Source organism: Chionomys nivalis, chromosome 1 (genome assembly GCF_950005125.1).
Source record: "Chionomys nivalis chromosome 1, mChiNiv1.1, whole genome shotgun sequence".
Lineage (NCBI taxonomy): Eukaryota > Metazoa > Chordata > Mammalia > Rodentia > Cricetidae > Chionomys > Chionomys nivalis.
Genome location: NC_080086.1, coordinates 111166198 through 111289690, shown reverse-complemented (window position 1 = coordinate 111289690; position 123493 = coordinate 111166198). Strand labels below are relative to the sequence as shown.

Below are 123493 nucleotides of genomic sequence, written 5' to 3'. Positions count from 1 at the left end.
TGCTTACTTATCAGACCAAGGTCACCTTATATGTTCATGATGAATGTAACCAGGCCAGTTAGAGGGTCCACAGTAAAACTTAATCTGTGGAAATTTTATTGAAAGCAATCAGACTTTTTATACCTTTATCAGAAACATAATATAATGGCAATTGTCAAGATCAATACAGGTATAGTTGCCAGGATACAATGACATCTGCAAGCTATACAGGGCGCACAAGATTAATGACTAAGACCGATTGTCCTGTCAAATTCCGTGTTTCGTTGACTTCTAGTGGAACATACAGAGAAACACAAAGCAGCCTGCATGCTTCACTGCCTGAGGGGTGCATCAGTGTCTCAGGGACTGAAAGGCACATTGTGCCCCAGGAGCACATATGTCTTTCAAAGCCTTTAGGTCAGGCCAACTCCATTGTTCTCTGCAATCTATCCTTAGTGATTTTTCTGCCTCAGTCATGATTACAGCAGTGGGCCATTGCATTAGCTCTCTCGTGTCATAGCTAAAGGAATATGGTAGAACTGAAGGACTGTTTCTCGGGAGACAGGAGTCTTGACGCCCTTGAGGATGAGGTTAAATGATTACTTGCGATCTTCAAGGTCACTAAGGCAACTTAGATTTAAAATGAGATCACACTAGTAGGCTCACCCACTTCCTTCTCCCTAGTGATGTCATCCACTGAAGTTCCCACCAATGCAGTGGGAATCTCTTTTATCTTCCTTCCCTATCATTTCTGGGCTTTTAACGGTCCCCTCTCATCATAAGACTTAAATTAAGACAGAGTTTTAGACATAGAAGCACATGCCTGTACTCTAGGCACTGGGGTAAGGATGCAGGAAGATAAAGTCAAGGTCATTTTCAACTATATAATGAGTTACAGACAATCCTGGAATCATTGAAAGTGTGTCTCAAAAAAAAAAAAAAAAGAATAAACAGAATTAGAGTGTCACATTTTCCTGTCTTGACAAATGGCTTTAAAACTAAAGTGTGACAGGCCGGAGAGATGGCTTAGAGGTTAAGAGCATTGCCTGCTCTTCCAAAGGTCCTGAGTTCAATTCCCAGCAACCACATGGTGGCTCACAACCATCTGTAATGAGGTCTACTGACCTCTTCTGGCCTGCAGGCATACACACAGACAGAATATTGTATATATAACAAATGACTAAAATATTTTAAAAAAACTGAAGTGCAACATATGCTTATTTTTGTCTAGTTTTCTCTACTCATTTAGATAGATCTGTATGTGTATAAGTATATGCACACTCCTGTATTTTGGGGAATGCACCTGTGTGTACAAAGGCTAGAAGAGGATTTTTTTTTTTAAAATCACTCTCTGCTGAGTTCTTTGAGGCAGAGTCTCTCTGAACCAAGGGTTCCCATTTTCTTGGCTAAGTTAGAAACCACGGAGCCCCAACAATCTTCTTCCATCCACTCTGCTGGGATTACAGGTATGTGCATGACGCTCAATTTTTCGTTTATACTGGGATCCGAATTCTGTTCCTTATGATTATGTAACAAATACTCTTAACTGCAGATCCATCTAACAGTCCCTATGTTCTTGACTGAATTTTGTCTCTAATTATTTCGTCAGTTTTAGGTTTGGAGTTCCAGGCCTGTCACGTGGTGCATGTGTTCTCCGATTAAGCTTCATTAAGCCGTGCGGCCTAGTTTTGGACAAGTATATGAGTGCTTGTTCATTGCGTCTCCAGATAAGGCAAAAGCCCACAGGGACAGTCTCACCCAGAAAGGACCAGTGGACTTCTGGACAGCACAGAGTACTGCTGGGACCACATGGCCTGCATGTTCTCTTCTCTCTTGTAACATTGATGCTCTTGGAGGTTTTGGTGTCATTTTGTCAATCATGCATGGGACAGATATGATCTTCCTGAAAACGCCATTTTTTTCCTAGAGTATCTCTCCCTAAAATCCTTTGGGAGCCGATGCTTCTCAGGTTTCTCATCTGGGGATGTCAGCTGCCACTCCAGATGCAGGAGCTGTTCTGATTCAGTGTTGACAGAATTGGAGGCAGACCACCCCTATTTCTATAAATATGTTTTGAACTGATTGTTGTTCTTGAAAATGTGGACTTACGTCAATCACCTTTTAGCTGTCTAAAGACAGGATGTACCTGGCTCGGTATTTGGCCAAGGTAGCAAAATGATAAGGGTTGTTTTGGGTTTAAAGATGTTCTGAAGTAAAAGTTGTGAAAAACATATTTGACATATTTGTTTTTGCCAGATGTTAACGTTGGAGAGTGGGGGAAGCTAGTTTGTTAGTTTGGAAAAGCATGCTTGGTTTTGATGTTTAAATAAAGACGCTGGAGCTACTCAGGGTCAGCCATTTGTGCCACTCATCTGGGGGTTGGATAAATCGCGTCTTTGCTCTGACGCACCTTCCCCATCTCAGGGCCTGAACCCAGTCTGCGGCTGGACCTCCACAGCTTCATGCCCAGCCAACTCTGTATTGTTACTCTATTTTCCTGTTACTTACTCACTGAAGGAATTGGAAGAGATTTCATTTTGAGTTTTGTAACAAACAATTAAGTTTTGCATTGACTGAAGTGTTGAGTGCTGAGTCTCAGCGAGATTCCAAGTAGGCACGACCCAGTCCTGACTCCATTACATAGGCTGGAGTGACTACCACCTTTGATTTTTACAGTTTTCAGATCACACTAACCCACAGCAGTGCTTGCAGGGTGTATAAATGCCACCCAGAGAACTTTGTGCAAGATAGAGGGGTCAGGTGAAATTTAGGGTTGACTCAGTTGGGAACATTGTGTGTCTGTTTTGGGTCTGTGTGATGGTATTGTTCCTCAGCACAGGTGACAAGGGAAGCCAGGAGAGGGTGTCAGAGCCTTGAATTTGGAGTCACATGTGGTAGTAAGATGCCTAACACGGTATTGGGAAGCAGCTCATGTCCTTTGAAAGAGCAGCAAACACTCTTAGCTGCTGAACCACGCATCCAGCCCTGCTTATGATTGTTTTACTACTTTTTGTGTGTGGAGCTCTGGGCATGCACGTGGAGAGCAGAGGACAACTTTCAGATGTTGGTCCTGTCCCATAAACTTTCATTTCATCTCACAGTGCACAACTCATTGACTCTGGAAAGTGTTAGCTTTAGTCCCTCTTCTGGTTAAGAGTCGGAAGTCCAAAGTCTCTTAGGTGCCCTCTCAACTATGAGCCCATATGCAATAAAATAAAGTGATCAAGTTACATATTTCCAATACCCAAAGGTATGGAATAAATAGCCCAGTCATAAGGAAATAATATAGAAAAGTAATGAGCACAGATTGAGTCTAACACCAGCAGAGGAAATAAACAAACAAAATCAACGGGCTAACCAACCAAGGGAAAAAAAAAAATCCTGCCCTGCATGTCCAGCCAGCATCTGGGGCTCCTGATGGAATCATTTCTGCTCCAGCAGCTTGTTGGCAGCCGTGTCCCTTCAATCTGCTGCTAACAGGAAACAGTCTCTTTCATGAACCAGCTCCACTCTATACTTAAAGCTCTTAGCATCTGCACAGTCTGTGGTCTCCATCTCACTTCAGGGGACTCATATTTTAATATAATGCATGAGCCTTCCGTGACTTTCTGGAAGTCTGGCGCAAGCCTCCAAGTTCCCTGTCACTTTCATACTTTTCGTGCTCGAAAAACCAGTGTGCTGCTGCCAAGTTCTGTTGCCAGGCTGAGATAGAGCCTGGCTCCCTTGGACTGTAGCCCCCATGGCTTCTGTGTGCCTTTAAAGTTGATTCCAGAGCAGCTACTCTCTAGGTAACCACTTTGCAACACTGACCAGCAGAGGAGGGGCAGACATGGCAGAACTGGGAGGTGAGTGAGATGGGCATTATTATTCCCAAATAATCAAGAGAAATATTATGTGCAAGCAGGGTCTTAGCCCACCCGGACGAGTATGAGCTGGGTCCGAGGAAAGGTAAGTGCGTCGTCTCTCGCCCATTCCCCAGGCTCTTTTGCCCAGTAAACATCTTTTAAAGCAAAAACCCCACAGGGCCATGGGGGAGAAGGAGCCAGACAATCATTTTAGAGGTCACCCTATCTGACTTTCTTTCTGGTGCCGTCTCAGCTGCCCATGTACCGTACAGATGCCCCCCTTTTTGCTTTTAAATTAGGCCCACCTCTTTTTGAGGTTCATGCTCAGGGGCACCTCTTTATGAGGTTCACCCCTTTGGCACCTTTTCCTTAAGGTTTGCCCAGAACATAGTGGGAGTCTTCGGCACTGAACTTATAATGGAGCTTATCCGTGAGCTGGATCTCCTGAGTTTTAGCCCTTATTGTTAGGAATATTTCCTAACACGAGCTCTCTGCCGACACAAAAATCCCAATCAAGCCAAATCAAAACAAACCAAATTAAAAGATATCCAGGTTTAATTGGACTCCTGCGTCCCGGGTGGCCCCGAGGGAGGGGAACCGGAAAGGGACTGACAGACAGACTGATGGGACAGGGACAACAGATGCTTATTTTTGGGTAGCAGTTTAAATAGAGTGGGCGCGTGGTCTTGACCTTTTCTGGGGAGGGGCCAAGGTGCAAGGGGCACATGGGCAGGGCTTCCATAGGTCAGAGACCGGGATTTACACTTGTGAGTCTAACTAGCCTGTTGAATATGCAGGGCCCCAAAGTACAGATCAGGGTAAGTATTATGAGCGGTCCCAGTAATGTTGAAATTAGCGTGGTTAACCAGAGGAACCAGTCAAACTATTGTTTATACCAACTAGTACTTAAATCCTTTTTTCTCTCCTTGATTCCTTTCCTGATCTCGTCGAGATTTTGAGTGACTATACCAGAGTGGTCAGCATAAAAACAGCATTCTTTCTCCAAGTGCCTGGCATAAGTCTCCTTGCTGTAAAAATAAAAGATCCAGTGCTTATGGGCCGGTAGCTAGTTGATCAGTCCAATTATTTCCCATGGATAGAAATCTGGGGAGATTTGATTGTCCTCTTAAATGTCGGATATGGATGGGAGCCCCTCGTCCTTCCAACAAGCCCCTGGGGGTAACCATAAGGGGGAAATAGGGTCATCATCCAGTTTAACAAGTGCTTGGGGAAGGTGGGGAAGTAAATTAACCATATATAAACTATCGGAATATAAATTAAAGGGCTCTTGAATATCTTGAGGGACCATGATTATAGCAAGCATCTTCTTATATTGAGCTCACCCCTGACAAGGCTGGAACCCTTGGTAACTTGATGTTTCTTGTTGGTCCCTAAAGTCTTCATATCCAGAGCCTGGCTGAGCTATGTCAGTAAAAACATGAAAAGCACCAGGGATAGGCTTAGGAGAGAACAGAGAAGGCATCTTCCAGGGAAGTCGCCATAGCATGGTGGTCCATTTAGACGGCCCATAATGGCAATCAGTATGTCCTAGAAACTCCTCCAGGGAGAGAGCAAGGTGGGCATCGGCCCGGCAAGCTCAGTTGGTAGAGCATGAAACTCTTAATCTCAGGGTCGTGGGTTTTAGCCCACCTGTATGAGGATGAGCTGGGTCTGAGGAAGGGTAAGTGCAATGCTCACTCATTCCCCAGCCTCCCTTGATCCTGGAGATATACCCAGCAGGGAGTCGAGTCAAAGCAGGAACTGGTTTATTTTTGCACAGTAAAAATCTTTTAAAGCAAAAAACCACAGGGCCACGGGGAGAAAAGGAGCCAGGCAATCATTTTAGAGGTCACCCTATCACGTGCTCAGGAACCCTACATTTATTCTATTGTCCACAAGTTGTTCACACGCTGACATCATCTTGCCTCATTCTGGTGTTCAATCAGGTCTTGGTGTAAATGATTCAGGGCCCGCCCGTCTGATTTCCTCTTGACGCCATCTTTGCTGCCCATGTGCCCTACAATTTTGTTTATAAAAAACAAAACCAAACAAACAAAACCTAGAACAGAGATTCAGCTGATCATGGCTTAAAAAAAATACACAATTGATGTTAAAATGGATGTCTGCTAGCTCAGTTCCCCAAAAAATTCTATCTCCCTCTGAATCCTTGGGAACTCTGCCTCCACTGTCACTATTTCTCTCAGCACTGTGGTCTCTGAACACTCATCAGCACGTCTCGTTCAGAACTGCTTACAGTAATCTGGGATTTTATATCACAAAATTCAAAACTCCTCCATGTTCCTTCAGCGAATCAGTGAAATTCCTCCTGACCACATGGCCAGGTTATGACCTCACCCCTTATACAAACTTTCTGAGTCAAAGGGACTCTAGCTCACTCAAACATGCGATTCTGTCAGGCCTTGCCTTTCTCCCTATTCCTTCTGCCCTGCTAAAACAAAGCAAAGCAAAGCAAAACAAAAATGCTAGATTACATTCCTAAAGCTAACCACCAAAGTCTATCCCTTTATTTGGTCACTTCCTCCTTCTGTAGCTGACTACCAAAGTCCAGCAAACAAAAGCCCCCTTTGGTTTACATACTTAACATGCCCAGTTAAAATGAAATGCCTCATTCTATCATGGGTTTCTCCCCTTTTCCTTTACAAACGGTCACTTGCCTATGTGCCACCTCTCCCTCCAGAGGCAGTAATGCCTCCTCCCCCTCTCCCTTGTTCCCTTCTACCTTTCCCACCGCACCCTAATCCATTCTAATACAGAGCTCCCCCTTTTCTTCGCTTAAAAATTACACCTGCAAGGTCATTTGCTGCTGTTTTCTTCCTGAGTCAAAAAGCAACCATTTTGATTTCTTCCCCACTTAATAAAGGACCTCTCTGCGGAAACAGGTGTTTGGGTGTGGTTTATGTCTAACCCGGGGATTCAAGAGGAAGCCCCGTCTGAGTGGGGTCTCCTTCATGCATCAGTTACCTATCCTTTCTGAGGATAAAGTAACTGGAAAAGTAAGTCAAGAAAGGAAGGGATACCTTTGGCTCACGGTCCGTCCATCGTGGTGGAAACATAAGGAGGTAAGAACGTGAGGCAGCTGGTCACATGATATCTTAGTCAGAAAGCAAAGAGATTGTTAGGTATTTTCTCTTAGAGGAGCCTTTTTGCTGACGCAAATAATCCCAATCAAACCAAATTAAGCTGAATTAAAGATGCCCATGTTTAATAGATGGCCTTACTCCCAGGTAGCCCCGGGAAAACATGGAGAGGGAAAGACCATGTGAAACCTGGAGACCAAGTGTTCATTCCCTGAGGTGGGGGTGGGGCATATAAATAGCCTATGGGAGGGGTCACTGTCTGGTGGGCTTTCTCTGAGGTAGAGTTTGGACTGAGGCAACTCCCAGGGGAGGGAGCTTATGCCAGGAGCTGGGGTGAAGCCCTCAGGCAAACAATCTGGACTTTTTGTATAAAGGGGTGTTAGGGAACTGAGGTGATGCTTTCAACCAAACAATTACGTGTGGTATTTGGCTCATTTCCTTATTTTATATTTAGCCAGAGAACACAGTCCTGGCAATGAAGCTGCCCACATTCAGGATGGTCATGCAACCCTTCTGAAAGACTCTCCTGGGCACCCCCAGAGATCTGCTTCCATGGTGATTCTAGATCCAGTCAAGATGACAGTAATGATTGACTATTGTGACCATTATATCAGAGTGTATGTAATTTATCTGAAGATTAAATTTTGTTATATGTCATATATTTGTCTTATCATATGTAGCCCAGATTGGCCTTGGTTCATATTCCTTTTGCGTCAATCTCCTAAATGGCCTGACTATAGGTGTAATCTTTGTGTACTTATACCTTAGCAGGTTTATTTTTAGAAATTGGCACCTGTGATTATGGGTTTAGAAAGGCTAAAGTCCGTGTGGCCTCAGACGCCTGGTAGGACTTCAGACAGATGCTGAAGCTGTGTCTTTCGAGCAGACTTCCTCCTGCCTTTGAAAGTCAGTGTTTGATCTCAGGTCAGGGATTCACAATGTGCTGAGGAGGCTCCTTGAGTCAGTTCGTTCTGCTCTCAGCTCCGGCAGCAGTGTGAGTTCCTGTGCTCCTGAAAGGGAAGAATTTGGTTGGGACATGGTAGTAGAGAAAGCTGTCAAGAGTTTAATCAGAACAAGGAAGGAAACAAGATATACTCCTTGAAAAAGGGCCATTCAGGTCTAGAGAGATGGCTTAGAGGTTAAGAGCACTGACTATTGTTCCAGATGAGCCAGGTTCAATTCCCAGCACCCACAGGGTGCTTTGAGACTTTCTGTAACTCCAGTCTCAGGGATCTGATACCCTTTTCTCTGAAAACCTTCTGGAATCTGGCACACATGTGGTACATAGACATATATGCAGACAAAATACCCCTACACATAAATCAAGTAAGATAAAATAAAAGGTAAAAAGGGCAGGTCAAGCTTCACAGCCATGGTCTCAGCCCTGACAAATGTGGGCTTTAGACTGTTGTGGTCCCTATACTGTCCTTCCTGTGTCTCCTCCAGTGTGGACTCTTCTAGAGAAGGTGAGTGTTTTCCTCAGATGTCTGTTTCACTCAGATTTCAGTTCTATAATTAGTTGTATAATTGCAAGAATTTGCATGTATTTTTAAGTACTTTTCAGTGAAGTTGAAAAGTTGATCAGGAAAGTGGGAGAACACTAGAAAATCCCCTGGGGAGGAAGGAAGCCATGAAGTTGCTTTATTCTGATTTCCCTATCATGGACCCTAGCCACTGTTTGGGTGGAAGTTCCATTCCAAGCCCCCTCCCTTGGGAGTTGCCTCAGCTCAGACTCCACCCCGGAGAAAGCCTGTCAAACAACGACCCCTCCCCAGAGATGCTCAAGACCACTCCCACAGGGTATTTAAATTGCCCCCAGAGAACAAACACGTGACAAGATTTTCCTGTCTTCCTTCCCTGTCTCCTCTCTCTGGAGGTCTGGAAGGCCACCTGGGAGTGCTGGTAGTCACTAAACCTTTTCTAATTCAGTTTGATTTGGTCTGATTTGGATTACTGCATTGGCGGAGAAGTTTATTGGGGTGCAGAAACTTTTCAGCCACCATTGCCCCTCATTTCTGGTTTAGGGAGCCCTGAGCTGACCCATCTGGATTTGTCCGCCAACCACTGCCCTTATCGTTCTGTAGCAATGCTAGTCAACTACCGTCATTGTTCTTTATGTCCCTGCTTTGGGGGCCTACTGGTCCCCCCTATTTAACTAACAAATGCGGAGTATGACCATGCGTGGGTTTAGCAACTGCTGAGTCCAAGGCACGGCCATTAAGGATAGTTTCTGGACAACATAAGCCACCTTTAAGGGCAGTGCTCCATTTCACGCTGGGAAGGCGTTCACCCCAGCCTTGCTCTTCCTGGCCTGTACTGCCCCAGCTACAGCTTCTTTCCAGCTCCCTCTGGTCCTCCACACTTCCACTCTGAACTATGAGCCTTCAGCCTCCGGTGTGTTTTCCCTGTTAGAGCTTTTCATCTCCTCGGTCTGGCCCTGGCGAGATTCTCTGCTTTAGTATGGAACACTGGGATGCTGGAGGATAGGTCTTAACTCTGCCAGGCTGTGCATTCCAGAGCCAGTCCTGCAGTTCTGCAGTGAGAAGCTCTGCATGCTGTCGGTTGTGCAGAGAATCTGGGGAGATGCTCTGGAACTGTCCTATCTTGAGCCAGGTTTCTTGGCAGCTGTACTTCTGCCTTTGTGGGTTTAATCTGTAGACCATTGGACTTGGAAGGGCAGGGGTGGCTGTAAAGTTGATGACCCTGAGTCACCTTTGGCCTTGACTCAGAAGAGCTGCAGCCAAAAGGTCCCCTTGCGTGCAGTGCGTCTGAGTTCTGCTACACTCCACGCTGACCTCGCCCAACTAGTTTTGGCTTGCTGCCCAGGCAGGAAGGAAGTGGTTGAGCTTGCAAGTGATTGGTTCAGCTCAGATGCAGCCCAGCCTCCTACACAGCTCCCTGCTGTTAGGAAGCAGAGGATAAATGCTTTTCACAGAAGTGGCAAAGTCTTGAGGTACGGGCTGCCCCTGAAATACGGTACAATCCTGGGGTGTGAGGCAACAGAGGGTCCTGCCGCTGATCAGGAACGGCTTAACAGCATTGGGGTGTCTCCTTGGAGCCAGCTGGCATAAGCGACCCTGGGTTCTGGGTAACTTAACTTCCTGAGGCCAGTTCCACGCGCTCCAGGCTGAGCTATTTTAGACTCTAAACAGCTCTTGTCTGTGTGTCCCTTCCCTCCTGGTCCTTCTCTCTTGCACTTACTCTCTCTCCCTGGGTGGCTGTGGATCTCCCCTTCCTTCCTTGCTATGCTTCAAACGCACAGTCTGTGCCCTTGCTCAGTAATTCTGGAGTTTCCCAGTCTTTCTCCCGAGCCCCATAATCTCCCCGCTGTGTTGATCTGATTTGCAGGATGCTGGAGCTGAGTGTCTCAGGGCTGGACCCGACCTCCGTGTTGGCCTCTCCATGGCATCTTCTGTTGCTTGGAGCGGCTTCCTGGCTTTTGGCCAGGATTCTTGCCTGGACCTACTCATTCTGTGAGAACTGCTCCCGCCTCAGATGCTTCCCTGAGTCCCCTAGAAGGAATTGGTTTTTGGGTCACCTGGGCCTGGTGAGTATAGCAGCAGATAGGATTGGGGCTTTGGGTGGATGTGCTCCCTACGAGTCAGGAGAGGTCAGGAGCGGTCCGAGGCAGCCAGAAGCCAGGGAGGCAAAGTGAAACCCCGTCTGCTCATCACAGCAGCACATCCATTTGCCTTTCTGTCACACCTGTGCACCAGCTCCAGTGTGGGTCACATTCTCACCAGGACTGAGGTTCCTCTCAGTCTTGGATGCTTGTCACATTCAGCAGCTCCCATGGTGGGTAGCGCAGAGCAAGGACATCCCTGGTATATTCAGTTCTCATTGTTAGAGTTGAGGCCTTTCTGCAGTATGTTCAAGGTCTTGCCCTACCTGGCCCGTGTGTCTTGATTTCAGATCAGTGTTTGTGACTCTCTGGGTTGCTGCTTGCCCTGTTGGAATCAGCCGTACTTTCTTACCTCCACCTACAGAGGCTCTTTGGGGGTAGAAGAGAGATTATAGTTTCTTTTCCCCTGCAACCCCTTGGCCATCTCCTTTCTCATCTTGCCCACTGTCCTGAAGATTCATTAGCGATTATCTGAAGCCCTTGGGGTCTGTGCTTGCGAGGCAACTAATTTATTCCAGAATCACACCACAGCATGCCCAACTTTCCTTCTGATCTCATTCGTAATGGCTACACATCAGGGGGTGGGTAGTTCCTGCTCAGCACCCTCCCCTGACCCCCACGTCCCCTTGCTCCATGCTACATTGGCTCTCTATTGCAGAACCACAGATTGGATTTTGCTTTCACTCATACTATAGATATCCCGTCCACTGATGTTTGTTCAAGTACTACTGTCTCTCTTCAGAGCCCACTATCATTCAACATTCTCATTTACCCTCTCATCCAGTGTCTCCTCAGCATCTCCATCCTTGTACATTCTAACTTATCAGCTTTCTGACAGTCCCCCTTCATCTCCACCTCATTCAAATTCCCATCAAGAGTCACAGTCTGAGGTTCTTGACAATTCAATTTCCTTTCGATATTTGGAAAATTGTTGCTTTTGATGACTGCAAACTCCCATCTTCTATGCGTTATCCACAGTGATTCTGTCCAGTCAGATGATATGTCAGCTCATATCCATGTACCTCCAATGTGGCTCTTTCTGCACTAAACCTCCAGCCTGCTTACTCTGCCATCTTCTTATGGACAAAGAGTACTATTCATTGGTTGTCCCTTTCTGGTTTGCCTCTCTTCTCTGTCACCCTTATGATCTCTAGATCCCTGGATCCTAGTTCCGTCTCATTGATTTCCTCATGGCTCTCTGATGTATTGGCTTCTCTATCTTTCCCAGAAGTTCCTGTTTGGGTCCAGGCTGATGTCCTCACTGGTCTTCCTTGAGCTCCCTGAGACTCCTCTGTCTGTGTCCTCCTTCCCCTGATCTTTCCACATGATTCCCCTCTCCCATCTTCCCTCCCCTATCTTACTTAAAGCTGCCTCCTTACCTCAGGGTCCAGCTCCTGAGCTGACCTTCATTTTCCCCTTTAGATGACTTCCAAGTTCACATCTCTCCTGATCTGGGAACCAAGATTTGGGAACCTTCATGATCCTTTGCTGTAAACCTAGGGAGATGCCTGCCCAGAGGGGTATCAGTGGGCACTGCTGGGGTTAGGGACAAGTGAGGGAGGTGTGTGGTACGAAATTAACTGGAGGAGGATTGAAGGGATGAGGGAGGGAAGAGGAGAGAAGTGATTTCGCCATGGGGGGAAAATCCCATAAGAAAAAGGGAAATACACATACCCAGAGATAAGAGAGAGAGAGGAGGAGTGATTAGATGAAGGAAATGAAGAGAAAGACAAAGGAAACATAATTATGGTAAAGAGATAAACACATACACACACGTATGTATTTAGACGCACTTCTCTAGTCATTTGTCTATCATACCTCTCCATATATCTATGTTATCTACCATTTATCTGTCTATGTATTTTCTGTATAGCTATCATCAGTCAGTCAGTCTGTCTATCTATCTTACTATCTATCTACCTATCTCTTTCAATCCCTCTATGAATCTATCTATCTATCTATCTATCTATCTATCTATCTATCTATCATCTATCATCTATCTATCTATCTATCTATCTATCTATCTATCTATCTATCTCCTTCAATCCCTCTATGAACTATTATATCTATCTATCTATCTATCTATCTATCTATCTATCTATCTATCTATTATCTATCTATCATCTATCTATCTATCTATCTATCTATCTATCTATCTATCTATCTATCTTCTATCTCCTCCAATCCCTCTATGAATTAGTTCATACCTCTGTCACTACTATTCAAAATCTGTGTATATGAATGTATCCATCTGTCCACTGATCCATCAATTATCTATATCTAGGTCACAAATAAAAAGATGAGAGTGGTATATCAGAGAGGTGTGTAGACAGATGCAGGACACAGGAAGGGACACTCATAGTTGAACTCAGGTTAACTCATCAAGAGACACAGATGAATGACCCAAGTAACAGGGTGAGAGGTGCTGCGTGGTGGGCAGAGGGTGGGAACATCTGAAACACTCTGCCTGGATTGCCTCAACCTTTTCCATCCCCAGATTCAGAACAATGAGGAAGGCATGCAGTTGGTGACTGAAATGGGCCAGACCTTCCGAGATGTCCAACTCTATTGGCTGGGACCCGTCACCCCTGTGCTGAGACTTGTTGACCCTGCATTTGTTGCTCCCCTGCTCCATGCCTCAGGTATCTCTTTTAGGATCCCAACACTTGGTCTTTTCTTTGTCTCTTGTCCAAGTCCTTTCTATCCTTGGATTGACCAGGCTGGGCAGCAGATGGGGCTATTCCCGATGGTGGCCATGTGTCTGCAGCTGAGTAACTTGGATAAGATTCTGCTGCTGAGATCTGCTTGAGCTGTGAGAGAGAACTTCATCCCTAAGTATGATCTAAGCCAGGAAAGTGAATGTATTGGCTAAGGATGTACTCAGCAGTAGAACACTCGTCTACCACGGACAAAGTCATAGGTTGCAATCTAGAACAGGAAAAGCAAAACTCTCTTTGATGAATCTTTTTGTGTGTATATGTTTATGCATGTGCCTGTGGGTGCATATGTGTGGGTGCCGTGTGCATGTGTGTGTGCACATGAATGTGGAGGACAGCAAGCAGCCTGAGCTGCTATGCTTGGGACCTCTTCATACCTTATTGAGGTGGGATCTCTCATTGCCCTGGAGCTCACCTGTTGAGTTACACTGCCTGGTCAGTAAGTCCCGGGGATCCGGAGTCTCTTAAAAATGATTTCTTTTTGAGGCATTTATTTAGTTTATTTGAGGCACTGTATAGCCTTAGGTAGTCTGGAATTCACTTTATAGATCAGGATGGCCTTGAACTCAAAGAGATCCATCTGATTCTGTCCCTTGGGTCCTGGTATTAAAGGTGTGCATGATTGTTCCAGGCCTTTGTTTTTATTTTATTTTATTTTTATTTATTTATTTATTTATTTATTTTTCTGTTTTTATTTTATATGTGTAATTATTTGCCAGCATGGATGTGTGTGTATACCATGCAGTACTCTCAGGGGCCATAAGAGGGTGTGAGATTCTTTGTAAGCAGAGTTACAGGTGATTGTGAGCTGTCATGTGGATACTAAGAACTAAACCCAGGTCTTCTGCAGGAACAAGTGCTCATTGAGCCATCTCTCCAGTGACTGAATCTTTTAATTGTGCATTTACCAAGTCTGTGTTCTGAGAAGATAGTGAGTCAACAGCCTTAAACATGACTGTGTCTCCTGTGCGTGCAGCAAAAGCAGGCAGAACTTCCAGACCCCAGTCCCAACCTTCTGGTTCCATGATTAGTCTTGCCTCCGAGATCCAAAGTGTGTTGCTGGTTCGAATGTTCCTAAAAACTCTGAGTTTGATGAGGCTCTGTGATGTGGGTCTCCCATTCTTCTTGGTATTCTCCATAGTTACCTCAGAACTTCAAACTATTAGCAATGTGTCCATCTTGCACTGTCGTGGGAGGTCCTTCTGTCTATGTGTTGCTTTTATTGGTTAATGAATAAAGAAACTGCCTTGGCCTGTGATAGGACAGAACTTAGGTAGGCGGGGACAAGTGGACTGAATTCTGGAAGAAGGTAGTCTGAGAGAGAGATGCCATGGATCCGCTGCTGGACATAGACATGCTGAAACTTTGCTGGTAGGCCACAACCCCATATGATACATAGACTAATAGAAATGGGTTAAATTAAGATGTAAGAGTTAGCCAATAAGAAGCTAGAGCTAATGGGCCAAGCAGTGATTTAATTAATACAGTTTCTGTGTGATTATTTCAGCTCTGGGCGGCCGGGATGAACAAGTAGTTCCTTGCAACATTGCACTATTTACAATGTGTGCATACAGATTCCTTGCACAATATGGAGTGCAAATGGTTCTGTACAGTACAGAACAACACAATGCCTTTTTACTTCTCTCATGTCCCCAATGATATAAACAGCATTCCTGCAAGATGGTGCCTCCTAGGTGAACAGCTGAGGTTGGGGGAAGCACGTGACATGACGTGAACTCCTCCCCACCTCCCGGATCAATGAGTCATGGCTGTCCCAGCCACCTTTGTAAAAGAGACCCCCAAACTGGAGATGGTTTGGGACAGAGATGGTATGCCGAGAACTGCAGGGGATGTCCACTGGAGTCCCGATGACTTAGCTGTGTCTGGTTGTTCCTGTGGTTGCTTGATGACTGGAGAAGGCAGAGGCAACTTCTTCCCAGTTGGCACTTGGCTCTGAGAATAGAGGCACCCTTAATTTTGAAAGCTTAATGCTTAGTGTGGCATAGAGGAGAGAACTAGAGAAGTCTGAGACATATCTAGGACACATTTGGGACTCAAAAGGGACCATATTTCAATGCCAATCTGAAGGGCACAATTATATCATGCCAGACTATTACACACCAGTGTTGTGTCATGTCAGGGACTATCATGTGTGTTGTGTCTATGACAGGTTGTGATAACATGTGCCCCTATCATACATACCAGGATGTGTCAGGACATGTCAGAGAGTTGCTAATGACGGTGTGTCCTAGGTTTTTGCAAAGGCCTGTAGAGTGCTGTGCTGAGCTCAGATATGGAAGACAGAATGGACTAGGTAGCAGCCATGTGAAGGCATGCTGGGGCATGTTGTTCCCTGCCAGGCTGACCTTTGCTCTTTCTGCTGCTGCAGTCTGGTCTGGTCTTCTTCTCTTCTCTGGGCTTCTGCTTCTCTGCTTTCTTTGTCCCTATTCCCTTCCCACCTTCCTGTGTTTGAGGGGAAGTGGGGAACCCTGTGGCTGGGAGTCCCCACCCTCTCCCAAAGTTCACCTTTCACCCTCTCCATGGCCCCTGATTGTCTTCCTTCATGGCAGCTTTGGTGGCCCCCAAGGACATGACTTTCTTAGGCTTCCTGAAGCCCTGGCTGGGTGAGTACCTCAAGGTGAGGGTCAGGGGACACCTTGGGGATCAGAGGAAGCTTCCACCTTTGCCCACTGCCATGGCTTCCCTTCCAGGGGATGGGCTCTTCCTGAGTTCAGGTGACAAGTGGATCCGCCATCGCCGCCTGCTGACGCCCGCCTTCCACTTTGACATCCTGAAGCCCTATGTGAAGAATTTTAATAAGAGCGTGAACATCATGCATGTGAGTTCCTGAAACTCAGGATCCCACAAAGAACACTGCAGAACAGGGTGTGACTTCAGCCAGATGTAGTCTGAAGGTGTGTTTCTGCTGCATGGACTTGGGGACATCAGTTTTCCTCACCAAACCTCAGTTTTCCCATCTTTAAAATAAAGATAATAATCTGAACTTAAAGGTGATCAGAAGGACACCTTGGAGTCATACTCTTTCCATATAGATGGGGCACCTAGCAGACCAGTGTCTACTCTCCTTTGTAGAAGCCCTGAAGAGTCAATCATCTGGTTAGCATTGACTATCAATGTAGCTCTTTCTCTGTAGAATACTAGTTTAGACTGTGTTGCCCCTAAGATGGCCATGATGTGGCACTTCTCAATCCCAGCCTGGGGAGACTGAGGAAGAAAGACTGTGAATTTCAGGCCAGTCCAGACTACATTAACAACAAGACCTTGTTTTAAAAAAACTTAGGTCCTTTTGGGAGAAGTTGGTTGGGCAGGGGCCAAGATTATGGTCAAAACTCATTTAAAAATGAAACTAGAGGTATTATTGGGTGGAGCTGAGTTCACTCTGGGTTTCAAAGCTTGGAAAATGCTGGTTCAAAAAGGACAAGAGCAGAAACTTTATATGGACACATTGCAAATTCTGAGAATGGAGGACTTAGAGAAAATTGGGGCCATTTCTGTAGCCAACTATAATTATACTGTTGAGGATGGTAACCACTGTTGACGCTTATCGAACACCTTCTGCATATAGAATATGATATCAGGTCTACCGGTTATGTTGAATGATGCAATTTCCATATTGCTGTGAGGCTGAGGTGTGTATGACTGTTATATTATGGACTATGAAATCAAAGGTAGGAGAGGTAGTGTTCTCCAAGTTTACAAAAAGTAAGTGAGCGTGAATGGCAGAGCAAGCACTTCTATAGTTTACTGGATAATCAATCCTGCACCTTAATTGTGGCTGAAGACTTGACAAACAGGACCTAGGAGAAGGCAGCAAGCGGACCGAGAGCACACAGAAGGTGAACCAAGGGCTTTGCCTGTACTGTCTTTTGCTCCCACCAGAGTCATTCTTCTCTTGGGTCAGGTGCCTGCTCCAGTGTTTAGGGTTAGGAAGGAACTCAAGGTTCAAAGGCTTAACCCCATGTCTGTTCCCTCCTCTGATCAGGACAAGTGGAAGCACCTAGCCTTGGAGGGCAGCGCTCGACTGGAAATGTTTGAGAATATCAGCCTCATGACATTGGACAGTCTACAGAAATGCCTCTTTGGCTTTGACAGCAACTCTCAAGAGTGAGTCCCTGTCTCAGCCTTGGAACATGGGGCAGGTACTGAGGAAGTAGTTTGGAGATGGAGGGCTGCCTAGAGAGAGTAGAAGAGACTCTGCAGGAGTTGTGTCAAAAGTGGGAGTGAAGGACAGGAAAAAAGAGGATGAGTTGTTCTTCTAGGGAGGTGTGCATAAAGGCAAGGAGGGGTGGGAGGTAGTGGGTGAGAGAGGCTGTTCAGAAGGAGGCATCTTCGGCAGGACACTCAAGGGCGTGTTACAGTTTCTTAGTAAAATATCACAAATGAAACAAGCTAAGAGGGAAAGATGTAGTTTATTCTGTGGTTTCAGTCCATCGTGGTGGAGATTGGAAGGTTCCCACCATCATGGCAGAGAAGTGCAGAGAGAACATGTCTGTGCCAGCAAGCTTCTTCCTTCTTTCCTTCTCATCCATGTGACTCTATTTAGTGGGAAGAAGCTGTCCATGTTCAGTGCGGGTTTTAACCACTCACTTAATTTGATCTGGAGACTAAACACTATCTCTGACATACACAGGAATGTGCTTTATTAATCTTTGGTGCAGCTCAGTGTAATGTAGATTCTCAAAGTTAAACACTGCAGAGCATTAGACAGCACACACATCACACACATTTTTTTCTCGTTCCCTTCCCTCTCTTCTTTTTTTCTTGAGCTCATCTCAATCTGTAATTAGTCTGGCCTGGAGCTCACTATGTAGATGATATTGGACTTGTGCTTCTGATTCTCCTGCATCCACCTCCTATGTTTTGGGATCACAGCCAGGGTCACCATTTCCAGCTATTTTGAAGGCATTGCCTAGCCAGAAGGGTGTGAACTCCATCCTGAGTTTTCCAGGTCATAAGAGAAGGTGTCTGTACAGAGGGGAGTCCTAGATACAGTGAGCTTGGGCAATCTAATCAACAAAGGACCTTCATGGAGATACAGGATATAAGGAACCAGGAGAGGAGGGTCTGAGCCTGGGCAGAGTCACAAGAAACCAAGGGAGAAGAGCAGGAGCAGATGCTGAGTGAACGAGAAGAGGAAATGATGTCCGTTTATGCCCTGGAAACCTGGGTCAGGGAGCTACTCGTGGGGAACAGGAAGCAGAATTTGTGCTTTGTGGATGCCCTTTTCAGATGGATCCTGGACCTGGGACTCTGACTGGAGCTTCTCTGGGGCTTTTGTGTGTGCTAAGTTGCTTCCTCTCTGGCCTCAACTGCAGGTCTCCTAGTGAATACATTGCTGCCATCTTGGAGCTCAGCTCCCTTATAGTAAAAAGGTCCCAGCAGCTCTTCCTGTATGTGGACTTCCTATACTACCGCACTGCTGATGGGCGGCGCTTCCGCAAGGCCTGTGACCTGGTGCACAACTTCACAGATGCTGTCATCAGGGAGAGACGCCGTACCCTCTCCAGCCAAAGTGTTGATGAGTTCCTAAAGTCCAAGACTAAGTCTAAGACTTTGGACTTCATTGATGTGCTCTTGCTGGCCAAGGTGGGTTTATGTAGGATCTGTTGCCATGTGGGCTTATATGGGATCTGAGTTATAAGAACATTAATGTTTAGTGTATAGACTAAAGATGCTGGACTTGACCAGCATGGTACTGGGGAGTTACAAATGGTGCTGATGAAAATTAGGCACATGACAGGGATATATTTTAGAGGTACCTCTTTTGATGGGGGCAGAACACCAAGGATGAAATGGAGGCAGGCTCCAGAGAGGATGGACAAGACATCCTGTGTGCACAGTGGGTATCAGAACCTGTTTCTTTTTTTTTTTTTTTTTTTTTTTTGGTTTTTCGAGACAGGGTTTCTCTGTGGTTTTGGAGCCTGTCCTGGAACTAGCTCTGTAGACCAGGCTGGTCTCGAACTCACAGAGATCTGCCTGCCCCTGCCTCCCGAGTGCTGGGATTAAAGGCGTGCGCCACCACTGCCCGGCCAGAACCTGTTTCTTATCACCTCAAATATGGTATGAATTGAGGGTCTTGTTTTGTCATTAGGACGAACATGGAGAGGAGCTGTCTGATGAGGACATCCGGGCAGAGGCTGACACCTTCATGTTTGGAGGTGAGGGTCCCTGTGTGAGACTCCAGAGGAAGTAGAAGTCTGTCGATCCCATGTGGGTATTTGTGGGGAATCTGAAATCCTTCCATTCTGTCCATCCATACCTTCCCCATCATTCTCTGGGGACCTTATTCTGGGTACTTTACTCCATTGTGCTGGAAAAGGCCAGAGACCCAAGCTTGCCTGTCTGTCTACCCTTCAGGCCATGACACCACCGCCAGTGGGCTCTCCTGGACCCTGTACAACCTGGCGAGGCACCCGGAATACCAGGAGCGCTGCCGGCAGGAGGTGCGGGAGCTGCTGAGGGACAGAGAACCCGAAGAGATTGAGTGGTGAGCTCCGGTCCATGTTGTCTCTGGTGCTGTTACTCTAACATGGTGCTACTTCTGAGATTTTGATATAGGGTCTGCTCATGCAGCCAAGGCTGACTCACAGTATCCTAACACTTTTGTATTAGGGACGGCACGCCGAGTTTGGGTGTCTCTTCATTAGTTGGTTGCATCGCACACAGCATAGTAGGGTTCCTTATGGCTGCTCTCAAACCCCTTTTCTTGAGTTTCTTCCTCCCGTCTCGTGAATTTCCATTGGCTGTTGTATCATTCTTCGTTTTGTAGTTCAGGGACACCTCTTTTTTCTTTTTAATTTTTTTCTTTATTTTAAATTCTAATCACAGCTCTTCCTCTCACCTCCTTTTCCTACCTTCCAGCCCACCCTCCATCTACTCCTCCCAATGGGTAAGGGCTCCAGTGGGGAGTCAACAAAGTCTGGCACATTAAGTTGGGGCAGGACCAAGCCCCTACCTACTGCATTAAGGCTGAGCATGACATCCCACCATTGGGAATGGGCTCTAATAAGCTAACTCATGGACCAGGGATAAATCCTGGTCCTAATTCCAGGGGACCCTCAGATAGTCCAAGCTTCACCACTGTCTCCCACATAGTGGAGGGGCTAGTTTCATCCCATGCAGGCGCCACAGCTGTTGGTCTAGAGTTCATAAGTTTCCATGAGCTTGGTTCAGCTGTCTCTGTAGATTTTTCCATCATGACCTTGACCTCCCTTGTTCATATATTCCCTCCTCCCTCTCTTAGACTGGATTTCCAGAGCTTTGCCTTGTGTTTGGTTGTGGATCTCTGCTCTGGTTCCATCAGTTACTGGATGAAGGCTCTATGATGATAGTTGGGGTATTTACCATTGTGATTACAGGGGAAGGCCAGTTTGGGTACCCTCTCCACTATTGCTAGGAGTCTTAGCTGGGGTCATCCTTGAGGATTCTTGGAAGTTTCCCTAGCACCAGGTTTCTCCCTCACCCCATAGTGCTTCTCTCTATCAAGATCTCTCTTTCATTCCTCTCCCACTCCATCCTTCTCCCTCCCCTCACATCCTATTCTCTCATGTTCTCATCCCCCATCCCCTCCCCTTTACCTCCCTTGCTCCCTTTCCTACAGCAATCAATGGAACACTTCTGTTTCAATCCTTGTGAAATTTCATCCTGTATCTTGGTCTACTTTTCAGAACATTTTGTTCATTGAAAATACCAAGAGGGAAAAAAAGGATTTTCAATATTCTCACCATGAAGAGATGACAAGTCTTTGGTACAATAGACGTGCTCCCTAACTTATAGTTTTAGTATTCCTGATGTATTTGAGAGGGGCTGTATTTGGAGGGGCTAAGAATTTTTTTAGATAGGGTTACACTGTGTTGCCTTGGCTGGCCTGGAACTCACTGTGTGAATCAGGCTGGTCAAGGTATGGGTAACCATGGTGTGCAAGCATTGAATGCATCTATCTGTTTGTCTGTCTGTCTATCTGTCTACCTATTTATTTATTGAGACTCTGCTTGCTGAGGTAATGACAACCTCCAGTTTACTCTGTAGCTGAGGCTGACTTTGACCTCTGGTCCTCTTGCCTCCTCTACTCCAGTCCTGGAATTCTTCGGCTGGCTTCATTTAATTCTTTTAGTTTGTTTAATGCCAGTTTTCTTAGCATCTTCCTCCAAACTGCCTGCCCATTTCCCAGGAGTGTGTGGACTGTCTTGTGCCCTTCTCAACTCTATAGTCCACAGGTCTCCTTAGTAACTTTAGTTTTTAAAAACTTATTTTCATTTTTATCACTACAGTTTTATAATAGGTTTTAGTGACTGGTATGTTGGCTCCATCTTTTATTTTTAAACTGGCTTGCCTCTGCATGAAGTTTAGCTCTTCCAGCTGGAATAACGTTGAGAACAGATGCAGTTAGTGGTGGACACTTGTCTATCGTAAAAGGCTTTGTGAAATCCAGTCCTGGGAAAGAATTTTTAGGTTCTAAAATACAAATTTTCTCTCTCTCTCTCCCCACCCCCATGCTTATTCAAGCAGCTTTAACTTCATCAGGTCCGAAACAGATAAGACATAGGAGGGCAAAGGGAGGGCAGCGGGAGAGGGAGGACATGAGAGAGCCTTTCCAGGATAATATACATTACATACATGTCTAAAAATGCAAATATGCATTTTAAAAAGACAAAAAACAGCTAAAAGGTTAATGGATAGTACTGAAAATTAGTATAGAAAGGACTAGCTGGGTGATGTTGGTTGCACATGACTTTAATCCCAGCATGTGGGAGGCAGTGGCAGGCAGATCTCTGAGCTCAACGCTAGTCTGGTCTGTAAGCAAATTCCAAGACAGTCAGGGCTACACCTAGAAGTCCTGTCTTAAAAAACGAGGAGAGGAGAGGGGAGGGGAGGGGAGGGGAGGGGAGGGGAGGGGAGGGGAGGGGAGAGGAGAGGAGAGGAGAGGAGAGAGAACCTGATACCTTTATAGTAAAGGGTCATTTTTCCCATCACCACTTTCCCAGGGAGTACATATTTTCATTTAAATAACCTTATGGCCTTTAAGGATCTGTATTTCTGCTCTTCTTATTTCATTATATAAATAATTTCTCATGCAAGGTCTCCTATAGCCTAGGTTGTCTACTTATTTATTCCTGATCTTCCACCCTTCACTTTCTTGAGGATCACCACATTCAGGTCATCGTATAAAAATTTGAAAGCTTTTGCATTGCAAGTTTATCAAATGGTTTAAGGATCAATTTGGAAGTTTATGCTTTAATTAGAAATATTTCAGGGTTTTTTTCTGGTGTTTTTGTGATGGGGGAGGGGTTAATCTTTGATCCAGATCTCAGCTGACACCTGTGACCTCTAAACTTGGAAAGTGGAATGGGAGCTATAAGGAGTTCATGATTGTTTAATAGCTAGAGACAAACAAAGGGACCGGCGAACTTATTGACTTCATCTGGAATATAATTTATTACAGAACTAAGGAATAGCAGGGAAGTGGTAAAAATCCAACTGTGTGCCAGTGAGGTTGAGCAGGGCTTTGTTTTCGCTCCTGGATAATTGTGTGGTGGCTTCCTCAGGGACGACCTGGCCCAGCTGCCCTTCCTGACCATGTGCATCAAGGAGAGTCTGCGGCTGCATCCTCCGGTCACAGACCTTCTGCGCACCTGCGCCCAGGATATTGCGCTACCTGATGGCAGGGTCATCCCCAAAGGTGCCTCAGGGACATGGCTGAGGGGAGGTGCAGAGAGGAGGCCCCTGAGTATGGTGATGGTCCTTAGGGGCAGCTCAGACCTGATACTGACTGGATGTTCCTGCCCAACAGGGAACATCTGTGTCATCAGCATCTTTGGTATTCATCACAATCCTTCAGTATGGCCAGACCCTGAGGTGGGGGATCCTTCAGGCATCTCTGGGACCTGGGGAGGGGTTCGGCCTTAACCTGGAAACAAGCTGTCACTCTTCTTTCCATGTCTACCTTTTCTGGGGTTGGCTGGCTGTGTTCAGAGACCCAACCTAGAAGACTAATCTTGTCTCTCCCCCAGATCTACGACCCCTTCCGCTTTGACCTAGAAAACCCTCAGAAGAGATCACCGCTGGCTTTTATTCCCTTCTCCGCGGGGCCCAGGTGAGGCTGGATAAGCCAAAGTCTGGGACTGTCAGTGGGAATAGGAGTTGGGGTTGCTGGGTTCTGGGTCTTCTTCCCAGCCTCGGCTCAGGGTGTGCGGATAAGTCTGCAGAGCCTGGGGATGGAAGGCGAAGGGCTGACCAGGCGCCGCCCGGACAGGGTCATGTTGGGTCTGATGGCGCCTGGTTGGGTCCCGGTGCATCCGAGTATCCCACCCCACCCTCCCGCAGGAACTGCATCGGACAGACTTTCGCCATGAGCGAGATGAAGGTGGCGCTGGCGCTCACATTGCTGCGCTTCCGCCTCCTACCCGACGACAAGGCGCCGCGCCGGAAGCCGGAGCTGATCCTGCGCGCGGAGGGCGGGCTGTGGCTGCGGGTGGAGCCGCTGAAGTCGGGTGCACAGTGACACCCACCCCGCCTCCTTCTGACCTGGGACCTCCTCATCCCACCCACCTGCGGAACTCGGTGGATCCCAGAATAAACCGAGCCCGGTTAATGACCAGCGGGAGGCGCTGGAGCGCAACAGAACCAGCTGTGCTCTGGGAGGGAAGAGGCTGGGCTGCTGGGTTTGAGCCTTCCTGTTTGCTGATTAGCCATGCAAGGCTTCCATGCTGATGACAGTTCTTTTCCAGCTCAAGCTGGAACTTCATCCTGCAAGAGCCACTGTCGCTTTCTGAGCTGAGTAGGAGAAGGAGCGGGGTTTCAGGCCCGCTGGAGCCTCCTAGGCACTGAAGCAAAGCCTTAATTGCACTGTTTCCGTTTTCTTCTACTTCCTCTTCATCTTCTGTGTCATCATATTCGAAGCGATCGTCCAGTTTTTGTCTTCTTAGTGTTGCACTTACTGGAATGGGCTGCTGCACTACACCTGGAGGGATATTTGTAAAGTCTGAGTAAAATGGTTTCTCAGAAAAGGGACATCTTGGCACCCTTGAGAAGTGTGTTAAATGACATTCAAGGTTTGTAATAACTAAGATCACTAAAGCAGCTTAAAATGTATGAAATTACACTTATAGGATCCTTCATTTCCCTTTTGTCCTGGGCGATGTTCACCGAGACTCCCACTGGCTTCACAAGATTCTTATAATTTTCCTTTCTTATAACAGTTTTGGGCTCTGATTCCTCCTTCCCTCTCATCACGAGACCACTGAAACTGTCAGGTGGGCATGGTGACACGTACCCGAAATCCCAGGACTTGGGAGGGTGAGAGGGGATAATGAGTTGGAGACTATCTTGGACTATATAGAAAGTTTGAGACCAGTCTGGGTGACATAATGAAACTATGTCTCCAAAAACAAAAATTAAACCAGATAAAATTCCTGACTTGAGAAATAGATTCGGGGATTTGGGGCTCAGCAGGAGGCAGGTGAGGGGAGGTTGGGCTAGGGTCACTGAGGCAAGGAGGCAGATGTGGGATCTGGGTCCAGCACAGGTATAAAGGAAGGCGCTATGACTGGAGTTGGAACAAGCCCTGAAAGGGTGCAGACAGGCTGCAGGATTGCTGGTCAGGGGGTTGTTACACATTCAGATGACAATCTGGCCATCACTGGCCTCATGCTGGTGCCCTCTGCAAAGACAGCCTGCCCATCTGCCCCATCACTCCCAACAAGGCAGACAATGAGTGCTTCACCACCTGCCGTCTGGTGGTCTCGGTGCCTGGTTCTCAGGTCTCCATCCTTGACCTGTGAAGCAGGGCTTTCAGGTCTACTCCCCCGAGGTAATTCCAGACAGAACACTTGGCATTGTGAGACTTTCATATGGACAACTTGCTCTCCCTGAGTACCTCACCACACAACACACCTCAATCCTGTGTAACATGAGGGGCTGCTCCCAGCCGTTTAGTCCCAGAGAAAATCACACAGAGGACTCCATAAGATTATAAACTGATTGGCCCATTAGCTCAGGCTACTTATTAGCTCTTGTAGCTTATATTAACCCATTATTCTTATCTATGTTAGCCACATGGCTCGGCACCTTTCTCAGCCGGGTAGCTCACATCTTGCTTCTTTGGTGGTCTGGGCAGGAGTGGGGAATGGGCTTCCTCCTTCCTAGAATTCTCCTGTTCTCATCGCCTCACCTCTACTTCCTGTCTGGTTAACCCACCTGTATTTCCTGCCTGGCCAATCAACGTTTATTTAAAACATAATTGACAGAATACAGACAGTTATCCGGCACCAGTCCTGGTCTTGGGATGTGGGTAGGGTGGGGGCTATGCATCAGTTCTGACTACTTCAGTGTCAAGTCAGACCCAAAGCTGCCCAGCAGTCAGACTGAGACACCTGGCAGCACTATGACATCCAACCTGAGAGTGAGCCTTCCAGTCTGGATCCTGGCCTACTTCTACTTTGGCTGTGCCTTGGACCCTACCAACCTAGAAGGTAGTTATGTCATCAGCTATGTTCTCAATGTCGAAACCCAACCTACCCAATGCTTTTGAGCATGGTGTCAAATTTACCTGGAGCCATATCCACTGGAGCCTGAGCCTTGCCTCTCCCTGTTCTTCCCGGAGCCCATCAACTTTATTGGGCTCTATAAAGTGTGGTGTCTTGATGCACTGCCTCTCAGGCACCAGTGGCTCAGTGAGTGTCCCTGCAGCTTATCTGATGAACCTGTGTCTCGATGACGCCAGCAAGAGGACAACGTGGGCCTGGTGTGTATGTGTGTGTGTGTGTATGTGTGTGTGTGTGTTCGTGTTCCCTAGCCTGCCACCCACCCTCAAGAACCCACAGATGTCACCTGTGTCTAGAGAAGCAGACTAAGCAGTGGCTGAATGACCTTGCTGGCCTGTGGGCCAGGACCCACAGCATGGCTGCTTGTGGTTGGACTTCTGGCAGTTGCTTCAGCTTTGGATATGTGAGCTATGGAAATGAGCATTGGTGTCCGCTCTCAGACACATGGCTGGTGGGCTGGGGAGGCTCATCTCTGTCCTAGGACATCCCATTCTGATGATGGCAAGGCCAGTCTGACTGCTTTAAAAGATGTATGTATGAACCCGAGTTTACTTCTTACTTTTGGCTGACAAATCCAAAGTCCTTGAAGGACCAAGAGTGTTCAAGATCTTCTTGGTTTTTCTTGTTTTAACAAAAAGTTATTTTTTTCAGGCTACATGCTACAGTGGATTGTATAAGCCAACATTTTACCCCTTTCTTAACCTGAGAGGTGACAAGGGAGGTTCTTAGTTTCATTTCTTCTTCTTCTTCTTCTTCTTCTTCTTCTTCTTCTTCTTCTTCTTCTTCTTCTTCTTCTTCTTCTTCTTCTTCTTCTTCTTCTTCTTCTAAAAAAAAATCAGCCATTAGTATATTTTCTCCTCTTTAGTAAATTAAAAAAATTCCTATGCTCTTGACCAAATGCATTTTGAACACTTATTCATTTCCCAGTGGATCATTCCTGAAGGGTGATGGTTGCTGCTTTCAGGAATCAGGATCCCTGGTCGCATTGTTCCCTACAGATGGGCCAACCCAGTTCAGTGCCACGTTTGCAAGGCCAGCTGCAATGTGTGCATGGTGAACATTGGTGGGTTTTGTGCTGTTTGCTCACCCATTATCCTGAGAGTCCGGCAGACCTCTCTGAGTCGGAAGATGGTAACTCTGGCATGTCCTGCTGGGGGTGGTGGTGCAGGGGAAGGCCAAGCAACAGCATTATCCATCTGGGATCAGCCCTTAGAAAGGCTGGGCCTGGGACCCTTTTATAAATTTACCACTTCTGTCATGATTTCTGTCTCTGGGAATGGAGGTCTCACCGTGCCTGAATAAAGCTTACGTGGTAGGGTGCAGCATTGCATCTCCTTCGCCTTCACTGCCTTTGGTTTAGTTGCCACTCCCTGCCCCACCCCTCCCATTCTGATTTACACATGCCTTCTGCCTGCAGGCAACTTATACTCATTGGTGTGGGAGGTCCTTCTGTCTGTGTTGGTTTTCTTGGTTAATGAATAAAGAAACTTCCTTGGCCTGTGATAGGGTAGAAGACGAAACTGAATGTTGGGAGAAAGATGAGCGGAGTGAGAGAAGCCATGGAGCCACCACCAGAGATGGATGCTGTAACTTTAGCTGGTAAGCCACTGCCACGTGGCGGCGATACACAGATTAATAAAAGTGGGTTAAGATATACACAGATTAATAAAAGTGGGTTAAGATATAAGAGTTAGCCAATAAGAAGTTAGAGCCAAAGGGCCAAGCAGTGTTTTAATTAATACAGTTTCTTAGTGATTATTTCAGTTCTGGGTGGTCTGGATGAACAAGCAGCTCCTTGCAACAACTCATTGCAACTAAAGGGCTGTGGCAGACGGGACAAGGATGGGCAGTGGATGGAGTGGGAGGCTGTGTCTGCCACTCTAGCGCCCACAGAGCAAAGCTTCAGGCTCCATAATACTCCCCCACTTTATTCCTTCTCCAGTCTCAGTTCTCACCAGATGCCACTAGGGCTGGAATGGAAAAGGAGAATTCTTGGGTCCCTGATGGAGCCATTCTTGGCTCTGGGCAGTGAATGAGGCCATAGAAATTATGCCCCACATCTTACCTCCCAGGGGTGGTTTGGTGTCCAGGGATTCTTTAGAATAACAGAATAAAACCTTGCCATAGTTGAGACAAAAGAAACAACCAAACAAGTCAATCTCTGAAGCGGACCGCCTAAAAGCAGAGGTGGGGGACAAGCACGAGTCAAATAATCCCAAGCTAAATCAAAAAAGAGTAGTCCAAGATTATTCTTTATTGTAAGGGAAAAATTCACAGAACAGGAATGGGAGGTCCAACCTTCAAGGTGTAAAGCACAGAGAAGAGAGAGAGAGAGAGAGAGAGAGAGAGTGAGAGAGAGAGAGATAGATGAGTGAGTAGGTGGTTTTCTCTGGGTACCTGGAAAGTCACACCCAAACCTGGTCCAACCTCTTAAAGGTCATTGGCTAAAGGAGGTTCCCCATCAAGTCTACTTTCTCCTCTCCTTCCTTACCCTCTCCTCTCTTTCCTCTTTTTCCCTCCTCCTCCTCCTCCTCCTCCTCCTCCTCCTCCTCCTCCTCCTCCTTCTTCCTCTCTCTCTCTCTCTCTCTCTCTCTCTCTCTCTCTCTCTCTCTCTCATAAAAAAATACCAGAAAGACATATCTGATTATAAATAAGCATACACCAGAAGGAAGCCAATTTTGCTTTATGGTTTTATGAAGGAAAATTTGCAATTCTACACACATGCATACACACACACACATGCATGCACACACTCATGCATCTGGAGCCAGCAATAGGAATTTGTTTATATTGGAATTAGTAATTGTCCTTTGTTTGACAAATGGAGTCAGAGAAAGAGCGTGATTGACATTTTTAAAAGACTTGTTTATTTGACGCTTTTTTATTTATGTGTCTGGAAGTTAGAGTACAGCTTGAAGGACCTATGTGGGTTCTGGGGAATCAAACTCAGGTCATCAGGGCTTGTAGCAGGTGCTCTTACTGAGACATCTTCCCAGCCCCTCATGTTCAACTTATCTTTAGATTTCTGTTCTCATTTACGGTGTCTTTGTAATTTTGTTTCTGGGCGTTAGAATCCAGGATCTTGCAGAGTCTAAGCAGTGCTTCCCTGCTGAGCTAGTCTTTCAGGTGACTCTAACTTCTTACTGTCTTTCCATGACTTTTATTCACTGAAAGATTGGAAAAATTATTCAGGTTTTACATTAACTGTAAAACAGCTAGACTTTAGCTTACAGCTCTCATGTATGATTCTAAGTTAAAAATTTAAGAATTACTTTTACTTAATGGACTTTATGTGTATGGGTGTTTTACCTGCACATATGTCTGTGCATCACATGTGTGCCTGTGGAGGTCAGAAGAGGCTATCAGATGCCCTAGAACTGGAAATACAGAGCTTAGTCACCATGTGGGTACTGGGAATGGTACCCAGGTCCTCTGCAAGAGCAGCAAGTGCTTTCAATCACTTCTTTAGACCCTTGTGTGAGATTTTAAATGGGCATGAGAGCCATTGAAGACTCCACCCTTGAATGTGTTGGGGGTGATAATGACCCTTGATTTTAGTTCCCAGACCACAGTTGCCCGCATCAGAACCTGAGGGGAGTGTTGCACACCACCCATAGGTGATGACTCAGCCACCAAGTGGAGTTTCTGTACTCAAAGCAGGTCAGAGGCTTGCACAATTAATTTTACTTCCTGCTGTGCAAACCAATAATCAAAGCAAGAAAGAAAAGAGAGGAAAGGACGTATTTGGATCATCTGATGCATATTGGATACAAGCCATAGGTCCTCAGAGACCAGAACTCACTTTGGTTATAAATGGAAAAAGATTTTCTGCTCTTCTAGATGCTGGCATGGATGGATATTTTAGTTATAAATATCTTCTAAGTGGCCCCAAATAAAGACTATTACACGGCTACAAAGAATTGGTCAGACTAGAAATCCTGAACAGAGTAGTAATGAATTGCATTGGAAAGATGGAGAAGGCCAAGAAGGAACTTTTCAGTCATATATTATTCCTTATTTACCCATAAATTTGTGGTCCTGAGATATTATGTCCAGAATGGGGGTATATTTATATCCCCCAGCACAGCTGTTACTAATCAGATGTTTCAACAAGGATTATTACCTAATCAAAGTCTAGGCAAGAATAATAAGGAAAAGGTTGATCCTATCGTACCAGACAGTAGACCTCCTAGAGCAGGATTAGGGTATTTTAGGAGAGGTCACTGAAATACCTGTACTCCATGTAGACCCAATAGTATGGAAAAGGGATGAACCTGTATGGGTGAATCAGTGGTCTCTAATACAAGAAAAATTATGAGCTTCCCAACAGTTAGTGCAGGAACAGCTTGATAATGGTCTCATTTCACCATCTAATTCACCGTGGAATTCTCAAATTTCTGTTATTAAAAACAAATCAGGAGGGGCTGGAGAGATGGCTCAGAGGTTAAGAGCACTGGCTGCTCTCCCAGAGGTCCTGAGTTCAATTCCCAGCAACCACATGGTGGCTCACAACCACCTATAATGAGATCTGGCACTCTCTTCTGGTGTGCGGGCATACATGGAGACAGAATGTTATATGCATAATAACTAAATAAATCCTTTAAAAAAAAGAAATCAGGGCTGGAGAGATGGCTCAGTGGTTAAGAGCATTGCCTGCTCTTCCAAAGGTCATGAGTTCAATTCCCAGCAACCACATGGTGGCTCACAACCATCTGTAACGAGGGCTGCTGCCCTCTTCTGGTCTGCAGACATACACACAGATAGAATATTGTATACATAATAAATAAATAAATATTTTTAAAAAAAAAAGAAATCAGAAAAGTGGAGATTGATTCAGGATTTAAGGGAGGTCAATGCAACCATGCAGCCAATGAGAGCATTATGGCCAGGGCTGCCTTCTCCTACAGCAATACCAAAGGACACCCATAAAATTATTTTAGACTTAAAAGATTGTTTTTATACCATCCCTTTGGCACCACAAGAGTGCCAAAGACTTGCTTTTAGTTAATTTTAGAGAGCCAATGAAGAGATATCAATGGAATGTCTTACCTCACGGCATGGCAAACAGTGTCACCTTATACCAGAAGTTCATACTTCAGGCTATACAAAGGGTTAGAGATCACGTTCCACAGGTTTATATTATCATATGGATGATATCCTGCTTGTTCACAGAGATGAGGATATTCTACTAGAGACATATGGATTATTATGACAGAGCCTAAGCAAAGCAGAGCTAATTATTGCTCCTGAGGAAGTACAGAGGCACCCACCTTTTCAATATCTAGGTCATATGTTATACCCCAAAGAAATTAAGCCTCAGGAAATAGAAATTAGGAAGGATGGTTTAAAGACTCTCAATGACTTTCAAAGGCCATTAGGAAATATACAATGGCTGAGGCCTTATCTAAGGTTTCCTACAGGAGACCTCGAGCCCCTAAGTGAAATCCTTAAAGGAGATAGCTATCCAAATTCCAGCAGGTAGCTTTCAGAAACTGCCAGACAGATTCTCTCACAGATAGAGCAGGCTATACAAGAACAGCAGGTACATTATATTGATTACAGCCAAGCAAGGTAGGCACATGTATCTTACCTTTAAAACTAGCTCCTACAACTATTTTATGGCAAAACAGAGCATTTCTGTGGCTGCACCTTCCTGTATCACCAGTTAAAGTATTAAATCCTTATTTTGAAGAACTAGCATGTTTAGCACAAAAGAGCAGGATAGAATCTAGGAAATATTTTGGCAAGGAACCAGCTATGATTAATGTTCCTTACACTAAGCAGCAAATTGAATGGTTATTCCAAAATAGTGATTCTTGGGCAATTGCATTTGCTCAATTTCAAGGTCAGGTTAATAGTGTTTTCCCAGCTGACCATTTACTGCAGTTTACACAACGGCATTCATTCATTTTTCCTAAAATTGTGGCAAAAGATCCCATAAAGGATGCTTTGTTAATTTTCACTGATGGCCTGTCTTATGGGAAGGCTGTACAAAGAGGGAACATCTATGCCCCAAATACAAGGATACCCTCATATATAAAAGAAACACTTCTAAAGCTTAATGATACATTAAACCTCACATACTAATAGTGGGAGACTTCAAAACTCCACTCTCACCACTGGACAGGTCAGTCAGACAAAAAATTAACAGAGAAATAAGGGAACTAACAAATGTCATGACTCAAATGGACTTAACAGACATCTATAGAATATTCTATCCAAACATAAAAGAATATACCTCATGGAACCTTCTCAAAAATTGACCACATATTCAGTAACAAGATAAACCCCAATAAATACAAAATAATTGGAATAAATCCATGTATCTTATCAGATCATCTTGGCTTAAAACTAGAATTCAACAGCAATACTAATTCCAGAAAGCCCACAAACACATGAGAATTAAACAGTGCTCACCCGAAGCATCAATGGGTCAAGGAGGAAATAAATGGAGAAATCCAAGACTTCCTAAAATACAAATAAAATGACCACACAACATAGCCAAATTTATGGAACACAATGAAAGCAGTGTTAAGAAGAAAGTTCATAACACCAAATGCCTACATAAAGAAACTGGAAAAGTCCCACACTAGTGAATTAACAGAACATTTGAAATCGATTGCCCTCCTGTACACAGATGATAAATGGGCTGAGGAAAAAAAATCAGAGAAACATCACCCTTCACAATAGCCACAAACAGAATAAAATATCTCAGAGTAAGTCTAACCAAACAAGTGGAAGACTTGTATGACAAGAACTTTAAATCTTTGAAGAAAAAAATTGAAGAAGACACCAGAAAGTGAAAAGATCTCCCATGCTCTTGGGTAGGTAGAATTAACATAGTAAAAATGGCAATCTTATCAAATGCAATCTACATATTTGATGCAATGCCCATCAAAATCCCAGCAAAATTCTTCACAGACCTCGAAATAATGATACTCAACTTCACATAGAAAAGCAAAAAACCAAGTATAGCCAAAACAATCATGTACAATAAAAGAACTTCTGGAGGCAGTACAATCCCTGACTTCAGACTCTACTACAGAGCTACCGTACCGAAAACAGCCTGGTATCATTGGCATAAGAACACACAGGAGGACCAATGGAACCAAATAGAAGACCTGGATATTAATCCACACACCTTCAAACACCTGATTTTTGACAAAGAAGCAAAAAATATCAAATGGAAAAAAGAAAGCATATTTAACAAGTGGTGCTGGCATAACTGGATATCAACATGTAGAAGAATGAAAATAGACCCATATCTATCACCATGCATAAAACTTGAGTCCAAATGGATCAAAGACCTCAACATAAAGCCAGCCATACTGAACCTTATAAAAGAGAAAGTGGGAAGTACACTTGAATGCATTGGCACAGGAGAGCCTTCCTAAATATAACCCCAGTAGTACAGACACTGAGAGAAACAATTAATAAATGGGACCTCTTGAAACTGAAAAGATTCTGTAAAGAAAAGGACACAGTCAACAAGACAAAATGACAGCCTACAGAATGGGAAAAGGTCTTCACTAACACCACATCAGACAGAGGTCTGATCTCCAAATTATACAAAGAATTCAAGAAATTGGTCATCAAAAAAACAAATAATCCAATAAAAAATGGAGTACAGACCTAAACAGAGAACTCTCAACAGATAAATCTAAAATGGCTGAAAAACACTTAAGGAAATATTCAACATCCTTAGTCATCAGAGAAAAGCAAATCAAAACAACTCTGAGATTCTGTCTTACACCTGTAAGAATGGCCAAGATAAAAAACACTGATGACAACGTATGCTGGAGAGGTTGTGGGGTAAAGGGAACACTCATGCATTGCTGGTGGGAATGCAAGCTGTTACAGCCCCTTGTGGAGATTTCTTAGAAAATTAGGAAACAATTTTCCTCAAGACCCAGTAATACCACTTTTGGGTATATATCCAAAAAATGCTCAATTGTGCCATAAGGACATGTGCTCAACTATGTTCACAGCAGCTTTGTTTGTCATATCCAGAACCTGGAAACAACCTAAATGCCCCTCGACCGAAGAATGGATAAGGAAAATGTGGTACATTTACGCAATGGAGTACTACACAGCAGAAAAAATAATGACATCTTGACATTTGCGTGCAAATGGATGGAGCTAGAAAACATCATTTTGAGTGAGGTAACCCAGACCCAGAAAGACAATTATCAAATGTACTCACTCATTAGTGGTTTTTAAGCATAAAGCAAAGAAAACCAATCCACAAATCACAATCCCAGAGAACCTAGACAACAGTGATGACCCTAAGAGAGACATACATAGATCTAATCTACATGGGTAGTAGAAAAAGACAAAATCTCCTGAGTAAACTGGGAGCATGGGGACCTTGGGAGAGGGTTGAAGGGTAGGGGAGAGGCAGATAGGAGAGCAGAGAAAAATGTAAAGCTTAATAAAAATCAATAAAAAAATTGTCATTAACCCCCCCAAAAAAAGAGCTGTGGGACAAACCTAAAATATAGGCCAAACTTTTATAATTAATAGTAAGTCTTCTTTTATTTTTATTTGTGTGTGTGTGTGTGTGTGTGTATGTGCATGTGTGTGAGCTGGCATCCCAGAGAAAAAGCCATCTACAAATGGTGTCCAACACGGGGGCTTGAATATCCAAACATAGGGCCTGGGAAAGTTAATAAAAGTTCTTGAAAAAGAGCAGAAGCAGGACATAACTTCTACTTCTCTAGTCTCTCAGGCGGGCTGATGCTCAGCAGCATACAGAGGTGTGGGTACCAGATGCTGCCTATGGGATGGAGGCAGACACCATTACCATGCTCCAGTGCCATGCTCAGTGTCATGCTCCAGGGCCATGCTCCAGAGCCATGCTCCAGAGCCATGCACCAGTGCTATGTTCCAGTGCCATGCTCTAGTACTATGCTCCAGGGCCATGCACCAGTGCTATGCTTCAAGGCCATGCTCCAGTGCCATGTTCCAGTGCCATGTACCAGTGCCATGCTCTAGTGCCGTGTTCCAGTGCCATGTACCAGCGCCATGCTCCAGTGCCATGTTCCAGTGTCATGCTCCAGTGCCATGTACCAGTGCTATGTTCTAGTGCCATGCTCCAGTGCCACATACCAGTGCTATGTTTCAGTGGCATGTACTAAGTTAATCTGAATAGCAGCTGACATGGCAGTATAATATTTGTCTCGTGTGTTCAGAGAGCATTGCAAATGTTCAATAAAAAATGATCTAGATGGAAAAAACCTAAACATGTTACAGTGTGATGTGGGATTCCCCTCTGTATGCTGTGAATACCATTGGTTAACAAAGAATCTGTTTTGGGTCTGGCAAAGGAAAATAGAGCTAAGCTGGAAAAACTAAACTGAATGCTGGGAGGGAAAAAAAGGCAGAGTCAGGGAGAAGCCATGTGGCCACCAGAGGGGAAAGACATGAGTTGCCAGCTGGAACCTTGCTGGTAGGTCACAAGAGTTGTGGTAAAATATAAAATAATAGAAATGGGTTAATTTAGTATGTAAGAGCTTGCTAGGAATATGCTATAGTGATTGGCTAAGCAGTGATTTAATTAATGCAGCTTCTGTGTGGTTATTTCAGGAGTCTGGGTGGCTGAGAAACAATTAAGCAGCCTCCTACAACAACAGTGTCTTTTTAAAAAGGTGGGTAGGCCTAAAAAAGAAAATGGGTATAGACATTCATAGAAAAATAGTTTAAAATAATAAAATAAAGTCTTTAAAGAGAAAATAAAATAATATAGAGAGAATGAGGCATGTAAAGATGGAAAATACACAGAGTCTGAATCCTATATGATGTCTTGTTGATTTTAATTTTTTTGATTGCTGATATGGGAGAACAATAGCTGCTGAAAGACATTGCACTATTAAAACTGCTGAATTAAACCAACCTATGCATTTTAAAATTGTCTTAACTTCTAAATGGAAGTAAAATAATGTGGTGGAGAAGAGGTTATGCTTTTGTTTCCATAGAAAACAAAACCTGTGGATTCATCCAAGGTCGATAGAGATCAGATTTGATCAGGGAAGATCCTTGAAAATCTTGACTGCAGACATAAAGAAATAAACTTAGAAAAACTACAAGATAGGTGAAACATATATTCTACCTGCTCAAACATAAAACAAAAAAACCATTTTTGGCTGGCTTATGTACAACACACAGTCCATACTTGTTATAAAGATATGTATGTTACATTTGAAAGTTTGTGTGTTTTCAGAGCAAAGGAACCAGACACCAATGAAAATGGGTGGCCCAGGTAATCCATCCTCTCAGAGTATCTCAGTGTAGTTTTCTCAGAATTCTGTATCCAGAACAACTTCAAGGCTTCTGGCTGAGATGGTCCAGCCTCACAGACTATTATAGCCAGTACTACAGAAAAGCTTTCCCATTGCACAGAAACTGGGCAAGAAATGTTATGACTAGCTCACCCAGGAGTTGATCATTATCCTAATTTTCTCAGAGTCCCTCAAAGATGCCATTGCCCCCAGCAACAGGAAGCAGTCTAGAGAATACAACACCCACATTCCCAAGAGGTGGGGTAGATGATTTTTGGTCACTTGATGGATTATTTATGTTTGTTATCATTTAGAGAGGTATCCACAAGTTGTTATTGTTCATGGTCAAGGAGAAAGCTAAACAAAGGAGATTATACTTAAGGGTCTCTTTTTAAAGGGAAAAAGGAGAAGATATAATATAGAACTAGTGAGATAAAAGAATCAATTGTTGAATCTACTTTTGAACAACCACTAGTCTCAAATATTTTATATTAGTATGGACTTTTGTATATTGACACAAATTTAAGGTCATTTTTATTATTCTTTATCTATGTTTCTATTCTTGTTTAAGATATTGTACCTCTACAACTCATTTTAATATGTAAAATTTTAGTCATTTAAAGCTATTTAAGATAATAGAAAATACAGGTTAATGGTCACCTATAACAGTCAAATTTATGGTCACATTTGTGGTATGTTATGAAGGTCATACAGTGATATATTTTAGGTAGATAGGTGATCTTCAAATACTTCAAAGTTCTACAGAATATGGCACTTAAAATGTAATAATAGAATAGTGATGTGGGATTTCCCTCTCTATGCTGTGATTACCATTAATGAATAAAAAAACTGCTTTGGAACTATAGCAGGGCAAAACTTAGCTAGGAGAGAAAAACTAATTGACTTCTGGGAGAAAGAAGGGCAGAGTCAGAGAGAAGCCATGTAGCCCCGCCAGAGACAGATGCCGGACGTTTACCCAATAAGCACTGCCACATGGCAATACACAGATGAAGGGAAATGGGTTAAATTAATATGAGTTAGCCAACAAGAAGCTAGAGCTAATGGGACAAGCAGTTATTTAATTAATACAGTTTCTGTGTGATTATTTTGGGGCTAAGCAGCTGGGAATGAAACAAGCAGGCCTCCTTCAACAGCATAGGCTTTTCATGAGAATGAGACACGTCTGCTCCTGGCAGAACTAATCTACTTCAAAAATGGGCAATGGGCCTTGAAGAACTTCCACATAGATTTTGCTTTCTTTGAGGCAAAAGTTAGCCACATGCACAAGAAATTGCCCTTGCCTCGACTGTTGATAATGTGCTATCCAATCTAGACAAGCAGGACACAAAAGAAATCAGCTGCCAAACTCGGTCAAGATAAGGTATGACAGTCCTTCAAAATTCTCACTTTACAGAAAAGTGTCTAGTTGCAGAGGACTGTTGGGGTGATTATCCAGGCAGTCAGATGTCTCTGTCATTTTTATAGTTTTGGAAGTTGCTTTCTCTACACTTCCTGTTTACTCAAGTAATATTTTATTCTTCTTTGATCTCTGATGGGGACTGAAGACTAGATAGCTATAGTTTTACAGTTTTCCTTGTTATCAAATTCAGAAAAGAAACTTATATAAGACATGTAAAGTTTATAAGGTTAAGAGACATAAAGCTGGGCGGTGGTGGCACATGCCTTTAATCCCAGCACTCGGGAGGCAGAGGCAGGCGGATCTCTGTGAGTTCGAGGCCAGACTGGTCTACAAGAGCTAGTTCCAGGACTGGAACAAAAAAGCTAGGAGAAACCCTGTCTCAAAAAAAAAAAAAAAAAAGAGAGAGAGAGAGAGAGTCATAAAAACTTATGTTTCTTATCTAAAAAGATGTTCTAAGCTCTAAAAAGACATTTTTAGGATGGCAATACAAGTTAGGGTTTAGATAATGGAGTATTTCCTCTATGTTTGCCAAATACAAATGGACTAGACATTATAAATGTAATTCTTTTCTGATAATTGTTTTTATAGTATATAGTTTTACTGTTAGAGTTTAGACAGAAAGGGAGAAAGGTTGAGGAATATTTTTTTCTTAAATATTTATTTATTTATTATGTATACAATATTCTGTTTGTGTGTATGCCTGCAGGCCAGAAGAGGGCACCAGACCCCATTACAGATGGTTGTGAGCCACCATGTGGTTGCTGGGGATTGAACTCAGGACCTTTGGTAGAGCAGGCAATGCTCTTAAACTCTGAGCCATCTCTCCAGCCCCTGAGGAATATTTTTTTACACTGTGTGAAGAAGTGTCACTGTGATTTTATGAGAATCTAAATGGCCAATAGCTGGGAATTCTGGACAAAGACTCTGCGAAGAAGAAAGGCAGAGTTGCCAGTGGAGGCAGAGGGAACAGACATGCAGAAGGAGAGGTAAAAGCCATGAGTCAAGTGGCAACATGTAGATGAATAGAAATGGGTTCATTTAAGAACTAGTGAGAAAAGCCTAAATTACAGGCCAAACTTTTATAATAAATAATAAGTCTCCATATCATTTCTTTTGTAAGCTGTTGACTCAAAGAAAAATCTGCCTACAAATACTTCTTCTAGAAACTTCTGGATCTGACACAGCCAGAAGTAACATTGTGTCAGCGTCCTGAGCATCCCTTAGCCCAGCCAAGTTGATTCAAGTGAACTGAAGGTAACTGTTCTTACTTTTTCTCAGATTCCTCAATCAGAGGAGGGCATGCAGAAAGTGACTGAGCTAGTGGGAACCTAGCCCCAGGGCTTCATGATATGGATGACTCCATTGGTCCCCATTATCATTCTGTGTCACCCCCACCATTGCCAAATCTGTCTTCAGTGCCTCAGGTATCTATACAAACTTGTGGTGATGTGGCTGTGCGGTGGGGATCCCAAGAATTCTAGTCCCTATCCCATGTTCCTGTGTGGCCGGCCACTGCAGTAGCCCAGTCTCTCTTTTTTCTCTACTCTCTCAGCTCCGCTCCATGGATCTTCAGTTTTTGGACATCCCTAGAGGTTCTTATGTCTTTCCTTGGCCTTGGAAATTCATGCTCTGTCTATTTTCCCTCGCAGCTGAGTGGAGAGTGGGTTATTGTCTAGGCTATGTTTAGAGGGTTCCCTTTGGAGGAGTTGTTTGAGTCATATGCAGGAACGTTGAGGGCAGGGGTAGGTGGCTCGGTGGGCATCAGAAGCAGCCAGGGCACAAACCTGACATTAGTAGAGCCATCCCTAGACCTAGAATAATGAGAAGGCTTACAGCTCGTGGAAGATCTGGGCTGCTATTTCTATGCCTATGCCACCCAGTTCTGCTGGATTGATCTTTCTATCCTTTCTATTGACTGATCATTTTAAGTTAATTGATGTCTTGCTCACAAATCTCATCCAACACATCTCAATGTAGCATGATCTCCTCCTGCCCTTTCCTTTCCCAATTTGGAAACTGTCTGAGTCCCACGGAAACATGGCTCTGACACCTGCAAAGCAGGTCCTCAGCTCTCTCTGGCTGCCAAATTCTTCTTCAGTTGTGAAAGTCAGCCTCATGTGGTCCAGAGATTGAAGGAAAGCTGTAGACTGTAGAGACCATGGAGCTGGATCTCCAGCCACAGCTGGAGCCATCTCTCAAACCGCATAGCTGGGAATTTGTTTTCTTCCATGTTTCCCTTCCTCAGCACCACTGTTTATTCAAGGCCTGTCTTTCTTCATAGTAAAATAAATGCCAGAAGCTTAACCCTGTGGGAGAACTCACTTTTCACCCAGAGTTCTCGTGACTCACTAATTATTCTGGCCAGATTCACAAAGCAAATTCTTCATTTACTTATCGCAATTCTGCCCAATCTTGACAGGAACAATCTTTCCAGTGCCATGGCTTGGGGAACACAAAGCAGGTGAATGGAGAACTCAGGTCATCAATTTTTCAGTCCCATGTTTGCCATTGACCTTATGGAGGATGATGGGAAGATGTGCATCCTCCAGACTCAGTCTCTTTATCTGGAGGATGGGGTAGAGGAGAACCCAGGCTAATATGGTTTTGGATTCAAGTTGGGGATGATTTTTTTTATTATGGTAACTGAGACTAGAATTGGTATATAGTGGAGTTGTTGGGCAGGAACTCTGGCAGGACTCAGCATAGAGCACAGAGAGGTGTTGGATAGAATTCCCAGAATTTCCTGTGGGTGGTTGGGGCTATGGCATGTGTTCTTTTTAATTTTCTGAGTCATCGTTGCTAAACTCTTAGCTCTAGTTTGACACTGCACTGGCCTCTGCTTGCCCACTTCTGAAATTTTTGTGCTCCTTCCAGCTGCTCATGTGCCCTAAGAGCAGGAAGGCTGGACCATACCAGTTATGCCCCTGCCTCTGACACACACATTATTATGTGTGTTAACCATTTTTCCTTTGGTCATTTAGCTTGTCTGGAGCACATGTCTGTGATATCTTCTGTGTGACCATGCCTGCTATAAAGTAACATTTACTTGTACATGTCAGTCCCATCTATACCTGATATATGTACTGGGGACCATATGATGGTCATGCCTTGGCTAAGCTGGCAACCTTAATATTTGAGGCATGTCAGGTGTTGTTTGAGCTGGTGTTTGGATTGTCTATTTACTCTTGTTGGTTTCTGTAGAAGGAGAGAGCAGCTTGTTGGTTCCCAGCTATTTTAGACCCGAAATAATCACATAGAAACTGTATTAATTAAATCACTGCTTGGCCCATTAGCTCTAGCTCCGTGTTGGCTAACTCTTATATTAATTTAAATTAATTAATTAATATTAATTTCTATTCATCTGTATGTTGCCATGTGGCTGTGGCTTACCCAGTAAAGTTCCCAGCATCAATCTCCAATGGTTCCATGTCTTCTCGCTGATTCTGCCCTTCTTTCTCCCAGCATTCAGTTTAGTTTTCTCCACCTAGCTAAATTCTGCCCTGCTATAGGTCCAAAGAAGTTTCTTAATTAACCAATGATATTCGCAGCATACAGAGGGGAATCCCACATCACCTCCCCTTTTCTTTTTACATTAAAAGGAAGGTTTTAACTTTAACATAGTAAAATTACATACAACAAAACAGGTATCAAACCAGAATTATAGTTACAATATTTATGTCAACTTTTTTTATAATAACTAAGGAAAACTATAAAAATTCTTTAACTCCATTAAAGACTCCAGAAGTATATAATATTACCTAAGTTAACAGGAAGTGCATTGTAAGCAACCTCCAAAACTCCAGAACTGACAGAGACATCTTGCTGTCACCCCAAAGTTTCTGTGTACCATTGGGGCATCCATATTTAGCCTACTGGCCCATAGTATTTGGCAGACTCTTTTATGAAGCAGGAAATTTCAAAGACAGTTCAGCTTATATTGGTAGTTTGTCACTCACTTCTTCTGTATCCTATAGAATGTCTGGCATACTCTTTTATGAAGTAGGAACCAGAAGGATTGTCTCATCTTTAGACAAGTTTAGCAGTCATTTTTCTGTGGGTCCTGTATGTCCAGTTCATCAAGTAGTCCAGGAAAGAGCAGTTTCTTGCCCAAATGGCTAACATTCCTTTTTATTTAAACAGAAAAGGGGAGGTGATGTGGGAGTTCCCTCTGTGTGCTTTGAGTACCATTAATGAATAAAGAAAATTGCTTTAGACCTATAGCAAGGCAGGACTTAGGTAGGTAGGAAAAACTATGCTGAATCCTGGGAGGATGAAGGGTGGAGACAGAGAGAAGCCATGGAGCCACCACCAGAGTCAGACATGCCGAAACTTTGATGGTAAGCCACTGCCATGTGGTGATACACAGATTAATTGAAATGGGTTAAATTAATATGTAAGAGTTAGCCAATAAGAATCTAGAGTTAATGGGTCAAGCAATGATTTAATTAATACAGTTTCTGTGTGATTATTTCAGATCTAAGCTAGCTGAGTGGCTGGGAACCAAGTAGCCTCCCACTACAGGTTTCTGTTGGGGTTTGCCTAAATTGTGGGACCCAGGATCCCTCTGAGAAGTGACAGACCTTTTCTGAGTATTGTTCAAGGAAGAAATTTAAGTAAATCTAGGTGACACCAGTGACCCAGTCTGGTCATATTAGGGCGACAAATGGCATACTGATGGACTTTTTTGGAGACAGGGTCTTGCTACTTAGCCCAAGTAATTCTTAAGCTCATGATTCTTCTGTTGCAGCTTCACTATTACAGATTACAGATGTTTACCACTACAACAAACCAATGAGATTCCTTTCAAATACTATCAGAGGCCTGTCCTTGGGGTACTGTTAAGTCCTGTCAGACTGTAGTGAAGGATTTAACAGATCCATTGTATCTGGCATGAATTCCTGATGATGCCTTCTAAGCTTTAAAGTAGCCTTTTGTAAATTGTCAGTGATTGTTATTTGAGTTGTTCTTCCTGAAGGATTCACAGGCTTTGCATAGCTTAGTCTGAGACAAACCTGGCAAACCACGGAGCCTTGTGTGGCTGAGAATTACTTAGTTAAGTAATTATTCCTTCAAATAACTCCTAGATCAGATAAGAAGTTTTGGCATGCAGAAATTGACTAGCTAAAAGGACTTTTTGTGTAACAATAAAGAGGCTTTTGTGAAGCCTCCAGGTAATCAGTCCCTCTGAAGTTGATAACCTGGCTGCTGCTAAGTTGTGAAATGTGCTGGAATGACTCTTTCCTCCTCTGGCCCAGATCACACAGAACACCAATAGTGAGACCATCTCTGGTCTATGTCATAGCATGTGGTGCCCTGGCAAGGCAGGAAATGTGTGTTAAGGCTGGATCAGGTCATGCTAGCTCTTGTGTGATCATGTCTATTTTAGGAGATGTTAGAGATTATTAGGGTAGTCAGAGGGGCAGTAGGTCTTTGTAAGTCTATAGAGTGTTGCTATTGGTTCATATATAGCAGACATGTTGGTCTATGTGGAAGTCATGTGAAGGACCCTACTTGTTGTTGCTAGCTTGTCTGCCCATCCTCCATTTTTCTCCCCTTTGATGCTTACTCTGTTCTTAGCTTCCTCTCAGCCATTCTGAGTTTGGAGGGGAAGTGCAGACCAGGACTGGTAGACCCCATCCACTCCCACAATATCAGTATACTCTCTATGTCCCTGACTGTTCTTGTTCATGCCAGATGCTGGTGCATTGAAGGTTGTATTCTTCTACAGATTCCTGAAATCTTGACTCAGTGAGTATCTGGAGGCGAAGGGAAAAGGACACCTATGGAGGTCAGGGGAAAGCACTGTCCTTTATCACGTCTTTGGCTACTTCACTAGGAGTCAAGCTCTTGGTGAGCACTGGTGAAAAATGGAGCCGCCACTGGCACATGCTGAGACCTGCCTTTCATTTCAACATCCTGAAGCCCTATGTGAAGATTTTCAATGAGAGCACCAACACCATGCATGTGAATCCCTGGAATCCAGGGTGTCAGTGTCTGCTTTCATCTAAAATAACTATTTGTGTGATTACAATAGAGGATGGGCAACGAGGCTGGTTCTGTGGGGGTACAGGTGGTTGACGGTAGATGGGGAACCAAGGACTAAGACCAAACATTGGCCATGTCCCTTTGTCTGGTTAGGCAAAATGGCAGTGCTTGATCTCTGAGGGTAGCACCCACCTGAATATGTTTGAGTCTCATGACCCTGGACTATGCAGAAATGTGTCTTTAGCTTTCACAGCAACTGTAAGGAGTGGGTCCCTAATCTGGACGTGGGAACCTGGGTCATGGAAGTGAAGGAGGAAGGGCAAGACAGTGGTTAGAAAGTCTTTCTGCAGGAGGTGGATCAGCAATGTCAGTGAAGCACCTGGGAGGAGCAGAGGGGAGAGAGTGGTCTTTCCTCAAAATAGAATTGTTTGCATACAGATAAAGAATAGAGATCAGCAGAGATGATGGTGACAAAGAAATGTGGTGTAGGAGTCTGTGACGTGGTGTCTGGAGCCCTTGGAACTAATGTAGTTTGGGCATTTGCCTTATTTCCAGGATGAAAATGGGAAGGAGCTGCCAGATGAGGACATCAGAGCAGAAGCTGACACCTTCATGTTTGAGGGTTAGGATTCAAGTGTGAGGTTAGAGCAGGCACTGCATCCTTGGAAGATGTTGAGGGGGAGCAGCTTTATTCCTCCATTTGATCATCCTTCTTGCGGTTTATAACCGTGTGTGTGCTATCCACTTGGTGGTGCTGAAACAACTCATAGACCCAAGCCTGCCCAAGCGCCCTCCAGGCCATGACACCACCGCCAGTGGGCTCTCCTGGACCCTGTACAATCTGGTGAGGCACCCGGAATACCAGGAGCGCTGCCGGCAGGAGGTGCGGGAGCTGCTGAGGGACCGTGATTCTGAGGAGAATGAACGGTGAGCGTAGGTTCTTGTGGTTTCTTCTGTAGATCTCCTCGGCTCTGCTCCCCGGATGGGGGAGAGAAGTTCTTTTTGCAATTCTCCCATTATTGTTCAGTACGCACAGGAGCTGGGTTCAGAAGGGGATACTCAGCTTGACCAGCAAGAGAAGGATTGCAGGCTTATGAGAAAGAAAGATTTGTGTTGCTGAGGGAGCAGTAACAATATATGCACGTGTTCAAGGAATGCACTGCCCCTACAATTCTTTCCCCAGCAGCATCTTTTCTTTCCCTAAGTGCTTGCTCTTCTCATGCACCTTAGTTCCCACTGCACTGCCAGGTCCAGGGATTCACAGGAACACCTGGGTGGTGGCCTATGTGCTGTCCAGGGCTCCTGGGTCATCCTTTCGTCATTGTTCATTCATTCATTAAACCCTGTCAATGGTCATCTCACCTCAGTTTTGTACCTGGCCCCACCTGGGCTGCAGAGACCCAAAATGGCTCAAGCCAAGACTTTGCCTCACGGAAGCTCTCAAATAGGTGGGAGAATCCTCACTCAGGACACTTGCTCAATTCTTCACCTTTTTAGATTAATGTATTTTAATAATATTAATGTATTCCTTGCTTGTACACATATTATGTGTATGTCTACATGTGTTTACAGAGGTCAGAAGATAAGATCAGATCCCTTGGAAATGGAGTTATGGATGGTTGTTGTAGGAGCCAGCCATGATAAGCTAAATATGAGCAGATCACACAAAGGAAGTTCTTTACTTCCAACTATTATCACCTGCCAGAATAGGACTCAGACATCCATAAGTTTAATGGGGCCCGAGTCTCAGTAGTTTACCCTGAAGCAATACCTGGTTTCAGGAAGGACCATAAACTGACATTACCCGAGCACCACCAAAGAACAGACCATCCAAAGGAAATGCCTAACATTCCAACCACTGTAGATAGGATCACCTGCCAGCACACACTCACCAGGACACCCCTAGACAAATGTCAGTCAATCCAGGGTCCTAAACCTCAGAAACCCCTCACCCTCACCTTTACTACTGTAAAAACCCAACTCTAACTGAGCTTGGGGCTCTCCATTTATTCCAATATGTTGGACATGTGGAGAGACCGAGTTTGCAAATTTGCATAAAATAAAGGCTCTTTGCTTTTACATAGGAGACTTAGGCTCCTTGTTGTCTTTGGGGGGACTTCTCAGATTTGGGCATAACAGTTGTGAGCCACCATGTGGGTTCTGGGAACCAAACTTACGTCCGCTGCAAGAGCAGTAAGTGTTCTTAACTGTTGGACCATCCCTACAGCCTTCCTCCTTGCTTTTCTGGTTTCCTAATTCTTACATATTTGATACTTTAGGGCATTGTTTTAAGATGATTAAAAGACCAGAGTCAGCAGAGAACACAGCAAAACCAAGTTTTTTGCACAAAGGAGATTTATTTGCCCCAGAGAGACAAAGACAGGGATAGGAGACAAGGAAGAGAGGAGAAAGGGGGAAAAGGAGAAGGCGAAGGGGTTTTTATCCCAGAGGAACAGAGAACTACATCTGCATAGAGAGGAGACAGATGTGCCCCATAGGCAAATGGCAGTTTATAAAGGAAAAACAGGGGCATTAGGATAAAGTGGTCTGTTTTGATTTGGTGTGTTAATTTGATGAACCAAAGGGGGCTTTTGATTGCTGGACTTCTTCAATACTTTGATAACTGGACCTTGGTGGTCTGCCTCAGGAAGGGGAAGTGGCCAAAAAAGGGAATAGACATTGGTGGTTAGCTTTAAGGATTAATCTATGGTTTAGTAGGGGCAGGCAGGGGGGGGGGAGAAGGGATGGGGATGGGGGAGGGCAAAGGGGAAACCTGTCAGCGACACGCTTGGCATGCTCTGGCCTGCTAGAGTCATTCAATGGTTGAGAATAAGGGTTTGCTGATCCACATGGGCTGGCAGCTTCTGTTTTGCTCACGGTTAATTGTGTGTTGGTTTCCTCAGGGACGACCTGGCCCAGCTGCCCTTCCTGACCATGTGCATCAAGGAGAGTCTGCGGCTACATCCTCCCGTCCCTGGCATCTCCCACGGCTGCAGCAAGGACGTTGTGTTCTTGTATGGCCGGATTATCCCCAAAGACGCCCATGGGACAAGGAAGGAGGATCCTGGGTAGGAAGGCTGACCACCAGACATTGGGGCCTGTGGGTACACCCCCTTTTCCTCCCCCAGGTATCACCTTCCTCATCAGCATCTTTGGGATTCATCACAACCCATCTGTGTGGCCAGACCCTGAGGTCTTAGTATTTTTTCTCCTATATTATGGGGTGATGGTTCTAGGAGGGGGGCTGGACTTTGACACAGGGAATCAGATGCCACCTTCCCCCAAGGCACACAAGCAGGACTCTATCCTTGGCTGTGCTGGGAGATGTCACCTATGTACCATGGCTTTGTGTCTTCTGCCAGGTCTATGACCTCTTCCACTTTGACCTAGAGAACATCAAAGACAGATCACCTCTGGCTTTTATTCCCTCTCCGTGGGGCCCAGGAGAGGCCAGAGGGTTTAAGGGGAAGGGGCGGAGTCTGGGACTGAGGATGGGAATAGTGGGGAGTTGAGATGGTTGGTTCTGGGCCTCTTTCCCGTTTTCCACTCAAGATTTAAGGTCTGTAGAACCTGGGGTTGGATTTAGGGCAGGGCTGGAAGTCAAGGTAATTTTAAGGTTTTCTAGAAATGGTCAAAGAAAGACCTGGAGCCATGAGGGCCCAAGAAGGGAAAGAGAAGAACGACTCAAAGGTCTGAGAGGCAGTGGGTAGAGGATATGGTGATTGACTGAAACAGGGTGATATTGAGGGCCTCCCATATGAGTTCAGTTGCTGCTGTTAGGGCTCTCAAACATGGCTTCCATCCACACATGGTGGAGTCTATCTAGTTTGTATAGCAAAGCAGCAGCAACATTCAAAGGCCCAGTGGCCACTCCTACCTTTTCATCTGTATAGAGGTGTTAGGGTCAGGTGGGATCTGGGAGAGCTAGAGCAGATCTGTTAGGAGGGCATCCCTCAGTAAAGAGAAGAGGCAGTAGCCGGGTGGTGGTGGCGCACGCCTTTAATCCCAGCACTTGGGAGGCAGAGGCAGGTGGATCTCTGTGAGTTCGAGACCAGCCTGGTCTACAAGAGCTAGTTCCAGGACAGGCTCCAAAACCACAGAGAAACCCTGTCTCGAAAAACCAAAAAAAAAAAAAAAAAAAAAAGAGAGAGAGAGAGAAGTGAGAAGTGGCAGTGGATGGTGGCCGGGTGGGTGAGGGGTCCTGTGGGGGTCTCTCTGGCTGCCTGGTGCAGGGGATTGTCCATGACAGCCAAGTTAGGATCCAGTGACAAGAATCCTGTCAGGCACAGAAAAACGAGAAAATCTTGTCTGCTGTGGTCGGGGGCTGTAAGTCCCAAAGAGTTCGGACTCTGTAAGAGGTTAGGGTCTTAGACCTGGGCTGAATTAAAAGCCCAAGTACACAACAGTGGGAGAGCACAGCTGAGTCTTAGGGGGGAAACACAGAATCCCAGGGCACCGAAGTAGCTTAGGAGCAAAGAAGTGGCCGGTTGGAACACAGACAGGGAGGAACTGCAAAGTAGGAGGTCATCTACATCCTGGAGGAGTGTGCTAGGACTGAGGTCAAAGGTGAAAAGATCTCAGGCCAAAGTTTCTGGGAACGAGGGCTGTCTTGGGCCAAGGCTTGGCCGAAGAAATGAGGGCTGTCCCAGAAACCTTGAAGGAAAAGAGTCCATGTGAACTGACTGCAGGTCTATGTGTCAGGGTCCTCCCAGGTGAAGGCAAAGAGAAAAGAGGAGCCAGCATGTAGAGGGACAGTGCCAAAGGTATCTTTTAGGTCCAGAATGGTAACGTGGGAAGTTGTAGCAGGGATGTTAGAAAGAACGGTGTGTGGGCTGTTGGTCACCGGGTGGATTGGAATAACTGCCTCATTAATGGGGCGGAGGTCCTGGACTAAATGGTAAGCACTGGAGAGGGTGGGAGTGTTGCAGGGTGAACTAAAGGAATTAAAAGTCCCTGAGATGAAAGGCGGGTAATGATGGGCCTGAGGTCTGGGCGATGGGTTTCAGAAATAGGAAACGGGTCTGGATGGGAAGGGGGGCGTTAAAACTAACTAGGACTGGCTGGTGGTGAGTAGCAACTACTGGGGTGAAGACATTCTATGTTTGGGATCAACTGGATCTGGGAGGGTAGGGACAGGACAGTCTGGGGTAGGGACCTGTGAGGCAATGAAGGGAAGAAGAAAACGGGAGTCAGGAGAGTGTGGGGGCCAAGGTGAGTGCAGCCCCAAAGCAGCTGAGAATACCACAGCCAAGTAGAGTCACAGGACAAATGGGTATGACTAGAAAAGAGTGTGAGGAGAATCACCTTACAAGGATGCAGGGAAGTAGCACGGTCTTAGGCAGAAAGGAGGGGGTCCCATCCACCCCTGTGACAGAAATTGGAAAGGGAACTGTTGGACCCAAGTGAAAGGCCAAGGCAGAATAGCGCCCTTGTCCATGAGAAGGGGAGGATGGGAGGAGCTCGGAGGATTGGGATGGTTGGGATATAGGAAGGATGGATACGGGAGCAGCGAAGTATATATCCTATCTAAGGGAGCCATCTTAGGGTTGGCAAGAGACTTGACTCTTGAGGGGTTCGCAGGTGTCCAGGAATATGTCCCCAGCTGGTACCTTGGGCAACTAAGGAGAGGGAACCTGAAATGACCCTATCCTATACTGATGAATATCTTGCATATCACCTTAGAACCTTCATCTGGCGATGGATCGAGGTAGAGACAGAGTCTCGATTTGGAGCAACGGTCTGAGCTCTTAAGGTCCAAATGAGGAGCAGAAGGAGGGAGAACATGAGCAAAAAATCAGGACCACGAGGGATGCACCCACCCACTGTGACAGTGGAACTGATTTATTGGGAGCCCACCAAGGCCAGCTGGTCTGGGACTGAATAAGCATGGGTTGATTCCGGACTCTCTGAGCATGGCGGTCAATGAAGACTGATGAGAAGCCAAGGACAATGGCACTAGGTTTCGATCCTAATACATGAACTGGCTTTGTGGGAGCTTAGCCTGTTTGGACGCTCACCTTTCTGGACGTAGATAGAAGGACCTTGGTCTTCCCACAGGGCAGGGAATTTGGACTGCTCTTCAGTATCGAGAGGGAGGGGGAATGGAGTGGGGGGAGGAGAAGAGGAGTGGGGATGGGGGAGGGAAGTGGGGGGAGGGCAATATTTGGGAGGAGGGGAGGGAAATGGGAAATGGGGAGCAGGTGGAAATTTTAATTAAAAAAGAATAAAAATAAATAAATAAGTAAAAAAAAAAAAAAAAAAGAAAGGTGATGGACTTACACACTACCTGGAGCATTGTCCTAGGCTCAGCGAGGGTGGTCAGAGTCTCCAAGTTTGGATGGAGTCAGCCCTTAACTAGGTTGAGGAACTCGAAGGCTGGAAGAGTCTCAGATGTTGGTGCTGGTGAGGCTGGACCTTCGTGGCATGGCAGAGAATGAAGCTGCAGGGTGCATTCTGATTTCCAGTGTCCAGGCTGCCAGTAGACAGGGCATGGCCTTGTTGGCAGGTGAGGGTCAGGGCTGCATTGTGATCAGTGACTTTCCTGGCTGCATTTGAAGTGGGCCCCTGGTGGAGTTGACCTTGGCTGGGCTCTGGTGGGATGAAGCCTTGCGGACTTCCCTTGTCCCTCTTCTCATGTGTTTATGGTCTCAGGGCAGCCACCAAGGCATGAGCTTGGAGCATAGCCTTCTGCTGCAACTGAGTCTGTCAGGAAGACTCAGCTGCTTCCTCTCGGGCATTAAAAACCTTAAAAGTCATTTTAACCAACTCCTGTACAGGGATTTGGATACTCTCCTCAGTCTTTCTAACTTTTTTTCTACTATCTGGTTTTAATTGAGAAATTAAACGGGTGGCTAGGATTTGGCTCCCACTGGGGAGGCTGGATCAAGGCAGGTATATTGAACCATGATGTCTTGTAATTGATTTAGAAAAATGGCTGGATTTTCATCAGATTGCTGTGTAATTTCATCAAAATTACCAATTTTCTTTGAGACCATCTCAATACCCTGAAGGAGGCAGTAAACCACGAGGTTCCTTTCCTGGCAACCATTTTGACCTTGCTGAAAGTCCCCATATGGTTCTGTAGCTGACACCACCATGTCACACACGGGGACCATATTGTCCACTAGATGGGTTTGGTCTGCATATTGTCTAGCTGCTGCCTGAATCCGGCTTCACTCCTTGGATGTGAGAGTGGAGGCCTGGATGATATACAGGTCATGCCAGGTCAGTTCACAGGCTTGGGACTCTCCGATATAGACAGAAGGATTAGCAGAGAAGGAACCCAACCACTTTTTTTCTCTGTGAGAGGTCCTGAAGGGAGAAAGGGAGGGGGGAGAGGAAGGTTGGAGTCTGTCAGGACCAAGAGAAGGCACGGGGAGGATTCAGGGGGAGTAACCCGGTGTGTGGATGGGGACCAGGGTATAGATTGTGCCACTGAAGAATAGGGAGGAGATAGGGAGGAAAGAGAGGCAGTAAGAGGGAGGGTGAGGGAGGCAGGTGGGTAAAGGGAAGGAAGTTGGCCCTCAACCTTTGACCCAGAGAGAAAGTGAGGAGGGGAGGGTAAAAGGAAGAAGGCTGGCCACCAAGTGGAGCGTGTAGGTGTAGGAGGGGCAGGATTTAGGGGAGAGGCAGAGACGCCAATGACTCAGGCAGCAGGGATAGGGTGGAGTGTTCAGAGTCCAAGTCCCCAGATAAATGGGGGCATGGAGGTGCCACAACCCTAGGCAACAAAACCTGAGCCATGGGGCACTGGCTACAGAGGGAGGGGCGGGAGCATGGGAACCCCCAAAACCCTGGATGTAAGGGAGCTCAGATCATTTGTCCATACACCTACAAAAATTCTCAAGATCAGGAGGATTTTAAATCCGGATTCCCCTCTAGTGGCCATCTTGATTGGTTATCAAGAATGTACTGAGGCCAGGTCACAGAGCTAAATAAAATCAGGTGTTCTGGACATATGGTGTCAGACAGCCCCAATCTGGATAAATTTTACAGTAGACACTCCAGGGATGACTGAGGGTTGGGTTTAGACCTGCAGTTGCCCATTTCCAAGCCTGTACCAGAGACTGAAGACTACAGCAATGTGTCCACTGCTATATCCTGTGATTGAGGGGTGTGTGTTGAGGTTGCCTTTGGGCTGGTCATATCCTCTAAAGGCTCCCACAGAACAAAGATGGTCTTTGCTATGGAAACGGATTGGGGTTACCTGGCACTGCAGTGGCTTGGCAAGAACCCCAAGAGTCTTTGACCCAGATGTCTTGACCTGGAAGAGGTCCCGAACCTCTGTAGGTGATGGCATGGAAATGGGTGACTTACTGCAAGTCAAAAGTCAATCCTGTTTCACGGAGAGGGAGATAAAGGAGTGCCCTTCCACGTGGCCGGGGGACCAGGTCTGCCCAACTGGAAGGCTCAACTAGGTTTGGCACCAAGATAACAGGTTTTCTGTACTCCAATAATAGGTTTCTCCATTGATGCAGTAAACCAGATCAAGCCAGATTTAAAAGTAAAAGATCAGGTTTATTTGGGCAAAGCACTCCCTGGTGACCCTCCACCCCCAGAGATCTCTCTGCTGTCTGTCTCTGTATCTTTCCCTTCCTTCCCTCTACCCTCCCAACACCCTCTTCATAAATAAAACTTCATACTCCCCAAGCTCTCTCTGCATGGCTATTCTGTTTCTTGCCCACGGTCCCCACCAGCAGTGGGATCTGCCAGGGTCACTAGTGCCATAAATCTTTCACTGCCTCAGTCATCCGTGGCCAGATCCAGGAGGTCAGCTGAAGGGCCATCTGGGCTTGATGTCCCGTGTCGTGAGGGACATGGGGGCAGCCAACACCTCAGTGCCCTTCTTGATAGCACCTTGGACATAATCTAGATGGTTAGTGAGGGACCAGACAGGCCCGGGTCCAGTGACCCTCCTGACTGCATTTGAAACAGGGACCCAGAGGTTCTTGGGCCTTGGGAGGTCAGGGAGCCTGGGCAGTTGTTACGGCCAGTTGAAAGGCCTTTACTAGCATCAGGCATTTTGTTTTCATCTCTCCCATGGGATACCTTAAGGGCACTGCTAAGATTATGGAGTCAGGGGTCCTTTCTCTAGACATTTAAGTTTGGCTCTAATATCAGGAAAACTGGGAGAAGAAATAAGTCATTAGGAGTTGTTTTCTCTCTGGGTTCTCAGGATCTATATTGGTATATTGTCAGAGGGCCTTTGTAAGGCAGTCTAGGAGCTGAGATAGGATATCATGTTTGCCCTGGATGATGTCTTGGATTTTTTTATAAATCATCTCTTAAAGGGTAGCCAGTCAGGAGGCAAGTTACAAACTGATCCCCAGCAAAGATGCCCCTTGGGGTGTTGTAATTTCATTTAGGGTCCTGGTTGGGGAATCCTTCTGCCCTGACTGGGTGGGCAGCCTGTTACTGAGAGAGGAGAAGGGGAAACCAGAGAGGCTGGAGAAGAGAAGGGGCTGTGGGCTGAGGCTTGTTAGTGTGATGGAAAATAATGGCAGAATCATCTGACTTGGACCTCACAGCTAGGAGATGTTATTTTCCCTTGGATGGTTTATGTCATGTGGTCACCTTTATCAAAATGGAAGTGAAATCATTTTACGAAGTCTGTTCTTTCTAACCCTAGCAAAGACCTGTCAGCCATGTGGCTACCTCCATCCCAGTATAGGGGACAACAGCTAAGGTGGCAGCAAACCACATTGTTTCCTTTAATATTACTTTGTATATAGACTTTTTAACCATGATGTTAGGCTAACTATGGTGCTGAGTTTTATTTTTTTTTTTACTTATTTGTTTATTTTTATTCTTTTTTAATTAAAATTTCCACCTGCTCCCCATTTCCCATTTCCCTCCCCTCCTCCCAAATATTGCCCTCCCCCCACTTCCCTCCCCCTATCCCCACTCCTCTTCTCCTCCCCCCACTCCATTCCCCCTCCCTCTCGATACTGAAGAGCAGTCCAAATTCCCTGCCCTGCGGGAAGACCAAGGTCCTTCTATCTACGTCCAGAAAGGTGAGCGTCCAAACAGGCTAAGCTCCCACAAAGCCAGTTCATGTATTAGGATCGAAACCTAGTGCCATTGTCCTTGGCTTCTCATCAGTCTTCATTGACCGCCATGCTCAGAGAGTCCGGAATCAACCCATGCTTATTCAGTCCCAGACCAGCTGGCCTTGGTGGGCTCCCAATAAATCAGTTCCACTGTCACAGTGGGTGGGTGCATCCCTCGTGGTCCTGATTTTTTGCTCATGTTCTCCCTCCTTCTGCTCCTCATTTGGACCTTAAGAGCTCAGACCGTTGCTCCAAATCGAGACTCTGTCTCTACCTCGATCCATCGCCAGATGAAGGTTCTAAGGTGATATGCAAGATATTCATCAGTATAGGATAGGGTCATTTCAGGTTCCCTCTCCTTAGTTGCCCAAGGTACCAGCTGGGGACATATTCCTGGACACCTGCGAACCCCTCAAGAGTCAAGTCTCTTGCCAACCCTAAGATGGCTCCCTTAGATAGGATATATACTTCGCTGCTCCCGTATCCATCCTTCCTATATCCCAACCATCCCAATCCTCCGAGCTCCTCCCATCCTCCCCTTCTCATATTTCTCATCCCATTTCCCCTTTGCCACATGCCACCTCACCCGCAAGTTCCCAGTTTTTGCCCTGGAATCTTGTCTACTTCCCCCTCTCCATGCGGATGACTATATGATTTTCTTTGGGTTCACTTTCTTATTTAGCTTCTATAGGATCACACATTATATGCTTAATGTCTTTTATTTTATGGCTAGAAACCGATTATGAGTGAGTACATCCCATGTTCCTCTTTTTGAGTCTGGGATACCTCACTCAGGATAGTGTTTTCTATTTCCATCCATTTGCACGCAAAATTCGAGAAGTCATTGTTTTTTACTGCTGAGTAGTACTCTAATATGTATATATTCCACACTTTCTTCATCCATTCCTCCATTGAAGGGCATCTAGGTTGTTTCCAGGTTTTGGCTATTACAAACAATGCTGCTATGAACATAGTTGAACAGATACTTTTGTCATTTGATGTGGCATCTCTTGGGTATATTCCCAATAGCAATAGCAATAAGACAACATAAGGGGATCAAAGGGATTCAAATCGGAAAGGAAGAAGTTAAACTTTCATTATTTGCAGACGATATGATAGTGTACATAAGCGACCCCAAAAACTCCAGCAAAGAACTCCTTCAGCTGATAAACACCTTTAGTAGCGTTGCAGGATACAAGATCAATTCCAAAAAATCAGTTGCCCTCCTATACACAAAGGATAAGGAAGCAGAGATGGAAATCAGAGAAGCATCACCCTTCACGATAGCCACAAATAGCATAAAATATCTTGGGGTAACCCTAACCAAGGAAGTAAAGGATCTATTTGACAAGAACTTTAAGTCAATGAAGAAAGAAATTGAGGAGGATACCAGAAAATGGAAGGATCTCCCTTGCTCTTGGATAGGGAGGATCAACATAGTAAAAATGGCAATTCTACCAAGGGCAATTTATAGATTCAATGCAATCCCCATCAAAATCCCATCAAAATTCTTCACAGATCTTGAGAGGACAATAATCAACTTTATATGGAGAAACAAAAAACCCAGGATAGCCAAAACAATCTTATATAATAAGGGATCGTCTGGAGGCATTACCATCCCTGACCTCAAACTCTATTACAGAGCCTCAGTATTGAAAACAGTTTGGTATTGGCATAAAAACAGAGAAGTCGACCAATGGAACCGAGTAGAAGACCCTGATTTTAACCCACAAACTTATGAACACCTAATTTTTGATAAAGGAGCTAAAAGTATTCAATGGAAAAAAGAGAGCATCTTCAACAAATGGTGCTGGCAGAACTGGTTGTCAACGTGTAGAAGAATGAAAATAGATCCATATCTATCACCATGCACAAAACTCAAGTCCAAATGGATTAAAGACCTCAATATTAGTCTGAACACACTGAACCTGATAGAAGAAAAAGTTGGAAGTACTCTACAACATATGGGTACAGGAGATCACTTCCTACGTTTATCCCCAGCAGCACAGACATTAAGGGCAACATTGAATAAATGGGACCTCCTGAAACTGAGTAGCTTCTGTAAAGCAAAGGACACTGTCACTAAGACAAAAAGGCAACCCACTGACTGGGAGAAGATCTTCACCAACCCTGCAACAGACAAAGGTCTGATCACCAAAATATATAAAGAACTCAAGAAACTAAACTTTAAAATGCTAATGAACCCAATAAAAAAATGGGGCACTGATCTGAACAGAGAATTCTCAACAGAAGAAATTCAAATGGCCAAAAGACACCTAAGGTCATGCTCAACCTCCTTAGCGATAAGGGAAATGCAAATTAAAACAACTATCTTCACCAACCCTGCAACAGACAAAGGTCTGATCACCAAAATATATAAAGAACTCAAGAAACTAAACTTTAAAATGCTAATGAACCCAATAAAAAAATGGGGCACTGATCTGAACAGAGAATTCTCAACAGAAGAAATTCAAATGGCCAAAAGACACCTAAGGTCATGCTCAACCTCCTTAGCGATAAGGGAAATGCAAATTAAAACAACTTTGAGATACCATCTTACACCTGCCAGAATGGCTAAAATCAAGAACACCAATGATAGCCTTTGCTGGAGAGGTTGTGGAGAAAGAGGCACACTCATTCATTGCTGGTGGGAATGCAAACTTGTGCAACCACTTTGGAAATCAGTGTGGCGATTTCTCAGGAAATTTGGGATCAACCTACCCCAAGATCCAGTAATACCTCTATTGGTGCTGAATTTAAATTAACCCTCTTGTTACCGATTTTTACAGGGTTTTAATCATACTCAATATGCTTACAAATCTTGAGGCACAGGAAGCTTACACAATAGTTTTACAAATCTTGAGATAAGATTTATACCTTAGTAATAGTTCCAGAGTTAAAACCAAACCAAAGGAGTTCGAGACGATGAGTAGCAATGTTCCTTTTGGAAATGGTCTCTCCCCTTATTTTGTTTTGTTCCCCTTTCTCTGTCACACAGCAGATGGCTCACGATATGAGACAGAGATTTTAGAAGAAACCTTTAAACGAGTGTGCTTGGGTCTAGAGGAGGGGAAGCCATACCTTAACTCTAGAGCCAGATTTTAATTCAAGTGGGACAGCATAAAACAACAGTCTAATGCCACGCATACCTAAAAGACACTGGAACCCCTATAAAACTGAATCTAGTAAGCTGAGAACAAAGAAGGCCTGTAGATAGGAAATTTTCATGTTCTGGCTGTAGACAGAGGATGCTGCAGGAAGGAGCTAAGAGAAGAACCAGCCAGTGACGAGTGTGTGCAGGGTGTGTGCATGTTGTGAAGGCATGCTCCTTTACCTTCTCCTGCTCCTGCTAGGTCTCTGTCCTAGCTCCCACCTTGCAACAAACTTACACATCCATCTATGGTAACTTAAAAGACGGGACGTGTGTGTTGGACAGGACGTGTGTGCTTGGGGAGGAGACAAAAACAAGCAGGGCTTGGAGAAGAGAAAATGGAAATAGGGAACTGGGAAATTTCTTTTTATTTCCCTGATCACTTTCAGTATTTGTAAAGGTCCCAAACAGTATTAGGCTCTAAGGTGTCATTAGATGGCTCTTTGGGTTACCTAAGGGGTATTGAAGCCAAATTTGATTGCAAAAGTGAATTAATTTAGGGCCCTTCAGGTAGGGAGTCCGTTGGAGAGGCTGGAGGTTTTTCTAAGAGGTATTGCAAGGGGAATGAGAGTGTACAGAAGACACTTTCCCATGGATGAGAGAAGGGGAGGAAAACATCACTGCAGTCTGTAGTTGTGGGTGTCCCCATGACTCAGAGAGGACTGAACAAGGACCAAGCCATCAGTGGGTTGTCACCACACTCAACAGGGGTCAGGGACTTAGCCTGGCTAAGCCAACAGAAAGACTTGGTGCCTGTACCAGGACTCTTGTAGAATGAAAACTGAGCTCTGGGGGAGGGGTCACATCTACAGAAAAGGGTCAGGGAATGGGGTCACAAAAGCCATGAGGGTCTAAAGGAGCTGTGGGATTATTGGCAGCTTCAAGGGGAAGGTGGGAGAAGAGAGCAGGAAGGGGTACAATAGCCTGATTTAGCCTAAGGAAACTGCAGGATTGAAGCTCTGTGGGGTGTGGGTTGGGGTTAGGTAAAGAGGGCCATCCACAGCCTTAAAGATCATGACTGGGGACACTCCTTCCTCCAAGAGTACCAAAGGGGTTCCAGATAGTGAACAGTCACTTCCTCAGACGCGGGGAAATGTTTATACTCACCCAAGGGGAAATTTACCTAATTGCTGCTGGTGGATGGGGTGCTGAGCAATCGGTGAGCCAGAAGGTGAGTGTTGTGGATGGAGATGGGGGATAGGATCCCAGTGGAGCTTAGACCATGAGGGAAACACAGACACTAGGAGAACCTATCCAGTCCCAGAACCAATATAAATGTTACAGCTTGGATGGAAAGGTATCCTGGTAACAGGGTGCCAAGGAATACCACAAAGACGTACTGCACAACAAACCTTATACAAATATTTATTGGGAGGGGAAAAAAAACAGGATGGTGACTACCTCTGTTCAGGTGAGAAACAGCAGCAAATAGAACAGAACATAGGGCTTATACAGAGACTCTTGGGAAAGGGGTGGAACTTCTTCAGGGTGGAGCTTTCCAGGATGGAGATTGGTGGGATTTCACATCCAGAGACTGGGCTTTTTAATCTGTAGGGTGGGGGCAGGGTCCAGTATTTAGGGCAGTTAGAGTATTTATATGGGTGCAACCTGACAGTTAGAGGTCCTGGGGTAGGGATCTGGCCCCTCCTGTGCCTCAAGGGGCTTACAGTTTACCCTAGATACAATGATTTATTGAGGTTTATTGGGGTACCAGCCCCCTAAACTCTCAGGATCCAGAAGGAACACTACAGAAAGTGTTGGAACTGGCTAAAGGGATCCAAGGGTGAAAGGAACAAATCAACTCTGGTACCCCCTAAACCTCTCAGGATCCCCAAGAAACGAATCAACTCACACACTTCTTCTCATCATGTCCCATTTATCCTTCTGTCCCATTTAAACTTCTGCAAGAGTTTCTAACTTATATGCACATATAGACACAATCAGTAATTCTCTGGCGATAGCAAGGTACAGGGCTAGCATTCCTTCAGGGTCATAAAAGGCAGAGAACAGTTTTCACACACAGTTGTAACTGCCAGATTTCCTTATGGCTCAAAGTGGGAGTGGTTTGTGAAAGCCTCCATGAACTCTTAGAAGGAAGGAGGTAGAGAAAGACAGAGACAGACAGAGAGAGAGAGAGAGAAAGGAGAGAGAGAGAGAGAGAGAGAGAGAGAGAGAGAGAGAGAGAGAGATTAGGGGAGTTTAGGAAGGAAATTTGTGTGCTACACCATATTCTTAAATAACATAAGAGCTAAAAAGTTTGTAATCAGTAAGAGCCATGAGCAAGGCATGCCGTGTTTTACCGGTGGGCAGAGGAAGAATCAGGTCACTAGGAAACCTATGTAAACAAGCAGGGGATCCTGTGACATTTGGTCCACGTTAGCATATTTGCCAAATGTTAGTTGATTAGAGGGGACCTCTCAACCCTAGAGATTACATCTACAGTAGCTAGATCAAAAGAAAAAAGAAAAACTATGGTTATGATGTGTAAAATCTGGAAGCCTTGGGCTAAGTGGCTGGGGCACTTGTTCCCAAAGAAGCCTGAATGAGAAAAGATTCCTTTCTCAGGGGCTGGTTAAGTGATCCATAACTTCTTCCTGTGTCTCTAGGGGTAAAGGCAAAACCAGTTAACTTCCTAGACATAGATCTTGTATCAATAAAACCAAAGTGAAGGTAAGTACAGAATATTAATAGTTTGTTAGGGTAGAGCAGGGGCCAGTATGTCTCACTCTCCTAAATCGGCTGTTAGAGGAAACAGGGTGCCCAATTCCCCTTATCACGCGAGCAGTCATGCTGTATCCTCCTTCTCAGTGCCTGTTCTTCGAGGCTCTGACTATTTGTAAGGCATCTCTCCTGGCCGGATGTCCTGCCATAAAAGATAATTGTGGGGAGCTAGCTTCTAAGTTTATCTCAGGGAATGGGCATAGATTTGATTATGAGAACAAAGGTTTCTAGACTGTGTGAATACTTTCACACCAGGGCCCCACGGTGTGGGAAAAGCCAATCCAGTATAACTGTGCATAAGGGAGTTATGCCCAAGAATTGATTAATATACTGTCGGGGTTTTTGAGAACGAGTCCTTCTATGGAAAAGGGAGTGCTACGGCTTCACAGGGTTTTTACAGAAATGACAGTTACTATTTAAAAGGCAAATATCCCCAGTGCCCTGAAATTTGTGTGATTACAAGTGGGTGAGCCCAGTGATGTTATCAGCTATATTATCACTGTATAAACCTGTGGACCACAGCAATGATTCTAATTTTTCTTCTACATATATCCATAAAAGAAGAGGCTGCAGAAGAAAAAATAAGGGGCTAGAGAAGTGGCTTAGCTGTTAAAAGTAGTGCTGTTGTGGAGGACTGGGGTTCAGGTTCCAGCAACAGCTCACAATGTAGTGCTGTTGTGGAGGACTGGGGTTCAGGTCCCAGCAACAGCTCACAATGTAGTGCTGTTGTGGAGGACTGGGGTTCAGGTCCCAGGAACAGCTCACAATGTAGTGCTGTTGTGGAGGACTGGGGTTCAGGTCCCAGGAACAGCTCACAATGTAGTGCTGTTGTAGAGGACTGGGGTTCAGGTCCCAGAAACAGCTCACAATGTAGTGCTGTTGTAGAGGACTGGGGTTCAGGTCCCAGCAACAGCTCACAATTGCCTGTATGTTGAGGGAGTCTCCTCTGTATGCTGTGACTACCATTGATAAATGAAGGAACTGCTTTGGGCTGTTAGCAGAGTTATAGGGGAACAAAGCTAAGCAGGGAAAGCTAAATGGAATGCTGGGAGAGAGGAGGAGGGGTCAGAGAGAAGCCATGGAGCCACCGGAGACAGATGCTGGGAACTTTACCTGGTAAACCACAGCCACGTGATGATATACAGATGAACAGAAATGGGTTAAAGTAATATAAGAGTTTGCCAATAAGAAGGTAGAGCTAATGGGCCAAGCAGTGACTTAATACAGTTTCTGTGTGATTATTTCGGGTGAGGGAAACAGTAAACACTGCACTAAGTGCTCCCTCTATGCAAAAGTTCCAGAAACAGCTTAAAAGATGAGGACTTTTTTGACAAATAGTAGACCCCAAGGGCTAAGAAAAAGAAACAATAACAACAAAAAACAAAACAAAACAGGAAACAGCCATGCAGGTGGTGTATGGACTGGTTGGCTAGTACCCCAGTGTGCACATGAAGTCTGACCAAATCTCTCCTGCAACTCCTTTCTTCCCCTCTACCTTCTCATTCTAGTCATGGCTGCCTGGCATTTTGATGCAGCCAATCAGAATGTGTGTAGCCATATATGGGAAACAAAAAGTAAAAAATATACAAAAGTCTCACCCTGCTACATTTGAGGGTGTCATTGTTTGGGTAATAGTCCATCAGAAACCAGGCCTAATAAACTGCTCCCTGGTAAAAGAAACCTAGGGGTCTTGTCTCTTGGATTGGGAATCCTGCTATATAATGACTTCCAGGGTATGATGCAGAGACAAAGCATAGGCTAGAGCAGGAACCACATACAGAATGAGAGTCAGATCCATAGACTTGGAGCAAGAGTCAGCCCCAGACACTGGTCCAGAATATGCCTCGGGAGCAGGCTGCTCACTGAAGAGCAACTCCAAGCCACAAAGAAGCTGGGAAAAGAGCTTGAGCGTTGCCAAGGGGGAGCCTACCTATCAGGGGCCTGCTGTTTCAGTGAGTAGTACACACGTGGGTGGACTGGGAATAGAGATTTGTGCCCTTATACCCCAGTCTCAAAGGACCACAATTATCAGCCATGTGGTGGTGACATATACCTTTAATCACAGCACTTGGGAGGCAGAGGTTTTCTGTGAGTTCAAGGCCAGCCTGGTCTACAGAACAAGTTCCAGAACAGCCAGGGTTACACAGAGAAACTCTGTCTCAAAAAAACAAAAAACAAAAACAAAAAACCCCAATATATATTAAGGTCTACTTTAAATTTGACTCAAAAATTGTGGTGGTGGTTTTGCTCTCTCCAGTGGGGGTTAACAATAACTGTCTCATGTAGGGCTGAACACAGCTTGGTTTTATTTTTTCATTCTTCTCAAGCTGCTTCTAGAGCAAAGGATATTTGGAGTACTGATGGTCCATTTTCCTGCTCTGAACAAGCTTTGAGAGTCTGCTTAGGACTGGGATGGTGAAGGAATACAGGGTGTAGGAACGTAGAATTGCAGGCCCCTGGAGCTGTGCTATGACTGCTTGTGTGATTTTTCAAAACAAACCCAGGCCTGCTTGTCACTGACTGCTGTGGGACATGTTGGTCTCCTGAGGGTGGAGGAGATTCTCTTTTTGCTGGCAGATTGGGAATAACAATAATACTAACATAAGAAAAAGTACAATTCCATAATTATATTAATGTAACAAAATAATATTTCCTTAAGAAGCCTTATTAGTAGTTCAAAGTAGGAGACTATATGTATATGTTTGTATGTATGACTACGTATGAGTGTGTGCATTTGTGCGGGTTTATGTATATGTATTTTGTATGTGTGTGGAGGGAAGTAATTGTGTATAGCCTGGAAATTTCCTGTGAGCCTATTTGTGTATGTGTGTGTTTATACAGTGCATTGGTATGTGTGTATGTGTGTATATATGTATATATGTGTATATGTATGTATGTGTGTGTATAATGTATACAGTCTGAGGATGTGAATGTGTGTATATGTATATGTTGTATGTGTATGTGTGTGTATGTATACAGTCTGAGGATGTGTATGTGTGTGTATATGTATGTATGTGTATATGTATGTGTGTGTATGTATACAGTTTGAGGATGTGTATGTGTGTGTATATGTATGTATGTGTATATGTATGTGTATGTGTGTGTATATGTATACAGTCTGAGGATGTGTGTATGCGTATTACTGGGCTCACTGAACTGTCCATACTGGGCTGTGTGTACTGCTGTAGCAGCTGTTGAGCCCTCTGGCCTTGCTCCCAGGTCAGGCCTTTGCAGTGCAAGCTCCACACTCCACACCAGCCCTGTCTTGGGAGCAGCTCCGAGACCTCAGGGGTGTGTGTATATGTGGAGAAACACCGTATTCCTTTGGTCTTGGTGGGGTGGTTAAGAAACAGGCTCAGTACTGTGTCTCCCAGACCCCCACTGAACTGAGCTCCAATGACCATAGTGAACACCTCCCTCAGCAAGCGGCTTTTAGCTCCTTCTCATCTCATCCCATTTCTTCATGGTGCTGGTGTTGTTTCTTGGGGTCACCTCCCAAAGAGATGCAAGGCAGTTGAGACTATGTCTCAGGGTCACCTCCAAAAGAAGACTTTAAACTCTGGGGAATTTAAACAAACTAAGATGCATGTCTGTTCCAGAAATCCTCACCACCATACCAACATGACCATATTACTGAGCAGCAGTGAGGCCCAGATGGACAACTTACTTGCTCAAGGCCCCGGACTGTGGGCAGTAGAACCTTGCTTTGTCTGAGGCTCTCTGATGTCAAGCCTGACGTTCAGAGCTTTCCTAAAAGGCTACTGAGGGTCAGGGAATGCACAAGGGATGGTTGAAGCTAGCATATTCCCTGACAGCTATGGCAAAGGGACCCAAGAATCTTACCTATGCCTGACTATGTCTTTATTCCTTCACAGAAGTAATGGCAAGCACAGTCTAGATGCTGGCCATAGTTGGTGCTAACAGGAAACTCATAGTCTGCATACCAAAGTACATTGTGTCTCACAAGGCAGGCATATGGAGTTCTATTATGCACCAGCCATGGTGTTAAACAGTTTCTCTTTTGAATATTTAAATAATCAATGTACAAAATAGTAAGTATTATCATTTAAATTTTTTTATTAATTTTGTCTGTCCATATGTCTGTGTAGTATGTGCATGCAGAACCTTTGGAGGCGAAAAAAAGGCATTGGGTCCCCTGACAACTCAGTCACAGACAGTTGTGAGCTACCATGTGGGCATTAGGAATCAAACCCATTGAACCATTGCTCCGGCCATTGCTGGAGCGATTTGCTGGGGTAAATACTTTTGTAAGTGCTGTCTACGCTTCATATAAGAGCAAGAAAGGCCCTGAACTCTCCTGCCTGGACCGTGTCTGCAGATAGCAGCTCACAGCCTCACTCACACACCTTCCCTCCTCCTTCCACACCCTAGCTCCAGCCCAGCCTCAGCTGCGTTCTTCTAGCTTGGCTGTTGATCCCTGGAATCTGATCTGGGGACTCAATTATTGGACAGCTTCTGGAGGAAATGTGGCTACCAATCTCCGGTGTTCCTTGGAGGCAAGTCTTGACTGCTGTCTGGCTGTGGAAAGAGGTATTCCAGATCTTCCCAGTACAGCACCAAGAAATCCTGCAGGCCTTTCTCCCACACGTAGGAGTTCTGGAGAAGTTCTGGGACATGCCCGACCCTGGCCTCCTGGCACCTGAAATCCCAAGTTAATTATTGCTTAAAAGCACAATATACTTTGCCTTTGGAAGAGTAGAAGGGCCAAAAAGGTGGGGCTCAGTGCCACCTTTGCCCACAGCAGTGTTGCCTCCCACCACATGTGCCTCCCACCACAAGTTCTGGGGATATGTCCTCCCTGCTCAGTGTGACCCTGACTCAGTTCTACTGTGCCACTGACCGGCTCAACCCACTTTTCTTGGCCTCCTGCCCAGGCCAGAAGGAAACAGTCCGGCCTGGGAAGGATTGGCTGGCACAGATGAGCCCAGCCTCCCATCATTTCCTTTAGGCAATGACTCAAAGACAAAGAGGCCGAGAAGAGAGAGAGGAGCTGTGGGAGACACACCGTTCCTGCAAGAAGGTGCCAGGCTAGGGGAGGTGGAGCTGAAGGGTACTATCCTGGGTTAGAGAGAGACCTGCCCATGTCTGGGGTGGTGTTGTGGAGCCAGATGGCTAAAGAAGGGTGGCCACAGTGATTAGGCTGGCCATGAATATACGCTGGCTTCTGGGTAACAGCTCCTCCTATCACCATTCATGCACCCTGGGACACTGTTTAGACTCCCCTGTCCCTTTTTTTCCTTTCCATCTGCCTCTTGCCCTACTCCTCAGGTCCTATTTTACCGACTCTCCCCTGCATTGGGTCCCCACCATCACATGATAGACACCACGATTCAATGTCTCCATGACCACTGTCACAGGATGCCCCTGTCCTGGAGACTCAGGAACTCAGAATCTATCATCTATCTTGTAGGATGCGACATCTGGACTTATCCTGGCTGGGGCTGGGGCCCATGTCAGCCTCACCATGGCTTCTCTTTTTCTTGGTTGGGGCTTCCTGGCTCTTGGTCCGCTGCCTCACCCAGATCTTCACTTTGTGTGAAAAGTGTCATCGTCTTCGTGGCTTTCCTCAGCCACCCAAGAGGAGTTGGTTTTGGGGTCACTTGGGCATGGTGAGTGTGGGGTATGAGGGTGCAAAGACCTCCAGTGGTCAAGTGGTTGGTAGTGGGGTGGCCTGATATCTGGTATGAGGGGGCACCGACAGATTGGCGTGGGTTAGGGGCTGGAGTTTGAGGGTGTAGAGGTTCCCCCATCGGATCAGGCAATTGGCGGTAGGATGGATTAGGGTCTTAGTGTGTTCCGTCTCAAGCTTTTCTTGCATCCCTGTTTGCTGGAGACCGGCTTGTGGGAGGGAGCTCAGGTCCCAGAGACGATGTGTAGATTCGGAGTCATGATCTGGGGTTGAATCGGGGTGGCTGCCAGCAGCGTTTAATCAAAAATGAACACATCATTTACACTCTATAGTTTCACATAAGATTAAAAGAGGGAGGAGGGGCCATGTGAGCTGGGTGTGGCTTGAGATCAGGGGATGTGGAATCTGGTATTGCCATAGGCAATAGGTACCAGTCATGTTAATAAAAGGGCCACAAGTTCATTTTACCAAAGATAAGGAGAAGAACTGTTTTATCAAGCATGGACTTTCCTCAAGCCCAGAGAGAATGGAGACCTTGGGAAAAGGACTTCTGGGGAGCAGACATTTACACTACACTTTCTTAGTCATACTGTGTGGACCTGCTCCCCTTATAACGCTCCGGAAGGGAAGGTCCTGGTGTCTTACTCTTTTCCCATTATACCACATAATTCTTATTTCTCTGTATTTATTAACTGAATTCTTGCCCTTAATGGCCTCGGCTCTGGATCTGAACTGTAGGCATTTCATCCTTGGGATCAGGGGTGTCTAGTAAACCTTTAACATTCTTGTTCTTGGTGTAATTAGGAGGGCACAGTGAAATTCCCAGTTATGCTGAGGTGGGGATGTTTTTCCAAAAAAATTATTTTGTTTAGAAAGGTCACTATTGTACACATTTTTAACCTTTATCAAAGCCCGTACAAAATTTCCCAAAGGGGAAGGCATTAATATTGATAACCATTAAAAATGAAAGCAAAAAGGTGCTGGAGACGTGTGGTCTACAATGTCAAAATGCTGAAACTTTGTCAAGCAGCAACGGTTGCCATGTGGTCCATGCCACCTGCTCTCCACTCCTAATTTGCTCTGGATTTATTTCTGGCCATTTTTCATGTTTATACACACTGAAGGGCTCCCAGCACACGCCGCACAGAGCCAGGGCCCCTCACATTCTTTCTTTGTCTGTAGCTTAGGCCTCCCACAGGGCTCTGGTTCCGAGTCAGCTTCTTGTCTGGTCCCTTTCCTTCTGTCAGTCCATCTTTGGGTTTCTACTTTATTCCAGAAGGGACTTCTATGCCTCCCCCAATATAACTAGGGCCATAGGAGTGTTCTGCTCTGACCCTCACCTACTAGAGCATATCTTGCTTGGATTGCTCTTTTCTGCTTAGATGGATCACTGGGGCCTGTTGCACAACCTGGATGAGAGCGTACACTCATTCTCCCATTAGTCTTCCGGTGCTCTAACCTTTGCCCAACACTTGGACTTTGACATAGGCCCATTCTCTGCACCGTCCGACCTGGTTTTCATTTACAACTTACAGAGCTCACGGCATGCACACAAGTCCTTGCACTGTGCACAGTGCCCTCTGCCCTATGGGCAGTAGCTTATTAGGTGAGCTACCACTCTCATGGAAAATTAGCGGTTCCCTTTGCTGTCCTGGGGTCTGCTGAGGCTGTGCCACCTATAGAGGCTCCAGTGTTTGAACCCTTCTGCATAGGTAGAACTGAAGACTTCTGTAGTCAGAAGAGCACGTGAGAGAAACCTTGAGGACAAACCCTGAGGTCACAGAGTAGTCCACACATGTCCCTATCAGGACCTTGCCTTGAGGCTTCACCTGGGGCTGGAATTGATTCTACCTGAGAAAATTAATCTTCTCAAGACAAATCTTCTCTGAGGCAGACAGTGTGACAATATTACTTCTTTCCTGACCATAAGGATCACTCTTGGTACTGAGAAATGACTGACAGGGACAGAGCAAGAAGAAGCAGGTATTTCCTCTTCCATTCTGCAACATCCAGACATGTTCACTACAGAGGCTGTGTCACCTCCAGAGGCTTCAGGAGGAACCTGCTGAGGTGCTGAGGAAGGTGCATTAGTGATCTGCAGAGGAGCAGAAGCAAGGCATGCACATACATGCACACACAAACAGTAACGCAAACACTCCCCACAAATGCATGCACACATATATGTATATACACATTCACATATGCACCCAGACATATCATCTTGCACCAGCTAGCAATAGGGACAAATTTTTAAAAATTCATCACTGGGTGATTTTTGTCATTTTATCCACACTATAGGTTACACTTAGTCAAACCATCATGGCAGAGCCAACTGTACATCTACGTGATGAGAGACCACGTACCCACTCACAGTATAAAAACCTGTTCTTTGTGATGCTGCTGAGGAGACTGCAGGAAAGCTTTAGATCATGATATTTACTTAATTAAACACATATAAACATGAGAATTGCATAAGCAAAAAATTGTCAGCCATAGATAATCTTTAGGTCTGTTATAATTGTATGTGACCAATGTAGTATTTACAGTCTGTTGTTGATTAAAAAAATATTATTATGTGGGCTGGGGAAAGAGCTCAGTGGTTAAAAGCACTGGCTGCTCTTCCACAGGACCTGTGTTCAATTACCAGCATCCACATGGAAGCTCACAACTGTCTGTAACTCCAGTTCCAGGGGATCCGACACCATTACACAGCCATACATGCAGGCAAACCACCAGTGCACATAAAATAAATAAATGAGTCATTAAAATTCTTTATTTAGCACAATTCTATACATAGCTATGTAGATAAACAAATGCACACATATAGACTTATAGCATGTACAGGTTTGTAAATGAGAAAGAGGAGATAAGGAGTGATAGATGATAGATAGGTGATAGATGATAAATAGATGATAGGTGGGTAGATAGATAGATAGATAGATAGATAGATTGAAAGATAGAGATAGATAGGTAGGTAGGTAGATAGATGATAGATAGATAGATAGATAGATAGATAGATAGATAGATGATAGATAGATAGATAGATAGATAGATAGATAGATAGATAGAAAGATAGATAGATAAGTAGGTAGGTAGGTAGATAGATTATTGATTGATAGATAGATAGATAGATAGATAGATAGATAGATAGACAGATAGAGATAGTTATGCAATTGAGAAATCCTACAATACCACACGCAAATTAGAAGACCAGGAAGCTGGTGGTATAACAATGCAGTCCGAGTAAGGAGAAAAGCAGAGTGTCAGATGTAAATGCTGGAGTCCAAAGGTCAAAGATCCAAGTTTAGACCTGGGTGTCTCAGCTTTGGAAGTGAGAGTGAATTTTTCCTTCCTCTGTCTCTTGCTTCATTTGGATCCTCAGTGGATTGGATGGGGCTCCCCACACTGTGGATGGTGGGTCATCCTGACTCTGTCTACAACGTGAACACTGATGTGTTGTGAAAACACCATCACCAATACAGTCAGAAGTCAGGTTGCATCCTCTTTTGTGGGCAACTTTTAGCTCGGCCAATCTTATCCCTGAAAAGAGCCATCTCAGAAAGAATTGCCCTTGTCTATCTTTTTCCAGTCCCCTCCCACAGAAGAAGGCATGAAGGAGCTGACTGAGCTGGTGGCCACCTATCCCCAGGGTTTTATGACCTGGTTAGGTCCGATAGTTCCCCTCATCCATTTATGTCACCCTGACATCATCCGATCTGTCGTCGCTGCCTCAGGTATCTACCCCCAGGAGCTGCTGGTGGTGTGGCTGTGGGAATCTGAGAGCTTCTGGTTCTGGCTTCCATGCCTCTCTGTGGCCCCTGCAGTAATCTTATCTTTTCTTCTCCTGTACCTCTCGGCCATCCTATTCTTTCATGTGCTCATCAGTCCACTGCTGTCCTTTATTCCCTCCCCGTCCTAGCATTCTTGGTACCCCTGGGATGCCAGGAGACCACGAGCAAGGCTCGGTCCTAGAGGGACCCAGTCTTGAAGAGATGGACACTCCAACCACTTGTGGGCAGGGATCACTCTGGAGAAGACGAGCAATGGCAGAAGGGAGAAGTGAGATCTCTGCTAGGGCAGGTGGGGAGGCTTCCTGGAGGAGGAGATATGTCTAGACCAGACACGACCAGAGGACACACCAGTGAAGGTCTAGGAGAGACAGAGCTAGGCATCTGGAATGAAGACATAGTAGCAGCAGGCTGTGCAGGGCCTATGTATGACTGCAGCCTGTTCCGTTCCTGGCTTATGCTAATGAGGGATCTAGCTGCTATGTCTCTATTCCTTTTCTTCCTGTGCTTTGCCCATTATATGGTTATTGCTCACCAACTAGGCCTAGAATCTCTCTTAAGAAATTACACTCCACGGTGGTGGCGCACGCCTTTAATCCCAGCACTCGGGAGGCAGAGGCAGGCGGATCTCTGTGAGTTCGAGGCCAGCCTGGTCTAGAAGAGCTAGTTCCAGGACAGGAACCAAAAGCTACGGAGAAACCCTGTCTCGAAAATAAAAAAAAAAAAAGAAAGAAAGAAAGAAAGAAAGAAAGAAAGAAAGAAAGAAAGAAAGAAAGAAAGAAATTACACTCCAGCCTGGCCCACTTACCCTGCCCTTTGATATTACCATAGGGCATGGGGCAGGCTGAGGAGAGAGAGAGCAGTCTTCTGTAGTGACCTGACACTAGCAACTGCCACGCTGGCCCCTGGCTCTCTCTGCATGGCTAGATCTCTGACAGGTGCGGATGGTGAAGACTCCCCTGGTTTGATTGAAGGAAATAAAGGGAATCTAAAGACTATAAAGACCTGGGAGGATGGTCTTCCAGCATGACTGGACCCAGCTTTTAAGCAATGACATCGGAATCTGTGTCCTTAGGTCTATCTTACCTTCATGTAGTCCATTTTCCTTTGCACGAAAGCCTTTTCATCAAAATCCAAGTGATGATACTCAGACGTTCATTTCCAGAGGGAGCTTGCCTTCCTTCTGGAGTTCCCAGGCATTCTCAGCTTATAATTAATTTTAATCTCTGGGCCTGAGACACAGGACAAATCCCTTTTTAAGTCACTCTGTACCAGGCTTTTTCCATCTGGACTACCAGCCAGCTCCCAAATCATGACACGGAGACTTATTAAATTTGAATATTCAGTCTGGCTAGTTTCTTAAACTTATTTCTCTTTAGCTATGTCTTGTCTCGGGACTTTTTACCATCTCTCTTTCTGTACATTTTACTTTCCTGCTGTTTGTCTGTTTGGCGACAGGCATCTCCCTTGGTCTCTCCTACTCCTTCTCTTGTTCCTCCCAATCGTCCAAGGCTAAATTTCTCCTCCTATTTATTCTCTCTGCCTGCTACAGGCCAATTAGCTCTTTATTAGACTAATCAGGTGCCTTAGGCAGGCAAGGTAAAAAAAATGCAACACATCTTTCATAGTTAAACAAGCTGGTGGGGCTGTGGCAGCCTTGCTAGGTAGCTGTAACACAGTATCTGACGTTTAGCTGTGACACAGTATCTGACGTATAGCTGTGACACATCTGACGTATAGCTGTGACACAGTATCTGACGTAATCAATTTAAATGAGGGATAGGTCTTGGCTAATGGTTTCAAAGTCTTTTGTGGGGATATATAACAGCTTATAATATGTTGGCCAGATTGGGAAGAGGAAAGGTAAGGTGTAAATGGGAAAGAGAGGAGAGATGAGAGAGAAAGGGAAAAAAAAAAGACATAGTCCCCAGGTAATGACTCAAGTTTTTCCAGTTAGGTCCCATATCCTACAGTCTCCAGAATCTTCAAAAGCAGAGCCACTATCTGAGAGCCAACCATACTACACAGGAGCTTGGGGAGAAATTCACATTCAAACCATAACACCTGGTATATGTTGTCCTTAACTAAACATGGTTCATACTTAGAATCATGTGAAGGGGCCTCTGGGAATCCTATGCGGCACATTGGGTTCCGTGTGGTTGTCCGAGCAGCTGTTTGGGATTGTATTCTCCTCCTTCTGATAACATCTGACCATGTGTAGGGTTATCTGGTGGCAGTCATCCAGGGTTACACTGAGACATGACTGAGCTGCACATCTGAGAGGTTAAGGTGACTATTAGCTTTTAAATCCATGTACAGATATATATATGTGGGTGTTTATGAGAGCATGCTTGCACTTGTGTGCCCATGTATGTGGAGGCAAGAGGTCAACACTGGGTGTCATTCTTCATGAACCACACACCTTGTTTTGGGCCTTGAGGATCACTGATTAGGCTGGGCTGGATAGTCAGAGACCCACCTGGATCTTGCGTCCCCAGAACCGGGATTAAAAGTTCACGCCACCACAGTCAACTTTTTCTGTGGATGCTGTGGGTGGCACTCTGGTCGTCACACTTGCATGGCAAAACTTTACCGAGTCAGCTGTCTCCCTACACCACAGTGACCATTTTAAGATAATTTCTGGGACACGCTGAGATTTATCATACCTTCTCTCTCTGTGTTACAGTAGGTATGGTCATGTCAGGGAAGATTATATGTGTTTAGCCATGTTAACACGTTAGGTCATGTGCATCTGTGTCATGTGTATTTCAGGAGATGACAGAAAGTGCTGGATGGATGTGTTAGGTCTATGTAAGCTGGAAAAAAAGTGTTGTGCTGTTTTAGCTTATTAAACTGTGTAGGAGCTATGTGAATGCACACTTGGGTGTGTTGTGCAATGTCAGGCTGTTCTTATGTCCGACCTCCTTCTAAAGCTTGGTTTGAGTCCCGCCTACTTCTCCGCTACTCTCAGCTGCCTCTGCCCTTCTCCCCAATCTTGTCATGCTGGCCTGAGGTAGACATGCACACCCCTGATGAGGGCACCACATTCTTCCCCTTCATTCTCCTGGTCCCTGATCATCCCTGTTCATGCCAGCTGCTGTTGCCCCAAAGGATGCTATCTTCTACAGCTTCCTGAAACCATGGCTGGGTGAGTCCCCGCAGGTGAGATGACTGGGGATAGCCCTGGGGCCCAGACAAAGTTACCACCCTTGCCCACTGCCAATGGTCATCCTCCCAGGGGATGGGCTCTTGGTGAGCGCTGGTGACAAGTGGAACCGCCACCGTCGTATGCTGACACCCGCCTTTCATTTCAACATCCTGAAACCTTATGTGAAGATTTTCAATGACAGCACCAACATCATGCATGTGAGTTCCCAGAACCCAGCTCCCAAGCTGGAGTCTGGAGGTGGGAGTGGTAAGGGACTTCAAACAGATCCAGGCCCCAATCCTGGCTCTGAAGGGCCAGGCTGGCTCATTGAAGTGTTCCCCAGGGTTTGATTTCCCATATGTGATTTGGGATTAAAATCTTTACTTTGTTTCCATGATACCATAGAGTCATGGCCCTGCATGTAATGGGTGCTCAGGTGTTAATTTTTGGTACACAGACACAGCCTGGCACTTGCAAACACTGGCTGCTTCTTCTGGACAGGGTCTAGGTCCCTGGTGTTTTATGACCAGCTGTGGATCAGGTGGGCAGCTCAATTGATCCTGGCTCAATTCTCGCGTGTTTGGAGCATGCAGACTTCAAGATAACTTAGAATGGACTCAACAGGGAGCACAGGTGGCACAGAGAGTTCCATGGCAATGAGAGAAGCTGCACAGGACCTGAAGTTCAGATTTACCTGGAACTGTAGCCTTATCATCTTACCAGCTTCTGTTGGTCAAATCATAAGTCAAACACAGAATCAAAAAGGGATCAAACAGGCTCTGCCTTCTAATGGGCAAAGCCAGGAAATCACACTGTACTGGATGTACAAGACAAGACCTGGGGTGACGGTCATCACAGAATGATTCCTTCCTTGCAAACTGATATGTTAGCTTGTTTACTTGTCATGGATTTTGCTAGAACACACCAGATGCTGGGATTAGATATAAAAGCCAATCTTTTACTCACTGCAGTGCATACAGCATGTGTATCATTCCAGTTTTTATCCTTTTTCAAGGGTCTCCCCTTCCATGAGAGCAATGCAAGTGGGCTACAACAGGCACATCTCACATGCTAACATAATATGATATTACAATAATATGACTGAGTCTTATAGAATTTTAATAATAAGCTATAATAAATATCATTATATATAATTTTTATTGAGTCTCAGGGAATCTGCTTTTATAACAAGCAGAATTTTGTCTTATTTTTACCCATGGAGAATCATCACTGTATCCTCAGGTTTTCTGCAATAACATGGGAGAAATAGCCCAAGTTAGGGACATCATAACAGTTCATTCTTGGCGTGTCTAACAAAGGTTCTCAAGAAACAATGAAAGTCTATCATTCTCAACAAAGGGATAATTTTGAAACCCACTTATAGTATTGACAGTAAAAGGGGTACCATGTATTGAGTGCTTACCATAGGCTAGAGCTGATGCTAAGACCCAGTCCAATAATTTATACTGGCCAAATTAATCTCCATGAGTCTGTGAAGTACATGGGTTGCCTTTTCTCATTAATGATAAACCTGGAGGTCATATATATCAGAGACCTTGTTCAAGTTATCCTGCAGGAAGGGAGCACAAGGTGGCACATGGTTTCCTCTCAGTTTAGCAGACACTAGATCGGAACAACTTAGCGTTTCCTAAGATGTGACAGACAAGAACTAGGAGAGGGAAATGGACTGACTGAGGGAGCACAGAGCATGAGAATCAGAGCTTGGTCTTGAACTCAGGACTCCCGAGCCAGTCTTGGGTCATCATCTGCTATAGTAACAACTTCCACAGTTACTCAGTTTGGGTTATCTCTGAGGTCAGGTATCTGGGGTGGAGATTCCAGAAGGCTGGTTTGAAGGTGTCCATTGTGGTCGGGGTTGGGCAGAGTCTCAGGGAACCAAGATCCAACTATGTCACTGTCTATTTTTCTACCAAGGACAAGTGGCTGCGCCTGGCGGCAGGGGGTAGCATTCGTCTGGACATGTTTCAGAACATCAGCCTCATGACCTTGGACACTTTGCAGAGATGTGTCTTCAGCTTCAGCAGCAACTGTCAGGAGTGAGTTCCAGCTCTGGGCCTTGGAACCCAGTCTGTAGAATCAAGGCAAGAGGTGGCAGAGGGAAGGCTGGCTGGAGCAGTGGAAGAGCCCCTGTGGAGAAAGTGGGTTAGAACCACCCCCCCTCGGGGAATGTGGCAGCCCCTCCCATGTGGTGAAATTGTTCAGAAAAAGGCACAGAGATTCAGATGAGACAGATAATGGCATCTGACATGAGGCGTTTGGGCATGAGGTTGGGAGAGTAGACAGTAACTAAAGCATACAGACATTAAAAGCCAGGGAAAATGTGGAACTTCATGCTGTGGTTTCTAGGAAACCATGAAAGGTCTTCATGAGCTCTGTTTCTATAACAATATATAGAGGAGTTTTTAGCTCATTGTTTCAATACATTTTGGTTTCATTGCTTTTGGGTCTGTGACAAACTTATATTATGGAGGAAGCATGTATTGGAGGAAACACAGGCAGCTAGGAAGTTGAGACACAAAAATGCCAGGGTTTTAACACCCCTTTAAAGTCACCCTCCACAACTGAAATGACTAAGGTAATACCATCCTGCTCTGGCTCTGTTTTGTGTTTGCTTAGCTATTTCTCAGCCCTCTAACCCTCTCCCCCCAATAACCATAACACATTTGAGGTGTCCATGGCGTTGACTAGGGTATAGATGTATTAACCAAAAGAACTGGCAAGCTGTCTAAAGCAACTGTTCTGCCAGGAATGCACATAGTAGACCAAAGACGAGCATGGTTAGAGCAGAGCTCTGAAGATGGTCAATTGACAGACAATGGAGGGAACTGGCCACGGGACAACTGGAAGAATGGATGAGTTCCGATCTGGGTGGACAATGTTAGGGAGCAGAGCAGGACCAAACCCTGTGTCAGAGAGGAGAGAGGGATCTTGTGTCCAGACGATACTGTGGATGCCTAGGGAAATGCCTAGGCTCGTGGGAATGGAATAAAGGGAGAGAAGAGATTGAGTGTTCAGGGCCCATGTCTATCACATGTTGCTATCTTTTCCAGATTAGTTGGGCTACTCAGGCTAACAGGCTAATCCTGTGGGGAAATAGTTCCCACTGTCTGCTGAGGAACGCACCTCTGATTTTAGGTCTATCACATTCTTGTTTCCCTTCGTGCCCCCCTTGTACAGGAAGCCTAGCGAGTACATTGCTGCCATCCTGGAGCTCAGTGCCCTCGTGGTGAAAAGAAACGAGCAGCTGCTTCTGCACATAGACCCGCTCTACCGCCTCACACCTGATGGAATGCACTTCTACAAGGCCTGCCGCCTGGTGCATGACTTCACTGATGCCGTCATCCAGAAGCGACGTCAGACTCTGCCCAGTCACGGTGGTGATGATGTCATTAAGGCCAAGGCCAAGTCAAAGACTCTGGACTTCATTGATGTGCTGCTGCTAAGCAAGGTGAGCTTCTTAAGAGGTGGCAATGGAGCTTTTAAAAATTAATTAGCTGAGTTTTTTTGTTGTGTTTTCCTCTTTTATATAGAGTCTCACTGTGTAGGCCAGGCTGCCCTCAATCTCATGTCCTCTTGCCTCAACTTCCTCAGTGCTGGGAATACAGATGGGTGTCAGCCTTTTGGTTTTATATTGCTTTTTTGAGATGTGTCTTACTCTGTTGCCAGGCTCGCCTTCAGGGCTGGGTAAATGGATCTGCCTGCCCCAACTTCTGATACTACATGCTTGTACAATCCCTCATGACTTAAAAAAAATGATTAATCTTTTATGTGTATGACTATTTGCTTGCATGTATACCACATGTGTGGTTGGTACCTGCAGAGGCCAGAATTGAATCCAGAGAGCATTGAATCCCATAGAACTGAAGTTATAGATGATTGTAAGCCACCATGTGGGTGAGGATGCTCTTAATCAATGAGCCATCTCCCCTGCCCCAACACTTTATGATTTTAAGAAAAACAGAATGGATGCTGGTATTGAATGCAAGATGATAGCTTCAAAAAGAAATAAGATAAGTTCTCCAGATTTAGACCCAAAGATGGAACAGGAGAGTCAGGAAGGAATCAAAACGCACATTGAGAAAAGCAGGAGAGGAAATGCATTTGGAAAATCCTAATTGAGCGATAAAGAAGGAAGGAGGGTGAGCTTACTTTTTGACCACAGACCGTGTGGCATCATCTGTCCTCATACATTGCCATCTTGCCCCTATTTCTCCTGTCATTCTAAATCTTTCAGTCCTGAAGACACAACCTTTGGTGACAAAGCAGATGGCAGTAAAGGAAGAATTGGTGAAAAGGAAATCTACTCTCCTCACCTAGTGAACAAAACAAATGACTTAGAGCAATGGTTCTCAGTCTTCATATCGCTGTGACCTTTTAATGCTCTTCTTCATGTTGTGGTGACCCTTCCCCCAACCATAAAACTTTTTTTGCTGCTTCATAACTGTAATTTTGCTACTGTTATGAATCATAATTGTAAATATGTTTGGAGATAGAGGTCTGCCACAGATTGAGAACTACTGACTTAGAGCAATGCTTAATCTCTAAACTGCCTAGACAAGGTACCATGCAAGGTGACTAGTCACTCTTTTCCACAGAAATCACTCATCATACAGAAGTGGAAATATCCACGGCTCTTTGATTCCTTCAACTAGGAAAAAACAGGAAGCGAGGGAGCCAAGAACAATGCCCATGTGTTGGGGATTCTGATGATGGTGACTGAAAGGAAAAACAATGGCTCACGACCACCAAGACCAAGTTCTAAGCAGAAAGGAGATTTTTTTACCCTAGAGTGACAGAGGGCAGGAAATAAGAGACGAAGACAGGAGATAGGGGAAAATGGAATAGGGAAAGGGAGCCAGGGAAAGGGGCAGGGGTATATGTCCTTGAGTGGAGAAAAACACCTCTGGATTGAATGTAGACAGACATGGCACATGGGAAATGGCAGTTTATAAAGGTAAAAGGGCAGAGCCTTTATTAGGATGAGGTGTTTAGTATTAATTGAGCATGCTAATTAGGTGAACCAAAGGGGGCTTTTGATTGCTGGACTTCAATACTTTGATAGGGGAACTTGGTTGCCAGCCTCGGGAGGAGAAAGTGACCAAATAAGGAAATAGACTTTGGTGACTAGCTTTAGGAATGTAATCTAATAGGTTTTTTTTTTCTTTTTTTTGTTAAGGCAGAGGGAATTGGGGAAAGGACAAGGCCTGACAGAGCCATACTAGCAGAGTTCCTTCAGTGATCAAGAGAAATTCAGAGGCCTTGTGTGCCTGGTTGGAAAAGGATCTCCAGATCCTATTTTTTTGTTAAACACAGGAGTCTTCAGAAGTGGTGTAATGTTAGACCTTGTCTTGTTTCCAGGATGAAGATGGAAAGGTGTTGTCAGACGAGGACATCCGAGCTGAGGCTGACACCTTCATGTTTAGGGGTGAGGGTTTCACTGTGAGACCAGAGAAGGGGTAGGAGTTTCTCCATCTCAGGAAGCTGGGTCCTTCTGCTCCCTATAGTGTATCTTTCCCCATCCCTCCTGAGGACTTCACCACTTGAGTGCTGTCCACTTATTGGTACTGAAACAGCCGAGAGACCCAAGCCTAACTGCCCACTCTGCAGGCCATGACACCACAGCCAGTGGGCTCTCCTGGATCCTGTACAACCTAGCGAAACACCCTGAATACCAGGAGCGCTGTCGGCAGGAGGTGAGGGATCTTCTTAAGGACAGAGCATCTACAGAGATTGAGTGGTGAGTGTAGGTCCTGCTGGCCTGTTCCCAAGCCCCTCCTGGTGAGGAAGGGAACTCTTTAAATGATCCTCCTGTTATTGGTTGGTGGGCAAGGCATCTACTTTATCAGCACAGAAAAGGTTTATGCATGGGAACATAAAGATGTGGACTTCAAAGAGAATTACTGATAAGATAACATGATGTGGGGGCAGATGATGCTATTTTGCATGTGTCAAGTAAATGGACTTCCCTTCCCTCTACCACTTCTGTCCTAAATAACATTTTCCTATGGTTTCCCTTTCTGATAGGTTGTTCATCTGCTCCTTAATTACTTCCTTATTATTCTTCCAAGGATTCATAGGGAACATCTAGGGATAAAGGACACATCTATGTTGTCTTGAACCTGTGATTCATCCATGCATCCCGTCTTTGTTCACCAAACCCTCCCACACTGTCTTTCCATCTTAATTTTGTGCCCAGCTTAGTCTGTGCTAAGAACTCAGCCCAGAGACCATCCTTCCAGAAGCTCTCAGCTTGGTGGGAGAACATTCATTGTGCAAAACACCCCTAGGACACACAAGCAGGCACAGGGTAGAGTATACAAGAAGCAAGGGTGGGAGGAAAGGATATGTTTCATCAGGAAAGTCACTGAATATCTATGTATCTGAATATCTGGAGAATAGGGGAATAGGACCAAGGATGATGTGGGCTGGTGGAGGAGGAAGAAGTAGAACTGGGGGTAGGTGACTGGGAGCAGAAGGGGTGTGGGAAAGAAAAATAAAAAGAGGAATGGAGAAGGGGAGATGGAGGGTAAAGAAGGGGGAAGGTGATGATGAGGAGGGACAGGAGAAGGAACTCTGAGAGAAGATAAGATGAGAGGAGAGAAATATACAGCAAAGAAAGGAGAAACAAGAGGCATGAGGGGAGCCCAGCAATGGTGGCATTCACCTTTAATCCCAGCACCTGGGAGGAAGAGGCAGGAGGATCTCTGTGAGTTTGAGGCCAGCTTGGTCTACAAGAGCTAGTTCCAGGGGAAAAAGAAGAAGAAAAAAAAAGAAGGAGGAGGAGGATGAGAAAGAGGAGGAAGAGGAGGAGGAATAAGAGGAAGGAGAAGGAGGAGAAGGAGAAGAAGAAGAGGAGGAGGAGGAGAAGGAGGAGAAGGAGAAGGAGAAGGAGAAGGAGAAGGAGAAGGAGAAGAAGAAGAAGAAGAAGAAGAAGAAGAAGAAGAAGAAGAAGAAGAAGAAGAAGAAGAAGAAGAAGAAGAAGATCATCAACTTGGGATTATTTTATCACTATGGGGAAAGGGGCTGGCAGCCTCTGTTTCACTCCTGGTAATTGTGTGTTGGTTTCCTCAGGGACGACCTGAACCAGCTGCCCTTCCTGACCATGTGCATCAAGGAGAGTCTGCGGCTGCATCCTCCGGTCGCAATGGTCTCCCGCTGCTGCACCCAGGACATTTGCCTCCCAGATGGCAGGGTCATCCCTAAAGGTAGCCGCAGAATAGAGAAGAATGGTCCTGGGCACTCAGCAAGGTTTATCAGGCCGCAAGCTTACCCTGCCTGTCCCTTTTCCCCACAGGTGTCATCTGCATCATTGATATTTTTGGAATCCATCACAACCCAACTGTGTGGCAGGACCCTGAGGTGCCCTGTGCCCCATTCTTGTTCATCCCTAGTGAATCCAAGATATCAGACCTCACTTTTCCCGGTACACTCAAGAATCTGTCTCTGGCTGTGCTGGTAGATGCCACTCATTCACCATGGCTGCTCTCCTCTGCAGGTCTATGATCCCTTCCGCTTTGATCCAGAGAACATCCAGGATAGGTCACCTCTGGCATTTATTCCCTTCTCGGCAGGACCCAGGTGAGGATTATGGAGCGGGATCTTGGCCCGGTGGTGAGGAAAGGGGGAGTTGAGATGGTCGAAGTTTCTAGTCTCCTTTCCCCACCTCCAAACCAAATTAAAAACCAAGGTTTGGAGAACCCATTTGGGCATTTCCAAGAGGAGCCACAGATGCTCAGAGCGCTGCCCTCCCGCTGTGGTCTGAACTTGGGACAAGTTAAGTTTTAAGTGGGGTCCTCGATGTATTAGCATCCCTCGCTGCTCCTAGGCTGCTTGTTGAGCAGCGGACCAGGTTAGGTTGGTTCTTATGATGCCCATCTGGGTCCCCGCACAGTCAGAGTCCTCACCCCGCCCTCCCGCAGGAACTGCATCGGACAGACTTTCGCCATGAGCGAGATGAAGGTGGCGCTGGCGCTCACACTGCTGCGCTTCCGCGTCCTGCCCGACGACAAGGAGCCGCGCCGGAAGCCTGAACTGATCCTGCGCGCGGAGGGCGGGCTGTGGCTGCGGGTGGAGCCGCTGAGCTCTGGTGCACACTGATCCACCCACTTTGCCCCGGACTTCCTAGTAGGTAGATATGCGTGAGTCTGCCTTTGTAGGCTGCAAAACACAAACTGTGCTGTTACCTTGCTGTTACCCTGCAAGCAGGGGCTGTAAGGAATCCATTCATTAGCCAGGATGGTTAATTTGAGCCAAAGATCCCGGACTTCCTCTTGATGATCACAGGGTCCTATGATGAGGGCTCTTTCTCTAGTCAAGCTGCACTACTCTGGAGCCAACGGAAGGTGACTGAGCAAGAGAGGGATCAGGATGAGGGTGAGATTCAGATCCTCAGAGGCAAACCCTTAGCACCACCTTGACGCCCATTTTAATCTCATCTTCTCTTCTTCTCTCACTGAGGAATTCTAATTCTGTGGGTTCTAAGTTACTGTGGATATTAAATCTAACAAGCCATCATTTTACTTTGTTTTTGAGATGCTGCTGCACTCTGTTGTCCTGGGTCATTCTCAAACCATTGGTCTTAAAGGAAACTCAGCTTAAGCCTTCTAGCCATTTGAGACTGCAGTCTTTGGGACACTGTATCAGGCTAGTCCTGGCTCTTATGTAGTGTGTTTGATCATTGTGCTGTTGTGCCCATTTTCTCTCATGAGGGGAACTCAAGGAGGTTGTTTTCAGCACTGTGGACAGCAACGGCCGGGGCCTTCCTACTCTGGTTGTTGGGGAGTCCAAGGGGGCATGGAACCCAAGATCTGAGTGCCCTTGGCATACTGCAGGCCTAATAGCTTAGTGGAGCAGCCCCTGCTTAGCACAGGTAAAGTCCTGCTGTCCCACATAAAAACAAAACAAAACAAAACAAAAACACTCAGGGGAAAATAGTAAAACAGGACTCCAAAAGAGATTTTAAAAAATGTTTAGTGTCCTCCTTTGGAAGCCACATTTGTTTTCTTTGCCTTTAGGTTTACTCCAAGTGTTTTTCTTATTCCTATTCACAGAATTCCATTCACAGAAGTAAGAAAAATAGGAAAAGAATATCCTTTATTATTCTGACATGTAATCACTGGTAGCACCCTCTCACAGAATTGGTAAAAATGAGGTCAGCTCTCCCCACCTAGAGAACAAAGGCCATGCCCTGGAGCAGTGTTTAACCTCTAATTGCCTGAATAAATTTCGATGATGAAATCATTCTATTTACTAGTTCCCTCACTTTCCAACAACTCCAAAAGAGGCAACCCAGTCCTGGAGCTGGGCTTTTTGTTATCCTTTGATGTCTAGGAGAGACATTGTTGCCACAGGGTAACCCCATTTTAACACCTTTATATATGTGTGTATTATATATCTTGGGTGGCTTCTACAGTACTAGGTTTCAATATGATATTTTGAGTGCCCTTAATGTTAATTATCCCTCCCCCTATTCCTCATCTATCTTTCCCCATTAAACTCTTTTTGTATCATTATTTCCCTTTAACACTTTATACGACTTTGTTCTGGCCTCATTCCTAGAAATCCCGCCTTCATGGCTTCTTACTAATTTCCTGCCCTTAATGGGCATGCTGCATGGTTTCCAGCCACTTGTCTTTTGAGAACTCTCTGTTCAGTTCCATGCATTATTTTTTAAATGGGTTGTTGGCTTTCCTGATGTTTCATTGGAACTTTTGAAGTTAGATGAAATGCCTTTGTATTACAAGATGGCCATGGGCCAATAAGGATGAGAAGTGGTTTTAAAGTGATGTATTTTATTGTCAAAATGACAAGGAGTGGAACTGTGGTGGTTATATTGGTAGTCAACTGGACATAGTCGAAATTCATGTCAGAGACAAACTTCCGTTCATGTCTACGAGGGATTATGCAGATCAGTTAGCTTCTGGGCATGACTGTGAGGGATTGTGCAGATTACGTTAACTGGAGTGGGAAGACCAGCCTAACTGCCAGGAGAGAATAAAGAATAAGGTGTGTGGAGCTGAGCACCAGCGTTCTTCTGCCTGCTGCCTGGCTGAGGATATGTGATCAGCTGCCCCAATCTGATGGCACCAACTGTCACGGTTGGCTGTGCCCTCTAACTGTGATCTAAAATTCTAAAATAAACCTTCCTCCATTAAGTTGCTTGGTCAGTTACTGTGCCACAGTAAGAGAGATGAGTAATTAATACAGTCTCCATATCCTCCTCATTTTGTGCCCTAAGTAGAACTTTTGGTAATCTTTAAATTCTAATAGTATTCCAACTTCTCCCAGACATTTTCTTCCATATTATTTTTTTTTCAGATTTAATAGTGATCCACATACTTACGCAGCCAATGCCCTTTCCACTCCCAACCTTAGAAACTAGAATCCATCACTGCATATCACCACCATTATGGCACCACTTATCTCCAAATAGTTTTTTAAATTGAGTGAATGGCCGTTTTTAGCTCACTGTTACATTTGCTTAGTGGAGATATCCTCGAATTGTGGCTCTACCGTTGATATGCTGTTGTTCTTGGAGTGATACAGATCATCATATTTGAGAATGTTAACTGATGGGTTTAGCTATTAACTATAAACCCCAACCTTCTCCAGCCTAGCCTCATTTTATCCCTGCTCATTCAGCAGCTGAAAGAATCTAGCTGATTTAAGAAAATCCAACCAGTGAAATAACACTAGAAGCTCAATTCTGACACAAAGATATAAAGGACATGAAAAATCAAGGCTGTAGGACCATTCTAAAAATATATAAATCCAAAGCAATAGATTCTGTGTGAGTAAATTAGATGAGATCCCAGAAAAATATTAAAAAACATTATTGTAGGTTAGTGAAATCATATAGAATACTAACACTTGAATGGTATCTAAATGTGAGCATATATGGTGTGTGTGTATGTGGTGTGTGTGATGTATGTGTATATGGTGTGTATGTGTGTGTGGTGTGTGTATGTGTGTGTGGTGTGAAGAGTGTGTTGATGTGTGGGTGTTAAGGAGGGAAATGTACTTGCGAGATTGTGTGTGTGTGTGTGTGCGCGCACGCATGTGCATTAAAACCAATGAGTGACTAAACTGTCCACTCACAGTGTGCCCATGGCTGAAACTGCTGTCAGAGTCCCTTGCCCCTGTCCTTAGGCCTGGCTTTTCTGTTACAATGAAGATCACACACTCCAGAGAGACACTGACCTTCAAATCAGCCCAAGCTCTCGGGGATGGTATGGGTGCGTGAATGCCGCAGCTCACTCACTCTGGGTAAGAACGCACATATGTGCTTTCTGTCTTCCAGAGCTCCCCACCATGCCTGAGCCTTGGCTGCCTGTGTGGCAACCTCCTTCCTCAGCTGCCTTTCTCTCCTGCCTCCTAGACCCATCTGACTTTCCCACCGCCTTACTTGTTTTCAGGAGTTCTTTCCCAAAGAGATACCTGGAAAATGAAACTTGCTTTTGAATAACTCCCAAATAACTTGACCTCACACATCAGGGTCTGCTTCTGCAGAACATATATTCAGTGGCTCCAGTAATCTTCACAGACATACTGCTTCTATGAGGTTCAGAGAGGCCAGTTTGTGTATCCAAGATCACCAGCTGGAGAATGGAAAATCCCGGTGTTTGAAGTTTCTAACGCAAAATCACATGCTCATAACTTTTGTAAAAGATTTCCAGGGGCCAGGAAATGGACAATGGGTGTTTACAAACAAGTAGTTCCCTGTTGAATTTCATGAAGGTACCCAAACTAAGTCTTATTCTGTCACAAAGTCATACTGACAGACAGGAGCTCAGTGCTGGCTGTGTGACAGGGAGGGTCACGTTAGCCCTTTGCTCAGTTTATGGCTTGTTTAATGTTCATAAAACATTGTTTGCCCTTTAATTTGTATGTAAGGAAACATTAAAATGAATAGAAGTCTCCAAGGTCATACATCTTTTGTAAGATGTGGGAGTCCCCTCTGTGTGCTGTGATTAGCATTAATGAATAAAGAAACTGCCTTGGCCTTGGCAGAACTTAGGTAGGCAGAGAAGATGGAACTGAATGCTGGGAGAAAGAAAGCAGAGTCAGAGAGAAGCCACCATGGAGCCGCCAGAGTCAGATATGCTGAATCATTGCCAGTAAGCCACTGCCACGTGGCAATATACAGATTAATAGAAATGGGCTAAATTAATATGCAAGAGTTAGCCGATAAGAAGCTAGAGCTAATGGGCCAAGAAGTGATTTAATTAATACAGTTTCTGTGTGGTTATTTTGGTTCTGGAAGGCTGGAACAAACAAGCGGGCCCTCCTCCTACAGCCATGCAATCTGTGTGCTAGTCTTTGTTCAGAAAACACATGTATGAGTCCTGCCCAATGCTAGGCATGGCTTGAAATAGGTTTCTTCTCAAAATGTAAATGAAAATCATACAGAATAGTGAATATTATATGTGACATCCATCCTTCACATAAATAAAATTTTACTAGGAACAACTAACTGAGAGTTAGATGGTAATTTGACACACTTTTGAGTATAATAAGAATTCTCCAAAACATGAGGATGACTAAAATATAATATAAAGATATGAGATGATAGTAGTGATAATAAAATAAAACCCAGGTAACTCATCCGAGTTTCCAAAGGTGTTAGGTCTCCTTCCCCCAATTGGCCTCCGTTGCCTGCTTGCCTCAGAACTCCAGTTAGAAAAGGTCTATGTGACAGAGCCTAGCATGGGGAAAGAGGTTCATTGGAGGAGGCTTTATGTCTTAGGTCTATGAAGTGGAAAGTCTGAGAGGGCTATGAGTTCCAGACTATAGAAAAAACAGGAATTTATTATGATCAGAAGATTATAAACACTGCTCTCTTGACTGAAGAGATGGCTCAGAGGCTGAGAGCATTCATTGCTCTTGTAGAGAACTGGGATTCTTTCCCAAGCATTCACATGGTAGCCTACAACCGTCTGTAACTCCAATTCTGGGAGATCTGACCCCCCCTTCTGGTGTTCATGAGCACTGTAGGCATGTGGTGCACAGACATATATGCAGGAAAGACACCCATACGCATAAAAAGAAACACACAAAACATTTTTGCCAAATCAGTGCACAAGTCATCACTTTTGCCTTTTCTGTAGGGTTGTATATTACAACATGCTCCATTTTCACTCATTCTTTTAATGTGTTATCATCCTATTTCCAGCAGTTCCAGCCTCCCCTTCTTGACCTCATCTGCATAGTTCACATCCCAGGCTCGTCCCCACATGTCTTCTCCCTCCCCATCTCCAGTCTACAGCCAGGCCAGCCTCAGCTATATCCTTCTAGCTGAACTGTTGATCTCAAGAATCTGACCTGGAAAATCAATAGTTGAACAGATTCAAAGAGAAAGCCTCCCGCCAAGACCCTGGGCTACTTGTACGTGGGACTTGACCTCTGCCTGGTGTGTAGCTGATGGACCCGCATTCTGGAAACCCTGCAGGCCTTCCTTCATGCCAATGCTCAGAGAAGCTCCAAAGAAGTTCCTGGACAGGCTTGGTCCTGATCTCTTGGCACCTGAAGTTCCGAGTTAATGATTATACTAGATATATTCTGTCCTTGAAATTGCAGGGGCAACTATAAATATGGGGCTTAAAATCACCTTTGTCCTTACCTAATCTTTTCCACAAATACACGGAGGAACCAAATGCTAAGGGTCTGGCTTCTATGCTCTGTGATCCTGACTTAGTTCCTCTCTGTAGCTGACTGACCCAACCCCCTTTTCTTTGGCCTCCTGTCAAGGGTGGGAAGAAGCAGCTAGGCCTGGAAGGGATTGGTTGGCACGGCTAAACCAGCATCCCATCACCTCTCTCAGATTAGGATCCAGGAACAACTCAGCTACAGAGGAAGGAGAAAAGCTGTGGGGAAGACCCTGCCAAAGAAGGTGTCAGGCTAGGGGAAGTGGTGTTGTCTTAGATGGAAGGTACTGTCCTAGCTTAGAAAGAGCTCAGCACATGTCTGGGGTATTGTTAGGGACCCAGCTGGTTAAAGCAGGGTGGCCACAGTGCTCCAGTTGGCTCTGGTAGTTGTGGTTGTTTTTGGACAACAACCCCGGGCAGCCTCAGTATCATTCAGGCAATCTGGGATAGTAGCCAGACTTTCTCTTTGTACTTACTCTTCTACTTCCTTCTCATCCTCTTCTTCCTTTGAATTTCCTTCATGTCCTGTTTCACCTCCTTATCTCTGCTTCCTGCTCTGATGCCAGCATCTCAAGTTGCTATGTGGACTGTATCCGGACATGCCTTTTCACTTGAACCTCAGGAACCCACACTTTCTCATCTGCCCTGTAGAATTCCTCATCTGGACCTGTCCTAGCTTGGGCTGAAGCCCCTGTCAGTCTCACCATGGGTGCTTTTTCTCTTGGTTAGGGCTTTCTGGCTCTTGGCCCATAGTCTTACCCAGATCTATGCCTTGGATAAAAGACATTATTATCTCCAAGGTGTTCCTCGGCCCCCAAGGGAGTTTATTTTTTGAGTCACCTAAGCATAATAAATGTGGCGACAGGATGTGTCTGGGTAAGAGGGTACATGGACATCCCAGGGTTGAGGGAGTTGAGGGTAAGATGGACTAGCATCTGGGAATGAATGTGTAGGGATCTCCCACAGGTCAGAGAGTTTGGGATAGAATGAACTGAGGCCTGAGTATAAGTGTGCATGGGCCTCTCAGTGGTCATGGAGTTGGTAAGATGGTCTGGGATCTCGGTATGAGGATGCATGAACCTCCCTAAGGTCATAGAATTCTCCAAAGGAGGCCTGGCATGTTGTTATGAGGTACACCAACCTCCTAGGGGTCAGAGAGTTGGGAAAAAGATAGACTGGAGTCTGGAGTATGAGAATTCAGGGACTTCCTAAGGGTGAGGGAGTTGGGAAAAAGATAGACTGGAGTCTGGGGTATGAGGGTGCAGGGACCTCCTAAGGGTAAGAGAGTTGGGGACAGGATGGACTGGGTTCTTTGGGTGTTCTACCTCAAGCCCTCACATCCCTGTTCTCCCCCAGTCTACTCTAGATTCATTTCCAGCCTGTTTTCCTGCCTCTGGTACATACTGAGGGACTCTAGGCATGAGCTGCACAGAGTTGGGACCCAGGGCAGTCCTGCATTTCTGCTGTTTAGGTCTTCTGAAGAGCTCTGTCCCAGGCTCGGCTTCCTGATTGCTCCATTCCTTTCTGTCATTCACCTTTAGGTTTCTGTTTTATTCCAGGAAAGGGTTTTGATGTTCGTTCCCCACTGTGCACACACACCCAAGACACATCAAGGCTATAGGAGGGTCCCAACCCGACTCTCCACCTTCCTATTCTGGGCCATGTCCTCTGTAGCATTTGCTTTTCCTACTGCTGTGATAAAACACCGTGACAGGACTAACTTATAGAAGAAAAAGCTCCAGAGGGATAAGAGCCATCATGGCAGGTAGGCATGGCAGCCAGCAGCAGGCATGGCAGCAGGAGTAGGAATTTGAGGGCTGACATCGGGAACCACAGTCACCAAGCAGAGAGCAAAGTGGAAGTAGGTGAGGTTTTTCAATCTCAATCCCACCCCCAGTGATGTGTTTCCTCTAAAAAGAGTTCATCACTTAAACCCCCCCCCCAAACAGTGCTACCCATTGGGGACCTAGTGTTCAAATACTGAAACTTAAGGGGGCTGTTCTCTTTCCAATTACTACATTAAAGAGTTAATCTAATTATTCTTTATCAATAAAAATTGGGAGTCAGATATCAGGGTAAGAAGCTGAAGGATCAGAGAAGCCACCAGCCCTTTTCCACCTGCTCCATGCCTTCCTCCCCAAAGGGCCATGATCCCTCTCCACTCTATCTTACTACTTCCTGTCTTATCTGTCCTCAGTCCTCAAAGCCTCTGTGGTTAATCTTGATCCACTAGTGGCTAGCTCCACCCTCTGACTCCAAGAAAACTTTGTCAGAACACAGTCAAAATATCACACAATACTACGTCCTCGTTATATGGCACTTCTCTAAGACGAATCAGTAAGGCCTGTTGCACAAGCTGGATTAGAGTGTTCACCTATTCTACCATGAACCTTCCTGAACTCATCCTTTATCTCACACTTGGACTTTGACTCAGGTTTTTCTCTCCTTTGAACAACTTGCTCTCATAGCTTCATTTGTGAACAGCAGAGCTCAAGGCTTGCACACAAGTCCTTGTAGCACACACAGGGTCCTCTGTCTTGTGGGAACAGTTGCTTGTGGGTAGGAACCACCAACCTCATGGAGGCTTGGAGATATGTTCTGCTGTCCTTCTACTGTGCCCGCAAGTTTCTTCAGATACTGAGGTTGAGCGGCCTCAAGGATTGGACCATTTTGCATCATTGGACCTGGAGACCTGTGGCACATGCAGTCATGTAGGTGGACTTTTCTGCCCCGCCAGTGGTTCCCAAATAATCACACAGAGACTTATTACTAATTATAAATAGTCAGCTGATAGCTTATACTTGTTTTTAATTTGTTCTTATAGCTTAAATTAACCCACAAATATGGATTAACTTATTATATTAATTGACGTGGTGCCCTGAGGCTTGTTTATCTCATCTATGTACTTTTCATGTTGTCAATCTGAGCTATGCAATTCCTCAATCGAAACTCTCCTCACAGAGGACACTAGACCATTGTTTCTCAACCTGAGGGTCGTGACCCCTTTGAGGGTCGAATGACCCTTTCACTGGGGCTGCCTATTATCATTAGAAAACAAAGATATTTACATAATGATTCATAGCAGTTGCAAATTAGTTATGAAATAACAACGAAAATAACTTTATGGTTGAGGGTCACCACATGAGGAACTGTATTAAAGGGTCACTGCTTTAGGGTGGCTGAGAACCATTGTTCCAGACTCTCTGAAGCTGAACGTCAAAGCCAACCAGGACAAAGTCGTGTCATTTCATCTACTGTCGTCACCCCCACCCATCCTCGTGTTATTGGAACCCATGGCATGACAGGAGGCCATAGCTCAAGTCCCTAGTGGGAAAAATATCTGTAGGTTGAGAAGAGAGATCTGTATAAATGGACCAGAGGAGTTGGGTTGTGATGGTTGAATGGAGTGAGCTCTCTGCTAGGTTATGGAGAAAGAATTCCTAGAGGAGGGGACATGACCAGACCAGATATAACCAGAGGTTAGATTAGTGGAGGTGTAGGAGAGACAGAGTCAGACATCTGGAATGATGCAGCGCTATAGCCATCGGTAGAAATGTTCAAAGCAGGAGTGGATTATGCAGCAACAAAATTGAGAGGGCTATGGTTGGTGTGTAATAGGGCCTAGTATTCCACGTCACCCTACTCTATGACGGTCCTGCTGCATGTTCCTTGTTCACCTGAGACTATGGCTCTAGGACAGAAAGTGCTAAGTGTCATATGTATTTGCCAGGCAATTCTGTAGCTCCATCTGGATGCTTAGTTCTCTGTCATTTGTGAGTGGTGGAAACTCGCATCATTTGGTTGAAGAAAAGAAGAAAGAATGCATAACCTGTTAATCTGCCCAGAAATCTGGGAACAGATGTGCATTCTAGACTGATAACCTTTGTGCTATCTGTGTGGCCAGAGACCATACTGGACTATCCCCCAGACCCTTATTGTAAGCTTGTTTTTCTAGGTCAATCTACAGAATCCAATTTTATGTAAGCTGTCATATGTACTATACAAAGAGTTTCAATGTAGTCACATCTGATCTTTTTATAAATGTTGATCTGTTCCTCAAGGAGCTCTATTAAGCACATAGAATTATCATTAGGAAAGCTTTTACCAAATTCGTACTGTGTTTAAATAAGCTTAAAATAAACTACTTGGGGTCAGACTTACAAAGTTAGAACCATCACCAGTTACTTAGTTGTGTCGAACCAAACTGCATTTTTGCTTCTCTCTGTTGGCCATGGAGGTTGCAGAGATCCCCACAAGGAGGAACTCCTAAAGGAGATGGAAAAATATTTTGTTTGCTTCTAGTCTTCTCATTTGAAATGCTTTCAGTATTCCAATACCCATTCATAAAACAAAGTACAATCAAAATAGAAACTAAAGGGCTGCAAGGTGGTTCAGTGGGTAAAGGCAAACTCACCTGATGTATTAGTTCCACTCTTGGAACCCATATGTGCTGGCTAGTCTGTCCACTTGACACAAACCAGAGTCATGTAGGAAGAGGACTATCAATTGGGTGTACTCTTTATTACTCCATGTCTTCATTATGGTTTCTATTGCTGTGAAGAGATAACAGCAACTCTTATAAAGGGAAACATTTAATTGGGGTGACTCACTTAAGGTTCAGAGGTTTAGTCTACTTTTGTCATGGTGGGAAGTAAGACAACACGCAGGCAGACATGGAGCTAGAGAAGGAGCTACATCTTGCAGGCAAGAGAAAATGGTCTGAGACACTGGGTGGTATCTTGAGTATATATGAGATCTCAAAGCCTGCCTCCACAATGACACACTTTCTCCAACAAGGCCACACCTTCTAATAGTGCCATTTCCTTTGGGGGCCATTTTCTTTCAAACCACCACACAGCAATAGAAAGCAAGCAAGGACACTATGTAAAGATGATTCACTCTGCAAAGTTTTCCTATGACCTCCACACCAAACATGGCACATACATATCCCCCATATTTATAATAAACAAAAACAAATTTTCTTTAGAATAGGAAATATGATCTATAATTGAAACATGTGAAAGAGTTGTAGCGTGACTTCCAATAGGTCTTAGTAGTAAAATCCCAGAGTCAGATATAGGTAGAAATGCTGAGAAACCTGAGAGACCAGAGAGATGAAGGAGCAAAACACCTTCCTACTCAACCTTCCAACCTGAAAGAGACTGCGCTCCTGTCTCCCAACTTATCAACTCCTCTCTCTGCCCAGCCATATCACTTCCGGTCTGTCTATGCAGACCTCCATACCTCTCTGGTTAGCTAGTGACTAGGTCCACCCTCTGATCTTCAGGTAAGCTTTATTTATATAACAAGATGCCATCACAAATAATCACTAATACTATTCTTTTATGCATGGCTCCAGTTTTTATTTATTAATTATGCATGGCTGTGGATATTTTTATTAGCATCTAATAGTATTATATTAATGCACTGTCCTGATTAAAACTGATATTTTTTTTTCTTTTGGTTTTTCGAGACAGGGTTTCTCTGTGGTTTTGGAGCCTGTCCTGGAACTAGCTCTTGTAGACCAGGCTGGTCTCGAACTCACAGAGATCCGCCTGCCTCTGCCTCCCGAGTGCTGGGATGGCTGTGGATATTTTTATTAGCATCTAATAGTATTATATTAATGCACTGTCCTGATTAAAGCTGTTGTTTCGTTGATTATAAAGTACCTGAACAGATGCTCAGCATCAATAGGAGTTACAGAATGTAGAGAAAATAATTGAGAGGCTACATGGCACTCATCGGAAGGATAGACTCTAACATGTGCTGAGGGATACGGATGAGTGGTTCGGGGGCCACACACATTCCTGGAGGGAAAACAAAATGCTGAAGCTGCTAGGAAAATAGTTTGGCAGTTTGTGGATGGTGACTCTCACTTGATCCTACAGGTCTACTAGGTAAGTAGAAACACAACAAAAACAGGTGCTTAAGTACACACTCGTGTGTGTGTGTTCAATGGAACTCTACATTCCTTAGCCTTTTCATCTGTCACTGGGACCTAATATTGACAGGAACAACCCATGAGGGAAAGAGTTTATTTGGCTCATGGCTTACGCCTACCACTGTTTGGGAGGCAATAGTGTGAGGCGATGGCTGTTCCATGGCCTGGATGGTTCCTGGGCTAGAAGAGTGAGCAGTGTGAAGTACTGTGTGCCAGCAGCTTGACTCTTTTTATTTGTTTTTTGTTTGTTTGTTTGTTTGTTTTTGGTTTTTCAAGACAGGGTTTCTCTGTGGTTTTGGAGCCTGTCCTGGAACTAGCTCTTGTAGACCAGGCTGGTCTCGAACTCACAGAGATCCGCCTGCCTTTGCCTCCCAAGTGCTGGGATTAAAGGCGTGCGCCACCACTGCCCGGCTTGACTCTTTTTAGAGAAACTCCTACATCCACTTTGTAACGTTTCCTTCAGCTCTTACTTGACTAAGATCTATTGTGTTTTTAATCTGTTTTTTTCCCATCTGCCATCACAGACACAGCTTCTAATCTTTGAATCAGTATACCCTTTCGAGTGGTCCTGTAGAACACGGTCATCTGAACTAATAGCTACTATCTTCCTACTGCCTACTTGTCAATGATCATCACAATGGAGCTGTGACTGTAGACATTCCGTCACAGAAGGCAGGGTGGGGAGGGTCACTGGATGGACCCTCACTGAGATTCCAGCTACTCCTAGCATTTGTAAGCTATTCTGCCCAAATTGGAGGAGGTGCTGGAGTAGACAGGAGAAGGTTAACTGAAGGAGCTCACCTATGCTGTATTCATAAGGGTTCTCTAAAGGAACAGAGCTGATAGAAAACATATATTAATATATATTTGTATACATATATTTAAAAGGGGATTTATTAGAGTGACTTACAGGTCATATGGGTAGTCAGACAATGGCTGTCTACAGTAGTTGCTCTGTCCACAAGACTGGATGTCTCAGCAGTCCTAATCTGGTACTGGGGTCCTGGAGGATTCCTAGGGAACTGCTGGTCTCCAGTCTGCACTGGACTCCTGAAGAAGGTTCTCAAACCAGTGAAGGAATGCCTCAGCAACAGGATAGATGAACTTTCCAGCACGAGTGAGGGCAAGCAGGCCAAAAGCAAAAGCTTCCTTCTTCCATGTACTTTTATGTGGGCTGCCACCACAAGGTGTGTCTCACATTTAGGGTAAATTTACACCTCAAATGATCCAGGCAAGAAAAATCCCTGAGAGGCTGCGCAGCTGCTTGGGTTTTAGTTGATTCCAGATGTCAAGTCCAGATGACAGCCGACCTTAGCCATCACACAAGGAGCAGCAGCTATGGAGTCTGTAACCCTCCCTCCCTCCTGCAGGCAGCCTCTCATTCATGCTCTGTAAGCCCAAGAAACTCATTGATTGCTGGGGGTCAACTTTAATGGAATTGTGCTTTGGGTTCTTTATAAGAAAGGGGTAGATGATGTTTATGTAGGACCCAGCCATGGCAAGTTCAACAGAGGCCCAAGTCTCAGTAGTTTACCCTAAGGCAATACCTGGTCCCAAGAAAGACCACAAACTGAGACCACCCAGACACCACCCAGGAACAGACCACCCAAAGGAAATTTCTAATGCTCTAACCATTGTGGATAGGAACACCTGCCAACACACACCCAATGCTTTTTACCAGGGCACCCACAAATGTCAGCCAGTCAAGGGCCCTGAACCTTAGAAATTCCTCACCCCAGCCATTGCTGTTATAAAAACCCAACCCCAACTGAACTCTGGATAAGAATAAAGGCTCTTTGCTTTTACATACAGGGATCGGTCCCCTAGTTGGGTTTGCAGGGGGATATTGTGATCTGGGCATAACAGTTTACATGTCCTTGAGCATCAAAATGAATATAACATCCCTCAGTAGAGAAAAGAAAAAGGCCTTCCTTTACTTTTGCTCTCTCACCAGCTAATCTATTCTTTGTAAACTGCCTCGTTCTATATTGATATTTGGAATCTTAAGTGTCTCATTTCCTGCTCTGATAGAACAAACAGGCTTTGAGATTCTGCCTGGGATCAGTTTGAGAATGAAATAGTAAAGGGGACCAGTCTGTGGATCTGAGAGTGGAGGACGCTCCCTCTGCTGGCCAGTCTGAGGACAACAGGCTCTTAGGTGGTAAGACTGGGTGTGCACTTGTGCAAGTGTATTTATAATGTGTGCCGTGTATGTACATGTGGAGGCAAATTGTAAAGTATGGAGGAGGTTTTTATGTGTGCCTGTATGTGTGTGTGTGTGTCTGTGTATGTGTGTGAGTGTGTCTGTGTCTATGTGTGTATATGTGTGTGTCTGTGTGTGTATATGTGTGTGTCTGTGTATGTGTGTCTATGTGTGTGTGTCTGTGTGTGTCTGTGTATGTGTCTGTGTGTGTCTGTGTGTGTCTGTGTATGTCTGTGTGTGTGCATATGTGTGTGTTTGTGTGTGTCTGTGTTTGTGTGTGTATGTGTGTGCCTGTGTGTGTCTGTATGTCTGTGTATGTGTCTGTGTGTGTATGTGTATGTGTGTGTATGTCTGTGTATGTGTGTCTGTGTATGTGTCTGTGTGTGTCTGTGTATGTGCCTGTGTGTGTCTGTGTGTGTATGTATGTGTCTCTGTTTGTATGTGTGTCTGTGTATGTGTGTGTCTATGTGTGTGTATGTGTGTGTCTGTATGTCTGTGTATGTGTGTGTGTATGTATCTGTGTGTGTCTGTATATGTGTGTATTGTGTGTGTCTGTATGTGTATGTATGTGTGTGTGCCTGTGTATGTGTGTGTGTCTGTGTATGTGTGTGTGTCTGTGTGTGTGTATGTGTTTGTGGTGTGTGGGGGGGGTGTTGCAGTTGCTGGAACTTCTGCCGGAGCCCCCGGCCCTGTTGTTAGACTCGACTTTTGCAGTGCAGCCTGCACACCCCGGACAAACAACCCTTGGGAGCAACCTGGGCTATGTTTAAGTCCTGAAGGACAGCCATGAGTCAGTCAGCATCCCAGCTCTGGGAATGACTCTAAGGTATATACTTGATGCTGGCTGTCTCCCAGAGCCCCTTCCTAGATCTCAGCCTTGGTGGCCAATGTACAAACTTTCTCCAACACACAGTTTAACTCTTGCCTCCCTTCCCATTCTACTTCCTCACTGCATTGCTGGTGTCCAGGGATTATCTTTTACATCTGGGCAGTTAAAAGCTTTCCTAAGGGTCACCCCCAAAGACAGGATTTGAACTTCAGGTTTTTGAAATTGTCTGTTTATGGGGACCCTAAAGTAGGACAAATATAGTGACTGGCTCAGGTGTACTCTTGAGCCAGTGTTCATGCCCCTAGGAATGTGAGTATCAGAGAAGGCAGCCTACTTGCTCGATGTCACACAGCTGGTGAGGAACAGAAGCCAGCTTTTTATAAGGTTACCTGATCCCAAGCCAGGAGTTCACAGCTTTTGCAAAAGGCTGCTAAGGTCAGAGAATGTTCAGTGGATATTTACAGCTACCAAGTTTCCTGATGGGTGTGTGAAAGTGACCCAAGGACCCCAGTGGGTAGCCACGTCCTCATTCTATCACTGGAGTAACGATGGCAAACCCACTCCCGGTGCTGGCTGTACACTGGGGGTGAGTGTTGCTTTAATTCTTTGTTCAATATTATGTATTTAATATTCTCACCAACCCGCTAGTTCCTCTGCTGAATATGAAACCACTGCAACACAGTGAGTTGAAGAGAAGGGGCCCCAAGCACAGCTGATGCTGAGAGGTGCCTGCAGTCTGTTCCCACACACAATGCTGTCCAATGCTCAGAAGTCACATATGGATGCCCAGTTGTGTAACAAGCGTGACATGCAACAGTTCCCTTTTAAGAATATAAATGACAGTTGTACAGAATAGTAAATGTTGTTTCAAGTGCAAGCTACACTTCACATGAGAAAATGACTGAGGAAATGGCTCCATGGGTGAATGGAGTCTACATCTAGGAGGAGACACCCCGTGTTTCTTCCTTTAAAGGTTAATCCAATTGGGTGGGGGCAGGAATCTGGATAGAGGCTCAGCCATAGATAATGTACCTTAAGATAATGTACTTTTCCTTCCCAGAACTCCCAGGTCCTAGTGCAATGCCCAGGAGCCTCCATGTGGTTCACTGGTTCTGCCCACCTTTCTGAGGCAGTATCGTCTTCTTTTGGATACTGGTGAGAGCCTGGCTATTTCTTTTTTAACCCCTAACTCTCCAGATTTCTTTACTCCTTTTCTCAAGTTCCCCTCTTCATTGTGTGACCGCCTGCAGCCATGTGGCTGACTTTCATACCAAGCTGGTTTTTCCATTCTTCTCCACGCAGCCTTGAGACTGGCAGCTAGTGGGCCTGGGATTTCCTTTGAAACTCTAATAAATTATCCTTAATCCTCTGCCTGAGTTTGTTATTTGTCCATAGGTGTCATTTATCGGTCACATGTCTGTTGCTGTGATATAGCAGCCTGACCAAGGTAACTCAGAGAAGAAAGAGCTGATTGTGGTTCCAGAGAGACGGAGTCCTTAACAGCAGCTGGAGCAGAAAACCGAGAGCTCACATGGTGAGCCATAAACACCAGAGAAAGCCAACTACAAGTAATGTGAGGCCTTAAATTCTCAGTGCCCATCCCCCAGTGACATCCTTCTTCCAGCAAGGCCACACCTCCTAAACCTCCCCCAAACAGTGTCACCAAGTGAGGATAAAGTATTCAAATGCTGAGACTACGGGAGATATTTCTCACTCAAACAAGCACACTTTTATTACCATGACTGAAAACACCATGGGAGTGCAACTTTTCTGTTATTATATGATGATTCTTCATGGCCTCCAACAATGCTTCTTCCCTGCCTTTTCAATCTTTAATTAGTAAGCAAACCAACAAACCCATACAAACAAACAAAAATTGTTCCTGCAACCCTAGAGGGTATTACATTTGCTTTCAAATGTAAAGACCTCGGTTCAAATCCCTAGAATCCACACAAAGTCAGGCACTGTAGCACACATCTATAGCATTAGTACTCTTGTAGAAAGGGAAGCAGAGATGTGAGAATCCCTGGGAGCTAGTGAGTCACTTAGCCTGGAGTACAGAGCTGTAAAATCAACAAGAGACCTTAAAAAAAGGAGAAAGGTGAGAACTGACACCCAAGGCTGTCCTCTGACCAGTGCCGTGGTCTCCTCTGCTTGGATCCATCTGCCCAGAGTTCCTCTCGACCTCACCACCAGATCAACCTAAGTATTGTTCTTTGTTGTAAGCCACATTTTGGGGTGATAGCTGCTGGGGTTCAGCCATGACAGGTTCACACATTCCAGGGTAGGGGTGTGTGGATTAGAAATGTTGGGTAGGAGGAACAGAGATACAAAAGAATGAGACATAGGATAGTACCAGGAGGGCAACTCTGTGAATCCTAAATACTGAACCCACCTGCATTTATTTTTCATATGCTTTTATATCCCAAAACAAAAGTGGGGGAAGAAGGCAAAAGACTGTTTTAACAGCACGCAAAGTTACTTGCTTCAGTACTTGAGACACCAAGTCACTATTTCCTGAGTAAAGCATTCTGATGTTTTGGGCAGGATATGCAGTGAGCGCACCCTAAACCAAGTATCCTGTAGGCTGCCACTTCCTATGTCAAACCTCCTATTTAAAATGAAGGATCGGGAATAGCCTGGAATTCTCTGACTTCTGGTCAGGGTTGAGTGGATCCACTTCTATGAGCCATCATAACGTTCAAAACAGGAAGTAAATACACCCTAGGTCAGGATATCTTGTTTGTAGCCACACCTGTTTTCAACAACTTTGAAAGAGTAAAAATAAGCTCAAACTCTCTGACCTTTAGTCAAGGTAGACCAGGCTCACATCTGTGGGCCTCCACAGTTCTTCCAACTGATCCTTGGAATCTCACCTGGGAAATCATAGGGCTGCATTCTTTGATCCTACCCCAACAACTGTGTCTTCCTCCAGACTCTGAGCCGCTTCAGAGTAGGATTTGAATTTTGCCTGTGTCCCTGGTAGGCAGAGGAAATCCTGGAGTCTCCCAACTTTGTGCCATGAAAGATCTCACAAGAGAAGTTTCTTTGTGTCATGGATAGCAATTCATACAGTGACTCATGGCTGGTCACAGTGCAGAGAATAAAAGCCACACCTACAAGAATCAAGGATCCTTTTGGAAGCTAATGATCATAAGAGCCAGAAGTCTGGGAGGAGAGGACCAACAATGCCTTCTGGATATGACAGAATTTCTGAACTCACGAACACACGGCAATCGCCGCTGCCTGTACAAGACCTGTTCAAGATCAAGGCAGTCAACATCCCAGTACTGGGGGTGGGGTCTTGGAGCCCCAGCTGAGGAGCTATTGACAGCTGTGGGAGGAGGGAGAGTCAGTTTTCTTTGGGGGATCTGGGCCCTGGAAGGCCTTCTGCCCCCTGTAGGCCTTACATCTATTTTTAAAAAAGAAGGGAGGGGTGGGGAGCTGATCTGCAAGGAATAAAGTAGAAGAGCAGCAGCTGAATCTGATCAAAATACAATTTATGCATGTATGAAAATCCCAACAAATTAATAAAAAATAGTATGTATTCATTTTTTAAAATGAATGGTGCCAGCTGTCAGAGCAGCTCAGTGCAGAGGATCTTGGGAGATGGTCTGTGACTGACCTGGCCTGTCTCCATTGCCCTGTCTCCTGAACTCCTGTTAATGATTTTATTAGAGATTCTTTATTCTTGGAAGAGCAGGGGCAATTATAAATGTGGGGCTCAGACTCACCTCTGCTCTCCTCGGAATCTTGCTCACCCCCAAATATCACGACCCCTGGCCCCCACTGTGTCAGAAGGGCCAAGTCCTAAGATCTGGCGGTGTCCATGCTGTGTGCACCTGAATTGATTCCACTCTGTAGCAGGCTGACCAGCACCCCTCATTTTGGCCATCTTCCCAGGAGGGGAGGAAGCAGAAGAGCCAGTAACGGATTGGCTGACACAGCTGAGCCCAGCCTCCCATCACCTCCTGCAGGGCAGAAGCCAGGAATAAAACTAGCTCTAGAGGAGGGTGAAGAAGTCTGGGAAACAGGCTGTTCCTGAGAGGAGGTGCCAGGCCAAGGGAGGTAGAGTTGTAGGGTCCTGTACTGGGTTAGAGAGAGCTCTGAGCCTGACTATTTATCTCTAGTTAGCCAGCTGTCTGAGACCCAAAAGCCACAGTGACTCTGTCCACTTCCAGGTAATAGCCCCGGGCAGCCTCACTATGATTCAGGTATTTGGGAACTCTTGTCTCTCTTCTTCTTACTGCCTCTCTCCTCCCCATGGACCGCTCCTCCTACCGGCAGCCCCCATTCTCCCTACCCCTGTCCACTATCCCTGAGGGCCCCATACCACTTCAGAGCCTCTGAATCTCTCTGTCCATCCGCCCTACAGGATGCCACAGTTGGACCTGTCCTGGCTGGGATTGAGCCTGGAGGCAGCCTCACCATGGCTGCTTGTGATGCTCATTGGAACTTCCTGGCTCTTGGCCCGTGTCCTGGCTCAGATCTATACCTACTATGGCACATATCATCATCTTCGTGGTTTCCCTCAGCCCCCCAAACGGAACTGGTTCTTGGGTCACCTGGGCATGGTGAGTGTGGCAGCAGATTGTGGCTCTCCTCTTTAGGAGTGAATGCATTAGGAATGGGGCTCAGGGATGCAGTAGCCCCGAGTCCTCCAATATCCTTCCCTAGCTTTTCACTTATTCCGTCTTCCACCCTGAGTTAGCTCTAGATTCATTTCTGCTGTCTTTCTTACACTGGTGTACACTGAGGGGTTTCCAGGGTGGGTCACACTGAGTGAGGACACCTGTGTTCCCCCATTGTCTGCTGGTGAACTTGAGACCTCCTGAGAAGCCCTGTCCAAGGTCAGTAACATTTTTTCTGTCCGTCCATCTCTGTTTTTCAGTGTTTTTCTGGGAATGGTCTTTGGTATCACCCTCCCACCACACATAGAATAAGAGAACTATGGGCTGTCTTCCTGCCTCCTGTTCCTGAAGCCCCCCCCCCTTTTAAAGCTTGCAATTCTCCCCTAAGATGAATCCATGAGTCATGCTGCTCTAGCAGGACAAGAGTCACCCACTTGCCCTTTCACACACCTTCCTTTGAGACCCACCCCTTGGACTTTGACCAAGTCTATCCTCTCCTTTGGATGACTTGGTCTCGGCTGCTTTGTCTGCAAATAGCAAAGCTCACGACATCCATCCATCCATACAAAATACTATGGATGGGATTTCTTCAGGTCATTATGATCTTATAGGACCATAGTCACACACATATGCAGTGTGTCAGTGATAAGAATATCATTACACAGCACATACATGATTTTATTCATATATTTACATAAGTATATATATTTAGTTGGATATATAGACAAATACACAATAGATATATAAGCTCTATACGACACATTATGTATATCATTTAATAATGTATCATATATATCCACATGAGGGTGAGGGCAGAGAGAGGGTATATTGTGGTATGGTCACTGGCTTATATAATTATGGATTCTGAGCGTGCTATAATGTGCCATCGGCAAAGTGGAGGACTGGGAAGTCAGGCTGTATTTAGTTCGATCTGATACCAACGGTTTGACATCCTTTGTGTGGGGATCCTTAGGGGAGGAGCGATCCTGTGGAATGGGTTAGATTGCAAAGGTCAAGGACCTGGACTATTAAGTCTGTGGGCAGAAGAAGATGGGTACCCCAGTCTGGAGATGGGAGTGAATTTTCCCTTTCCCTATCTATTGCTCTATACCAGTGGTTCTTAATCAGAAGGATCAAGACCACTTGGGGGGTGATCACAGATTAGACATCCTGCATATCAGATATTTACATTACAAATCATAACAGCAATAAAAATAATTTTATGATTGGAGGACATCACAACATGAAGAACTGTATGAAAGGATTGCAGCATGAGGAAGGTTGAGAGCCACTGCTCTATACGGTTCTTCAATGGAATGGATGGTGCTGCCCACCGTGTGGAAGGTGGGTCACCCTGACTGAGACTACTGATGAAAACACCAATGCCTTCTGGAAACGCCATCATGGAGATACCTGGAAGTCATGTGATTTCAGTTTTCTGAGCATCTCATAGGCATAATTCACTTGACCCCCGACAAACCGTCCCAGGAGGTGACTGCTCCTATCTTGCTTATAGGTCCCACCCACCGAGCAGGGTCTAAAGGAGGTGACTAAGCTGGTGGCCACCTATCCCCAGGGCTTCAGGACATGGATGGGTCCCATCCTCCCGCTCATCACTCTGTGCCACCCTGACATCATTCGATCTGTCCTCAGTGCCTCAGGTACTTGGGGGAAGTTGGTAGTGGTGTGGCTGTGGGGAAAGGAAGGCCTCCAGTCTCCACATTCATGCTTCTGTGAGATTCCTGAAGCAGCCCAGTCCTTCTTTCTCTTGGATTTCTCTACTTTTCACTGAAGTTGTCAGGAGGAAGCCCAAGCAAGGCTCAGCACAGAGGGTGAGAGTGCTGGGTAGAATTCTCGGGGCTCACTCTGGCCCGATGCCTTGGTAATTCTTTTATTGGAAAGCCTAGAGAATGTAGGACCCCTTTCTTCTCATCTCCATTCAGAGCTAAGAGGAAGGTATCTACGCACCCATGGCATGGTGTGCACCACTGGGAGTGGATGCTACTGGTGAATGGAGTCCTGGCAGGTGGTTATCCACACCTTCCATCAAACCTCAAAGGGGCTCCTGTTTTCTGATCCAGATGAACATTGGACCAGCCTGTTTGCCCACTGCTAAGGTCTCTGTGCTGCCTCCAGCGGGTACACATTCCTGGGGTGCAGACAGAGGTACTTTGGTGATTCCCTTGCCACTGCCTCATGGGTATTTCAGTATGAAGCTTGACTGATGTGTCCGTCTCCTGATTATACCCGGTGTAGCAGCTCTTTTTGTTGCTGTTGTTATCACAACTTAAATGAGCAAAGATTGGTTTTGATTGTGGTTCAGAGTCCATCATGATAAAAGAGAAATGGACATCTTATCATGGGTAGATAGAGGGAGGATAGCGGAGAGGAGGGAACTCAATTCAATATGTTCCCAAGGGTTTACTTCAGTGACCTTTTTCCAGCTAATCTCCACTTCCTAAAACTTCTAGAATCTTCCAAAATAGAGGAAGCATCTGAGGACTAAATCTTTCAAAACACGATCTGGTTGGGGTGTTTCATACTGTCCCAGGTATCAACAAAGTGTAATCATGACTATGGCTCTATTTGAGGCTCACAGAGAGCTGTGGACACTTGCAGAACATCTGTTTCTTGCCTGAGAAGTTGTTTGAAATTATCTTTCTCTCTTTCTTCAGCAAAGGATACCAAAATACCAAGTGTTTGGGAGGTTATTGGGCATTTATTACTAGAGTCCCACTGGCATAGAAATATGACTGAGATTTCTTGTTTGAGGCAGGTCTGATGTCTGATTGCACCACACCAATGCCATAACTGTGAAAATATTGTGACTATTTTAAACTCTTGTCTGGGACCTGCCTACGGGGCACACTGAGATGTATCAGACCATCTCTGTCCATTGAGCAGCAGATAGGATCATTTAGGGCAGGTCATGTGTGTGTCGGCCATGTTAGCCCATGTTACCCCATATATGTCCATGACACATGTTTGTGTCAGGAGATGTCACAGCACTCGGTGATGGACAGCTGTGTTATGTCTGTAGACTGTTGTGCTAAACTTGACAGGCAGACATGGTAGACTATGTTGAAGTCAAGTGAAGGAATCCTGAGGTGAGTTGAGGCTGTCTCACCTTGTATCCTGTTTCCTTCTTCTCTTCTCTGGTTCTGATGTCCATTTCTCTAACTCTGACCTGCTGGGTTTGGGGCAAACATGCACACACCTCACTGAGGTGCCCACACACTCTGCAAGTTCATGTCTTAGCCTCTCCATGGCCCCTAATCATTCTTATTTGTGTCAGTTGCGGTTGCCCCAAAGGAAGTAATCTTCTACACCTTCCTGAAACCCTGGCTGGGTAAGTAGCTGCAGATAACGGGCTTAGGGACATCCTTGGAGGTGGATGGGGGACACGGCACCATTGCTCATTGCCATGCTGCCCTCCCAGGGGATGGGCTCTTGGTGAGTGCTGGTGACAAGTGGAGCCGCCACCGTCGTATGCTGACCCCTGCCTTCCATTTCAACATCCTGAAGCCCTATGTGAAGATTTTCAATGACAGCACCAACATCATGCATGTGAGTCCCCAGAACCCAGCTTCTCTGGAAGAAGGAAGTTGGCCTCAGATAGATCTGGTCTGTACTCTACAAGGTAATACTGCAGCCATGTTTTATTGTATTTGTCTCTCCATGTTGTGTCCAAGATGATACTATAGAGCCATATCTTCCCACATGGTGAGTGCTTATAGAGTTAGTTTCTATTTTTATCAGATGGTTGCCCTGAAAATTAAATACGATTTTATGAGAACTATATAGAAACTGCCAATAAGGAGCAAGGCACTGCCACACACACCAGTTTGCAAACAATGAGGTCTGATATTGCTAATAGAGATGTAGGCCAGGGAATTGGTTCTTCTGGACAGGGTTTAGGTTATTTGTGGCATATGATGAGCTGTGGCTCAGCTTGTCTGATGCCAGCATAATTCTCTGATTTGGGGACTTGACCATCTTCAAGATAACTTAGCATGGTCTCATCAGGACAGACTGGACGCTGGTCTCTAAGGTTCTCTCTCTCCAGAAGCATCCTGGGCTTGCTTCTATGGCACACATTTCCACAGAAGAGAAGCTGGAAGTCACTTGAAGCTTGGGTTACACTGAAGTTATAGCTCCTTTGCTTCTCCTAGATTACAGTAGTTAAAGTCGTAAATCTAACACAAAAGCAAAGGGTGATAGAATAGGCTCAACTTTGTAATGGACGTTGCTGAAAACTCACGTTACACTGGGTTGAGGAACAAAATAGGCACAAGAGTGAGTGTCAAATAAAGAGCCAACAGTTTTCTTTTCTACTTGCTTGCTGGTTTTTCATCTTGTTGATCACACCAGATTCCTTGTTTAAATACGAAAGATAGCCAGTTACTCATTGTGCATCTTCCTAGCGTCTGTTCTTTCTTGAAAGCATCTAAATCCCATAGGGGCATCACAGGTGGGCTTCAGCAGATGCAACCCATGACCTACATTGCATTACTTAGCTTTAAGGAATCTACTTTTATGCCAAGTTGAAGCAAGCTTGATATTTGCCCATGGAGAATATCACTGGATCTCTCAAGGGTTTCTGCAAGTATGTATAAAATAGTCCATGTTAAGAATATTGGAATGAGCCCGGGAGTGATGGACACATGACTTTAATCCCAGCACGTGGGAGACAGAGACAAGAGATCTGTGAATTCGAGGCCAGCATGTTCTAAGCAGTGAGTTCCAGGACAGCCAGGGCTTTACAGAGAAGCCCTGTCTTGAAAAGTCAAAAAGAAAAAAGAATATTGGGATTGTTTATGTTTGGAATATTTAGTAAGAATATACAGAAAACAATGGAAGTCTGCCATACTTGAAATAGAGATAGTTTTGAGCCCGACTTATTATACTCAAGATTAGGAATAATACCATTTATTGCAGTCATAGCACTTCTGGAGCTGATGGTCATGATCTAATTCCATAATTTATGCCGTAAATTAAATTTTATCAAACCTGTAAGATAGAGGCTACATTTTCCTCATTAGGGTGAACCTGAAGTTTGGAAGGAAAAAGGAACTTGTCCCACCATGCCCAGATAGTAAGTGATCTACAAATAGTGGCTCATGGGCTCCATCGTGGTTTATCAGACACAGTCAGATTACCTTCTTGCTGAAGACATGGCATGTGAAACAGAGGGCAATGAGCTGACTGAGGGTGCACAGAGCATGGACATCAGAGATGAGGCTTAAACTCACACCTCCTGATCCTCAGCCTTAGGTCTTCCTCTCCAACATAACAGTTTCACCCAAGCCTGGTTATTCCTTGGGTCAATGTCTGGAGCAGAGACCTGGGCGGCTGATATGGGGTATCCATTCCTGTGGCTGTGGTTGAGCAGAGTCTCAAGGAGCTGAACCCCGATTATGATACTGTTTCTTTTCTGTAAAGGCCAAGTGGCAGCGTCTGGCCTCAGGTGGCAGTGCCCGTCTGGACATGTTTGAGAACATCAGCCTGATGACCTTGGACAGTCTGCAGAAATGTGTCTTCAGCTTTGATAGCAACTGCCAGGAGTGAGTTCCCCCCATTGGCCTGAGAACATGGATCTAAGGGAGGAGGTGTGAGAGCGATAGCTAGTAGTAGGAAAAGAGGGGGCTCCCTGGAGGACATGATCCAGGAATGTAGATGGGTAGTAGATCATGTAAATCTGGCATGGAGGAGGCACCTTAGACATGAGATTGGTAGGTTGACACCACTTACTGGATTAGATACTTTCCTCATTGCTGCCACAAAATAACTAATAGAAGCAATTTGAGGAAGAGTTTATTTCAGGTCACTTTGAGGGAAACTCCATCATGGCAAGGAAGGCAGGGCAACAGGCTGGCTACACTGTGTCTGCAGTCAGGAAGCAAAGGAATGCTTATGCTCAACTACTTTTCTCCTTTTTGTGTGGTCTGAAACCTGCTCCCCATCGTATATATGAAAACGGGTAGAGAGAAGAAGCCTTTCATATCCTGAATGCTATGCTATCTTGAAATTGTGCTCACTCTAAAGGTCTAACACCTTTTGTCACCCCCACACAAGTTCTTAGGACATGGGTAGAAAGAAGCCAAATTGGTTGCCAGAAAAGTAGAAAGGATGGACTCTATTCGAGCTTTGACAGAGTCTCCCCCTGCATGAAAACCCCACATGATCTAGGTCTCCATTGTCTGTATTTTTTTTCACATTCTGGTCCACCAAACTCCCATCAGAATTTTCCTTTAAGTTCCCCTTACAGAATTTGAGGGCTTTTCTGGCTCAGCATTTCAAATTCTTCTACATTCCTTCTACAGAACAAGTTTCAAAGGCCTAAGAATCACATGTTCAGGGTTATTACAGTTATGACCCCACTTCTGGTACCAATTTGCACATTACTTGTGTTTCTTGTTTATACAACAAAAATTAAGGAAGGATTTGTTTTGGGTTGAAGTTGAGGGGAAGTCCATCGCTGTCCGGAACTTACTGGTGTAGGAGTGTGGGGGTGATAGTCACATTGTATCCACAGTCAGGAAGCAGAGGGCAGTGAATGGTTACACTAACTAGCTTTCTCCTTTTGGTGTCTTCTGAAAGCCCAGCCATGACACAGTGCTGCCCTTATTAAGACGAGTATTCCCACCTCAATTAAGCCAATTAGAGAATCCAGGTGTGCTCAGAAACTTGTCTACAAGGTAATTCTAGATCTTTTCAAGTTGACAATCAGTACACACCAACATAGGAGCTAAACTATAAGGACACAAAAGCCAAAGGTGGAACTTTCTCCTGTACTTTCTACCAAAGGTATTTGCATTTGTAGTCACTTCTGTTACTGTGACAACACTTCTGAGGGTATTGACTTAATCAGAAGATGGATTTATTTTTGACTCATAGTTTCATAGACTTTTGTTGATGGGTTTATTTTTTCATTTTTGTGGGGTTTTTTTGTTTTTGTTTGTTTGTTTGTTTTTTGAGACAGGGTTTCTTTGTGTAACAACCCTGGAACTTGCTTTGTAGACCAGGCTGAGCTTGAACTCACAGAGACCTGCCTCTGCCTCCCAAGTGCTGGGATTAAAGGTGTGTGCCACCACCACCTGTCCTTGTTGAGGGTTCTTTGACTCTATTATTTTGGTGGGAGTGTGTGTTAGAAAAAATGTTTGTTTCATGGCAGTTGTGAAGCAGAGAGAGAGAGAGAGAGAGAGAGAGAGAGAGAGAGAGAGAGAGAGAGACAGTAAAATATCAGGTCCTAACATCCCCTCCAAGGCACACTTATGATGGCCTAGCCAGCTTCTATTAAGTCCTATTTCTTAATGGTTCTGCCATTTTCTAACAGCCACAGAGATGGACATTTGGGAAACGGCCCCGAACCACAGTAAATGGACATGATCATATCAGAGTTTTGTAGACATTGACTGTCTTGTAGAAACAAGGTAAAATTGTCACTGAAAGCAGGAGCCCTGTAGGAGACTGGAAGTAAATAAGGTCTTAACTAGTGGAAAGTACTGGGAAGCTGGTGGGTTAGAACTAGATCTAGGGTCAGAGAAAAATGAGAGGCATGATGTCTGTGCTACACTCCAGATGCCTTGAGACATGGAGGCTCATGAGGATGGGATGCAGAGAGATAAGAGACTTTACAGTTAAATCTTTTGACTAATGGCAGGCATGTATTTGTGTGGCCACCTGTTTCTGATGACTGAACATCTTGTTGGCAAGTAATTCACATTTGTTGTTGAGAGATGCTTCTTGGGCTCCAGTTGGGTTGAGTTGTGTTTCTTCTCTTCTGCTCTACTCATACAGAAAGTCCAGTGAGTATATTTCTGCCATCTTGGAACTCAGTGCTTTAGTGTCCAAACGGTACCAGCAGTTGCTTTTGCACATAGACTCACTTTATCAGCTCACCCCTAATGGGATGCGCTTCCGTAAGGCCTGCCGCCTGGTGCACGACTTCACAGACACTGTCATCCAGGATCGGCGACGTGCTCTTCCCAGTAAGGATGGTGATGATGTCCTCAAGGCCAAGGCCAAGTCCAAGACTTTGGATTTCATTGATGTGCTGCTGCTGGCCAAGGTGGGTTCTCAAGAGGTGGAATGGAGCTGTTTAAACTTAATTCATTGAACATGATAGTGCACATCTTTAATTCCAGCACTGCAGAGGTAATGGCAGGAAGAGTTTGAAGCCAGCCTGGTCTATATATTGAATTCCAGGCCAGCCAAGTCTACATGGTGAAACACTATCTCAAAATAATTATTAAATTATTAAATCATTAAATAGCTATCTTTTTGTTTGTGGGGGTAAGTTTTAGATAGAGTCTCACTAAACAGTGCTGACTGACCTCAATCTCATGTTCTTCCTTCCCTCACCTTGCACTTTCTGGAATCACAGATGTGTGCCACATCACTTAGGTCTAGTTAGCATTTTTAGAGGTCAGTCTCACTGTGTTGCTATTGAACAGATCCTCCTGTCCCAACTTTTCAAGTCATGGGGCTACATGCATTTGTCACATCCTTGACTTTAAGTGGTAGGATAAATGATGGAGTCAAATATGGGATTGGAATAAAAAGACATTTCAGATTTGAGACTTGATGTAGAGATACCTAGGGGCCATGGAAGGCATGTGAGGAAAAGAGGGGCAAGCTAGAAAGAGGTATTATAGAGATAAAATCAGTGTCCGTTCAACATATGCCTGCCAGATCTGAAACTGAAGGACGTAAGACTTCACTCTCTTTGTAACTTAATGTGTGGTTGTGAAATCATTCAAGTCTGTATGTATGCCTAGAACTGTGCACCTGCATGGCCAGGGCAGCCCATGTGTTATCCTCAATAATACCAGCAGCCAGATTAGGATTGTAAGAATGGCTTCCTATGCGCAGCTCTTCCCTTCTCAGATGATGTCATGATTTTACATCAGGTATGTCCAGAAGATTTTACACTGCAGGAGGAAAGCCCATACATTACGAACCTTGCAAGTTTCACAGCAGAGTTGGCACATCTGTGCCTTCTTTGTTTCAGGGAGTATGAACAGATGCAAAAGGAGAGAGGTGAACAGGGAGATGGACATGGAGAGAAGAAGAGGAGAGGGGAGTGTAGAAAAGAATTAATGTTGAGAGGGTAAGAGAATACAAGACAAATAAGCATGAGGGGACATTTTAAATTAATTTTTGAGTGTGCAAACTAACTCATTTCATTACAGCATTTTCATGAACATATAATTTTGCACTTTGAGGGAGGACTTTATTCTGTAATGTAAGCAAGTTTTCTCCAATCACAGGTAAATTCTACAGGTATGTAATCCTAAGAACCTCCAGAGGAGATAAGATAAATTTTCTGCATGTAACACCCAAGAATGAAACAAGCAAGTACAGTAGGAATTGAATGCAGGATAAAAGCGGCCAGGGGAAGAAAACATATGAAAAATATTTGAAAGTGAAAAGAAAAAGAGGAGAAGTCTAGTTACTGGTCATATGTAAGGAGACATCATCTGCATCCACACACGGTCATGTTGCCACTGTTAATCCTGTCAGTTCAACCCTTTCTGTCCCAAAGTGGGTAACATTGCCCTTGCTGACAAGGTAGACTCTATTCCTATCAAACAATTATGGAAGGATTGACAGAGAGAGTTCTACTCCTCTTCTAGGAGAAGATGCAGTGTCTTGAGGGTAATGTTTATTCTCCAGTTTCAAAGGAATGCTGTCGTGAAATCGTCCTATATAATCGCAAGGTTACATAGAGAAATTGTGATCTAGCCAGTAGTCACCAATTTAAAAAACAAACAGGAAAGAGTACAGTCAAGAACTGTCCCTGGGGTGTGAGGAACTGTGATGATGATCAAGAGAGGTACAGAGGTGCAGTGGGCTTGGTATGTGGATCTTAAAGAGCTGTCTCGGGTTAGACGTAGATTCAGAACTGCTGTGATCTACTGTGATCTGGAGTCTGGCATTGTCTCCAGGATGAAGATGGAAAGCAGCTGTCAGATGAGGACATCAGAGCAGAGGCTGACACCTTCATGTTTGAGGGTGAGGCTCCCAGTGTGGGACTAGAGAGGGAGCAGTAGCCTTCATTTCGGGAACAATGAAATAACCCTAAAATCCCACAATCATCTGTCTTGCCTTTTTCTTATCCTTCCTGGGCCCCTTCCTACCTGGTTGCTGCCCACTTTGTGGTGTTGAAGTGACTCTGACCCAAGCCCCCTTATCTGCCCCTCAGGTCATGACACCACCGCCAGTGGACTCTCCTGGACCCTGTACAACCTGGCGAGGCACCAGGAGTACCAGGAGCGCTGCCGGCAGGAGGTGCAGGAGCTGCTGAGGGGCCGCAAGTCTACAGAGATTGAGTGGTGAGCATATTAATATATTAATGTATCCTTCTGACTCCACTCCTCAGGAGGCAGAGGGGCTCTTTTGTTGATTCTTCCATTATTTAATGGTGAGAAGAGTGCCCACCTCATTAAAAAGAAGAAGTTTTGTGCTTTGAGACAGAAAATTTTGAACTTCTAAGAGAATTACTGACAATATAGTAATGTAAGGGCAGATGATGTCACTACAGAAAATCGATGTATGTAAACTTTCCCTCCTCTTTCCCCCGTCTCATATAACATGTTTTCATTGTCTTGGCTCTCTGTCTGTTTGCTCTTCTGTTCCCTATTTCCTGCAAGAGTAGGAATTCATAAAGGACACATGGGGGCAAAAGTCATTGTCAGTGCGCTGGGGAATCTGTTGCATCATTCACGCTTCCACTCAGCAAATCCTCCCATAATGCCTTCTCATGACAACTTTATGAGCAGCTGTCCTGTGCTAAGGACACAGCTGAAGGAAATGCTGTCAGGAGCTCCAAGCCTGACTGGAGGACAGCCCTGCATCAGGGCACTCCCGGGACACACTGGCAGCCGTGAGATTTAGAGTGAGAGAAACAGGCTGGTTAAAGGATCTGTTTCAATCTAGAACCCTTAATGGGGAGGAGGAGATATCCAGTTGGGACTCGGGTACAGTGAAGAGAAGCAGAGGTGGTGGGAAAGGGTAGAGACAAGAGGAGTGGTGCCGTGTGACTTTTCTTGGGAAGATGTGAGCAAGTGTCTATTTGTCTCGTGGACAACAGACCAAAGAAATGATTCTATGAAAAACCAATTTAGTGAAACAATGAGTTTATTAGAATGTCTCACATCAGTTTGAATGAGGGGTTATTTACAGCTGTATCACTGAAAACCCCACCCTAATGTGGATGAGGACTCAAAAAAGCTGCATCCTCGGAGCTCTCTGTCCAGCAGTTATTACTTTTTACTTAACCTTGAGGATCGTTTAGGTTTCAGGAATTTCCTAAGACTTGTGAGTTGTTCACACCTTGAGCCTTAGAAGTTTTGTGTAAGACCTGAGTCTTTTGGAGCTCCCCCTGGGATGGAATGTCTTAGTTTGGACAAATTTGTTACACAACGAGGGGGAGGGGAATTGGAAAGAGAAGGGGAATAGAAAAAAGGAGAAATAGCAAAGATAGGGTTGTGAGAAAAGCATAGGGAGAGTGTAAGAGAAAGGAGGAAGTGAGGTGGGGATAGGGAGGAGAGGGAACAGGGAAAAAAGAAGTTGGAGAATGAAAGGAGGGAGGGGGAGAAAGGGAAGAAATGAAAAGAGAGGATGGAGAGCTTGCCTATGAAGGAGCAGGGTGGAACAGAGAAAAAAGAAGACAGTGTGGATACAAGGATGTAAGCGGGGAGGGAGAGACTCAAACAGAGGCAGCAGAAGCAGAGAGAGAAAGGAGATAAAGAGCAAGCACAGCCAGGCAGTGGTGGTGCCGCCTTCAGTCCCAGCACTCTGGAGGCAGAGGCAGGTGGATCTGTGACTTTGAGGCCAGCCTGGTCTACAGATTGACTTCCAGGGCAGCCAGGGGGAAAAAAAGGCAAACATGATATCTGGGTTGTCTCTTAGTTCTTTGATTTTGGCCTTACGAAAGGAAAATTTCTTTTCTAAAGGCATTTTTTGAGTTCCTTTTTTATGGTAGACATTTGTACATGTTTACTTCAGAAAAAGTTTGTAAAGATACCTGGCTAAATTCTATCCACTACTTTTCTAAGTCTCTTCTTTTCATGGGGATAGTTTAAGACTGTGGGGAAAGGTTATGTGGGAAATACAGGGCCTGATGGTCTCTGTTTCGCTCCTGGATAATTGTGTGTTGGCTTCCTCAGGGACGACCTGGCCCAGCTGCCCTTCCTGACCATGTGCATCAAGGAAAGTCTGCGGCTGCATCCTCCGGTTACAGTCATCTCCCGCCGCTGCACCCAGGACGTTGGTCTCCCAGATGGCCGGGTCATCCCTAAAGGTGCCCACGGGACAGGGAAGGAGGGACCTGGGCACACAGTAAAGTTTATTCAGCAGCTGGCTAACCCCATGGTCCCACTTCACCACAGGTGTCGTCTGCATGATCAGTATTTTCGGGACCCACCACAACCCAACTGTGTGGCCTGACCCTGAGGTGCTGCAACCGCCCTTCCCCATTCTTTTGCTCCACAATGATCCCAGCGAAAGGAGCAGGTTTTAGCTGGGGAAATCAGAACTTGCCTTCCCTACCACACTCAGGACTCTGTCTCTGTGCTTGGAGATGCCATTCATTGTCTCTTTCAGGTCTATGACCCCTTCCGCTTTGATCCAGAGAACATCAAGGACAGGTCACCTCTGGCTTTTATTCCCTTCTCCGCTGGGCCCAGGTGAGGCCAGAGGGCTTGAGGTGATGTGGCAAAGGTTTAGGAAAGATGGAGAAGATGGAAATTTGGGACAGTCAGAATCTAGGTCTCGTCCCTGCATCATCGCAGGTTAAGCAAAGATGTGCAGTGTCAGGGTTGAGAAAGGTACAAGAACCACAGCCCTGTGCTCATGCGCCACCCAGCTGATAGTTTCAGTTGGCCTCTGAGTCTAACTGAGGTTCACGGGATACAGAATGTAGATGTAGACGAGGAATCCCGAATATGTTAGTTCCCCTTGGGAACTCCAGCTAGCTGACCAGGTACCTGGGTCAGGTTTCAGTGATTGGGTCCTGAATGAGATCCAGGATACAAAGTTCCCACCCCGCCCTCCCGCAGGAACTGCATCGGACAGACTTTCGCCATGAACGAGATGAAGGTGGAGCGGAGCCGCGCAGGCAGCCGGAGCTGATCCTGCGCGCGGAGGGCGGGCTGTGGTTGCGGGTGGAGCCATTGAGCCCACAGTGACCACTAAGCGTGGATGGATCATCCCACCCATCCACTTACCTGAGTAGATTCCAGAATAAAAAAGCAGTCGCCTGTGCTGGAGGCTCTCCGAATACCAGCAGGAGGCGCTGGAGGACAACAAGGAACCAACAGTTGGGGTCTAGGGGAGGGATGGGGCTGAGAAGTCCTTGGGCCAAGAACACTGACTTCCTCTGGCTGTTCACAGGCCCTGCATTGTCCTCCTACCTAATAGGACTTACTCTCCTGAACAATAGACAGCTAAGGGGAAGTGTCTGGGCAGGATGGAGGCCAGTCTCGAGCTCAGAAAACCTTTTAAACTGAGGTACATTTTCATCGCCTTGACCTCCATTCTACTTCCAAAACTTCTCTCGTTCTGGGATTCTGCAATGTGTAAAAACTACATTTCTCGGTTTATTAAACCCAACAAGTCAAGCATTTGTTGTCGGGTTTTCTTTTCCTTTTCTTTTCTTTTTTCTTTTCTGTGTCTGTCTGTGGTATGTGTATGTGTGTGTGTGTTTACCATAAGATGAAGGCAGGCTGATTTATTGGTCTTACGAATGCTCACATCCTTAATTGAAGAATTGCAGTGTAGGTGTTGCATTTGGGGGAGGTTTGTCCTCTTACTACACTGTCTTTTTATACCACAGATTAATAACCTCACTTCAGTACTGCAGCTCTCCTGAGGAACTTGTTATTGCCTTTCTTTTGATCTTCTGCTCACATTTTCCTTACTATTCACAGCAGCTGGAGAGGACAGAAAGCACAAGACATTTCTAAGATATAGACATTTCAACAGAGGGTATGATATATTTTTTTCCTAGAACACCTTCAATAACTCAAATGACAGTGGGCAGATCCTCACTTGGGATCCTCACAGTGGCAATGCCATGTCTGGTTTTTGGTATTGATTTCCTTTAATAATTCATTGAGTTTTATTGGAATTGCTTTAGTGAACATGGATATGAAGTCATTTATTTATTAGAGCATGGGTAACTAATCATTGACTACACTATTGGAGAAAACAACCCCCCACCCATTCCTCTCTGTTCTTGCATGCTGTGTACTGCAAAATTTAGTATAGGGACCACAGTTGTTCTTGATCCCTAATCTGATTATTATAGTAATGCCTGGCTACTAATTGTGGAGGCCCAAAAATGTGAGCCTATTTCCACCTTGTCTGATGGTCAGAGAGTTGGAGGTTGCTCTAAGTGGTTGACAAGTATAGATGCACGTGCCAACTCAGGATGTAATTACTTGATTTTTTTGACATTAAAATAGCTCTTCCAGGTAGGTCCATGCCATCCTCACAGGTGGTCAGGATATGAGAGTACACTTCTGCTCCTTCTTTTGTAACTATGAGGTCACCTGGGGAGTGGTTGCCTTCAGGATACCTTGTATAAAGCAGCTTCACTGCCTAAGCAATAGAATGGTAATGATTTGATGTCTCAAAGTGTTAAAGCCATTGACTGCTTGAGTTGTCCTTTGTATCATGTTAATAAAGTTTTTTGTTACATCCTTCCCACTCCCTGTTTATATTGGGTATAAAAGCTATAAAAAAATAAACGCAGATGATTTCAGGATTTACTGGAATACCCTCCCAGTACTTTCTATGGTTTCTGTCTTATTATTTTCACACGTGTCTTAATATTCTTTACTAATATTTTTTTATTTTTAATAAATCATTATTGATATTTAATGGGCTCTACATTATTCTCTGCTCCCCTCCTTGCTTCTCCTTCCCCCCCCGCTTAATCTTCCGCCAAGTTCCCCATGCTCCCAATTTACTCAGGAGATCTTGTCTTTTTCTACTTTCTACTTCCCATGTAGATTGGATCTATGTAAGTCTCTCTTAGTGTCCGCACTGTTGTCTAAGTTCTCTGGAATTATGGTTTGTAGGCCGTCTTTCTTTGCTTTATGTTTAAAAACCACCAATGAGTGAGTACATGTGATAATTGTCTTTCTGTGTCTGGGTTACTGCATTCAAAATAATGTTTTCTAGCTCCACCCATTTTCCTGCAAAATTCAAGATGTCGTTATTTTTTTCTGCTGTGTAGTACTCCATTGTGTAAATGTACCACATTTTCCTTATCTTTACTAATATTTCTAAAACCTCACACCCCTACCCTGGCAAGAGATATGTTTGTTGAGGTCAGTACATGACAATTGATCCATGTTTAAGTAGCTGAATATAACTCTGGGTGTGTCTTGATACTAAAGTGTTTGCCAAAGTGTTCCATTCCTAACACCAAACAATAAAAGAAAGGCATGAACAGAAATACTTCTCAGCTGGGTCACAGTTTAAACACAAAAGCCCCAGGAGACTCCAGCTGAGGTGATGCCCTGGCATTCATGTGCCAGCAGTTACAGTGCTCTGTAAGAACCTGCCATCTCTAACCCTGCTTAGAAACTTTCCGTGCCCATCAGGCAAAGTCCCTGGGCTTCTGCCCTGGAGGACACATTAGAACAAAGTTCAATTGTTTTCGCTGGCTTTAAATAGTCAGATGGGACATCTTCTTACAGACTCCCAAACTCCCTTACAATAACAGTCCCCAGGAAACCAATTCCTTCCAAGTTTTTCTAGGGCTCACAGCAGGAGGATTTTTAGTGGCCCTTTGGGACTCATTAAAAGTTGACAGACAATTCCAGTCTCCACTTCATTTGCTCAAATTACAGAGCCTCTGAGGACCAGCCACAGAGATGCAGACAACTGAGGCTGATGCATGCACAACCCAGGCTAAGATGGAGAAACCATGCTACCCACACCAGAGCAATGATGGTCCCCCAGGTGGTTTTTCTGTCTAGTTTCCAGCCTAAACTTGAGAGTATTTAGCAAGGAGGACCTACAGTTAAGTACTGGAGGTGGCCCTCTGTTTCCCCAGGACACAAAAGTCCCAGAGTCAACTGCTACAGACAGTACTATGACACTCTGCCTTGCAGAGCATGTTCTCCATGAGTAACCCAGGCTCCTGGCACTCAGGGATGTCCTGTAGGGCTCTGACACCTCTTCTTCCACTGTAGTGCTCAGCACATTGTCATGTGAATAACTCATCCAGCAATGTCCCCTATCCCACTGGACTCACAACCCCAAAAGGACAGGGACATAGTGAGCTCCTTCAAAGATGTGTGATGTGGGATTCCCCTTTTTATGCTGTGAATATGTTTTATTACCATTGGTTAATAAAGAAGTTGTTTTGACCTATGGCAGGTCAGAATATAGCTAGGCAGGAAAACTAAACTAAATGCAGGGAGAAAGAAGGCAGAGTCAGGCAGATGCCATGTAGCCACCCAAGAAGCAAGATGCAAGGTAACAAACCAGGGGCCTCATGGTAAAATATAAAATAATAGAATGGATTAACTTAAGATGTGCTAGCTAGGGATATGCCTGAGCTGTTAGTCAAAATATATATAATTAATATATTTTGTGATTGTTTTGGGTCTAGGTGGCCAGGAAACAAAAGCAGTCTCCTTTTACATAATGGAGCCCAATGTTCGGCAACATACATTCACATAAAGCCTAAGAAAGCTTAGAAAAGGCTGCTAGACTCACAAAAATGGAAATCGGTTTGAGCTTCTTGGTAGCCACATATTTTCAGATAGGCTCTGTTTGCTGACGGCGAGCAGAGGAGCGACTCTTTTTTTTTTTATTATTCTTTTTTAATTAAAATTTCCGCCTCCTCCCCGTTTCCCATTTCCCTCCCCCTCCTCCCACACATTGTCCCCTCTCCCCACTCCCCTCCCCCTCTCCCCTCCCCCTCTCCCCACTCCTCTCCCCCTCCCCCCACTCCATTTCCCTTCCCTCTCGATACTGAAGAGCAGTCCAAATTCCCTGCCCTGCGGGAAGTCCAAGGTCCTCCCACTTCTATCTAGGTCCAGGAAGGTGAGCATCCAAACAGGCTAGGCTCCCACAAAGCCAGTTCATGTATTAGGATCAAAACCTAGTGCCATTGTCCTTGGCTTCTCATCAGCCTTCATTGTCCGCCATGTTCAGAGAGTCGGGTTTCATCCCATGCTTATTCAGTCCCAGTCCAGCTGGCCTTGGTGAGCTCCCAATAGATCAGTTCCACTGTCACAGTGAGTGGGTGCACCCCTCGTGGTCCTGACTTCCTTGCTCATGTTCTCCCTCCTTCTGCTCCTCATTTGGACCTTAAGAGCTCAGTCCGTTGGAGGAGCGACTCTTTTAAGAGAAGGCTTCCTGACTCAGCATTGGCAGCAAAAACTTCACAGTTCATGCTGGCAGCTCTGGATCTTTCGAGAGTTCTTGCTACAGAGCACTTAAATGGGGTATGTGATCAGAGTGGTTTGTTGGTGTCTAGTTTCTTGAGTTTTTTAAATGTATTTTGGATGTTAACCCTCCATTGGATATAGTGTTAAGTAATTTTGCACTATATATATAGTGTTTTTGCATTTTGTAAGCTTTCATTTTGTCTTATTGACAGTGTCCTTTGCCTGGTTTGATGTTGAGGTGATAAATATGGATCTATTTTCATTCTTCTACGTACAGACTCCCTGATTTCAAGCTGTACTACGAGGCTATAGTAATCAAAGATCTGCATGATGTTGGCATAAAAAGACACATGTTGATCAATGGAATCAAATCAAAGACCCAGACACAAATTCACACATCTATGGACACCTGGTTTGTTTGTTTGTTTTATAAAGAAGTCAGAAATACAAAAGGGGGGAAGAGCATTTTCAATTAACGGCACTGATCTAGCTGGATGTCTGTGTGTAGAAGGATGAAAACAGATTCATATTTATCACCCTGCACAAAACTCAAGTTCAAGTGGATCAAAGACCTCAACATATAAACTAGTTACACTCAACCCGATGGAAGAGAAAGTGGGGAATAACTTTGGATGTATTGCCACAGGAGACGACTTCCTGGACAGAAAGAACACTAATGGTACAGGCACTAAAATCAACAGTTAATAAAGGGTACCTGATGGGATTGACAAAGGACACTGTTAATAGTACAAACTGGAAGCTTACAGAATGGATGTGATTGTTGCCTGGATATTTTCCCAACTGCTATTGTGTTTAAATACATTGGCAATAAACTGCCAGGCGTCAGACTTTCTAGGATTCTAATCTAGCCTGGCAGAGTAAGCTCGGCTGAACTGAGTCTTCATTCTCACCTCTTCTTGGATCATTTTACCTGCCTATCATGACACCTGTGGGGACCTCCTCACATCTTTAATTTTTTAAAGCATTCACTTAATTAACTTTTGTGTTCAATCATGTCCCTATTAGCACACCACCACACGTATATGAATGAAAGTTGAAGTACAAGTTGTGGGACTCTGTGTTCTCCTCCCACCTGTGGACTCCGTGGAGCATATTCAGGTCATAAGTCTTGACAAGTTTCTTTTTCTGCCAAACCTTCTTTTACAAGAGGGACTTGTCTCCCTAAAAGGGATTTCATACAGCTCTAATAACTTATCAGATCACCTTACAGAATGAGACTGAAGCCCAGACATCGATGGGTCAATGGTGGAACCATATCTTGATAGGTACATTCATGTGAGTGTGTAAGTGTACGCGCCCAGGCACAGCCATTCAGAAGTCAAAACAAGACACTGTCTCCCTCTGACAGGCTCTATCCGGTTACCTGAGACTAAGTCTCTAATCCAGAAGCTTGCTATTTTAACTAGGCTGGCTGGGCCAGTAAACTTTCAGGATCTGCTTGTATCTGCCTTCTGAGACTGGGATTATGGGCAAATACAGCCATGCCTAACTTTACGTGGGTCATGGGGATTCAAACTCAAGTCCTCAAGCTTTCAGAATAAGCTCTCCTACCCACTGAACCATTTGCCCAGCCTCCCAACAGTGGTTTTATGGCATTTCCATACATGTGTCATGATGCTTTGTCCTCATTCCTCCCCCCATGAGCTCTTCAGGTTGCTTCCCCTGCTTTCGCTTCCCCAGTGCGAGGAGTACAGGCGTGTGGCATCTTGTGAAAGGCCTGTTTGCCCCACCTCTGGATACTTCCGAGACTTGACTAACTTGTGCTCCCTCTTTCCACAGAGTCAGAGGTAGTCAATCACATGACATGGTGAAATAAAACTCCCACCAATGAAGTGACACAGTCAGCATCTACTTTAGAATAAACACGAAGTGAACTTCCTGCCGCCACCACCCTGGCCTGTGCTTGCTTTCTGGTTTGAATCAGGATGCATACTTTTTACAAAAAGAAATTGCCTTGCTGGGTTGCTTTGCTTGTGTGTTTCCTTGTGACACTGAGAATATTCTTTTCTAATATGCTTCTGACATACAGGCTCAAGACCCCTGGGCACCACACTCCACAGCTCCTCCAGCACACAAACTCCAATCTAAGTCTGGAATCCCTGCCGTGACCCTTGCAGGTACTGCCCAGGCTGTGGAGACGTGATGCCAGCATCCAGGTGCCCTCGAAGACCCCAATGCGCACTCAGAAAGTGACAGGATAGCAGATCCCAGTTCAAAGCAACATGACCATTGTCTCTGTCTCCAGCAGATCTCCTTCCAAAACACAGCCACGTGGTGCAAAATCTAATTGGTCTTAATAAAAGCTCAGAGTCAGATATCGGGCTAAATGTTGAAAGATCAGAGAAGCAGAGCACTCAGCCACTGGAGAGACTTTTTACCTCTACTGAATCCTCAGACCAAATGGGGTATCCTGTCTCTATGACTCTGATTGAATGGCATCCGTATGAAACCTCAGACTAAATCCTGAGCTCCCGTCTCCTCCTGCCTTATATCCCTCTCTCTGCCCAGCTATATCCCTTCCCTGGCCCTGGCTTTCAAGACCTGACGCTTGCTCTTAACACTTGGGTCAATTCCTGCTTCCTCCTCTGCAAAGAAGTGTCACAGGGTATGCTCAGGGAGATCCAGACCCCCGTGCTCATGGCGACAGCATGTGACATCAGAGAGGAAAGACCACATAGAACAGGTGAGGTCACACTGGAGGAGAGGGGAGGGCTGGATGATGCTGGAGAACGCGATCCTAGGCACCAACACAAGAAAGTGGGCAGCAGCAGAAGACTGGAAGCCCTTGACATACCCCGGTTTCTCTCATGCAAGGACGCATGCTTGAAAAGCCTGTTGTAGGCAAATGAAAGAAAGAAGGAAAAAAGAGAAGGAGAACCAGGATGTGACTGGTTCTGGGGTTTGACAGCAAATAAATGAAAAAATAAAGAAATAAAAAGGAAAGAAAACATAACTGTTCCTAAGTATGGTGGAGGAGAAGGTTTATTATAGGCATGAGGGAGAGTGTAGCCAAAGGCGGGGACCTCTGAGGGTCCAGACTGGACAACACACTGAGCTGGGCCATATGAGGAGAGCGGGGAGTGGTAGGGAAAGAGAAGAGAGATGAACCAGGTGCAGCAGCCAGGAGACCCAGAGGTGCAAAGCGAGCGGGGAATCAAAACAGTTGGATTATATAGGGAAGGGCAACCCAGCCCCCTGGACTGGAATGTTCAGGGGAGGCAACAGGGTATGCCAGCCAGGATTAGGACTGAGGGATGCTGGCCAGGTCCACTTTGATATGTTAATAGACAGCTCAGCCATCTGTCCCAGGTTTGAAACCTAACAGTAGGAATTAGGGACAGATGGATACTGTGTAGATGACTCATAAAAGGTCATGTATCTGGGACTGGAGACTTGGCTCAGTGGTTAAAAGCACTGGCTGCTCTTTCAGAGGACCCTTGGTTCAATTTCCAGCACCCACATGACAGCTCACAACTGTCTGTAACTGAAGATCCAGGGAATCCGACACCTTTACACAAACATGAAGGCAGGCAAAACACCAATGCACATGAAAGTAAATATTTTTTTTTAAGTCACACATCCCCTTTCCCCTTCCTTTTCTTGGCACTGGGCCCACAGAAAAGATCTGGCACACCCCTGAGCTCCTCTGCATCTTGTTAGACCTGAGGGGGGGAAACAATACCACAACTATTTGATTAAAGTAAACTTTATTTAGAGATGCACCAGGAGCTGGCCAGTTGGCTGTCTCTCACATTTCAGAGAGCAGCTTCTCATTGGCTTTTGAGCTGGCTTTTACAGGAATGGTTAGGGTTGATAGAAAACAACTGTGGGAAGAAAGGAGGCAATAAACTTATGTGAAGAATACATTATATTATAGGGGAGAGGAGCCATCAAGGTATCTGGAAATACACATTTTCCTTTGACAAAGGGGGAGTTGTGTATCGCAGGTTCAGGAGTTCAGCCAGGCAAAGGGGGGAGGGGGCATACATCATGAGGTCACAGGTTCAGTGTAGGTTGAAAAAGATGGTTTGCAGTATACATAGTATACATTAGGCTTAGGAAACAGAAACCTTTGTAAGGGATGGAAACAATAGCAATGAATACTGTGGCACTTTTTTAAAAAAATTGCTTTATAAATAATACCATTCAAAATTTCCACTTCCTCCCCTCCTCCCATTTCCCACCCGCTCCCCCACACACCCTCCCTCCTCTCCCTTCAGTCCTAAGAGAGGGCAGGGTACCCTGCCCTGTGGGAAGTCCAAGGCCCTCCCCCCTCCATCCAGGCTTAGGAAGGTGTGCATCCAAATAGACTAGGATCCCCAAAAGCCAAATACTGTGGTGATGGAGGAATTACTTTCATTTAATAAAGAAACTGCCTTGGCCCATTTATAGGCCAGCCCTTAGGTGGGTGGAGTAAACAGACAGAATGCTGGGAGAAAGAAGCTGAGTCAGAGAGTCGCCATGATTCTCCCTCTCCAGACAGACGCAGGTTAAGATCTTCTCTGGTAAGCCAGCTCATGGGCTACACAGAATATTAGAAATGGGTTAGATCAATATGTAAGAGCTAGCCAGTAAGAGGCTGGAACTAATGAGCCAGGCAGTGATTAAAAGAATACAGTTTCCGTGTAATTATTTCGGGGCATAAAGCTAAGCCATGTGGGCGGCCGGGTGCCGGGGACGCAGCCCGGCCGCTCCAATTACTACAGAGTGGCGCCCAACGTGGGGCTCGAACCCACGACCCTGAGATTAAGAGTCTCATGCTCTACCGACTGAGCTAGCCGGGTGGCGCCCAGCGTGCTAATGAACTCCACGTAAAACCTGAGAGAGCTTAAAAAGGACACAGAGACAATTTAAGACAGCTTTTTGCTGTTTCTGGGTTACGTGCCGCAAAGAAATTGTCCTGACTCAGCAACAGGAAAAAACTGGCTGTTTTAAAATGCCGGCTTTCTGGGCTGTGCCGCCATCGCGATCTCTGTCTGGCTCCTGCAGGAGACAGAGCTTTTGAAAGGAGCATTTGGAGTAAAGTGCTACGATTTGTTTGATGGCAATGTGGACTGCTGTGTGCATGGAACTTTGTGTGGCTCAGGGGCACCTAATGGCTCTGAGGACGGAGGGCTCAGCTCCGCCATGCTGAACTGTGTTGGTCTCAGGCAGGAACTACCGTAATTACCATAATAACAGCGCAGTTAAGGTTTGAACTGAGCAGGACACAGGCGGTACCGTATTATCTGTACATGGTGCAACTTAATTTTTTAAAAAATGCTTAACATTTTAAGAAATGCTCCTGGATAGTAAAAAAAATTACAGATTCACAATAAAACAGATTCAGACATAAAAGACCTCTATGGGTCACAGTGTTGGATGAATGTACGTAGGCTTGAGAGAGAAAAAAAATATATATATAGAGAGAATAAAATTAATGCCCTTAAAAAAGGGGGGTAAAGTCTTTAAAGAGACAGAGTACAGATAGTTATAGATTAAAAGAAATAAAGAAAAATAAGCCACGTAAAAATGGAAAATTCACAGAGAGTCTGGATTCTTTGTATTATTGTGTTTTCTTTAAAATTTTTGACTGTAAAGGAGCTAAGTACAGAGAGACATTTTATTATATGGGCTGCCAAGCTAAACCAGAATGGATATAAGGGTATTATGATTTCAGAATATGGGTCTAAGTATATGATGCTTTGGAGAGGGTCTTCTTTTGTTTTCACAGAGGATGAGACTCTGTGGATTGTGTCTATCCCAATATGGTATGATAGACCACGCCCTCCTGAAAGGTTGCTGTGAACACCTTCGGAAAATTACTTCACTCAACTGCCGACTGAGATGACCCTGACACACAGGTTACACCATGAAAGATCTAAATACAGCGCCCCCATTCAGCAGGAAGCAGTTTGGAGAGAAGAACTGCGCCCATGTTCCCAAATATGGTTTATAAATGTTCTTTTACATTTAAAGGGGAAATGATATAGATATGAATAATTTGCATTGGTATGGATTTTAAGGTTAATTTTGTTATATGTATATGTATTTCTGTTCTTAAGGTATTGTGATTATGTAGTTCATTTAAAAATGTAATGTAAATATAGGTTGTTAATGGATAATCATCGATAATTGTCAAGCTTTTAGTCATGTTAGTTAGATTTTCTAGATGTGCATAGATATATTTCAGCTAGAAAGGCATTCTTCATATCTTTCAAAGACTGCAGAATATGGCATTTAATGTTTTAATAACTTAGGGCTTTTCATGATAATGAGACACGTCTGCTCCTGGCAGCACCAATCTACTTCAAGAGGAAGATGGGCATTGAAGAGGCTCCTTATGGAGTTTGATAGCCATTTGGACAAGAAACTGCTCTTGCATGGACTGATGCATAAACTGGACACAAAGAACTCGCAGAAAAAGGACTGCTGAACTTGCCTAAAGGTGAGATGGTCTTTCGGGGTTCCTAACTCATGAAAGAGTCTGCGAGACATTCTGCAGGACACAGCAGAAAGTGACTGAACTGTCTTTGGAATTTTCCTGCTTCATGGAAATGTCTGCTGGATACTATGGGCCTGAAGGCTGAAGATGGATGCCCCAACGGTACAAAAGAACTTTGGGTGACTGTCCAGGCAGCAAGATGTCTCTGTCATTTCTAGAGTTTTCTTATTTCTTGTTTACTTAGGTAATATTATATCCTTCTGGAGTATTTGATGGAGTTGAAGAATGGTTAGTTATAGTTATAGTTTTCCTTAGTTATGATAAAAGATAAAATAGATATAAATATTGTA

The 123493-nt window shown here is 45.1% G+C and overlaps 4 protein-coding genes and 1 non-coding gene across 9 annotated transcripts; 4 read left to right on the top strand and 1 right to left on the bottom strand.

Moving 5' to 3' along the window:
* Positions 1 to 3798: 3798 nt before the first annotated feature.
* LOC130879370 (cytochrome P450 4F5) lies at positions 3799 to 24365 on the top strand. Of its 4 annotated transcripts, none has more exons than XM_057777820.1 (13): positions 3799 to 3824; positions 10271 to 10469; positions 13042 to 13186; positions 15832 to 15885; positions 15973 to 16100; positions 17265 to 17386; positions 18598 to 18868; positions 19374 to 19440; positions 19640 to 19769; positions 22828 to 22961; positions 23073 to 23137; positions 23293 to 23375; positions 23606 to 24365. In XM_057777820.1, the coding sequence occupies exons 2-13, from the start codon at positions 10272 to 10274 to the stop codon at positions 23781 to 23783; spliced, it is 1575 nt and encodes a 524-aa protein (XP_057633803.1). In that variant the 5' UTR covers positions 3799 to 3824; position 10271; the 3' UTR covers positions 23784 to 24365. The 4 variants fall into 4 exon arrangements, with proteins under 4 accessions (XP_057633803.1, XP_057633831.1, XP_057633812.1 ...); XM_057777829.1 differs by lacking the exon at positions 3799 to 3824 and adding an exon at positions 9818 to 9875; XM_057777839.1 differs by lacking the exon at positions 3799 to 3824 and adding an exon at positions 9980 to 10010.
* Positions 24366 to 40019: 15654 nt separating this feature from the next.
* LOC130881971 (cytochrome P450 4F4-like) lies at positions 40020 to 47018 on the top strand. Its single transcript, XM_057781874.1, has 6 exons — positions 40020 to 40097; positions 44062 to 44128; positions 44304 to 44433; positions 46410 to 46541; positions 46633 to 46699; positions 46869 to 47018. Exons 1-6 carry the CDS (start codon positions 40020 to 40022, stop codon positions 47016 to 47018), a joined length of 624 nt encoding a protein of 207 aa, XP_057637857.1.
* A 17841-nt stretch (positions 47019 to 64859) lies between these two features.
* On the top strand, positions 64860 to 80131 carry LOC130879404 (cytochrome P450 4F4-like). Its single transcript, XM_057777902.1, has 12 exons — positions 64860 to 65057; positions 68667 to 68811; positions 71960 to 72013; positions 72104 to 72231; positions 73949 to 74070; positions 75212 to 75482; positions 77393 to 77459; positions 77642 to 77771; positions 79106 to 79239; positions 79329 to 79393; positions 79530 to 79612; positions 79954 to 80131. The coding sequence occupies exons 1-12, from the start codon at positions 64860 to 64862 to the stop codon at positions 80129 to 80131; spliced, it is 1575 nt and encodes a 524-aa protein (XP_057633885.1).
* Positions 80132 to 99026: 18895 nt separating this feature from the next.
* Positions 99027 to 112418, top strand: LOC130879409 (cytochrome P450 4F4). 2 transcript variants are annotated; one of them, XM_057777917.1, is made up of 13 exons: positions 99027 to 99224; positions 100798 to 100942; positions 102577 to 102630; positions 102721 to 102848; positions 104724 to 104845; positions 107082 to 107352; positions 109232 to 109298; positions 109489 to 109618; positions 110063 to 110074; positions 111446 to 111588; positions 111677 to 111741; positions 111891 to 111973; positions 112346 to 112418. In XM_057777917.1, exons 1-13 carry the CDS (start codon positions 99027 to 99029, stop codon positions 112416 to 112418), a joined length of 1491 nt encoding a protein of 496 aa, XP_057633900.1. The 2 variants fall into 2 exon arrangements, with proteins under 2 accessions (XP_057633900.1, XP_057633909.1); XM_057777926.1 differs by lacking the exon at positions 110063 to 110074 and having other exon boundaries at positions 111455 to 111588.
* Positions 112419 to 121430: 9012 nt separating this feature from the next.
* Positions 121431 to 121503, bottom strand: Trnak-cuu (transfer RNA lysine (anticodon CUU)). Its single transcript has one exon. It is a non-coding gene; the product is annotated as a tRNA-Lys (tRNA).
* Positions 121504 to 123493: the final 1990 nt, after the last annotated feature.

Coding starts and splice junctions, on each gene's coding strand:
- LOC130881971 (XM_057781874.1), top strand. CDS start 40,020: ATGTTTGCCATTGACCTTATGGAGGATGATGGGAAGATGTGCATCCTC. Junction 40,098..44,061: donor CTCTTTATCTGGAGGATGGG/GTAGAGGAGAAC, acceptor CCTTATTTCCAG/GATGAAAATGGGAAGGAGCT. Junction 44,434..46,409: donor GATTCTGAGGAGAATGAACG/GTGAGCGTAGGT, acceptor TGGTTTCCTCAG/GGACGACCTGGCCCAGCTGC.
- LOC130879409 (XM_057777917.1), top strand. CDS start 99,027: ATGCCACAGTTGGACCTGTCCTGGCTGGGATTGAGCCTGGAGGCAGCC. Junction 102,631..102,720: donor CTTCCTGAAACCCTGGCTGG/GTAAGTAGCTGC, acceptor CTGCCCTCCCAG/GGGATGGGCTCTTGGTGAGT. Junction 104,846..107,081: donor TTTGATAGCAACTGCCAGGA/GTGAGTTCCCCC, acceptor CTACTCATACAG/AAAGTCCAGTGAGTATATTT.
- LOC130879404 (XM_057777902.1), top strand. CDS start 64,860: ATGCGACATCTGGACTTATCCTGGCTGGGGCTGGGGCCCATGTCAGCC. Junction 65,058..68,666: donor TTTGGGGTCACTTGGGCATG/GTGAGTGTGGGG, acceptor ATCTTTTTCCAG/TCCCCTCCCACAGAAGAAGG. Junction 75,483..77,392: donor ATGTGCTGCTGCTAAGCAAG/GTGAGCTTCTTA, acceptor TCTTGTTTCCAG/GATGAAGATGGAAAGGTGTT.
- LOC130879370 (XM_057777820.1), top strand. CDS start 10,272: ATGCTGGAGCTGAGTGTCTCAGGGCTGGACCCGACCTCCGTGTTGGCC. Junction 13,187..15,831: donor TCCCCTGCTCCATGCCTCAG/GTATCTCTTTTA, acceptor CCTTCATGGCAG/CTTTGGTGGCCCCCAAGGAC. Junction 16,101..17,264: donor AGAGCGTGAACATCATGCAT/GTGAGTTCCTGA, acceptor TCCTCTGATCAG/GACAAGTGGAAGCACCTAGC.